This window comes from Corvus cornix, chromosome 4 (genome assembly GCF_000738735.6).
Source record: "Corvus cornix cornix isolate S_Up_H32 chromosome 4, ASM73873v5, whole genome shotgun sequence".
Taxonomy (NCBI): domain Eukaryota; kingdom Metazoa; phylum Chordata; class Aves; order Passeriformes; family Corvidae; genus Corvus; species Corvus cornix.
Genome location: NC_046334.1, coordinates 15,116,754 through 15,260,932, shown reverse-complemented (window position 1 = coordinate 15,260,932; position 144,179 = coordinate 15,116,754). Strand labels below are relative to the sequence as shown.

The window sequence follows — 144,179 nt, the reverse complement described above, 5'->3', positions numbered from 1 at the left end:
CTCACCTATTGACAGAGCAGTTACTACACAGACAGCCTCAAGAACCTGACATCCCTGCAAAACTCGCTTCTTCAGACTTCCTGTCCTAGAATTGCTTTAGTTTGGGGCTGTGGATAGAACACCAGTAGAGTCTGGAGTGTGCACTCCTGGAGTACAAATTTCTCTTGAAAGGAATCCAGTTTTTGTCCTCTGGGACTTCACTGTGATACAAACCAAAAATGCAGCAAGTGGAGACTGCTGTGAGGTTGTTTAAAAGCACAGTCATGATCCGTAATAAACATGTACCTGAGGTTTAAAAGCATGAAAAAGTGTTCCAGGGGAAACAAACCAGTACCTATTATGATCATCCTCAAGTCACTAATGTTTATCATCACATATCCACACAATGGATTTAACGCTTCTGTGCCTATCTTAATGCCAATACAATATTTGGAATGAATATGTGGCATTTCAAAATTTTTTTGCAAACTTTTCAAGTCCTTTCTTCCCAAATCCAACATTATACCTGCTCTACCAATCACTATTCTTTTGTAGTTTTCACATTAACGGTAATTTAGGGAGAGCTCTTTCACAGAATCACAGATTAGTTGGGGTTGGAAGGGACCTCTGGAGATCACCCAGTCCAATTCCCCTGCCAAGGCAGGGGCACCTGGAGCAGGTGACACAGGAACGCATCCAGGTGGGGTTGGAAGATCTCCAGAGAGGGAGACTCCACAACCTCTCTGGGCAGCTGTTCCAGTGCTCTGCCACCCTCAATGTAAAAAAGTTCTTCTTCAGGTTTAGGTGGAACTTGTTGTGTTTTAGTTTATGGCCATTGCTCCTCGTCCTGTCACTAGGCACCACTGAAAAGTGTCTGGCACCTCTTGGCACCTGCCTTTGTGATATTTATGTGCATTGATGAGATCCCCTTCAGTCTTCTCCAGACTAAACAGGCCCAGCTCCCACAGCCTCTCCTCATAAGAGAGATGCTCCAGACCCCTCATCATCTTCGTGGCCTCCACTGGACACTCTCCAATAGCTCTTTGACTTTCTTGTCCTGAGGAGCCCAGACCTGGACACAGCACTCCAGATGTGACTTCACTAGGGCCAAGAAGAGGGGCAGGATCACCTCCCTCAACCTGCTGGCCGTGCTCTTCCTGATGCACCCCAGGATACCTTTGTCCCTCCTGGCTGCAAAGACACATTGCCAGCTCGTGGTCAACTTATCATCCATCAGGACTCCAAGATCCTTTCCTGCAGAAATGCTCTCTTTTTCTTTTTTTTCTTCTTGTTAGCTTCTTCCAGTGAATTATTTATACTGAATTCAGCACCATGAACTTAGACATGCAAACTACATGTTTATACCAATAAAACTTCAGTATTGTTAATCGATCTGGAGTCAAATAAGAAAAGGGAGCCCTGGCATTGTAACTTACCCCTAGAAAACATTTCTTATATCCCTATACACCAAGAAGCTACTGTAACACAAAGGTTGAGAATTTTAAGGGACCAGGTAAAGATGTAGAACCTCTTCGTAACTGGAAAGTATCACAGATGAGGAATGGCAGTAAATCTAAATTCAGGATACTGACATTATTCAAACTGTGCTGGTTGTTTGTGACATCAGCCAGTCTATACTAAATAGAGTGCCTAAATCTGGCACAATAATATCCAAGATGAGTATAAATGCTATTATGATAGAAGCTTGTTGAGAAATCAAAATACAGCATAATAATGCAAACAGGTAGTGTAATTTGTGAGGAAAACCAATGGAATTCTCTAGTTGATTTATATTTCAGTTTTTGAGGGAGCTAAGTATACAGCTTCCTATGCCAAAAACACATCAAATATGAGCAGGTTGACAAAATACTTATTTTGGGGAACCGTCACCAGGACTGACACAAAAAACCTCTTTTTAGATGCCTTGGTTTTACTGATTCATACAACTGGAAGTAATGACCTCTTCTCAGCTTTAGCATAATGGTGATTAAGCATTTAATCCAAACCTCTGGCAAGCTATAAGCATAGCTAATCACAAATTGGAGGAACTGAGGAACAGGCTGACCCTGCAAGAAGGAACATCGTATACTACCTCTTCTGTCACTTATGAAAATCTGTAAACTCATAAATGCAAAGTCATAAACTATAATAGAAGATTACAGTTAGGGAACAAGAAAGATCCTTTCCATCCAACAAATTATTGAGATTCTGTGCAGGTCTTTTCATTGCCAATTTTATCTAGATACTTCAAAAACAAATGGAAATAATGTTGTTATACAGCTGCCAATTTGTACAGTGTACACACAGATTTGAAAAGCTTTCCCTGCAACAATCTTCAGCTTGTATTTTTCAATAATTCAGCATCATTCTCCACCAACAATACAATGTCATTGACATGTCTCCTTGTAAAATGCGTCTCCAATTCTGTATTATAGAGTCAGTGACAGCTATGACTATATGGCTTTGGCATTTAAAGGTGGTTTTGCTATCAAAAATGCACAGCAGAACAAAATGTTTCAAGAGTATCAGACAATATGGGAATTTTTCATCTTTAGGTCACGCTTGACCTCCAGTCAGGCCATCCCATAGAATAGATTGGTGTTTTAACAGTATCAGATAATCAACCATATCAATAGAATTATTGCTATAGTGGCCAGCATTTGTGAAAAAGTCAATCAAGAGTTCAAAAACTACATGGGCATTAAAAAACCCACCAGACATTGTATTTTTTCAAGTGACTTTTATAATTTATTTTAAATCTTCACTGCTGACGGCACGACAGCTTAAGGATAGGAACATTTAAACTTGTTTCAACAAGCTAACTCCAGGATGAGAAACAATTCTGTTGAGGTATCAGAAAGCATGGTATTTGGTTAATTACCCTGCCAAAAAGCAGAGTGATTAGCTTAGCTAAGTGCCAAATGCAGGGAACATTGTACAAACGCTGCTACATGTATTGAGCCTGTGCCGTACAATCACCAGATTACAGGGCTGTCAGTCTGCTACGTGCAGAGCTGAACTGGGTTTGTGTGGCAAGGCTTTGGTTACAGGGGGGCTACAGTGGGGGCTTCTGGGAGAAGCTGCTGTGTGATGGAGCCAGTGCCAGCCAGCTCCAGGACAGAGCAGCTGCCGGCCGAGGCAGCCATGGTGGTAACGCCTCTGGGAGAATGTGTTTAAGAAGGGGAAAGAGCTACTGCGCAGAAGCAAATGGCAGCCAGAGAAGAGAGGAGTGAGAATGTGTGAGAGGAGCAGTCCTGCAGACACCCAGGCCAGTGCAGAAGGAGGGCCAGGAGGTGCTCCAGGTGCTGGAGCAGAGATTCCCCTGCAGCCCTTGGTGCAGACCATGGTGAGGCAGCTGTGCCCCTGCAGCCCAGGGAGGACCATGGTAGAGCAGAGATCCACCTGCAGCCCCTGGAGAAGCCCACACTGGAGCAGGTGGGTGCCTGAAGGAGGATGTGATTCTGGGGGAAGCCTGCACTGGAGCAGGCTCCTGGCTGGACCTGTGGAGAGAGGAGGCCAGGCTGGAGCAGGTTTGCTGGCAGAACTTGTGACCTCATTGGGGACCCACACTGAAGCAGTTCTTGAAGAACTGCAGCTTGTGGGAAGGGTTCAAGTTGGAGAAGTACATGGAGAAGTGTCCTCCATGGGAGGGACCCCACACTGAAGCAGAGGAAGACTGTGAGGAGTCCTCCCCCTGAGCAGGAAGGAGTGGCAGAGACAACGTGTGATGAAAAGACTGCAATGCCCCTTCCCTGTCCCTCTGCACCGCTGGATGGAGAGGAAGCTGGGAATCAGGAATTAAGTTAAGCCCAAGAAAAAAGGAAGGTTGGGTGGAAGGTGTTTCTCAGATTTGATTTTACTTATCCTACTCTGATTTGCTTGACAATAAATTGAATGAATCAACCTGAGCCTTGTCTGTTTTGTCTGTGACAGTAGTTGGTGAGCAGATCGATCTCTCCCTGTCCTGATCACCACCCACCAACCTTTTGTTATATTTTCTGTCCCCTGTCCTCCCGAGGAAGGGAGCGATGGAGTAGCTTGGGTGGGCATCTGGCATCCAACCAGGATCAACCCACCACAAGAGCCTGAATTCATATGCCAAATGGTGGAAAAGCTGGTCTACACAGGATAGGTGCACAGAACAAAATAATGAATTTTGGCAGGACATAATTGTAATTTCTGAGTCAAACCTGTAGTCATACTTTTTAAAACCATCTAAGAGACATATTTCTGATACATAGCTTATAGATAAAATCATAATTAAGCTATTGTTCTCTCTGCATTACTGTCTTTTTTTTTTAAAACAGCTACAAAATTTATTTTCAAAGAGAAAAGCAGTGTGCCATTTTTATCCCTCACATTGGGGAAGTTATGAAAAATATTACAAACATATCAAATGGTTTCTTTGCATGTTCTTCATCTAAATGATATTTTCAATATACAAAAATTGCAAAAGTTAGAAGGCAGCAGGTTCACTTGAAGGCTTCTTCAAGTGCTTCATAGCTCCAGCTCCTTGGGTTCCATGCAGTACAAATTTTTATCTGTGATGAGATTATATTTCAATGATAAAGCTTGGCAACGTCACTAGAAAAGGCTATAAAGATAAGAATGTATGTCACAAGATTGTTGCCCTCAGAAGGAACAGGACTATTGTTCTACCACAAGTAGGCAACTACCAATCTGACTGCAAAATAAAGTATTTCTGTTATTTTGAACTAATCAAAAATGCCCCATTAAGGAAAATACAACTGATATTTTTAAAATTTATTTCCTTGTTAAGGTATTTTCTATAAAGAAAACATTATGCATAGAGAAAGCACATTTTTCATTCAGAAGACAGAAAGAGAGCATGTCATTCTCCACATTATTTTAAATTCTGTTTTCAGTGGGCAAAAAAAAGCTTACATACGGTGTACTTAATATTCTTTTAGATTAGGAAAATCCCTCCTTGGAATCATGTTTTCCTAGTTCAATGGCAACAGTCAAACTGAGCCTCCATGTGAGCAAACAGGCTCACCAAGTTATTCAGAAAGGCAGGAAAGACAAACTTGTTAAAAGGTTAACAAAGTTATAAGGAGGAGAACATATTCTGATTCATTCCCCTGGCTGCACCACAGCCAAAGGCACTGCTGTCCTCATGGGGAGAGTCAAAAGACACCAGGCTTATAAAAGCCCAGAGGGCTAAAAGTGGATAACAACCAAAAGTAATGGCTTGAAGCCATCAGTACATTTCCTTCATTTACAAAAAGAACTTCAATATGTGCTTGAAATGCTTTGTTTTAATTTGTTAGCTGTTCTGCAAAGATCTCTTGATAATACAGAATTTTTCCACAATAAATGTTGGCCAGAACAAGTTTACTCTAGAGTTTTACTCTATCATTGAGCATTTACAAAATAAAATAAATTTAAATAAGTCAGGTTGGCCAAATGCAAACCACAAATCAAAAAAACCACCAAGTAGGACCATCCTCCCTGCCAAAGCTTAATGTGACCTAATGGGAGAGCTGTAAGAGGTTAGAGTTGGTTTTTTATGTAGCTTCATGTAATATTTGGCAAACCAAACGGGCTGGGTCAGGACTCCTGATCCTTAAGCAAACATTTGATGTAATTTTTTTTCACTTTTTTACTACAATAATACTCTGCATTCTGCCCTCCTATGACCTCAGCCCCTTTTCCCCAGGGTGGGTCGGATTTAGAACCTCCTTCTTCACTTACGAGTGCCATTTGAATCGGCCCCTTCCAGATGTGTTTCACCTCCACCCACAACAGGCCCTGCAGGTCCAGCAAAGCGCAGAGAGGGAAAGGAGCACGGGGAGAAGGAGCCGTGCCCTGGCAGCACATCAGTTGGCTCACAGCTTCTGCCTGAGTTTATTATTCATAGCACTGGTGGGAGGGCAGGGGGCAGGGTGACTCACACAACATCTTGTCTAAATTGAAAACCAATACCAATCCACACCCCTGCAGCGGAGCTGTGGTGGGTCAGTGTGGTCAGCTTTGCTTCCAGGGGGTGTCTGGGCCCCAGGGATTTGCCGCTCCGGGTTGAGCAGGTCACTCACAATCACTGAAATGGAAGAGAACAGCAAGTTTCTCTCTCCCTCCAACACCTTCAGAGAAGTGACCTCCACTGCCTGTTCTCTCTGAGAGAAGTTACTTAATGCTTGTGACAAAAGTGAGAGTCAGTGTGAAGTTACCCGAAATAGATTTTAATTTGCATGAAATATACAGACAACAGTATAAACCCCCATCCAAGCACTCCAATTTAGTGCTACCCTAAAAATATATAAAAGTAAATTAAATTAACCACCCTAACCAGAATCCATCCAAGTAGAAAAAGCAATGTTATTTAGACTGAACTCCACAATATTTCAAATGCAAGTGAACAAGAAAATTATGGTCCTAACTACAGATTGAAAGAGTAATGTAGCATGGCAGAAGTAAAGTGCTATTTTCCTTCAGGTACTACTGTTGAGAAAACAATAGTTTAGATGTGTTGGATTCAATAGCAAAGCATTTGCCTAGCAAAGTAAGAGATAACATGTGTTCCATGTTTTAAACTAGAAATTCCGGTGTTCCTGCCACCATCAGAGAACTTTAGTACTTCAGATATGTATGTATCTTCAACAGTGATGATATGACTTTTTTCACAGTGGGACCACTGTCTGAGCTTTCACTGTTTAACAATTCTCTATAATCTCACCTTCTGCTTGCCCCCTTGTGCTATTTTTGACGACCAAATACCTAATCCTGTTGTCAACACACCCTACCCAGGTAAGGGCAAAGAACTACAAAACCGCAGCCTGGAACAGGTCCTCCCAATGAATAGGGAGCTGGAATGGGGATCCATCAGCACCAGCCCAGAGCTGCCAGGGAACCTGCTCAGATGAGGAGTGATAGGAAGCTCCTGGGATGCTCGAGGTTGTTTCAGACACCTGGAGCGAAGCAAGGGCAGTGAGGACAACAGGAAATGTCCTGCCTCTATGCCGCTGCAACCTCTACCTCCCAAGAGCTCCTTCCTGCCTGGGATCCAACAGGGAGGAGATGCCCCATGTTTCCTGCTCAAGAGTGCCACAGTGGCCCCAAGTGGTAAATAAGGAAAACTTCAAGCAGAAACCCGCAAGTCTTCTTGCAGTGGAGCCAAATCCAAAATTAAAGGAATGTGTGACAAAGCTGCCAAAAGTGTGACACCTGGCAGCTCTCCCAGCTGCCTTCTACTACTTCCCTTCTAGCCCCCAAAGTATCTGTGATGTGAGTAAGGGGCACTCTTAAGTAGCTGTTGGCCCTTTCCCACTGCAACTGCTTGGAAGGACTCTTGGCTTCTTCAGGCGTCACTGGGTTAAGGTAGAGAAATGTGGCTCCTGGGCCCCCTGCCCATTCCTATTCAGATGGTGGAAAGCAGCACAGGAGATGGCTGGATCCTTCTGAATTGAGGAAAGCTTCTAGCAAAATTAGGCTCCTTTCTTCACAAAGCTACACAGAAGAAAATAAAGCAACAGCCAAAAATCTCTGCCCTTGCTTTCTCTGAAACCTGATGTCAGCTGGAGTTAACTCCCACTATTCCAGCTAGGGATGGGAATTTCTCACTGTTCACATCTGCTTAACAAACCAGTGTCTCCTCTGAGGTACTAATGGTGCCTTCACAATCTTTTTTCAGTACCTTCAGTCCCAACACCCCTGAAGTGAGAAATGTCGGCTTTAGCTCTTTTCCTTGTAGGTGGAACACTCGCTCTTCACCCAAGTCACAAAAGCCACAGTTACAGAAAAATCTCTCCCACCTCACCCTTGCTTATAAACTCTTTTCATCTGGCTAAAATTAAATTTAAATTATTTCTTCTCAGTTTAGATTGATATTTCTAATATTTCATGTACAGAGGGGGTAAAACCCCAGCAAATTACCAGTGTGTTCCATATTAGGTTACACTCTCCATTGAATGTCTCACTGACTCCTATCCATGTAACAATAATTGTGTTTCATGTGTTAACATTAAAAAGTATAATTATATGTCATCTTTTACCCCAGAAGTTGAGCATTGCACAAATATGCAGGTATTCAACCAACAAAGCTAGCTACAAATCAAGGGAAAAGGACTATTTGCACAGACAAAAAACAACTCATAGAGGAGCAGAATAAAAACGGAAATATCAAGGATAATTTGATTATTCAAATTATAATTTCAGCTGGCACAGATATATATACATACAATACATATAAAATGTTTGAAATGTGTGAGCAATGCTTTCATATCTTACTGATAACTTGGAGGCCACAGGCATGCAGCAGCACTGCATTGTTTCAAGTGAACTCTTGCAGTTCTTTGCAACATTCCATCCTGCTACCCAAATGACATTACTGTGTTGAATCTGAGGTATCTGGCATACAAAGTAGACACCATAGCTGGCTATTTTGCCATTTTTTTACAGCCCTGAAGATACAGCTTCATGTAGGGATTTAGGTTCTTACCCCTCCCAAGTCACTGGCTAATTGTGTGAAATCAGCAAAGTCTATTAATCCCTGTAGTAACCCCTGCTGGTAAAAAACCTACCTTTTGTGACCTCTGAATGAAAGGTAAGATACTGCCATTGCTGAGGTGACCTGAGGAATTCACAAATAAGTTTAAAAATTGACCAAGCTATGTTAGGGAAACAACTTTTATATTCCAGACTATAGACAGACACTTATATAGAAGATACAGACGAGACATATTGAGGCCCAAATCCCTTTCTGAGTATCCTGTCATTACAAAGACCCCTCAGAAAGCTGCAGGCCAAAGACTACTTGCTTTACACGACTACTATCTTTGAAAATTGGACACTTCAAATTTAAATGAGCTTCAAGATGGAATTTTTAATTGCATCCTGTCAGTGTATTTTTAATAGAAATTTTCTTAATAGGGAACCACGAAGAATTTAGTTTAGTATGGAAGAGAGTAATTTCTTCTGGAAAGTCCATTGAAGAATAACTATGAAAAAACACACATCTTTCTTTTCTAGAATTCTGGGGTTCCATTTGGGCCTGAATGCCAGAAACCAGATGTTTCTTTTCCTACCTTTCCTACCTGTCATCCCCAAAGAAGCAATCATACCAAAAAAATTGTATTTTTATATATTTTATTTATAAAAATTGAATTTTTATATTCCTCTTATTTCTGTAAATGCAGCCACTTTCTAGCTTCCTAAATTGAGAGACTTCACACAAAATTAAGACTTCTCTTTTTCAACATCCTATCTCCATGTTCCTCTCCCCCTCAGCAGCACAAGTTCCTTAGGAGCATGACTCCACTCAAAGACTCAAGCTCTATTTGCTCATTTGCTTCTGCATCTCAGGAGCCATTCCCTTCTGAGAGGGATTTCAAAATTGGTTTTCTCAGTGAAGATTTGACCATTGGACCCTCCATACAATGTTCAGAGTCTGGCAGAAAGTTGTCTTGGTTGAACTAGGAACTCCAAACTGGAAAAAGGGAATCATTTTCCTTACACATGTATCTCTTCCCTTGGTTCTCTTTGAGTTACTTAACTTAAAATTGCCATCTGTTTACACACTAAGATTATTTTTAAGTGTAGGGTTGAGGTTTTTTCTTTCACAAATTTGATTTCATCCATTTTAAAAAGAATTAGAAATTTTTTTGAAGGAATGGGCTACTTGAGCACTGCCTTAGTGTAAAGGGCAGACTCCACTGGCCTGTACTCAGGTCTCTCATGAGTCAGTGTTTAATATTCAGTGGCCTCCAATATAAACTTTATTGTATGGGTGAAAAGTAGCATATCAGCATAGAATGGAGATGCTTCCCAAGAATTCAGTTTGTTTTAGAACCTTGAAAAAAACATCACAGTGATTTTCAAAAAGTTGCTGCTTACACCACAAATCAAGGAGGCATGGTAACCCCAAAAGAAAGCATGTAAGAAGCACTGGTCATCATTGCACAGCCTGCTGTTGTATCACAACACGTGGGAGATAGGGACAGAGAACAGTATTTTTTACAAGTGTACAGAACATACAAATCTGCTTAAACACAGGGATTTTGTAAAACAGGATTAGTGAACTAAACCTGCTGTTCTACACATCCCAAACAAAAGCAGTTCAGCGACACAGTGGTACCATAATTGCATCAGGGGACCTGTCAGAAAATTATTGAATAGCTGAAGCATTAGGTATTTTAAAATTTATTATAGTTTGTGACCAAACTGGCAACTGCAGAGGGGTTGGGACTATATTACAGTGTAATAAAAACCTCATAAAACATTTAAACAAACTCACACATCTGCAGAGAGATGGGAGGTATTATGTAATGCAAGTCATTGCTAAAGTCACCTCTCACCCTATGAGCTGCTGCAGGAGCAGTGCTCAGTGTAAAGTACCTCTGTGGTTTCTCACTCTCTGTCTCGCTTACCCCCCACCCCCCAAAACACACTCACACACTCCCATGCATGGATGTTACTTACAAAAAGGACACCCTGGGTTTGTGTGGTTTGGTGCTTTTTTCAAAAATACTTTAAAAAAAAAAAAAAGTTGAAAATGAAAAATGAAAAAATCTGGAATTATTTTAGTTTCAAACAAACAAGCGTAGAGGCAAAAGAGATCCAGATCTCATTTCATCTTAATCCCCATAGAAAGGAAGTCTTGGATACAGGTCTTTCCTTTAACTCATATCTAACAACCTCCAGCAGATTTCACTGGATTTAATAAAGAATATTCCATGGACAAATTCTTGACCTACATCCTAGGCTGGCATTCCTATTGTGTTTGTTCTTAGAAAATTTAACAAGAGCTCTACAGCATTCCTTTTGCAGATTGCCAGAGAGCTTATGTCTCAATTATATGCAAATGCAGATGATAATGTGTGAGGTAGGATCCACAATTTCACTCAGGGGACTACCTCAAAACCAGTCCAACAATCAACAATACTCTGTCCAAACCACAAAAGACAATGAGAGATGAGTGCTTGGAATGTTTTAAAAAATTATGGCCGCCAAATCGTTTGAAGGCAGTCAGGAATGTATAGTGAGGAGTCATTAGAGTTCCTCCCTGGCTACTCTCTTCACTGCAACATATTCAGATCAGCTCCCAGAAGACCCTTGATGAAATATTGAGTTACTGAGCTGGAAAAAACAAATATCTTCAAAGTTTCATTTCTTTCATTCTTGATTTTGGACTGACCTACTCTGAGACATGACACAACATGGAATAAGAACACTCTGCAATGCAAAACAGCATAACCACCACCTTTCCTACTATTGAAAATACCACTATTTTTGCCAGCTGGAAGCTGAGCAGAAGCTTTGTAAAATGCTGAAATCCTTTGTAGCCTGGTGGTTTATGTGAATAGATATTATCTTAGAATACTGAAAACTTCCATGCACTTTGTTGTTAATTCACTTCTTTTCAGTTTTTATTTTCTAACTTAAAAATCACATTTTCACGTATAAAGGTGCAGACCAACAGCATCCATAACCCAAACTATTAGCAGTAAAACCACTCTAAGTAGCATTATATGTTTCATCTTCCTCTGCTAGAAATATGTCATTAGTAAGAATATTCCAGCACAGGATAAAGAGAAAGAGACAGATGAGTGGGGAAAAAAAAAATCTACCCATAATGGTGATTTCTAGGCTGCTCAGTTGTTCCCAAAGAACAACTCAGACACAACAATGTCTTCCCAGCTTTGAAAACATTTTTCAGAGCTATCATGAGATGAAACGTATTTTTAAAAGCTGCTGAAGTCATCTAAACTCTTAAGTAACTTACCTACTTCTCTCCTGTATATTATTTAAATAATATATTAAAGGGTAAATTTACACTGTGTCTCTTATTTACCAATCTACCATAACGTCATGTTGTGATCATGGATTGGAGGAGTGCTGAACTTTTTAATATTTTGGAAGAGACCTTGAAAAGAGTTCCAGCTTTATCAGCTTATCTAATGAAACCAGCTTAGCTCTCCCATGAGACTCTTCCTCTTAAATCCCATAGAGTGTAATCCCATATAGTGTAATGGAGAGCTGCTCAGTGAAGCACAGAGCCCCCTTGGCTTTGGGAAGAGCAATCTATAGGGGATATTAGGGATATAATGCCTCCATGACACCATATAGTGGTGGGTGCAATAGTGTTTAAGCAGGACAGGCATTCACCAATCTACTTTCGGAGTTCTGACTGAAGACTTTTCGATGTCTGTGATTGGCAAAGCTCAAATTCTCCTCCAGTGGTTTTGAAAGATCAACATGCACTTCAAAATTACAGTATAAGACCTCATAAAATAAGCTCCTGGTCTTACAGTTTTGGGAGCTAGCCTAGCTGGACTCTGTAGGGAATGTGTTATCTCTGCATAATCCTTTAGGCAGATCACTGCCAGCATGGTTCCCACAAGAATTTAAAATAGTTCAGGACTAGTCATAGTTTATAAGGGCATTCAAGGAAGTACTGTGCTGGTTTGGGAGTACAAAAGCTCAGCACTACTGTTGCTATCTTACCTAATCATCTCTTGGTATGGCTGCTGAGAGAGTGCTTTATGTCAGTATTTTATGACTGTGTCTCAGCAGTATTGCAGTTCCAAATTAAGCTTCTGTCCAAGAGGAAGGCTACATGTACAAAACAAAAGCTTTAAATTACCTTTGTTGACATGAAAAGATCTGGAATGCCAGTGATGAATTAGATACATTCTAGGGTCCATGTAATTTTTTGTATTGAAAACTTTAAATACATATATAGATGCACATACTGTAGCTCAGTACCTGAAAGTAGTCACGATAAATGTTTACGGAAAAACAAATATAAGGAACAGGCAAGCATAAGCAATATTTCCTGGACACACTGTCCCACATCTAGCCATGTGTGACTTTTAAGAGAGTTTCTGGGCTATTCGTGTTATCCTTCATCCTCTGAATTCAGTGGAGATCATGAATTTAAGACAGTCCCAAAAAGGAAAGAGATTCAAATTAAATAAAGAAAAAAAAATAAAAGGAAGTATAGTTCAAAACTTTCAACTCACAACAACTTAATTTAGAATCTGCTGTCAGCTGAGAAGTGTGTTAGCTTCAGTGTGAGACAGACGAGGCCCTAAAGGTTTGGGTAGCTGATGCACAACACAATTATTACAGCTTAATTAATTCTACAGGAATGTATGTTCAAGTTATCTCAAAGAATTGCTAACATTCCTAATACACAACAATCACAGTGTGTTTTTTATCAGTGGATAAACTCGTATTTCACTAAAATTAAGTTAATTACTCATTGACTTCCACTTTCTGTTGGAAAGGCAACTTTTTAAAACTTTCAGTGCAAGCTCAGTAAGCTCTTCGTATCCCACATAAGTAAAATGGCATCTTTACTAAAGTGCCTCTGATGGAACTGTTTCTCTATTTCTCTGATGTAGAAACAAGCTCTAACTTAACATTCTCCCAAGAGTGCAAAAGTACAAGTAATTTGATATTTGAGTACATTCTAAAATATGATTAACAAATATTTATCGATAAAAATTGCATTCATTTTTCTAGGACAGAATATCAAGGAGTTGCATCTTAGAGCAATGCATAGTCCAAAGTTTCACAGTGGCACAGTATTGAAAAATGTATAAATAGCATTTGTTGATTGCAAAACATTGGTGGAGCTGCCAGAATGAAAAAAGAAACAACCCTGAGAAGTAAAGTGACATCACAGATAAAAGCACATACATACATATTCAAGGAAAATGCACTTCTCTTTGAAGAGCTTAATCTCCTTAAAGTGAGGGATTGTGCACCTCATTAAGACTGCAGAACTCCTAAATACAGAGCACAGACTGGCTGTAGATTTCTTTCAAACTAAGTAACACAAGCTCCATATAGGAAACTGGTCAGCCATGGTTTTTATTGTGCACTCAAGAACAGAGAGAATCCAGGCACAAATAACAGTGTCTTACTGTTAAAGTAAATGCCACTTACAAGACTGTGTTTTACTAAGTGCAGAAATCACACAATGTAGTTTAAAGTCTATTTTACAGGATTCTTGGAGGAAATAGATCACTGTTCTCAGCAACCAGTCTTGTTCCACTGATGTGCAGTAAGCAGCACAACAGTGCATGACTGCTGTACCTGCTCTCCTTGGCTGCTGCAAAGTATCGTAATTCTGGGGCAGTCAGTGAAGCTGTACTGGTCTGGCACGGCCTGGTTTTAGGTAGCAGGGGGGCCACAAAGCTGGCCCCTGTGAGGAAGCCACTGGAAGCTTCCCACCATGTCCGGCAGAGCCAGTGGCTGATGGCTCCAAAGATGGACATGCTGCTGGCCAAAACTGGGCCAAGGAGAGAGGCTGGTAATGCCTCTGTGGTGACAGATTTAAGAAGAAAATTGAAAGAAAGTCACAAGGTTTGGGATTCTAGTCAGAGAAGAGGCGGAGGTGAGAACGCGTGAGGGAAACAACATGGAGACACCAAGGTCAGGGAGAAGGAGGGCAGGAGGTGCTCCAAGCGCCGGAGCCGAGGTTCCTCTGCGGGCCGTGGTGCAGCCCATGGTGCAGCAGCTGTGCCCCTGCAGCCCATGGGGATCCACGGGGGATGCAGAGATCCACCCACAGCCCATGGGGATCCACGGGGGATGCAGAGATCCACCCGCAGCCCATGGGGATCCACGGGGGATGCAGAGATCCACCCCCAGCCCATGGGGATCCACGGGGGATGCAGAGATCCACCCACAGCCCATGGGGATCCACGGGGGATGCAGAGGTCCACCCACAGCCCATGGGGATCCACGGGGGATGCAGAGATCCACCCGCAGCCCATGGGGATCCACGGGGGATGCAGAGATCCACCCCCAGCCCATGGGGATCCACGGGGGATGCAGAGATCCACTCAGCACCGGGGAGGTGCCTGTGCCAGAGCGGGTGGATGCCTGGAGGAGGCTGTGATCCAGTGGGAGTTCTGGTGGAGAGAGAGGGCCCTGCTTCCAGGCTGGAGCAGCCTGTCCTTGGAGCACTGCACCCCGTGGAAGAGTGACCGATGCCACAGCAGTTTTGGGAGGGCTGTGTGCCCGTGGGAGGGGCTCAGGCTGCAGCAGGGGCGGTGTGGCTGCTGCTCCTGAGAGGGGACCCACGCCGGGGAAGTTCAGGAGAACTGTCTCCTGTGGGAGGGACCCACTCCAGGGAAGTTCAGGGAGAACTGTCTCCTGTGGGAGGGACCCACTCCAGGGAAGTTCAGGGAGAACTGTCTCCTGTGGGAGGGACCCACTCCAGGGAAGTTCAGGAGAACTGTCTCCCGTGGGAGGGACCCACTCCAGGGAAGTTCTGTCTCCTGTGGGAGGGACCCACGGCCTCACAGGGGAAGGACTCCTGTCCCGGAGCAGCGGGAGGAAATCTCGGGGATGGACTGACCAAACCCCCAGGCCCTGTCTGCCTGCACTGTCAGTGGGAAGGAGGGAGGGGCTGGGGGTGGAAGGTGTTCTAAGGGCTTCTTTACTTCTCAATAAGGTCCTTATCTCATTCATGAAGCCTTCGTTAATTTTTTTTTTCCTTTTCCCTCCTCTGCCCAGCTGTGGCAGGGGAGGGGGAGCGAGCGGCTCTCGTGGGTGCCTGGTGTTGGGCCAGTGTCAAACCACGACAGAAGCCTCTTCAATTGATATCACAGTGTAAATCTAGTATCAACTATGAGAAGTTTAGTCTAGCTTAATATTCCTTCGACTATGTATGAACTGATGTTAACCAAGTTAGTATATATAAAATCAATATACTTCTATAGGCATGTATAAGAAGGAGGACTGGAGTTGATGATCTAAAAAGTGTCTTCAATCCTGTATCTCTATCATTACCCCTCAAAAAAAAAGTTCCCACGACTGTGATTGTCAAATGAAATGTAAGGATGTTGGTTTGTTTGTGAGTCATCAGTATTTACAAAAAATAGGAACAAAATTCATTGTGAGTTCTAATTAATGGGCTGTCTCCTTGTTTGAGAACCAGACAACTGGAAGGATGCTACAAAAATATTTTTGAAATTATATGGAGAATGATATTCCTCTACAGAATATGGAAGGAAAGTAAGTATCCCATAGAATAATATACTAGTCTATTATATATTGCAGCTTAAAAAAACACTTTAAAATATTAGATATTTCTATTAAAGTCATTTGTTGGATTTTATTTTTAATCTCTTTCTGCCTTCTCATTTCTAAGCAGTAGAAGCATTAGAAATTCTGGACTTAATGACAGTATGTCAGAGAACATGCTGTCTTGGGAGAAAATGAGTTCTGGATGCATCACCAGCTAAGTCTTACACTTTCACCAACTTCTCATTACTCCAGTTAATCCAGATCTTGAATTCTGAACTGCTAGAGAACAGCACTCCACGCAGCTGAGGGAGAGATGAAAATTCAGTTTTAAATACAAGGTATTCAGCCTCACCCCATCTCCCAGCAGTAACTGGAGCTGTTTCAGCAGCTGGTGGCTGCTGTGCCATGTGCCCACACCATCTCAGTTTTCACAAATCTTACTGGAATTCAAGCAGAGGTGAGGCAGGGGCCACTCTGATACACACACGAGAGGAACTAACTTCTATCTGGCTTTTATGCCTGCATAAATATGACACAGTAGTGCCTGGCAGCTTATCAGCAGGCCTAATGCCTGCTGAGTGTGTAAGGAAAGTAACACCTGGAAATTCTCCAGCTATTGGTAATATTACTCCTCTGTCTGAGGAGGCCTGACTAGAGATTTGGATCAATTGTCTAGAAAGTGGACATGAGAAAAATCTACAACCACAGAAGCTTATGTAAATAACAACTATGTTTAAAAGTTCATTGATATTAGATACATTTGTGAATGAAGGAAATTTAAGTCCACATTCTGACTTCTTCATTCCTATCAATTAGACTAAGTAGTATTGACACACAAATTCTGTATGAGTGATGTGGCTAAATCCCCACTGGTTCCAGCCTATAATTTCAGTCAGCCTGGTCTTCTGCAGCAAGAAAGAGGGATTTTCCAATTACTGAGAGACTTGTTCTGTTTGTACATAAAAGATACAGGACAGATGATAAGTTGGTAAGTACAGGATTATTTAGCCCATTTGGTCCAAGAAAAACCCATCCGCACAAAAAGCTCTTCTAGCAAAGGACTTATAAACCTCTTAGCTGGTGATTAAATGGCTAACTGATGTATTCCCATTGCCCTTTAGAAGCATGAGAAATCAGGAAAAGAGGGTGGAGTAAACTGAAAAGAAGTTAGTTGCTCAAGAATAGTTTATGCCAATTCAAAAGAAAAATTAGAATTCTTTCCAAAAACAGGGAGTTTAAGTGAAAGTCACAATCTGTGTTTAGTCCATTTGTGTGGGATTTCACACTGAGGAATGTATTTGTTTACTTTTCAGGAGAAGCAGCCATACTTACCGTAATCCCAGAAATATAGGAACTCTATTAAAATGCATTTCAGCAGCACAGCCCAGGAATTACCACTCCACAGCACAACTGTGTATAGAGCCACATTACAATGGGCCTTTCCTTCTTCTCTTGAAACATACCTTTCTCTTACAAGTAGGGCTTTGGGGGCCATCCCCAAGATCCATCTTTAAGAAGGATTTTCTGTGCTTTGGCTTCTGCTCATTTACAGATGAGGTCTCACTTGTCACTGTAGTAACATCAGGGCTCTAAATGAAGAAAGGGTCCAAAAATTCAAATTGTTCTTCCTTTTTCAGAGCTTGCAAGACAACAACATTGAGCCTGAGTCTCAATAAAGATACTGTCACAGAGAATCAGAGCTATCTCACAGAAGGTATTCACTGAAACAGCTCCCAAAAGTTTGTTGTTTTGCCAGTCAGTGGAAACCAGAGTCCCAAGCTGGCAATCTCAGCTCTCTTGGCAGTGTTTGGTGAGAGACTTCAAGAAAGAGTCCTCAAAGGGAGCAAGCTGAGCTTGGAGCTGTGTAAGACTCACCTACAGCAAATGCCTTAGAGATGGATTTGCATTATTCCTGAAACTAGAATATGTTGACACAACATGAATAGAATTCCAGCCAGTACACCTACACCACCATGTGCTGTGATTTCCAGCAGGGATGCTTCAGGACTGGAGTGCAGACATAGCCAGCCCAGAGTCCGAGATGGTGGTGCAGATGTGCTCCTGAACACCTCCCTCTGGACAACGGAGGAGGACAGTGGATTTCCCTCTCCCTCACCCACCCACCACCCACGTGCAGGGCCAGAGTTCACCGACCTTTCCAATCCAGTGTGATTTCAACCCTCTTCTATCACTTGTGTGGCAGGTCAGGATGCAAGAATGAGGAAAGTAAGGAGAGGAAAACAGTTTATAGATTTTTCATGTTAAGCTGACCCACTTGAAGGAAACATTCATCAGGCCAGCAGAGAGAAGAGAACACAATTCTTCCCAATTCCTAGAGACGTGCCCAAACAACCAGACTAGAGTATTTTCCTCTGCTCTTTCATAAACACACACACCAGTGACTCATAACTGCTAATTAAAATCAGACCTAAGTGATTCCATAGATAGCCAGAGGAAATGAACCAGTGAAAATACAGGTCCTATGGTTTTCTGACATAGTCAGATAACAGAGTGGGCATTCTGCAGATTAAAAAACTGTGTTAAGAAGCGAAGGATGGCTCTTATTTAAGCCTTTAAATTGACTTCATGACCTAAGCCAGCGCTCACATAGATAAAGGAATACATGAAATTCCTGGGGCTTCTCAGGGCTCACATGAGCCCAGGGAAAGACCACTGCAGGTTTTCTGGTACAGGCATCTCTTGGAATTTTGGACAGCTAAACTCCATTCCAAAAGATGGAGTAATTTATCACTGCTGTTACACCTACTCTATGCAGCATTTCTGCCAAGTTCTAAATTATCACAAGGGAAGAGATAGCTTTAACTAAAGTACCTGAAGGACCAACAAAAATCTAGCAAAATAGAGTGTTTTTCTGGCATTCTTAGGTTCTCCTCCCATGCACAAGTACACTTAAAAAGGAATCTCTGATCAATTGAACAAAATTGATGTGACATTAATAGAAACTCAACTTTTTCCTATCTTGTGAAGGCAGAAGAGCATTGTCCCCTCCCTTCAAGACAAACTGTCATAAACTAGACTGGCAATAGCCTGGCCTTCAGAGTATCTTACATTAAATATGTCAATATTGCTTTTATAACTACTTATATTTTTGTATTGCAGAAATTTTATTTTTCTCCTGGCTTCTTATTTCCCATAAATAACTTTCTGTGAGTTATATATGGCTTCATATGCGCTGTGCACATTCAACTCACATAACAATGGGTGACTCACTCCTTTTCTGTCATTAGATAAAAACAGATTCTGCATTTCATGTCAGGAAAGGAGTTGATATGGTGCAATCTACGAGCACCAATCTCTTGTGTTATTTGCAGTTTGGCATCATAGTCCCTTCCTTGCCTTGTATCAGGATCTCAGAGATTGCAGGTATAAGAGAAGGCATAGTTTATTAGCTTTCTACCACACAGGGAATATTCTTCCCATGAAAAATCCTAAGTGTTCTTGTTACTGAAAGCCCCCTCAGCAGGATAGAAAATATAGTCTTTGATTTTGGTACAGATTTGTTTCTTCAAGTTTTGACTGTACATCAGTTTTGATTGTCCATAAATGTCAAAACTAAGCACCTGTAACATTCTGCACATTTTATACTCTCTGAACATTTTGACTTCAGAAGGCCTGACACCATTTTATGGCATGTAATAGTTATTTCCAGAGTAGTAAAAAGAGTTTTCTACTCAATAGCCACCTCTGACGCATGGAATAAGCCTTGAGCAAAATTAGGTCTCTGATATGTCAGTACAATATATTAAGTAGAGATTATTGAGCTTGGTCTAAGTCTTTAAGTTAAATAATTGATGCACTTGCAACAGTCCTTCAAGACAGCTCTGACAAATTTTGTGTGTATTATTTAATGTTCATTTTAGTTGCACTATGGCTTTTATGAGATTGATTCTGCTAAACATGTATGAGCAACAAAAAATGCAAACTGTCATTATCTAGATTAGTGTGCCAAGACTAAGCTGTTTTAAGCATAAGCTGAAGCATTTGGTATCACAATGCTTTCTCTATGGTCCTCCAAAGTTCTTTGGAAGAATTAGACACAAAATAATCACATGAATCCTGAAGTTGAAATTTGTAATTAGAAGCAAAGTGCTACAAAAAAGGGAGCCTGTTTGATTTTGCCTCCCTATAATAAGAGGAAATGGCAACTAAAAACCAGAAGTCTGCTGAGTGTCTTTACAAGTCACAAAGTATTTCAACAACTATTTTACTTTCTATTATTTTATGTTACATTTTAAATAACCTAAAAAACACACTATGTTTGGAGGTTTAATGAATAAACCACTGTAGAAAGTACAGGTCATCATCAAACATAATTTTCACTACACACATCTCTTGTATCTTCCTGTGTATCAGCCAGCACGTCCCTTTACTATTATTCACACAGAATTTTTTGAGAATGATAGAGCACAATGGTATCATGTTGTCTCATCCACTCACAGAGTTAATAAAAATGTTACTGTTATAGCAGTTTTTAAAAAACCAAATTTTGGTCCTAACCCTTTGGATGGAAGTGTCCTCAAGCACACTGTCATTGACAAAACCCCGATTTTGAAAGTTATTTTTTTTCTTGTTAGCAAAGTATAGCCTAACAGTGCCTTTACTGTAGTCTTGCATGAAAGTAATAATTTTTCTGTACTTTTCCTATGACAAATTTATTTTTCCTATATGCTTTTACTGGCTGGTGCAGTTGGCATGGCTTGACTGACAATGAGCCAGAAAGATGTTGAGTGTAGGGAAAACTCACAGCTCTCTCAGCTGCTGGCACAGGGGAGGGGAAGAGCACAGCAGAAGTGATGCATTCAAGCACAGCCCTGTGAGTTAGCATTCCCTGCCTGCCAGCTTGGGAACACTGCTGCCAGTGCATGCAAATGCAGATTATTCACACTGCTGTAAACTAAGAGAAGGTGTTGGAAACTAACTGCACACAAAAACATAGCAAAATGTTGTAAGTACTCATCAATTGTATGAGGAAGAGAGTGCTGCTATTTGAGCCCAGGATTTTAAGAGGTAAAGATGATTTGCAAAATAAAATGCACTATCATGCTTAAAACAATAACTGCTAAAGATGTTTACAGCACCTGTAATGTTTGATTGTGTTTTGTTACCAGAACAGAATTATAGCCCCATTAGGACACCAATCTGATGAATTTTTATCATTTATGGGAACACCACTGGATCACAATACTGTAGTTGAGTCTTAGGGAGAATACCTTAATAATTCTGTGTTGTGATAGACTCCATCAGGCGATACAATGACAAAGCTGGTGGTACTGAATAATAAATTTGTATGACAACAACTCATCTTAAATCTCCGAAGTCCCAGTTCACCTGGGCATTAGTGATTTGAAGGTATCACTACCTACAATTTGAATTTTAAGATGGCATTCAAAGAAATTTTGTGAATTTTTACGTGAACATATGAAGAAGAAATAGCAAGATATCTCTCTGGCAAACAGGTTCCTCTGCTTTTTAAACAAATCCTAGTTATGCACATGCCTAACTGGAAGTAAATTACAAAAACTTCAGGAAGTGAAAACACATGTTAAAGAATTACTATCATGCTTTGTGAAAAACAGGGGAAAATCCTGTTGTCAGATGAAACAAAAATAGTTCTGAATCAATGAAGTTGAATAAGAATGAACACATGGTTTTTATGATTTAAGAAAGCTCAGCAGACCTAATAGTGACACAGGACAACATTATAGGTGACAGCACAAACATACAAGCAAGATGAGCTAATTATCCAGTCCAACAAATGCCCATAAATTCTTTTTCTTCTTACTTCAGTGGAGCTCAGTAAGCTATGAAATCCAGGAGAAAAAGAAAAGGCATACTGTAAGCAGAAGCAGATACAATTCAAAAAGAATTTATCTCAATAAATGCTAAAGTAGACATGGACAGAAGAATACTTACATTAAGAGCTAAAGTACTTTCTTTTTGGAATCTGTGATGACAGAAACCAAGATGAATATGACACTATCTGACTGGCCTAGGTTTAGTTGTAAGCAGTGTTGGCCAAAAAGTGCATTTAATAGAGCATATCTAAGATCCAGTTCTGCATGTGTTTGAAAAGGAATGGCAGGGAGGAAAATAAAGAGATCTTCTGCAAACACAATCAAGTAGATACCAGAGCTAGAAGTGGAAAAGCTTTAGAAACTACATTACTTGTGATATTTTTGAGAAGCGGGAAATGACAAGTAAGTTCTGTGGCAAGGAGTTTATTTTAATGGAACAGCAGTAAAAGGAATGACACAGTGGAAGCATTTTGTGTGGTCCTGTTCATATTTTCACTGGATGGACAGAGTGCTGATTCCACCATAAGCTTTTATTAACAGCCAAATCCGACAAGATGTGATTTTAAGCTAAAATATATACATATATAAATTGTCTATTATTTAAATTTCAAAACAAGCATAGCATTCAGACTAAGAACTAAGCTCTTGCCAATTTTATAGAACATAACACTACGAAGGTTATGTATCAGTCTAAACATTTTCTCAGTGTACTGTGATGAGAAAACAGTTAGGGTCTTTTCCCCTGCTCCTTTCTTAAACATACTCCTCCTCAAAATTTTGCTTTTTGGTGTTACTGAAATGCAATATTTAATTATCAAATCATGATGTTTCTACTCTCAGTTGGCTTCACATTCTACACAAGTTTTGGCAACAGCAAAATGTTGAAGAACTTAATCACTGAAAAATGTACAAATGGCAGCAACAAGTAAATCCATGAGGTCCATTTAGTTCAACAACCTGTCCCTGACAGGAGCCCAGGGAAGTATCCACTGGGTCCTTCGATATTTTCAAGCACTTTCTAGTGCTTTGGAAGGTGCTCTGAACAGGAGAGAAAAATCTTCATCTTTGACCCTTTGAACCTAACACTCCTTCCTTTTGCCACATTTGTTGTCTGTCCCCTGTAGTCACTTTGTTTCTCCAAATTCTTGTTTCCCTTATCCCTTTCCAAGCACGAGTTGTTTGGTCTTGTTAGGGCTTGATGCCATCCTGCTCCTAAAAAGGCACTGGTATAGACCAATGCCAGCAAGCAATTCCCAAGGGAACGGTGTAAGAGCACAAGTATATAATGGTATTTCACCCGGTACTCTGGTAATCTCCAACAGTTTATGGCCTGTCTTTTGGATTTCATAATCTTCAGAGGATTTTTCTTCCATAAATTTGTTCAGTCCTGTTTAGAAACTATGCAAAAGCTTTAAATGTCTCCAGCCTGCTTCAGCCAGCTTTAAGCTACACACCTTAAATACAGCTTTAAGAACAATATACTTTTATTTATTTTGAACTTCTGCTGACATAACCTGATAACCTCTCATTTTTGTATAGAAAAGACATGGGGAGGGTGAAGAAAGAACAAAGAAAAGTTTAATAATGACAGAGCTTGAAAAACAAGAGTGTGAATAAGCCTGGTTCACACAAGCAGCTCAGGAGAACTGGGCAGGAGGCGTTACTCTGCTCCTTTTACTACCATACAGACTGCACGCTGGGGAAGCAGATTCCCAGCAGGGTGCTACAGACAATGCTAGGTTAAAACCCTCTCAGAGCTCATCCTGGGACACTGCTACTCTAGCACAAATCCCTGGTGGAAGCTATAAACAAGCATAAAAGAACAGAGATCTTTTTAGTACAAATACCCTTGGCAGACCGTACCTACATAGAAAGATACTTCAACTAGACTGGGGAAGCAAATAAATTATTTTAAAACACTCTGACTCTATAAACCCCAAATAAAAATAGCTATTCTAATGTACTGAAGCTTAGCTAGTTTCTGTAGAGAATTAATTTTAAACCAAATGGGAAGGTCCACGCAAAGTGACAAAGCACATTGCCCAGAAGATGCTATTTGGTGAAATGTGAACCATTACCCAGGGTTCATTCCCTCACAAATCTCTTCCGAGTTTCTCAAAACTTAGCCAAATTGCAACTCTGTTAGCTGAAGTTTCCCATACCAGCTGTCTGCCTCGGGCTGAATTTATTTTTGAAAAATCCAGCCAAAACTATTCAGCCATTTCAGAGAAATACTCTCACAATCTTTTATTTGGAAACTTTTAGCACTCGAATGCTTTACAGTGGAGTTTCTGAAATTAGATGGGAACAGAGAGAGAGTAGGAGATATACATAGAACCATTCATGAAAGTCTGCCCAATTTTGGCCAAGCCTAAAAATGCACACCCCACAGAACAATCCTGAACATGATCTTGGTGTGAAGCTATGGGGCAAAGTCCACCTTTTGCTGTAACAGCTACTTTCAGGTATTGTATCCTTGGGCTGGGTTGAGTATTGTAACCAAAAGCAGAAAAAAATCTCTCCCCAGTGCTCTCAATAATCTCATCATCTGCAACTTCAGCAGGATGGGAAGAGAGCTGACAAGCAGAATATGTATTATGCAATGTGGGGAGGAAGCATGTGGTATTAGTTGGGACTAGCTGGGAAAGAAAGGAAAATCTTCAGGATTAGTGGAGGGAAAATGGAAAATTACGGGATTCTGGGGGGATATTGAGAAAACGAGCAGTGGGTGAGAAAATGTTTGACTGAATAGGATACAGCATGCTGCTACAGTGACTCTGGGAAAGGGACAGAGACAGAGAACTCTGGGGAAGGAAAACGGGGCTGAGAGGAAAACCAAAGGCTAGGGTGGAAAAGCACTTAGACTTGGAAATGAGACTGGGCCTAGACTGAAGACTGGGGAGGAAGCAAGCACTGCAAATGAGTGAAGCAGGGTTCAGACATGATGACTTCTAGAGAAAAAAATTTAGGGCTGCCATGAGAAGCCAGAGAAATCAACTAATTGAATGCAAGCTTCTGGCCTCAATAAGTGAATTACATTGTTTTTATGAGAAGATTTTGTTGTTTTTCAGGTTCTCTCTTGAGCTGAACAGAATGAATGATGCAAGCAAGCCTCTGCCTTTAGGAACATCTGAGAAGGCCAGGTACTTTCACTAATACTTTAGAAAATCTGAACCAGAGCTTTCAGAGAAAGAAACAGACAATTAGTGATCACCTATGAAAATATTCAAGTGACTTTGCTAGAGTTGTTGTGTGGGAAAATAAAGATGGAGTCCAACTTTCCAAACAGCAATCTGTCTTAATCAAAGAATCATGTCCTCCCTTTCTGCAAGACTTCACCTCATTCACTCCATACTTTTCAAATTTCCAGTAGAATCAGAGGTCATAGACACTTTTCGCTATGCTATTTTGATTCATTCCTAAAATAAGGTGGGGGAAAAAGAACATATAATCATATACAAGAGGCAGCATAAATTACGGGAGCAGGAGGATTGTACAAACAATTTGAATAATCTTGACTTTTGACAACATAGGTAAGCCTGTCATTGCAAACTTTGCAAGATACATGTATCAATCTTTTTCCATTTAATATGCAAGACCTGAGTCTCTCCTAGCTTGCACTGTCCCACTGGTTTAATGAGGCTGCCTTTGCTTTATGTTAACATGAGAACACAGTTAATTCTTCTATCTGGAAGAAATGAAAACTGCAGCATCTGGAGGAGAGCAGTCTAAACAGCCATTTGATGTGAATGATATACTCAAAAAATATCTCTGAGAGATCCAGGGATGACACAAACACTTTGTTGGCTAATAGAGACAAATAATTTCCTGGTTTTTTCAGGTATACCCAGATGAACTTACCTCCTTTTAGAAGTACAACTACTTCATAAAAAGACTTCATAAAATATGAAAATGAAGGAAACAAACAAATTTAAAAAAAAAATCACAAACAAGGAAGAATTAAAACCAAATTGTTACCACGGGTAGAAACACAAGGTTAGGGAAGAATTAAAATAAAAAAACTAAAAGAAAAATTATTTTTTGATGACCTACATCACTGCTTTTTTGCAAGGCCTTAAAAACTACACTGAATAATCAGAGTATGAAAATACAGTAGGATTGGGAATGTGGGATACAGCAGCATATGAGCACGTGGTACATGTGCCCCCACTGAGAGTTACATATCGACCTACTAGAAGGTTTAGAATAACTTGAGACTTAGTTAAGAGACAACAGAATATAAAGACTCCTGGTTTTTCAATAAATTAACAGATAGAAAATCAAACATAATGAAGATACACATAATTTGTACTGAAAGATGAGCTATCTCTGCTAGAAGATTAACAATAGCCTGGAAGCTTTCAGTAAGATTTCAGTTTAAACCTTTGGCCCAGTAGTGTTCCCACTGGTTTTCCAATGGAAAAATGTACCTTTAGAAGTGCTGTAATTCTCTCCTGCCAACTACCAAATAATGGGAAATAGTACCAGACAGAACAGATAAAGCATAACATCTGAAATATTTAAGACTAGTCTCAACTAAAAGTAGAATAAGCTTTAAAACTGAATACAAGAGGTCACAAGATCCTGGCCTAGCAGTAGGTCTTACATTATAAATTACATTGCATTTAAAGATAAAAACATTCTAAGAAATCAAAAATCACATCAAACAAAACATGAGCATTAAATTAAATACAATTGAAAGATTAGGTTTTATGGTTTTATTTGTTCCTAATAGAAGTTCTTTTCAGAGATGTGTGCCCCACACTAAAGATTCTACTCTGAAGCACCAGAATGAATGAACACCTCTTTATTTTATATTGATTTTCAGTGGCAACAGGAGAGCAACCTGAAGCAGTTGTGTAGAAAAACAGGTAAAACCTTTGCAAAAGAGTAGTAAGAGTTTATAGTTCACCTTCTCCTTGAAATTTCTAATCAGTTTAAACAAAGTGAAAAACACATTTTTAAAGGAGATGTACAAATGCAGAGAACAAGACAATTCCTTTCCTGAGGTGTTTTCTAATTAAAATGCCTAGACATTACTTTCTCATAAATTAATTGTTTATCATGGTAGTGTTTTTCTAGGGTGAATGAGACTCATTTATAGATGCTTTCCTCTCTGCTGCTTCACATTACAGATTATGTGCCAGTACAAAAATATGGTAAATATTGAAATGAAACAGCCATGAGGAATTTTGTTTAGATCATTCTTGTAAGCTAGACATCGTCACCCACGCAATTTCAGTCATATACTCAAGAATAATATTAAACATCCAAAAAGTGAAATGTTGCAGAGCTCTGATGCTCTCATCTTATGCAAGGAATTTTTACCTTCTAAGTTTAAAAGAATTAAACAAATTGCATGTTCAGTACTACATTGCATGTGTATGGAATTTACTCCTAATTTTGCATATTGAAAGAAGCATTTGACAAAGAAACTTCCAAAACTGCTCTAGGTTTGCCTCTTTTTATCTATATAACTGGGAAGTCAATGATCCCATTTAATTTCCTTAAATTAGAGCATTAAATATTGGCTAAACTGTTCCCCTACAGTTATTTATAATTATTATTACAATTATATAGTTATTTATAATTAACAGCAGTAATTCACTTCAGTGGGATCAGAGTTTAGGTATTTAATGTTTCCAGTGATCCCAAACTTACTTTCTCACTTCATATATAATTATGTCTGGATTATATCCTCTAGCAGCATCAAGTATTAATATAATTTTCATTACCTGGGCCTTGGGGTTGGGTTGGTGTTTTTTTCATTCTGCCATTAAACTAAACCATGCTAATACTGTTGACTGCTGCAGGAGAGGTTTCTCCCTTGGTGCAAATGGAGAAACTGTCACAGGCAATTGTTAGGCTGACATAAAACAGCTCTTTGAAATGTCAACCTGGAGCTACAGCAAATATGTCACGTGAAGGATGACTTTAAATTTGCCTCCATGAACAATGTTTAATGATGCTTTATGCAGCTTTATAAAAGCACCTTAACACCTTTCTGATCTAAACCAGAACACTTAAGTATTCCAAACGAACAGCAGACCACCCAATACCTTTGCCTGGAAGCCTCAGCAATCCCATCTTTAGAGGGACATACTCTTTAATATTATGAACATTTTAATTGCATTTAGATTCTTATCTCATGCTCCAGCAAAAAACTATTGCATTTAATTAAAGAAGTAAAGTAATGTGGTACTTAAATAATATTTTTGTATACATGAAAAAGAATGCAAAGCATTCTTGTGATCAATGCATCAGTGTTAATTAACCGTTAACACAGAATGACAAAATTTAGGAATAAGAGCGCAAAGGTTACCAGGAATTAAACAAGTCAGGCCCTCAAAGCACTGCACTGCACTGCATGTTATAACCATGGGCTCTTCAGAGCCCCAAACCTCTACTTCCCCCATGCAGGCAAGCATGTGCTGAGGTCAGTCTGGGTCATCCAATAATCCCAAAGAATTCAGATGCATTCTCCTAAAGCTGCAGAGTTTAGTGGTAAATTCAAGAAAAATATCCACTAAAAATTATGTCCATAATTCATTTACACAGCAAAACACGGTAACATTATGATAACGACTTACTCTTTCATTTAGGCCTGGCAGAGCAATGAACTCTTCTTTTGTATTTCACCGAGCAGACCCATCCTGGAAATACAGGTTATAGAAAAACCCACTGACCATTTTGAAACAAAGACACATATTTATGGTTGACAAACTGTTAACGTCTTCAGGATTTCCTGAGAAGTTTACTAGTAGAGTAGCTTCTGGCTCTCATTCTTTCTTTACAAGGTGTAGTGCAATTCAGCCCTAATTACTAGGTTCAGTCTTATGACCCTGACTCACTCCAGGCAGCACAAATTGCCTGAGCACCTGTTTCACTTGCAGTTCTTCAGTCCAGGCAATTAAAATTATTGCTGGCTACTGCTGTATGAAAGGTGGGGATTTTTCAAGCAATGACCTACTGCCTAAAGCTGTGGCTTGCCCTATTACGTGAGGCAACAATTTGCCTTCCCAATATCTGGTAGCTCTCCATGGTCCTTCAGTCTCTTCCATCCCTTCGTTCATTATGCCCAAGTTCCTGAGTTTTTGCTAGTCAGTACTGGCAATCTCAATATCTGGCTCTCTCTAACGTATAAACAGATTTCAAGCCTGAATAATGTTTCAATTACTTCCCTTGAACTGTTTTAACACAGGTGAAGAAATCAAGTACCAACAGTAACACTTGCTTCAGGGAGGTAGAACAAGCACCAAGACGCAGCTGAAGAGTTTCAGTGGTGCATCTATAGTCAGGGTGCTGGCATCTCCCCTACAGACTAAACTAGAACAGCAGAACCCAAAATATAGTTTAAACTTTAAAATGGAATTACATACAGAAATTGCATTACTGAAAAATTTGTCTTTGAAACAGGATCATTATCTGAAAATCAGCTTCACAGTGAAGATAGACAGTGATGATATGGCTTGAACTTCCAACTCTGCCAGAGATTCCCTATGTGAACTTAAACAAAACATAAATGTTTTGCTCTTCTCCATTTTAGAAACCAGGAGCAGCAAATACCTCTTTTCTCCCTGTCCTGCCATCTGCCTTTTTTTATTTACACTGTGGTGCTAAGAAGACACACAGACATGACTTAGTCAAAACACAGGTACTCTCCTTCATTTCAACAGTTCCTCAAGATCCTGGTCACTCAGATACCTCCCTCTTCTACATGTCTGCAAAGGAAATAAGCTAAACTTTAATTAAAAGGAAGGGTTTTATACTTACACTGGGAATCAAATTTCTGTTCTGTGAGGCAGAAAGGCCTAGTGTGGTATCTTCCAAGAAAAAGTTTTAAACCCCCTAAATTACCACTATTTGAAGTGATGAGTCAGATCACTGCCAAATCATGATTTTTTTTTAGTACAAATACATCTTCCATTTTGTCTGTCATTTATTCCAATATTACTTGTACTACTTGATATTTATCAGGTGCTTCTTATACAAGAGAAAAAGAGAAAGTGATAAGATCCCAGACAACTGCATGTCTGAAAACAATGAGCAAGGAAAAGAAGCAGCAGCTAAACATAACATACATGTAAGTAACTTCCTGAATGACTTGGCAGCCCAGTTTGTTTATCTCAATTCAAGTACTAAGTACTATATTCGTACACAAAGGCAGCAACTTGCTTTATTTTCAGACACACTCATCTAGGATCTCATCACTTAAAAATCAGCAGCCTTACGTGACCAAGTGCCAAAAATGTTAAAAACCAAGCATACTTCCACAGATGTTAAATACCAATGCAATGCAAAGTATCTACAATTGTTACAAAACAACACAGAAAAGATTTCTTATGGATTTAGAATGGCCACTGCACTTGTTTTTAGGTAAGTACAGATTCCTTCCCCAAAAGCGAAGCTTAACATAACCCAGTTTACCATGGGTATCACGGGTTCTTAAAACCACTTGAACACAATCCATAATTTCAGAATAGGATACATACTCAAGCTACATTTCATCTTATTCAACTACACTGCCAGAAATAACAAATCCAAATTTTTGACACAAATGCTGCCCCCTATCCCATATGAGCGTTGATGTCCTGAAAAAAATCAATAAAAGCAAGAACAGTTCTCTAAAGATGCAAAAATGATGCCTACTGAAGGCAAGACAGAAATAAGAACAAGACCGTGCTGACAGGCTTGTTCCTAGTTTACTGGATAATGTTTGGCACAGAGCAGTATTACTCTAGACATTACTTGCAGAGTGACATGTATGAAAAGATAACTGTTACTGACCAAAGCGCAAAATTACCACAGAATTATCTGTGGTAGAATCCTTAAGTAGGAAACAGGGGCTTGATGATGCAAGGCTAGGATAGAAAACTGCCATCTTATCTTCTGGGAGAAAAACAGGAAAATCCCATGCCTAATAATCTCCTTTCTTAAAAACCATCCATAACTTATCAAAAATAACTAGATAAATCCAGGAGAGGATTTTTGTTGTTTTTTAACAGCAGACTATCATGTGGACATCAAAAGTACATAATTTGCTTCAATTAAGTGAATGGGAATGTACAATTCCCTGACACTATATAAGAAAATCCACTGAAGAGACAGACTTGGTGAAAGGCACAAGTTCAGCCAGCTTCTGCTAAGCAGGAATTCTGCAGTTGATCCACCTTTTACATGGAAAGGTAAAATAACATTAAGGTCCTCCCAAAATGATTGAATCTACATTTAAATAGAAACCCCAAATTAGTCATGCACTTCTCTATGAGGTTCATTATCACGAAATGCCCTGTTTAATGACCCTCCTAAAGACTGTGGAATTCAGTCACAGATAAAACTTTCCAGTAAGCAACAGCTTCATCAAGTATATAAAATGAATTTCAACAGTTAAATCTTCCTCCTTCTTTGACAACTTTCCTATTTTCCTCTATTTCACCTCCTTTCTCCTCTGCAGGATTATGTATCATTGTTTGATGAGCCTCCACTATTGTCAGCCTTTCCTTGCTCACAATTAAGAAGAGTGACAAAAGTTTTCCTTGGCTGAGATCAGTCTGGATTGACCATCAACTTTCATGGCGCTATGAGGGAGAATGGGTTTGATCAGTACTGAACATTTTAAAAGAAACCTTTGAACTTCAACAACCTCTCTAAAATCTACTCCATTTTTTAAAAGATTAAATAACTAATGACTAGATTATGAGACATTAGTAGAGGTGCTGAATATTCCTACTCACAGCAAGCAGACAAAGCACACATTTTCCTCGCAATGCTCTTTACTTTAAAACACACATTAAAAGAATTCTGTGCTCTGAACCTGAGATTACTTGTTATACACTTGAGTTCACAGTACTTTAGAAGGTGCATTGGACCACCACATTTATTCCTACATTGCTCCAGGATGCCACAGCATTCCTAACTCTCCTGTTTTCAACAGCTATCATGCTAGATGACCTACACACAGTGTATCTACATTAATGTATATATACGATATGGAATAATTTGGAAAGGTTTGGTTTTCTTCATGTCATTGTCATCTTCACTGCATTATCAGTCACTAGAACAGGCTCCCCAGGAGAATGGTTACAGCACCAAGCCTGTCACAGTTCAAGGAGCATCTGGACAACACTTAGTCATATGGATTAGTCTTAGGTAGTCATGCAAGAAGCTGCAAATTGGAGTTGATGATCCTTCCAGGCCTCTTCCAACTGGAGATGTTCTATAATTCTATGATTTACTTTGCAATTACAAAGAAGGCTAAATCCATGCAGATGGCCACTAAGCAGAAACAACCCTCTAGAGAAAAGGGTACAACACATTAGCATAAGTAATAGTGGGAAAATACCACTGATAATGTCTTTAAATCCTCTCTGTTCAAGAAGAAGAGCAACTTCTAAAAGAGCAGTTTTTGGTAGAAGAACAAACTATTTCCATGCATGATCATTAGGGGAAGAAATCACCAGCCCAAAATACCTGTATGACATCAAATTAATTATTGATTCCCACCCAGTCAAATACATTCTTTTAAGAGTGCCTGGATTGTTTTTTCCCCTCCCAGAGAGTACAAGAGCACTCAGACTCCTAGAAAAAGAAACAAAATTACAGACTACAACATACTGTAACACAAGATTATCTTTATTTCAAAATTGTACAAAGTATAAAGATATAATTACACTGAAGTAAGCCCTGCTCTTTAAGTATCTGAATACTTTAGCAATGATACGGTCATGAAAAAAATACCTTTACCATTTCTCTTTAGGAACTTTTATCTGATGGAGCGATACATCATGAAATCAATTGTTGTACATCTGGGAAATTTACCAATGGAGCTCTCCTCCACAGGGGTGTACACTTTGATTTGCCTCATGTGAGTGTCTCTTCCATTTTGGTGATTCGCTAGAACAGCAATCTGGATCATAAAGGTGCGAATGGGCTTCTTGTGAGTATCTGTCAGAGGAACATGGATCCAGCCACTCGGTTCCACTAATTCCAGTTGCTGCCAAAAACAAGACAGGAGAGCAAAACACTCAGAAACAGTTCACATACTTCATATAAATGATCACATATTATACCCATTTAATAAAGCAGTCTTGTTAATCAGATTTTAGTAACTTTTTCAAATTAATTTGAAATAACAGAGTTGAATACTCATAGCTAATTTACTGGTCACGTAATTGAATACAAATTAATTTGGTTGTCTGCAGTTGTGTTTGCTTTTGCCTTTCAGAATCTACTCCTCATTTTGTGCCCTAACCTTAAAATAAAAATCAATATAGAAGAACATAGAATCCACTGTAAACTCAAGAAAGAAAAAGCAGTAGTATTTGGACCTTCTCACTGAAGAGCAATGCTCAAAGATGACAGAAAGGATGCATTTTAAATTGCTTTATCTAGGCGCTCTGAACTACAATATACTAAAATTACTTATGTAGGAAATTAGGTGCACACAAAGTCTGGATTTTCAGAAATTCTTTAGATTATTGGGGGGGTTGGGGAGGAGGAAAAGGAAGGTGACAGAGGATAAAATATCTCATGTATCAAGACAGATGCCTGGCCAATTAATAATTGCTGCACAGCCATTTAATCACATTCTAATCACACTTTGACTTGCATTTTTTACAACATACCCAGTGTGATATGATTCTTTTTTTCTTTTTTAATTTTAATCCTACACAAACCAATGCCAAGGCAAGCAAAGAACAGCATTTTGTTAACTCTAAACCACATCACTGACACATCAGATTGCTGAAATCAAGCTGGATGCTATGCAGAGCATGGTAACAGCTTTTGTTTAAAGCTAGCTGCCCAACTTCAAAGCACAGCTCAAAACACACATGGAAGAGCACACAAGTAAACAGAAGTCTTGGGGGGGAAAGAAAGCAAAACACAAAACAATTGTCCACTAGCAAGCGGATTTCACACAGCTAAGCAAATAAGAGTGCTGTTCTTAGCAGCTGAGTTCCCCTAAGGAAGATGTCTGTGCTTTGAGCAGCTCAAAATTCCCATCGTTCTCCTGAAAATACTGCATGGCACATCCTGTTCAAATGCCTTGTTTATGCTGAAGCTTTCAAAAGACCCATCTGAGAGCTACTGGTTCAGAGGCAAACACCCTGAGAAAATTACTCAAGAAACAAGTAAAAAAGTTTGATGACTACTTCAGCTTAAAGTAGCAATCAAAAAAAATCTTTTTCACCTCCACCTTAAAAGGAAGAACAAGAAAAAAAAACCCAACAAAAAACCACAACCCAAAACTCTCCACTGCTGCAGACTCTCCAACGAATTATTTCCAAAGCATTAAATTCACTAAATCTTAGCAGCAAATCATTTTACTCTGGGAGCTAGACATTTCCACAAACACACAGTCACTTATTTGTTGTAGCGCTGTCCCTTTCAAAAACTTTTAAAATCTTTTTTTTTTTTTTTTTTTTGCATAGGAAACTTCAGGTAATGGCTGGCTTTACAAAGGGATAAAAAAAAAAGATGTCTTGTTGATGCAGCTTGACAAAGGGGAAATTTATCATGGTGAGGTGGCAGTAAACAGCTTGAGCAAGGATGCTTTCCATTTTCATAATAAACAGAGGAGGAGGATCCTCCTAAAATTTTATTCAACTACTACTGAGGTCAACTGACTGTGATTTTGAAGAGAATTAAAAGGCTATTGTTTTTTAATAATATTGTTTTTAATTACTGTTAATTAAACTTGCATTTTAATATTATTCTCAGCATCTACAAATTTTGACTGCTAATTCAAAGTGGAAAATTTGAGTTCAAGAGCTACGATACTGAGATTTTTATGCTTGGATCAATATGAAATTGATCAGTTAATAAAGTTTTTTTTTAAAGTACCAAAAATAAAAGTATAGCATATTTTTCAATGCTTTGTTTCCTCCTGATCAAGGGAGGTGGTTACACACTATTCACAGCATGTTGTTTTCCAGTCCTGCTACAAAGGCAACCAATTTCTTCCCAAGCCTTTCTACAGAGACGGGACAAGTCATTCCTTCACCTGTAAAATTGGCAACTGAGGCATTAGGTTAATTAGACTAAAAGGTTCCCCGGCTCCAGATGTCATATTTCACGTACTCTGAGCTGGTTTTTACTGTCTTAAGTGAAATACAGGATTTTACAGGAGGTTTAGCTCCCACTGAGTTCACTTGCAGTTCTGCATTTCTGCAAGTAGATCCAAGTTCTCAACACAGCCACTCGAACACAGAGTCTGAGCAGCCACCTAGGAGCAGTCACTTGAGTGCCTCTCGCAGAAATACCACGACTGAGCACAGACAGAGTGCAATTCATCAAGCACCACTGAACTGTCTTAGCCACAAAGTCTTTTTCTTAATTCCCCATGTCTCAGCTTCACTCACTCCACATTTTTAAACTTCCCTAACAGATGAATACACAACCTTTACTTGTACAAATTCTGGACTCATCAGAATAGGCCCCTTTCCCCATTCCAGTCAAACAGTTGCCTCTTGGACAAAGCACACAGCACTTGTGATGAAGTTGGAGGCTACAGTGTACTAAGTGCAAGAGGTCAGAGTTAGATGTTTGAAAAAAGTGAGCTCTTGATTTCTGCCCTCTAAATAACATTCCTGTACTGACATTTGAGTCTAACCTTTTTTTTAATTGATGCTCACATAGTTCATTAAAACCTTGATACCCACTCAACTATGGAGGTTTAAATGCAACAAAACCAAACAGAACATTCCGTAGAAAAGGAAGTATTGTTTTGCCAGTATGATACACACATTTTCTGTGACCAAAGGAATGGTATAAACCAGACACACACACTCTCCCAAATTCTTCTCCTCCACATCTGTCATGCTCTTTCAGATGAGTGAGACAGTTTCTTTTTCCAGAGGGCACAGGTCTGTCACCAGGGAGAAGGAACAGGACATGGGAATAGGCAGGGGTGATACAAGACACAATGCTGCCCACTCCTAGCTCAATGTCAGCACCCAGACCCAACCGTCACAACTCCTAGCAGAAGTGGGATGAAATATGCAGCTCTACTCTGCCTGGAGCATTCCCAGTGTGAACAGAATCTAAAGGAAGCTTACTGTGAAGTTTTCAGAAATTCCTATTAAGCCCATGCAAATGGCAATCTTTCAAAGCCTTGTAAACCGGTCTGGAAATTTGGGTGGATTTTTACAGGGAGGCAAAAGGCACATCCTCAACACAAAGGCTGAACTATTGCCAAATTTCAAATCCTTGCTTTAGAGCTTGGGGGCACTGGAGCATCAAAGAAGGACACCAGAATATTCTCACACAAGCAAAACAGCATACTTTTCACTAGCCTTATTCTTGGAACAGAACTGCTTTGGCTGAAACTTTCAAAAAATTCAACCCAAAGCAGATATCTGGCATGGAAAAATCTGTCTGAACTTTGCCAAAAGTTAAAGTAACTAAGAGTTAAGCCTTAAAATGGAAAGGGTCCCATAACCTTATGTACAGGTGGCACTGGCAGCTCCACCTACAGTAAATACTATACTTGAAATCCATTTCAGTCAACTTTCCTCAAAGTCAAGCCTGTTCTTTAAAAGCACAGACTACTGCATATACATACAGACATACACACACACGTATATTTCACCTCAATTCTGTAGCAGTCCACTATGAGCAAATACCAGATTAAGTTTCCTCCTGTATTTTTAATCTTATGTAGATCATTAAGACTCAGTCACAATTAAATGTCTTCCAAGAAATTTTTAAAAAATCAGCTTTATTACTAATCACCTGAGTGAAATTAAAAATTCAAAATTTCTTTCTGTGTTTTTCAGGAAAGTTTTTTTTAAAAAAAGGAAAACACAGGAATGAATCAGTGCAAGTTCAGTATTGGTAACTCAGAACAGTTCCTGCAGCTCTAGACTAATCTTACTGTACAATATACTAAAAGACCAGGGTTTGTAGCTTTTTAAAATTTGCTTTTAATACTATACATTTTATGACAATTGGAAAACAAGAAGACCATGAAAGTCAAAATAAAAGAACAAAGGGATAAAAATTGAAATGGAAAAATCACTCACTTGTCCTTGCTGCTGTTATACTCTAGCTCTTCTCCTGCTTTCTCTCCGTTGCTTTCTTATTTTTCCTGTCCTCTGCGTGCTACAGCTTTACCTACGGACATACACTCCCAACTCCAGGAATCCGCATTATTTGGAAAACCAAAGCAAAATTAATGTTCTCAATGGAAGTCTCCTCCCCAGCCTATTTAACGGCCCTGTTTCTTCATTTTATTGTACAGTCCAGAGGTTCTACACAATTCCATACATATTTGGCAAGGCTACTGTTGCAACTAATGGGTGTCCTATCATAGAAGATGCAAACCACACAACAAAACGAAAATTTAAAAAAGAAAAAAAGACCAAAGCAACTTGAGGCTACACTTCAGAGAGATGACTGAACACAAGATTTTTAGGAGGAAGCTTGTTCTACAATCACTAGCCTCCTTACAGGCTAGGAAGTTATTTACCCAAAGAATACTTTTCTATTGTATTAATCCTACTTAAATTGAATATTGATCTCTTTTCCATAATCAGTGATATTTTGTTTACATTCTGTAGTGTCTCCAAATGGCACTTAACTCTAATTGCTACTTCTACTAGGGTTACAAATGCAACCCAAGTTTTTGGCAACATTTACAGCAAGCTAACATCCTTGAAATAAGACATGATTTTTCTTGCCCTTTAAGGGTATCTTTTGTGAAGATACAGAAAGGAAAAAACTCCCTGTAAGTAGTTTCACACTCAGGGATGTATGTTAGACAGGGCTCCCAGCTCAGGGGAATAAATATATATATATAGGAAGAAAAAGAAGCCCATTTTTTTGCTCTGGGAAGAGTGTGCAGAAGAGGACCTATGTACTGACAGAAAGCTGAGAATTCTTGCTGCCATCACAGCTTCAGCATGACAACATGGTTCTGAGATGTTGGTACCTCATCAAATTTCCATTTCATCAACTTTACTACTAGATTCAAATGGCTGTGAAATCAAACAGCATTTGATTTTACTCCTTCTACTTTTCTCATAAAACTGTTAAAGCTGCTTTTTGTTTTAGTGACTCAGCCAACTATGAAATTAAAAGTAGTGGCTAGACTCTTCTTCACACATACAATTTTGTCTCTCTATGTGCTTAGCTAGTTCTTACAATACACTTCTTATAAAAACCTAAGCTTTCCAAACAGGTGTTCTCAATAAATAATGTATTCTTTCAAGCAGCAGATTATAAAACTAAGTTTCAGGGAAAAGAAATGCTATGTTCAGAAATTAAATATTTATCAATACACAAACTTTCTCATGTAGGGAAAGGCTTTTTCCTGTTTAGCCATTGTTTTTTACAGCTATGCAAATATGTTTTCACAACAACTGGCAAGGAGAAAGAAGGCTGGCTTGAATTCCAAACTTCTGTTTCCATAACTGCCGTGTCCTACCATGTAGTTACCAGGACTGAGAATCTGTGTGCCTCTGCATAATTCCAAGTATTGGAACTGTCAACACATGAAGTAGCAGAGCTTGGGCTTCAGCCATCACTTCACTTAGGAAGGAAGAGAACCAGTTAATAGCAGTGATGCACCAGTTCCAGCAGAAAAAATGAAGCATGTCCAAAAGAAACTCAGTGAGTTCCAAGTGAGCCAAAGGAGGGACACCACATTAGCAGCTTAACAGGGAACATAGGAACAGGCTCAAAGGACCCACTGTGAACAGCACACTCCTGTGCTCGGATGAAGCAACGACCACCTAAGGAGGTGCCTCTGTGGTCTTAATCAGCCACCTCCTTAAACGGTCAAGCAATCTCATTTCAGTCCATTAGGCAAGAGAAGTTTTCCATTCTTTTAAACAGCAGTTCCTGAAGAGTCTAGAGGAAACAGTCCATCCCTCAGGAAGAGTCCGCTGTGGATTTGGGTAGACAGGAGACTGATGCAGAATAAGCTATATTAGAGAGTGAAACCTGCAAACACCAGAAGTTCCTATCTTTTAGTATCCTATACACTAAAGTATCCTATAAGCTCTTTGTTCAAATAAAGTGAAAGAAATAACTTTTGGGAAGACTGGGAAGGTTGAAAAAGGTCCAAAAGATCCTTGCAAGAAGTTTTATAGAACCTCCTTCAGACTATTCTGCTCCAGATTAAAACAGTAAAAATTAATCAATGCCCAGGTGTTAGAAAGTTGCATCCAATTAAAATAAAGACAACTAAACACTCAAACCAAGCTAGGAAGAATATGTAGAAAAGGAAGAAAATCTAGAAAGGTAATTCTTCATGGATCAAGGATTAGTATTCACAATGCTTAAATACAGATTCTTACACTGCGTTTCCAAATTTCCTATTTGAATGACTTAAGCAGCACAACACACGTTGGACAACGTCAGTGGATTGTGTCACAGTGCCACTTTCTGAGGGGAGCAGATGATGCCAATTGAGCCATGTATGACGCAACCTAAACTTCATTTGGCAGAATGACTCACCAGCCAACCCATGAAATGGTCTCAGTGACTGGTCCTCTTTAATATTCTTCAGAATTGGGTGTCCTGATTGTAATTTCCCCATACAGCTAAAAAGGAACCCTTTTGATTCTGCTGAGAAACCAGTGCAATACCTTCCAAGATGTATAGTTGATTCAGACAGAATTTCAATATTACAACAGGAATAAAGTTAGGAAGTGTTGCTGCCTGTTCTGAGCTTCCCCTCCCCCCTCCCAAAGACATGTGCTCTGAACCCCTTTTTTCCAAGCGCGGGCAAAGCCAAATGTAACTCAGACTCTTTAGCAGTGTCTGATTGGCCGCTCACCCCGGGTCCGCCCCCAGTCCTCCCCTTTCCCCTCCTCTGAATAAAAAGATGGTCGAGGGGAGGCAAACGCCCTCTCTCAGCTCAGCTACTTTCCTGTAAACATCTCTGGTCGTCTGTCTCATTTGAAGGCTTCTAACTGCAGGGAATTGAGCGAGCAGGGAGCTATATTTCTCCCTCTTTGCTTCTGCTGATGGTATTTGCTCTGCAGCTGATTCAGGTACCGATTTTAGAGCTACTAAAGTGCTAGATCGCCCGTGCTACCTCTCAAGGCTGCTCGAGGCTTTCTAAGGCATTGAAATACAAGCGCTAGCCGGTAAAAAGCTGAAAAGATACCTTCCGCATTTTGAGGTGTTGGGGTCTCCTCCCCCGCCGTGTAGCCCTGGGAGAGGGGCCCTGAGGGCACAGACACGGGGCTTCCCTGCCCCTGCTCAGCCTCGTTCCCATTGGTTGGTTTGTGTTCCCTGCGCGGGCAGAAGGACCCTTGGTCCCGTGACTGGAGCAGTTCCTCGGCAGAGCTCCGGCCATGCGGCTGGAGAAATAAACATCTCTGAAACATCTAGCAAGAATCTGTCTGTCCATATATATTTCCTTTCCACGGGACTCCTGGTTTGATATATGCGTGTTGCAGGATCCCCACTGCAACAAATGGTGGAGAATGTGGGCAGAACGATCCCCGATCCCTAAGCGACTGATTTGTGTGAGTAAACCCTGAAAACTTTGGATTCCTCTTCTTGGTTTTGCTTTGCTATTCCATATCTAAACTATGGAGGAACGGTGGGAAGACTCTTGGCTCTCAGAGCCGCATATGGACATTTATCTTAAACTTAAAATGATTCTTGAACAACGATTTGTAAATTTTAGCTTGATTCAAGCTCAAAAAGAACTGAAACACTTCCTGGCATGGTTGTTTAAGAACTTTTTCTATGTTTCTTGAGATTTAATTCTTACCAAGGGCTTTTGGAAAACCGTTTGGACACAGTTAATACTGGAGTCAAAATATATGCCGATGGAAGAATATTTTCGTGAATATTATTTAGTTACCGAGACTGTTGAGCAATGTCAGCTGTGTCCTGGCGAAGGGAAGCCTGGCGCAGGGACCGTGCGGCCCAGGCCACGTGCACCGAGCGCTCTGCGAGCAGCAGCGAGGCAGTTCCTGCGCGCGGGCGGAGCCACGCGAGCCGCAGTGCCGGTGGCGGAGCGAGGCGTGGCGGGAGCGGCGGGACCCGGCGGTGCCCGCCCGGCCCAGCACAGCGCGTGGTGGAGCGAGCCCCGTGAACGCCCGACCGAGAGAGGCGGCGCGCGGGCGGCGGTGGGCGGCGGTGGCGGTAGAACGGAGCCGCGCCGAACCGAAACACGTGCTGGAGCAGGGCGCGGGGGAGTCATCGCTCGGGGGCCCGGCCGAGACGTGGGTGCAGCGCCTGGCAGCGGCAGCGAAGCTGCGACCGGAGGAGGCGACGCGCGGAGAACTGAGCGGTGCGGCCCAGCCCAGCCCGCGCAGCCCCGAACGCGACCCCGGGAAGAGCGCGCAGGCACCAGCAGCCCCGACAATTCCAACACGGGAGCGACCGAAGGAGAGAGCAAAGACGCAGCGAGACAGAAAACAGCAGCCACTCGGAAAAAGGAAAAGATCATAGTAACTAAGACCTTAGGGATAGTAAAATGGTATAATGTTAAGCAAAATTATGGTTTTATAACAAGGTGTGACAACCAGCAAGACATATTCGTGCATAGAACTGCTATTAAAAAGAATAACCCTGAAAAATGCATCCCAAGCTTGGGAGATGGAGAAGTCGTGGAATTCAAAATTGTTCTAGGGAGAAAAGGGTTACAAGCATCGCAGGTCACTGGGCCTGATGGTGTTCCTGTAAAAGGCAGTATATATGCAAAAAATCGTAGTCATGTTAGACAATATCTCCATTGTAAGCCCCCCCTACAGTTTCCCTTTCCTAATCCCACCTTTCCCTTTTACCCTATGTCCTATTACCCCCAGTGTATTCCCAATCCGTTTTTTCATCCATGGTTTCCCTCACAAAACCATGCTTTTGCCAATTGTTTCCCAAAAAATCCCTTTCCAATGCCGAGTGGGGGATGAAAAGGGGGAGGGAAGAAATTAAACCCTCTCCTGCCTCAGTTTCCCCACAAAGCATGCTCAGAGAATTCTGTCTCCCTTCTGTCAGCCCTAAGATGTTCCACAGAATCTGATTGGACATTTAAAGACTCAGGAGGGTGGCTTGTTTTGTCTTGAAACGGTTCTTGTTATGTTTGTCCAGTTGTTTTCATTCTCCCTTTATTAAAATAAAACGGGTGAGGTGTTGGGGTCCCTCCCCTGCCGTGTAGCCCTGGCAGAGGGGCCCTGAGGGCACAGACACGGGGCTTCCCTGTCCCTGCTCAGCCTCGTTCCCATTGGTTGGTTTGTGTTCCCTGCGCGGGCAGAAGGACCCTTGGTCCCGTGACTGGAACAGTTCCTCGGCAGAGCTCCGGCCATGCGGCTGGAGAAATAAACATCTCTCTGAAACAGCTATCAAGAATCTGTCTGTCCATATATATTTCCTTTCCACGGGACTCCTGGTTTGATATATGCGTGTTGCAGGATCCCCACTGCAACAAGGAAGAGTTGAAATTTAACCCATGGAATGGTAAACATGGAAAGTCAGTTTTTTCATTATGGATGCCCTCATAATCTGTCTTTGAAATCTTCTGAAGTCAGACAAAGAACACATAAGAAGACAACAATTAAGTCTTAGACACAATGGGCAGCCTCTGGTAAGTATGTACATGAGCCTACTGTCAAATGGAGGAAATGGGGTACAATGGCACACACTGTGGAATACCAAGAGTTTTAGAACATGGATTCACAGGAAAAGCAGCTCTTTCAAAAGCACCAAGTGATGAAGAATCCCACGTAATGATGCCTGCAAAAGGGTCATGGCTGTGCTGAACTGCCCACATACAAAACTCCTGACAGATGAAGTCATGGATGGTCTCGACACGTGTGGAGGGGCCCCTGTCCGTGGTACTTAAGCAACCTCCACCCTGCCCATCACACTCCCACCACTGCATCTGCTCACAGCACTTGCACAGTCAGGTACATCCAGCCTGAGAGGCAAATAAATAACCTGCCAAATGCTCAACTACTGTGAAATTGTCAGCCAGAACTGTCTGACTCAATTGCCTGCTTAACTCTGGGTGGCAGGAAAAAAAGCAAAAGGAAAGGAAAAAAGAAAAAAAGAATTGACAACAGTCTTTGAATACTTCATTCTCTAAAATGTGGCTGAAAACAACTCTTCATTCTAGAAAATTTACCTGCAGAAACAATCAGGAATTTGTCACAGACTGTTTGCTAGGAAAGTCTCTCTGGAAAGAAAGAAACACTGTTTTCCCATTTGCTGTGCCATATGCACTTTTTTTTCAGTATGTTCTGTGAGGAGCAATGCATAGGGAACTCAACATTTATTACAAAAATACATACCTCAAGAGGTACATAATGCTTCAGAGAAGGACAAAAATGTTGAACAGCCTTGGACAGTTTGCTTTTCAGTCCCACATTTTTGAAATCCTATTGTAAAGTGAGGTCATTTGAACTTTCACGTAACAGTTTATGCTGGACACATCCATAAATTAAATCTTGTTCGGGAAGGATTGCCAGGCCATGTATGCCTTAAGTGGCAACCATCCTATCCACTGGAACTTCAGAAAAAAAATACAAAGACCTTCTCCCTGTCCCTTTGAAAAGCAGAATGATCAAGCCAGCAAATACAGAATGACAATGCAGTCTAGAATGGAGTTTCATATGTGCAAGTACGGAAATAAGGCCTAAAACCCCAAAGCAAACCTACCCACAGCAGGAAGTCATCTAAGTTTAGTTTGGTATCAGCTAAAAGAGATTCCATCTTAAGAGGAATCTGTTGCTCCAGAAGGAATACTATCTCCAACTGAAATCAGCCGTAACAGCTGTGAAATTTTGAAACTCTGATTTAAAAAAAATGGGTTTCATAACTCATTTAAGAATCAGTCAAGAATGGAGGAAAGGAAGACAAATACATCCTAAGTGCAGCAGCATTCTCCTGCAGGGACCTAGTCTCACTCCACAGCTGTCACAGCCCACAGGAGTGCCATAGCAGTGCCTTTGCAAGGGCACTGCAACTCTGAGAAGATTCCTGTATTGGGAGAATCCTTCAGATCTACAGGGACTCAGCTCCAATGTGAACCTGTTACTGCCCCTGAGCTTCAGCACACTGAAGATGAAAAAGCTACAAAAAAATTCTTAAGCTTAGGCTCTGGCGTGGTGGCCTGGCTGAGAGTATCAAAAAATAGGTAATGCAGCCCAAAACTAGCCTTCGGCTGCAGTTTGCCTATTTCTGGTACCTAAGTTGTGTAAAGTTCTAGTTGCAGACATACTGGAACAGACTGCATCTGGACAGTCTGGCATGAAAAATGAATGGTAGAAAATCCATGGTTTGCTGCAAGTCTTTTCAAAATTCCAGCATTCTGAAAGAAGAATGAGGGATTTTTTTTTTTTTTTTTTATTAACCAGGGTACTTTGCAACTCAAATTATCGGTGACTCAGTATTATAGATGCAGATGTGAGAAAAGAAACAGTACATTCAAAAAACAAACAAAAAAAACAAAAAAACCCCCCAAAACTAAACAAACAAACCACAAAATATTACTGTAAAATATATAGCGAACACTGCACATAGCACATTTAGAAAGAAGTGCAAATCTCATTTAATGAAAACAAATGTTCTACACCTTTAGGGAAGCACTTCAAATCAAAGTTTATCTTATTAATGTTTCTTCATTTTATGGACAAGTAAGTAACTAAGGAGGAGGCCCCATATGCACAAGGTAACTGTGTAAGGATGCTGCTAAGCAGGAATCTGAAAATGATGACCAACTGATACAGTAACTTTTGCGGTGCTTTTGAAAACCCTCAGTAAATTTTACATGATCAGAAGATTGGAAAAAACAACTGTCAAACATAACAAAAGCCACTACAGCTTTCCATGTTCACTCAAACAAATAGTACCATCTGCATTCAAAGTTTTTTGTCATAACACAAAATAAAAAATAGTGACAAAAGTATCAGAAAACCCCCATCTGGTTAAGTATGTGGACTGAGGTTTTCATAACAAAGGAAATAGGGCACAGAGTTCTTAAAAATTACTTAATAAAACATATTACTAGCCCTTTTATTTAAGTTTGTATCTTAGTCATAAATTTGAGTTCTCCCTGCCCAAGCACCAAAAAGCCCTAAGATTTTCCTGTACTGAGATATCAAAATCTTAGTCCCTCTTCAGAGCAGCACCCACCCAATATAAAGACATCATCTCTTACAACTTCCAGGTGAGTCAGGCTGCTCTCAGGGAAGAGAGTAGCACTTCATCTACTGAAGAGAGGCAGGGGAAACCGGTAATGAAACAGCAGACAGCTACACAGAGAGAACAGAAACAGACTGAACAAGGGCTACTGCAAAGAAGCCTGAATATATATTTAAAGAACCATTCTGAAGTTCAGGTTGAATTTGCATTACAAATGGAACTGCAGAACGGGACAAGGCAGCTGCCTTTTATGAAAAGTAACAGAACAGGCTGGACTTGATGGTCTTAGAGGTCTTTTCCAACCTAAATGATTCTATGATTAACACCACAGAATCTTCAAGGAGAGTATAGACAGAATATTCTTTAAGCAAGAAACAAGTGCTGTGAACAATGGCCTTATACAAGAGGACCTTAAGGCAAATAGAATGAACACCCAGAAGATGGCAAAGCATAAAGGGAGAAGTCCTATGAATTCTTTTTGAGCTAGAACTGCTGGGTACAAGTAGGAACAATATAAATGTATTCTATGGGCGCACTGCACATACTGACTGTAAATGGACGTTAAGGCTGGAAAACATTTCTGGGAAGTAACTAACTTTACAAAGGGGCAGAAGTTTGCAAATTGGATGAAAACTGTACTGCAGATGTCTGCAGTTCCCATTTCTCCTAACATATATAATGGAATGATACTATGTTTGCAAGAAAGTGCAAAAAAACCCAGGTCATAATTTACCTTCAAAATTGTTTAGCCATATCCAGGAAATATGTCTAGACATAGCTACAGTTAAATTATACAAAGAAAGTATTTGAAAAAAAAAAATTATGCAAGGAATATTAAAGATTTAAGTGTCTGAAAACTGGCCACACTGAGTTAATTGTCTATCAAACCATTTCAAATAACTTAGTGGCAATAACCTAGTGACCACATTTCATACCATGCACTTTGCATCCCAGAGAATACAGAAAATTAATATGGGAAATGAACAAATGTAAAAAAATGGGAATATCATGATATTTAAAAATTAGTCCATAGTAGTAGTAGCAGCCAGCTGCTAGCTCTCAAGAATTTTTTATAGGTGAGGGGAAGAAAGTACATGTAAACCAAAAAAAAAGACCAACATTCCCCTCACTGAAAAGGGCTATTACCACACCTTGAAGAGAACTAGATTCCTGGTCTTCTACCAGAAGACAGGCCCACAAAACTGCATGGCTGTAACTTTTTATCTGTTACACAAGATTGCAGCTCCTGAGTGACTTTATTTCTCAGGAAAAGAGAGGAACAAATTATACCTGAGTGCTACCAAATTAAAAAAACCTTGCTCATTCTTTACCAGCGAGAGGAAAAGTTGCTGCTTTAAGACACAAAAAGCACTGGGGTTAAGGGAAAGCATTTTTCCTGGTTTCATAGGAGTGGCTTGTTTCTGAGAATTGCAGACGGTTGCCTCTCACAAAAATCGAGGAATCTGAAGACCCTAAACCTATGTAAGTAATCTCAAAATCCTGCGGAAGTACAGTATGCAAACAAGTAAAACATTTCTGTGTCTGAATAAGGACTCTGTGTATGCTCAGTAAAAGCGAGCGGGGCAAAACCTGATAAACTTCAAGATTACTCAAGTGTGTTGTAGCATGCCAGGTTTCAACAAGCAAATGTAGAGTAACATTTCACAGGATCCAGAGTGTAATGCTCAGCTCAAGGAATATTTACTCTTTGGAAACAAATGCAAAAGACTGTTGTGAAAACTATTTGTGCAAATTTAAAATGCAATGCAAAGTCTCATCTAAGAAAGATCCCAAATTCATAAACATGTCTCACTGGAGATATATTTTCATAGGAATGAACTTTAAAAGGGAAGAAATATGAGTATATCTGTCAGAGGTTCAGCTGGGTAGTTTTATGTGAGCCAGAATACACTTCCATAAATTTGCAAAGCTGGAATCAGGTCTGTTGCCCAATGGAAGCATTTAATTTTACATCTAAACAGAATTTCTTTAATGTGCTGTAACAAATGCAGTGGAGTTTTTACCTTTTGCTTGTGTTTTCTTACAAATCAGTAAGAAAGCATGTCCAAAAAAAAATGCAAGGCTTTTTTCCGTTGTTTTACGTGGAGGTCAGACTCTAGACTCTGCTTCTTTCAATCTAGATGAATTTTGTTTCTTGACTTCTTTCTGGGACTCAAAGGTTCCTCAAGTCATCATTTACTCAAAGAATGTACAGTTTAAAAAGGTATTCAGTGGTGCTGTACACTGTTGGGCTAACAACTCCCGCACTGCAACAACACTTCTGCTACAAACAGCATCTGGAATAGCCTTAGTGCTACATCCTACAGACCAAGAACATGAGCTTTTCAGCATGAACTGTGTAAGAATCAAAATAAAATGACATCCAAAGTATGCTCCTGAAAAATGAGGGGGCAGGGCAAAAAAAACAAAGCATGAGAATGAGATAATTAAAAACTTGTTTACTAGCAGGCCTGCTATGTCCTAAGTCTAGAGCTACTGTGGGGTGTCATCTTACTGCTTAACAAAGTGCAGTCAACAACAAGCAGATGGAATTGGATTGCAAATCTATGTGATTTACTGTATATCTACAAGTCCTGTGGCTACATATGCTCCTCTGCTTAATTTATTTCTGCTATGCAAGTAAATGTCTAACTCCTCATGACAGCATAAAGAAAAAGAAGAAAGTCCAATAATTCCACAATAGAAGTTCCTACTCCAGCAGTGCTGGATTTACCGAAAGCTGATTTATGAAATCCTCTTTTAAACATGGTGACCATCATAATCACAACAGAGACCTGTTCAAGCAGAGGGAAGTCTACTTCAAAATTTTACTACATCGTTTCTCCTGATATGGAATCGCAACTCTTTTTGAAACAAAAAAAAAAACCAAAACATGATTTGATTTTTACCTTACTAACTATGCTCAGCAACACCATCTTACTAAGAAGTAACAAATTAATCTCAGCTAAGAGAAACAAATTAGGATTTTCTGCATTTGCTAGTAGAAATAACCCAAAAAATTCCTTCATACCCACAGTTGAATTTGATCTCTGACAGATGGGGGGGGGGGGATAATAATTAAAAAATAAGTATTAGGGGCTAGGCCTCATGATTCACTCAAAAACTGTGACTGAGAACAGCATTCATAAAAAACTTCAATAAAAAACTGTATTTGTTAACATTTCTTTAACATGAGACATAAAACGCTACAGAATTCATTCTGAAATAAAATAGGACTGTTAGATAAACCTTCTTTAGGAACTGGATGAAGGCAGCTAGAGAGCACAGGCCCTCAAGCCAGACACATATGCTACATTATTATTCTCACTCCACCCTCTCCTGTGTGTTCACACTGAAAATGGAAAAATCCTGGGAAAGGTTTTTCCGACTCAAACACACGATCTCAGTTATCTTATGACAGATTAAGACAGAGAACAGCCCTCAGAAAGAAATAAATTTATACTTCATATCTATAGAAACATTTCCATGCACTACTTGAGATAAGGAACAGGGTAACACCACATTCAATCCCTTCCCACCCAATAAAACTTAGCAAAGAACTGAATTTATACCCTGTGTAGCAGTGTTCTCATCAAAGCTACACGCAGACACGTGATCTCTGACCAAAACAACATTTCAGTAATCACAGGAGCAAGACCTCACTCTGGAAAGAACAGCCATGATGGCAGCTCTGAAGCAACTGAGCCTCTTGCTCAAGAACCCTGGATTTGCTCTAGATCTCTACCACCTGCCAGGTAGCATTTTCTTCTGAACACTGAGGAGTGCTTTAATTTACTACATCAGAATTCCTTTCTGGAACTACTTTCCTAGTGACACCATGAATAATCTCAGCTTTCCACTAGAATGTTAGGCTTCAAGAATGACAAAAAAAAAAAAGGCAGATTGTAATTATAAAATCCCCCCCATGTGCCTACATAAAATACCCTTGTTCCTTTATTTTTACCTGAATTTATGGAAATTTTTGATTGGATTTTTTTGGTGCTGACTTGACAAAGCATGGCACATCCAGTGCATTTAATGGATTTGTTTCAGGGTTTTTTTTAATCCTAATTAATAGCAACACCTGATAACTTTGCCACAAGGCAGTATGTACTGCAAATAGCCAAGTGTGACTGCATTTGTACAGATGCAAATAAAAGTATTATAACATGGAAGCCACACAGAGAATAATAAGTGGTGGGCCAATTGGCTCCTAATTTCTTCTAAATTGGGGCCACTTCCTCCCTCCACCCCACTGCCAAACTGTTGGTTTGGCAAAGGGTGGTGAACACAGTCACAGGATGTTTCCAGCTGCTGGTGCCTACAAGTTGTTTAAGTGAAACATAAAATAAGGTGTGCTGTGCCAACTGACCAGCACCAGTTGAGATGACAGCTTAAAATTTTGTTAGGTATCCAAGAAAATTCCCATTCCTTTCATATCTTTTCTTATGCTTAAACCAAATTAAATGTTGACTGCTGGCTTTACTTTTGGAGGATTTTGATACTATGCTAGTAGCAGCACCCAGAGGGATCAGAATCAAATCTTGGACTTGACCTTGCTGCATGTATTTGGCACTTCTTAATGTCTGAAAATATCTAGTGCTCCCTCTAGTTACTCTCCACAATTAAGTCTGTGAAGGCAATCAGGTAAATCAAAGATGATTGTTTATAATTCACTGACTTTATCCTCCCAATCCATTTCACAGTGTAGAAAAAAGTAGCTTAAAGGCAAGAAGCTTCCCAAAGGTGAGCAACCTCTCTAGAAAGAGGAAAGCAGGAGTGAGTGAGCAGCATCTTACTGTCAGTTTTGACACAAGTCTTTAACATCCTTCAAGCAAAAGATGGTGGTGTGACTCCCATGATGTTTTCACATTTGGAATCCAAAACCAGAGGAGATAATTTTGGATTACTCAAGCCTTCAGAACTTACAGAATGGGAAAGAGCATGACTGTAGAATGTGGTAGGGTAGAAGAAGAAAAATGGGATAGAGAAATAACCCTTTATTTAACAATTTCCATGCACTATGCAGGGCCCTTTACTACAGAACAATAGAATTTCCCTTCCAAATACAGGTCTGCTGCACTTTTCCAAGATCTCCTTCCTAACATGCCGCCTTCTTGAGATCAAGGAAGTGTCCCTTGTTCCAGACAGTTTCTTCCATGGTACCTACCTCCTTGCTCTGCTAAATAACTGTGAAGTCAGGTGTCCAGAATCCACTTCCCCAAAAGCCAATAAATGATACAGCCAGCCAACGAAGACAAAGATATTCATTTTCCCTAGTTCAAACCTTGAAGCCTTATGTGACCAGGAACCCCTTCAAACACCCAAGTAAAAAAATGCATTAAACAGTTTGCCTACCAGGGTCTCCATCCTTCTGTCCAAGTGCAGAGAGATCAAACACAAGAGATAAAATAGATGTTGCTACATGCTCCAGTTTGCAAGTGAACAGGATCACATTTCATAAACCACAGTTCAAATGAACTCCGATCAGCTGAGGGGGTTCGCCTGACTGAGCACCATGAAGATGTTCTGGGTGAGCATCACACTGGCACCCACTATAAGCTGTAATGCTGGAGGCATTCGTATGTTTTAAAATGTCAGCTAGACACCACATTTGCATTAAAAAAGGAGAGGGAAGGAAGGGAAGGGGTTAAATATTGAAGTAGAGAAGCTAAGTATGTGAGTGTCTTCTGTCATGCTGTCACCTCCCCCTCCATCCACCCACCTTATTCCTCACTCCCATGTTCAGTCTTCAAGAGAATGCTTAAATGAAGAGAAAAGCAAGCACCAAGATCTTTCTTGTTACAGTTTTTATGTTGCCAAATCCCTGCTTGCTGCTCTTACTTCTGAAACATTAATGATTATCTGCAAGAAGCATCTAGTGAGCCTACACTGGTAAACTGTAATTAGAAATCCCTACAAACTTTGAAAAACCATTGACCAACAAGTATCCCAGTACACTCCCCAAACACAGAACCTTTATTCCAACAGGAACTTCCAGTAAAAAATTATGTGTGAACAGCAGACACTGATGTTCACACAAGCTTACTGCATACAACCCAGCAGGCGATTTTTCTGGTTTTTTTGGATTATGCCCTGGAGGTGCTGGCACAATGGAATTTCAATACCATAATTGCTTATTTCTCTGTGTGCCAGCTACTGAAATAACAGGTAAAAAGAAAAAAAAATACACATAAAACAAACATTCTCTTTTTTTAAATTACAGGAATCACAAAATGAAATGTTTTTAATTCTCTAGTTCGAACGATGTAATTTATAACCATGACACAAATAGAGAAGAAGCACAAAAGAAGGGAAAATACAGAAATAACATAACGTTCCCAAGGTTCAGTTTACAAGGACCTCACACAAAGTTTTTTTTTTTTGCAACTCTTACTAGAAACAGTATTATTTGCTAAAAATGCAGTAGCTGCCAAAAGCTATGATCCATCTAAAGCAAACATGTTTAAGATGGAAATAGAGTGTTAATGCTGAAGAAAGACAGAATTGAATATACAAGTTTTCTTTTTAAAGTGTGGAAGCAACTGCAGTACAGAGTTAAGTTTGCTTTTCATCTTTCTGAGCAAAAATTGATTGCATTTGCAGATAAACACCTAAATTAGAGAGAAGTGCATTAAGACAATAACAGAAGTAATCAAATTTCAAACTTTCTAATTAAACCTCTTTTTCCTGCAGAAGGTTATTGGGAATTCAACACTAGCCTTGGTTCACATGATAGAACAATGGGAAAATTTTCCGAATGGTTGAACGCTAACCCTGACAAGTGTGGAGAGCCAACTACAATACATTATATGGTAGCATAACCTGCCACCCACGTTGCTGAGAGAACAGCTTTCAAACACATGCACCGAGCTGTAAAACCACAAAATCCCTTATTACACATTGTCCTTTACTTAAGGTGAAATACACTATTCCCCCCTCCTCCTTTTACAGATCTTGGTGGGGTTTTTTTAAACCTTCATCTCTGAAGTTTATTTAGCAGCTAACTAGACCATTTTTCAGACTTTATTTTCCGAATGCCATTTTTCCTGTTTTGTTTTCTAACCAAAATAAAATCATGTTTTTATAGTACACAGTGAAGCCTGTTGTGCCTTTCACTGTTCCTTTTTTTTTAAATACTACTTCCACCTGTGTGACATTATCCAAACTTTTAAAAGGAAATGTCTGATATATGACTAATTCACTTGTGAAGACTTTATTTCTGGAGTGAAATATTTTCCTTTTTTTAATGGGAAGATACATGACTCATCACTGGGTAAAGTAAAAAAAATGGTTCCATCGTTCTTTTGATTGGAAGACCAGATATTCTGATATTTACTGTGGTTCTTTTCCACTGTTATGCAATCCGAATATATTCAAAAAGATAAACTGCCACAGCCTGTGTGGTTATAGACACTGGCATTCATGAAAGTCAACCATTGCTGCAGAATGACAAACACACTCCACCCTCATTACAACATGCTGTGGTTACCAGCCAAACACCTTCGCCTTTTCTGAAAAGGCTACATTATAATAAAAGCAGACCAGCAAAACAAATCATACAAGGGGACCCAAGGGATGGTAAAAGTAGTAACAACTGGTAGAAAACATAACTCTGAATATGTAAAGTGAACTACTTAATGATTTGAGGAATGCATACAGCCTCATGCTGCAAAAAGAGCCCACTGAAAACTGCTGGTACATACAACTTTCTTGGTTAATGATTCCCCCCTCCTGCCCCCTCCCACTGCACATGTCTGCTGCCTGAATCATTGCATTCCAAGATAGTTAGAGGATATACACAGTTTCTTCAGGGGTTTTCAGTTGCAGCTTTGCTGGCAAAGGGAATTTTATTTGCAAGTGTTTCTATTCTACTGACAAGGTCAATTAGTCCAGCGAACTATTGGTTGTTCTGTCTGATAGCTCTGTGTATTTATTCAAGCAAGCACTTTTATAACCCACAATTGAATGCAGACAGTTACCCTTGTAAACACGACTGTCCACAGGGATTTTCACTACATTTTGAGCATGTAAAAGAAAAACATGCTTTTCTTCCCTCAGCCTGATAGCACATAAGTTTGATTACAACTTGGAAATTTCAGGGAGCGAAGGGCATGGGGGCTACTGTTTTAGATAGATATGATCTACTGTACATCAATATACATATTTGGACCAATTCCTAGGAGCTAAAGAACACAGACATTTGATCTCTCTAAGAGCTCCAAAAATTTGGTAATGCTATCAAAGGAAGACAGATCAGCATCTCTGCTCTATCCAGGCATTAGAAAGAAAAAGCCATGGTTTAAAAGAAACAAAGCTGTATGTAGCTCTAAGGGCTGAAGGCTACATAAAATGCTTTCACAAAAGCCAAAAGCACAATATGTGTATGTGCGTGTGTGTGTCTGTGCAAATCAGGTGCAGGAGTTGGTAGAGTTAAAAATAAAATCAGGACAAAAACCCAAGACTATTCAACAGCTCTAGCTAGAATTTTTGTATATGAGCAGCATGGCCATGCCACTGGCAACATCTGCAGAGGAGAAAAGTGACAAACCCTACTCTCACAGAACTTTTATTAAGACATACATGTGCTCCCTTCACCATACATGTACTCCCTTCATAACAGTATCTTCTTGTGAAGAAGAGATTCTTCATTTTTACTAATTAGGAATGCTAAGGGGGTTAGTCTATTGGTACACTGATCTTCATTACTGAAGTCTTCCCTGAATAAACCTTTCAGAGATATAGAGAAGGTAAGAAACTATCAAGGAAAACCAGCAGTTTTTCACAGCTCCCTTCAACTGCTTTGGGTATTCTAGAGGTACTAGAAAGATTGAAAAGCCTACTGAAACAATCTGGGAAGTCTGTAGTACAGTAGACAATCACAGAGATAATCAATAATGAAAAATGTACTCCATAAAGCAATAAACTTGGTGAACAACACAGAAGTGTACACAGTATATTTAATCTCTAACATCTACCTAATCAATATTAAAGCACCACTAAAACCATACTTTTCTGAAAAGTGTCACCAAGAAAAGCTGACTCAGTATAACAAACTGATGAACAAATGGGAACAATAGGTTTTAAGGACTGTTCTTAATGGGAAGGAACTTTATACTTAAGTGTGTATGGTGCTTTTGCTGGGGAGCTTTTAAGTAAATGATACCAGTTCAAGCCAGGCAATCCTACACAGAACTAATTCACTTGAACAAAAAATGTCAAGCAGCTATAATCTGGTACCAAAATGAACAACACAATTGCAAGTTTCAGTCAGGTATAAACTTTGACTTGGGATACTGGTTCAATAGCAGAGATAACCTGCATAGACTACAAACAAACCACTTCACTCTCCTACAAGATGATTACTATTCTATAACAGTAGTATAAGATAACTATCACAACTATTATATGATTACTACTCTACAACAGTAGTATTATCCTACAAACTTCAAAAGAGTGCCAGAGATTATGCTCACCTAATATGCTCTATAGCATTCTATATCTGCTGTAAGGCCACAAGTCTATCCCTGCTTTTTAAAAAAAATACTAATATAAAAAGTTCAAACATCTGACTCTTTTGCCCTCACACACAGAGCGCTGTGTGCAACCTGCTCATGGCCCAGCAGAGAAAGGACTGGAATGTGTTTACAGTATTGTAATTAGAATACAGTAGGGAATGCTGCATTAAAGCCAATGAAAGATTCCCCCATCATGCTGGAGGACAGTTTAACTGCATTGATAACATATAGTTTTAAAAATTTGAATTTTTAAGCCACTGGTACCAGAAAGACTTTTACATAAGTAAAATATTTAACCAAGATTTTGGGGAAATCTCTTCAAACCCGCCTACTAGAACTTCATGCACAGAAAAGAGATGAAACAATGTAATAAAATACTGGCTACAGGAAGAGAAGGTGGCAGTGTGACCTAACTGTGGCCTTCCAGTACCTAAGGGAGCCTATAAGAAAGAGACATTTTACAAGGACACGTAGTGATAGGACAAGGAAGAACAGTTTTAAGCTGAAGTTTAGATTAGATCTTACTAAGAAGTTCTTTACTGTGAGGGTGGTGATTTTCCAATTTCTTTTCCACGGTGGAACTTAAAAGAACCATCATGAAGAAGGTTATAACTGCAGGAGAGGCTTTCACACATATGTAACACTCAGTGCTTCAATCAGTTCCTAGGCTCTCTGTACTTGAGTTCCCTCGAGGAAAGCTCTGTACTTCATCAACTTGCTGCCCTCCACAGAAGCTGTTGCCATATTGTTTCACATGGCTTTTCCTCTGCTTCAGAAAGTCAAGTCAAACTGACAGTATTAAAAATACAGGGCCTCTTTAAGGTACCCTTCCCTAATTGAGCCCTTCTGTGGCAAGAAAAGATTCCTTCATAGATTTGTTTCTGACTGCTCAGAAACAAAAGAAAAAATATTTTTTACATGTAACACATGCCACAGCACAAAAACCACATTTAGTTTTCCTCTACAAAAGAGATGCTTACTTCTCTTAATATACCATTTCATAGCAAGGTAAGATAAAAATGCTTAACAATTTTATAGTGTGTAGGCCAAAATAATCTTCCACTGTTCTACTAGCTCTAATGTGGACCTCCCTATTTGTATATACCTCATATGCGTAACAGGCTATTTCAATAACTGCATTTCTCATGACTGCACAGTAAGCTCTGCTCTAATGTATTACCATTCCAGAGTATAAAAGGGCAGGAAAATTGTAATCCTGTTCATAATTTCCACAGTTTGAAGCATTGAAATAACTAATACATTAGTTATTTCCATAAGCATATGAATGATGAAAAGGTCATATCACCTACAGTGATGATGATATTGGCAGGGAACGGTGATGTTACGTCATTTAATTTGCCTTCTTTTTGTAAAGATGAGTTCATGTAAACACCCCAGTTGGGGATTCACAAAATATCCGCTGCTGGAAGGTGGAAGTATGTATGGAGTACCAACTGCATCAAATGGAAATAACCCTGCTTCCAAAATTGGATTCCTACCTTTGACATCAATCACAAGGCTTGATAACTAACCAATACCAGTGGAGCATTCTACTCCCCTGCTTTGCAGATTTCCAATACCAGTGCATTTTAGATGTAAGGAACAGGTCCTGTGTGCATCCTGATGAAACAAATCCATACTCAGCCAGCATTAAGAGGAAGATAACAATCAAAACTAACAACTTGTGTGATGATTGTGTCTGTGGAGCATCTTAGAGACAGACAGGAAAGACTACAGATTGAAATTCTATAAAACTAAAGTTTACTCAGTCTTTTCTTAGTATCAAGAGTAGTTTGCAGAAACCAGACTATTTTTAATTGACATTCTAAACCCAAGGAATAATTAGTGGTCAGAAATGTCTCTTTTCTTGAATGGAAGAAAGAATACAGAGGAATGCTTTCTAACTGAAGTACCTGAAGCCTAGTCAGGAATCTAAAGGAATAACAACTCAGTACTCCACCTTCAGTGGCAAGCAGTTTAAAAATGCACCTTAGAGATTTGATTTCCTTGATTGAATACCTTGCAACAGCCTTATGACAAGCTAGCATGTCCTCACTCCTCAGTATCTAAGTTTACTCCACATACAGGAAATAGGTGAAGATTGCTCACTGCTGGATTCCAGAAAACATCTTCACTACAGTCACTGGACACTGCATTACAGTAGGGTCACTCTTCCTTAACTATCTCTTGGAAAAGCTCCCCAGCTTGGGCATTCCTCCAGTTGGTAATTCGTCCCTCTACTGCAGAATCTCTTCAGTGAAGAGGGAGCCCTGTCCGTGGTGCTCAGTCACAACCCCACACCATCAGGGAGGCTGCTGTGCTTGCACCTGGTTACAAAACACCAGGCAAGGCCAAGAGGGACAGAAAACAAACTGAAAACAAACCAGACAGCAATCCAAAGGAAAAGCAAACAAACAAAAAATCCCAACAAAAACCTAAAACAAAGACTTCTCACTGTTGCCATCAAAGGTGTATTAAGATTACAGGGCTTTCACCTGAGTCTACATGATAGGCTGACAGCAGAAACCCCTGCAACTACGAGGTGTGTGTATATATATTATATATGAATAGAGACTATACCCTGAAATACTATGTGCACTTAGCATCAAAACACTTAATATTCTCATAGCAAGATGAACTGCTGAAGATCTAAATGTCTCAGAGAAGTACAAATGTAATAAGCAGGTGAGCATCACTTGAAGAAAGCAGAGATCTCTCACAGACAGTACTTCACTCATACCCTTTGCAGTGGGTTATTTTCATATAATGAAAAAGTGTAATAACTTAAATCCTGAGGAGTCTGGATACTGTTCCAAAAATGCCTCTACAGACTATCTTGTCCATCCACTGTTTGTACCACCATGTGGGAAAACTCTATGACTGGAAATGAGAAAACATTTGCTCTCCAAGCCTGGCAGCTGTGATACAAAGGCACTTAAGTCATAGGAGAAGGCTGACTGCACACACCTTAACTGCAGCAAACAAGGGAACAGTCCTGCCAGATTGCGACGGCTGTTCCCATCACAATCCCTTACAATGGAGTACAAACGAGGGGGAAGAATTATTCAGAAAATAATTTCATCTTAGGTTCCAAAAAAGATACGCCTACACACTAAAATACAGACTAATACTAATCTTATATTTGTGACAAAATTTAGCCTAACAGCATATTGCATTGTGTTGAAAATTAGACCATTAGCAAAGAAAACACATTCGTTAGACACTATGAGTTGGGCAAGCATCCATGGAAAAATATAAAATGCTTTAGCCTGATTTTCCACCCAGTTAATCAGTACTGAAGCCAATGGAATCATTGTATAATTAAGCAGATTTCTGTAAAGAGCTCATAACAGTTCACACTGCTTTAATAACCTCCCCATGTGTCAGAGAAGCTGAAGAAAGGAGACAGTTTCAGGACTGAAGGAAAATGTAACAGTATCACGCAGTTTAGGAAATATGAAAATTGATAGCAACATGTAACATCATGGTGATGACAGTCACAAGCATTTTACAGCATCCAAGTATTGTATCTCACTAACAAGAAGTGTGACCGTATTTTCTCCTAAATTTGGAAGTAAAAAAGGCACATGAGCATGTGGTATGCATAAGAATTACTGTCATGCATCATATTATAGTCACACTCACATACCATAAAAAAAACCTAGTAACTTGTTTCATTTAGAAGTACCATTTTTAACTACATAAATTTATGCATAGAATCCCGTGTTTAACAAGAAAAGAGCTAAAGAAATACTGCCTGAGACACTGGAGAAAACTAATACACTTGTTATACATTTAATTGCTTTACAGATCTTTAATATGTTAATAACACACATACCCTCGAGAGTGGGAGTCTACCAGTGTATGAGAAACTTAGGCAGCTATATGTATAGTGCTGTACTAAGCATGATTACAAAAAGGATAATAATCACTCAGTTACTGAAAGGGCAAATAAAAGTGCAAAAATCAAACCGATCATTAAGGACAACAATGACATCTAGTGGACACTCGGGAAACTGACCCGCAGCCTAGCAGGGAAAAGATCCAGCTGCCATTCTTCATATACTGTGCAATTCCCAAATTGCTATGATACAATTGGGAAGATTGAAAGGCAGAATTTGCAGCTGATGAAAGTCAAAATAATGTGGTGACTAATTTCTTCCAAAAGAATATTTAATTAATTAAAGAAAAATAGAACACGTTAAGACCCTTCAATTTAAAATTTAGGATAAAAGTGTAAGTCAAAACATATATGCTGAGAGAACATCACAAATCATTAAAAGGATGTAGACAGAAACATAATGCTAACAGACATCTCTACTACACTTTTTTTACTCCCACACCATCTACAACCTTCTACTTGCAACTTACTATTGGGACTTTGAATTGTTGGGACTGAAAACCAAAGCGAAAAGAGTAAAAATCCCAGAAGTAAAAATTCAAGCCACCATTTAGCACCACCCTTTTCTCATCATCCCAATCCTTCTGTTATTGTAATACCTGCCATATAAGGCTGGTAAGTTAAACATTTCCAAAATACCAGCCAGTAACTGCTGAGCTCCAGAGAAGAGGAATTTGAAACATGAGGCTACCCTGACTCAGAATGAGCAAAATACCTGCTTATGAGTAACCTGATCAGTTTCCAAGATGGACTTCTACCAAGATCATCGATAATTTCAAATCTGCTTTTACCATTTACCAAAAGGTAAGCAAAACTAAGCAATTAAAGCAATTCAAATCTTATTAGAGTTCTGGCTAGAAGCACCACCATAAAAAAATACTGGATTTTATTATTTTATAAATAATAACACTAACAAAACACTCCAACTCTGTCTCATTCAAAGTCTTAAGCATATCTGCAGAAACAAAAATTGGATTTTGCTTCATATTGTTAAAAAACTGCATCCCATCCAAAATTTTTACATCTCAGTGACTGTCCAGTATTAAAAAGATTAAAAACTATACTCAAAAGTAAAACTTAATTTATGAACATATCCAATTAGAATGATATTTGGTAAAAGAGCCTGATTAAAAAAAAACAAACAGAAACCAGTCTACTAAATTTACAAGACAAAAACTAAAAGCAAACATCAAATAAACCCAGCCATCTTCCCCCTTCAAGCACAATGCCACATTTTACCTCCAAAAACCACTTGATTACATCAGATGTCCTAACAAAAGAGAACTGCCTTAAAACAGAAAGCAAAGCGTCATTAACCTACCCGGATTTCCTGGAGATTATGAAAATTATTTCCTACTCTGACAGAGATTTTGCTTGGAGTGTAACTTTCATCAGATTTGTAGTCTGCATAAATACATAAGGTCTTCACTGTTGTTTTTCTTCTGCCAAGAAGCAAAACAAGCTATGTAAGCAACATAAAGAAAAATATTCAGGATGAATTTGTTGCTAGCTTGCAATAACTAAGGATTTAAATGAAAATGAATATAAGTGTGCCTAGTGATTCATAAGAAACTTGCTGTTAAAGAACTAGGTGATTTTCCACATTACATTATGCACACAGTTGATTTTCACCATTCTCCTTTGCCTGCCTTCAGAAATGTCAGTATACCAAGAAACAGATGCCAAATAAGCACCTGTACGTACGTAACAAAGCTTAAGTTTACCTTTTCAAATATGGGCTCTCTTATTAGACCAAGGCCTTCTCAAGAAAGTAAGCAAAAAAAGGTGACAAACATCTCATCTCAAGTTTGGTTAAAGAAAAAGTACTGAAAGCATCCTACACAGGACAGAATAAAAAAAAGTTTTCTCGAACTCAGCTGTCAGGTTATACAGGACTACATTAACAGCAGTCATCTACTCTCCAAATGACACTCAAAGACACAAAATCAGGACATAAGTCACTTTACATGAGTAAATGTGATGCTGTCACAGCTGATATACCATTAAGCATTCCTTTTTGTTGCTTGTTTAGGCAGTTATAATGATCATAACATTTGAAAATCTCATTTTTATAAATGCTATCTGACTTGTTACCAGTTGGGTAACAGAACTAACCCAGGAGTTCTTGCACTTCCAGAATTCCTACCTTGGTGAACAGTAATCAATATAAAGTTACACAAAGCACCCTAACCCATAGGGAGTATATTTTAATACCTAAATTGGATGTTCACCAAATGAGGCTGTGATCCATCTGACTGCCAGTAAGTTTCTAGATTATCATCTCGTAACTGATCCACTCCAAACCCTAAGAAAAAGAAAATGTGATAATCTTGAGTATGCCATTTCTGTGATGCAAATGTAGCTTTTCTTCAACTGTTACAAATGAATGTCCCCCAAGTTAAAACATATTAGGAAATATTTCTAGATATCCAAGCTGCACCTATGCTTTTCTAACACAAAACTGAAATAGCGGAGTCTGCAAAAGCTCAATACTGTTGAGGTCTGTGGGGTGTGAAACTATGTCAACATGTCCTGGAATTTCAAGTGGTTAAGTAGTAATTCATATTGATTGCCAGAACAATTAACATTTAGACTTTTCCACCTATTCTGTAACTTAACTGCTGAACTAAAGAAAAATCATTAGCAGAGACCATTCATTTATTATAAAATCTTAGCCAAATGTGACATTTCCTTTTCAAGTAGTCTCCTGAATTTTTTTTTCAAGTTACTAGCTAGAACAAGCAGCAGGTGGCAAAAACAGTAGTCCTAAAAGTTAATGCCATCCCATTTAAAGAAACAACTCCAAATCTGTATTTGCCACTGCCCCATTATCCGTCCTTTTACTACGCACATCCTTTTATTGATTGTCCACACTAGTTACAGTTCTAATACAGCAGTTGAAGTTTAATCTGCAATAAAAAATTTCCTTCAGCCTGTTTAAGCAACAAAACCATATGGTATTTTTCTACAATGTCCCAGGATATCAGACCAAAGTCATTTAGCCTGGGCATGATATTGTGACAAAGGGATCATTGACCCTAGGCTGCAGCAAGATAGCAGATCAATTCCCAACAGATATTTCTGAAATAGCAACTCAACCACCCCAAAGGGAAAGAATACAGATTTTCAGATATTTTGAGCAGGTATCACTGACTACACCTCAGGACCATGGGTTCATTTTACTTGCAGGGTTTTAGGGCAACCCTGTAATGGCTAAGCCCACACAGTTTAGGCAGAACACGCAGGTCACCCAGCTGCGTGGTCATCCTTAGTTAAAAATGGAAGAGAGCCAGACAAAATGCCAAAGCATAGAAACAAATTACAGAGTGCCAGCTGTGATTCTGCTCACATGGTTTAGTTTGTTCACTGTGCAAGGAAAAAAGAAAAAAATTAATATAAAATAGGCAAGAGCTCTGTTTAGTTCACATGAGATAGCTCCTCATAGTAGGATTTCTGATACAGTTATAACTTTCACACTGTATCACATATAGAGAAGGCCAAAATTATTTGTAGTGACTACAGCCTACACTAGAGCAGTTTTACTGCTGTGGATGTCTTCCTCCCAAAACATAAATGCAACTTTTTACATCGTTGTTGTGATTTTACCTGGCTTACAGGATGAAAGAGACCAAACTGCTTGTGAGCCTATTTCTCTAACAGTACCAGTCCTCTCTAACTGCTTTGGATCAGCACCAGGTGGGGTCTTGTTTGGGGTAGTCATTTCTAGTGAGAGAAAAGAAGTGAGTTAGTTGACATATTTTTAGCTTGATGGGAAAATTAAAGGATTTTGTTTGTTCACACAGACAGTTTAATTCTTTGGCCTCACACTTATTATAATAGCCCACCGAATATGTGGTTTATACATATACACACATAAGCATACATTTTTGCATGCCTGTAGAACCTTTAATTTATATATATATATAAAGCAATAAGTATAAATATATAGAATATATATGTGTAATAGATCTAAGAGGTTCCACATACATGTAAATTTTGTGTCCTTAATAATTCAACTTACACTTGGAACATTCTAAAGACATATTTTATTTGTATCATTCTAATTTATGCACACAGAGTTAGGGTTTCAGAATTTGGTTTTTACAGTTCTGTTTGGTTTTTAAGAAATTAGAAATGTTGGTTTAAAGGCTAGCAATACAACTTCATTCTCTCCAGCAGTCACACTTAAAAGTTCTCTTAACCTGCAAATTCAGAAACTAGAGCAAGAGATACTTCTCCCTAAAGTAGGAAATGGGAGTTTAAACAAATTGTATAATTTGTAGCAATTGGTTATAGCCACATTTATTCATGGACCACATCCTTAACTTCACAACTTCATCTGGAATCATTAACTTGTGACTTGCATTGTTCAAGTAATCACAGTCAGTCTCAGCACCCAGATTATGACCACATATACGACAACTTCATTAAGTTGGGTTTTGTATAGTACAGAGCACATTACTATTTCCTAGGAAGTAGTTTAAAATACTAAAAAAAAAAAATTCCAAAGAAACATTAGTTCCATGAAAAGAGCTACATTAAAGCTTAAAATTAAACCTAGAGCACTAAAGAGTCAGGGAATTAGAGCTGACCTCTCATCCTTTGCTTACATGCATGACATCATGTCATGCTCTGCTAATCTTGGAGAAAGTCTTCCAGTGCCTCTCCCAGACAGCAAATAAGGGACTGAGTTAGGCTGGTACCCCCAGGATCCAGGTCTTACCCACTACAGAACTGACACAAGGCAGAGACAACATTTTCTATGTACCAAAGACTCTGCAGCTAAAAATTCTTTGTGGGACACAGGAAATCTGCATTCTGTAGTGCACCAAACACTTTCTACTGTCCCTTGGCTATTTTTTTTTTAATTTTGCAAACATAAGACTTGACACAGGTATTTTACCTGCTTTCTCATGTACAAGACTGCAGTCCTAACTACCATAAAGAAAACATGAAGAAATAATTGCACATGTAGAAAAATCTAAATACTGACAACAGTGAGCGCCACAAAACAAAAGGCTGCAGACAAAACACCGTCCTCTCAGAAGAGAAGTTGGACACTACACAGCAAATCCTACAGATATCACATATATATTGACAAATATATTAATCCTAATGCCATCTAAATAAATAAACCTTGGAAAAAAATTACAGAATATGTACTTCACAGCTACTTGAAAAGACAAACATTTTTCAGAGAATGGTTTGGACTGGTGGAAGGGACCTTCAAAAATCACCTAGTCCAACCCCCATGCTGCACCAAAATTCAAAGTATGTTTATTAAGCATTGGGGAGACTACTTTCCTGGACTTGTGAATTTTAAAGCTCAAATGGCTAGTCCAAACTCTGTGCAGTTTTTTTTACTTTTGTGACAATGAACTAAGAGAGGTTGAGTAGCATTCACTTTAATTCTCAGATTTATATAGACACCAGAAATGCTGTTCTTCCGACCTCTAAAAATATACATAGAAAATTCAACCTCACAAAGTAAAGCTAAATTGTTCACTTGTAATTCAAGCGATCACATCTCAAAATCATAAAAAACAACTCTTGAATATTATCACCAACAAGTCTTGACATTCTTTTGACTTCAAGAGAAAATGAATGAAAAACTCCAAATCTCACCCTTAAGATGCAAGGAGTATGCAATCAACCCCTCAAAACCCACCAAAGGTAAATCAGAGGAATTACATTTTTCACTCAGATTATATCACAAAGTTGATTACACATGCTTTCAGCAAAAATTACTGGAATTTCTAAGGTATGCAGAATCCCTTAAGACAATGATGTTGAGATTTCTTATAAGCTTCAGCACACACAGCAAAGCTCTAAATAACTTAATAATGCAAGACTTGCATTGCACTGGCTCTCAAAAGTTTGAGGCATTACATTTTGGGGGTCTGAAACATACAGCAAGAAACCCCATTTAAGTTTCCTACTGTTTTAAACTGAGCTTGTTTCTTTCTATCTAACAGGCAAAGCTACTCAAACCCCAAAATTTCAACTCCAAGCCACTGCTGGCAAATAAATCAGCCACATATTGTGTGCTAGTGACGAGAAAGACCGAAAATTTTCAATGGTTGAACTAACTGAATCAGACTTTTATGACAGAACTCTTGCTCAAGAACAACACATTCTGGGTAGCTTTGCTGAAGCTCTGAAATACTCTCAGAACTTTAAAACCTGAAAGCTGATAGAAGTATTAAGGAAAAACAGTGCAACAACAGGCCAGCTCACTCAAGTAACACTTCTGGACATTTTACTAGCAGAAGTAAAAGTACCTTATTTTAAATGAGGCACAAATACTTAGCTTGAAAGGAATTTCAGCCACCTAATAAAATTTTTCTTTCCTTTTTCAGGCTGTGTAAAAACAACTAATTTTTCTAGAAGCCCTTCTCCTTGACATGTGCTGAAAAATGGAAAGACACACTGTATCTTTAGAAGCATTGGCTGGAAACATCTCTTATTTTCCAATCCAGTTATTCCAAAAGATCATTAACAGCCTGCTGTTTCCATATCAACAGCATGACTATATGAATGTCTTAATGACATGATCAAAGCCACACTTTCATTTTGCCATTTTCCACTCTGTGGTTTGCACATCCTTTGATCAAGACAAAGCAGCGGCTTTTTCCCCCTCTCCTTGAACTTTTTATCCCTCATCTTCCTCAGAGAAGTTTGCTCTTTTCTGAAAAACATCCCATCCCTGTGAAGTAACAGCCAACTGAAGATGTTTTAGCAAGTACAGTTTGTGAACAGAGTGAAATGGATTTAAATGGTTGGACAGCCTGCCTTTCCCAACCAAACCAGCTAGGTTGTTCTCAGTGTACCAGCAGAAGACACCTTTAAAAGGTGCACACCTGCAAGCAAACCCTTCTGTAAGCACACAACACACCCAAGAGGAGACACTGAATGATACCTCATGGGCCTTTCCTACTAAAGCTCCATAAAAATCCAGGCTCAAAGAAAATTGCAGATTCCAAAGCAGTTTTCCCCTATTAAAGCTTCTAATTCCACCACCCTGTATGCATAGAACTGTTTAAACACACATCTGTCAAGGCCTTTGAGAGACCAGACTGTGTCCAAGAGATGTCTGTCCAGACATTTACTTCTCCAGCAAGAGATCTGTGGACAGCCAGCTTCAGGTTTCATCAGCCTAAAAGCTAAATGCTTTCCTTTAGCATCCAAATCAAGTATCACCTAAAAACAAGCATCTCTTGCTCTACAGAGAACTCAAAGACTTGTTAATCACTGGCCTTTACATAGCAACCCTTTTATTGATGCGAGGGCACTCATCAAATTTGCTCTTAGTTTCTTCCTTTCTAGAATGTCTATGCCTTTCAAGCTCCCCTCACAAGGTTTTATAAACCAAATATTCTTGCAGATTCTAGGTATCTAGTACTATTGTTTATAACCAGACCATTTCAGCTAAGGCCCTTTTTCAGCAGAGTAATCACTTCCCTTGTCTTTATTTTTACTCACACTAGTTAACGTGACAAAGCAACATCTGGTTAGGTGAAAGAAAATAATTCTCAATTAATAGCTGTTTTACTATGCACTACAGTGCTCAAATGCAGTACAAATATCCAGTATTTTTTGGGATACTGTTTGCTGTTCACTGACACTCTTTCCACTAATCAGGCCTTTGATTTTTTTATTCCTGTGTTCTCTTCCTCCCTCAGTTCTTGTTAACCGAGCCAAGTTACACTGATTTCCAACCTGCTACAAATCTTCCCAAGATGGTTTTTAATTTGAACCCTTAGTTGTACAGTGCTTGCAATCCTTCCAGTTTTGTGTTCAACATTACAGGAAGTAGTGAAAATACACTCAAAACTGAACTCTCCAGGAGCATGTTTCATGACACCCGTCTAAAAGTGAGTTATTTAAAAGTCAGCCTCAAAAGCTCTTAAAAAAAGATCTTTTAAAAGAATTATTTTTAGAGCACACTTCAGTAGCTTGAACAATGGCAGAAATCCCGTAAAACTCAAGAAAGACTCCTCATGTTCCTTCCTTATTAAGTGCATTGACTACTGTAAAAAAAAGCTTGATCTAGACTACTCTTAACAAACCACACTAGAGTATTTCCTGTGCACACACTGATTTTAATTGTTCTCTACTTACTGACAGATTCCCTTCCCAAACCACCTCCTCAGAATCCTTCAGGGGACCAGAGCTCATCTGGCTTTTCTCTTTTTTTTTTTTTTTTAAGAAGTATTACTCTAATTGCATTCCAATAATGTAATTTTATTCCATTTTAGCAAGTATCTGACCACAGCCTTTCCAGGAAAACTGAACAAAGGCTCCACTGACTACCTCAGCATTTTCACAACATCCATAAGACTGTTTTTCCCATTCTTAACAGAAGGGAATTTCATACCTCAGATTCCCTGATTTTCTTAACTGCACTACTCATTTTACCTTACAAGTTCTTGTCCCTGCTCTCATTTTCTTTGGCTGGACCCTTGCTGGTCTAAGGCCTTTAGAGATCTCAAGATATATCTGAAAACCAGACTCTCACTATGCTTCCTATTTTTTACTCAGATAGAAGATGAAACATTAAACATTCAAATTACTAATGTTTAACTAATATTTAATAATGATAGTAAGCATTCAGCAGCACCCTATTTCAATTAGCTCACCTGTACATTTGATCCCTCAGATTAATCTCTCAATACAACTTTAATAAACTTATTATTTTTACCCTGCCTCCAGTGCATTGCTTTAAGCCTATTAGCAAAAATTACTAATCTTTCGTTGTCACAAATATATTTTACTAAAAACAAAGATAATTAAGATAATCATATAAGCAATTTTCTACATGTATTCCTAATCAACCTAAACATATACTTCTTTCAAAATATATTTTTGTGAAAGCCCAGACTCCCAAAGGTACCTGGTAAGGCTACAAGCTGTTCCTTAAAGCAGGCGAGCACATCTTTACAAGGAGTGTAAAGGGTAAATGTTAGGTGGAAGCTGTCGTGAAAACCCAGAGCAAGCAGAGGATGAAGCCGCTTTGAAAAACCAACTGGTAGCCATCCCCCCACGACTTGTTTGTGGGGTTTTCAATTAATATTAATTATAACAATTATAAATAAATACAATTAAAATTAACCAGGTTTCCAACACTATATTGCGGCCGTGTCCCCCAGGCCTACAAACCGCTTCAGTATCGGAAATAAAGCAGCAGCAAGCACCTACTCACGGCACACACCGGCCTCGCCGGATCCCCAGCCAGGGCTCCGCTCTCCGGCCGCGGGGGCGATGCGAGACCCCGCAGGCTCCGCGGGAGGGACCAGGCTGGGCAGCCCCCGGACCCAGCGCGAACGTGCTGCCCCAGCCAGCCGAGCTCCTGCCCGAGCTGGACCTTCTTCTTCTTCTTTTTCTTCTTCCTCCTCCTCTTTCCCTCATGCCCCCGGTAGAGCCTCAGCACCCACCTTTCCCACCTGATCCCGCCAGGAGCCGCCGCCGCCGCAGCGCAGGGCGGAGGAGCCGCAGTGCGCGCGCGCCGCCCCGCCCGCTCCCCCTCAGGCGCCGGGGCCGCCCCTCACACGACGCGCTGGGCGGGGCGGGGCAGGGCGGGAGCGGAGGGAGCGCCGCGGCCCGGCTCCTCCGGCGTGGGACTGATCCTGGGATGTGTTCGGTGTTGGCTACGGAACCCGAGTTCCCGAGGTGGTCTCTTGGAAGTGCTTCCCCACGGGAAGGAAAGCGCGTAGTCCTAGAGTTTCAGATGCAGATGACACGCTGCTCAGGTCAGGTAAAGGCCAGCAAGACCTTGGTGTCGTGGCACCCCTTGTGAGGGAGCAAATCCTTAGACATAATTATTACTGGGAGTGGTACCCTTATTGAGGTGATGGGCTCCTGAAAGAGAATGACAGTTCTTCCCGATGGGAGTGAAAGCCCCAGTATTCCAAGTGCAGATGACAGCTGCCCAGGGCAGGTAAAGGCCAGCAAGACCATTCTATCTTGGTACCTTTCGCGTTGTATCAATCCTCGGGCGGATCCGATTTTGGAGCTCGGTTCCTAATGCCGAATCTGCGGTCGTGAAAGGGAATGGCAACACCTATCCTTGAGGAAAGAAGCAGCCGTTCTAACTGCTGCTGCTGCCCGTGATCATCTACCCAGTGGAGATAGAAGCCAGCAAGACCTTTCTGTCCTGAGAACGCGCCGTGCCGAACCGGGGGCTCCCCTCGGAGCGGGGCCGACCCTCGCAGGGCAGGCTTGGGGAACCGGGACGGCTGGTGCCTCCCGCGCAGCGTCCCGACAGGCTGCGCTCCCTCCGCACGGCCGCCCTCGAGGTCTCCATGGCGAGGGCCGCCCTTCCTTCCCTCCCCTCCCCTCCCCTCCCCTCCCCGGCGCGCGCCCAGACCCCGCCTCCCAGGCCCGACGGCCATCTTGGCCGGGTGGCGGCGGCGGCGGCGCGAGCACGTTGCGCGCGCGGGCCCGCGTGCGGGAGCACCGGACGCCGTTCCCCCGCCGCGGCCCGACGGCGCCGCGCGCGCTCCCAGCCCTCCTCCCCCGCCCCGCCTCTGCCCCCTCACAGCTCCCGGTAAGTAACGCCGGGGGGAATTCCGACCTTCCCGCACGGGAATGGAGGCGGTAGGGCAGGGGCCCCTCTCCTCCTACCGTGCTGCTGGCCTGGCCGCCGCCGCTGGGCTTGGCCTGGGTGGTGGCCTCGCCCGATCCACCGCGGGAGAAGGGTCGGCTCGACCGCGCCCCGCCCGGGCCTTAGGGCCGGACGCTCCCGGGAATCGGGGCTCGCTGCCGGCGTGGGCACGGCCCGGGCCGGCGCTGCCTGCACACGCGGTACGTCATCCCAGACGCCTCGGGTTTTGTGCCAGCCGGGGTCAGAGAGCGCCGTCCCTGCTGCTGCTCCCGGCCGCAGGAATGGCTTCCCTGTGGATACAGCGCGGGATCCTCGCCTGCTTGCGGTGGTGGCGGCCTGCCTCTGGGAAAGGGAACGCCGGCATTTTGCTCCTGTGGAAAGGGGGAACTTCCTCCACGGGTGGGGGGGAAAGCCGTATTTTGCCTTCTTTTGGGAGAAGCTGATATCCACGTGGGTGCTTGTGGGGCGGTGAGGAGATCAAGCCTTCTTGCAGGTGCGATAAGATAGTAGGGTAAGGCCATTTCCTACGAGGTATGTGTAAAAACAAAAGAAGAAGTCGGCAGGGCTTTTCTCAAGGACCATGGTGGTGTTTCCTCCCTGGAATGCACATGGATGTTTCACCTGCACGTTCCTGTGACAGTTTTCACGCCCTAATTTAAGTTTCCCTGTTGTGGTTCCTTCCCTAAACTGCAGTCCTAAACCAGTGGTCGTGAAATTCTTTCATTAGTTTCATTAGAGTGCTAATTTATGGTTTCATTCTCACACATTTCACTTCACGTTAAGGGGAAATGTTAAAGATTGAGTGATAATTAATACTGCTCAGCACAAGCTAAACACACCCACTCGTTGTGCAGCGTCAGTATATTTGACCATATGCTTTCATGTTAGCATCCTATTTTCTTATTCATGTTGTGTCTTATGAGTAACATAATGATTTAATACAGTAGGGAAATTTAGGCATGTCTAAACTTTTTTTACATTGCCTCAGTTTCTAAAACTAATGTCAAAACCTTAAGCATACACTAGTTCTTAATTCTTGGTAGATTTTGTTTGTTCTTGTATCATTTACTATTGTTTCTGCTTTGAATCTTATAGATGTAGTGATCTCCCATATGCAGTTTGAAAATCTGTTTTATTTTTCATTTAAATTTTCTTTGGGTATTCTAGTTCTTAACTTTCTTGTTCTTGTTATGATGGACTGTATGTAGTCAGTACATCAGCAATGGAATTAATAGGCAATTCTTGAGCTTGTTTTCAATGGCAGCTGGAAATGCTGCTCATCCTCTCTTCTTTCCACAGCATTTCTCTCTGAGGTCTGATGCAGTGTAATTTTATAAAATGTTCACTGTTTTTGTGCAAAGCAACTAAAGTATGACACAATTCTGAACCCAGACCTTGCCTTCACATCTTTCATTGAATAGTCTCTGGTTCTGTTTCAGGCTTCGTTTACTTTTAATGTTTTAATTTTTCTTTGTTTTAAGTCTGAATAATTCAGTGCAATTTCAAATCCTTCTCACTCATAATTGCCTTGACTTAGTGGATTCTAGTTTAGCTCTAATGCCTGTGAAAGAAATATTATTATGCAAGCACATTGCACTTGTTCTACAGATCGTACATGGCTGTTGCCTTCTGTGACAGATAGCAAGATCTGCACATGTGCTGCTTTTTTTTTTTTGTAATCTGGTGTGTCAGGGTGTGCAGCAGCTGTGTCAGACAGCCTAAGAATGCTGACTCAGAATGCTTGTGATAACATGTTTTGTGTCTTATTTTTAGACATGTTTGATTTTTTTGTATTAAATTACATAATTGAACATAATATACAGCTTTTGGCTTCAACAAGTGATACTGCCAAAGGTTTTTAGACCATCTTTTTTTCTCTAGCCTGAAGTTTTAGTCATTCTTTCATTGTTTCACCTGTGTTGTCAGTCCTTTCTGGGAAGATTTTCTGCTGCTACTCCATCATCATTCACTAATTCAAAGCAACTCTTTAGTCTAGTAGTTAGTAGTAAATTAATATTTTCATACTCTGTTGTTTATTCTGTTCTTCTTGAAATGGAAAGGAGGAGTGCAGTCATGAAGTCAAATGCTTCTGAGTACCAGTTTCTCCTGCCCCTAAACTGCTGACTGCACTGCACGGTTGCAGGTGTGCTATTCTGTAACATTGCTAATCTGTGTTCAGTGTCCTGAGAGTTCTACTTCTGCTCTTTGGAATCAGACCATCCTATAATTTAAATGCTACTCAGCTAACTGGACGTGAATATGTAACTTGAGTTCAGTCTGGTTTTGGACAGTTTGTTTATTTGTTTCTGAGTTCTAAGTAGAAATTATTACTTTCTGTCGTGGACAGTTGTCATTGTAGACATCAGCACAGTCCTGAAAATATTGCAGAAGTTACAGGAGTCACAAATATTTTTTTTTCTGAAAATGGTTAAGACCACCAGAGAGTTTTGGATAAACTGACGCTTCCGTTAGGTAGATGGGAGCAAAGTGGGAGGAGTGTGTGTCTCCATGCTGCTTCATTGCTTCTATTCCCCCCCACCAAGTACTCTAATAAATGCTTAGTGTACATACTTAAGTCTGTGACCCCTTCAAAACTATTCAGCACAGATGGGCATTTTCCCATGTAAGTTAGAATTAGAAAAAAATCCTAAACTTGGGCTGTTTGATTGCTTACCAACCACAGTCTGATTTCAGCAGTGAGTCTAAACTTCAGTCTGATTAACCTGCCAAGACTGTGCAAAGCTTGCTGAGAAAGTTGGCAAGAATTGCTTGTTTTAAGCCATACTTGCCTTGGTGTTTGAGAGCAGCCCCGTCCCACTCCTCTGCTTTGCAGCTTCAGGCTATACCCGAGCTGGAAGGGGGCGTGGCTGAGGGGAGATGTCTGGGCTGCTCTCGGCACTGCTCAGCAGGAACCTCGAGCAGGGTTTGGGGGGCTGGGGAGGGCAGCCTGCTGAGCCACAGCAGGTTTGTCTTCTGGAGCTCGCCTGTGGAACCCACGGAACTGGTTCACTGCTGCTTAGAACCAGTGGTCTGTCTGTCTGCTCAGGCCTTGGAGAAAGGGCTGGCCCAGGTTAGGCACTTCCCCTGGGAAAACAGAGAGGGAGTGATTCACCCCCAAATACTCTTTGCACTGTAAACTGCAGGATTTTAATGAAAAGCATTGGGATGTCTTCCCAGAGAATGTATCTTTATTTGAAATAATGACAATAACCAGTATCTGTCCCCAAGAAAATTACCCTGACTCAGACAGCTTTATAGTCCTTAAAAGTAAGGCTTTCAGTTTCTTGTTTTCTCATGTATTAAAGTGAGAACTGCAGACTCATTATTCCGTGCCTGTTGGCCTGGCCTGCGGATGTCATTTCAATGTTCAGCCCTACTTTGTCAGTCTGGTCTGACAATACAGAACTGTTAAATAAATTTTAATTTTTTTTTTTAATATTCAGTTGTTTGTTTGAAAACATCAGCTGTGTTAATAGGACTTTCTGCCTTAGGAAATTTAAAATAGTAAAGTAAGAAAATGAAATACAAGTAGAAACTAGCGCAGTAAGGTTGGCAGCGTGACTAGTAGTTACATTCATTTATAGCTGATAAAGAATATTTTTGACATTAGTTTTAAAATACTTTGGAAATTTAATAAAGGAATAAGACTACCACTTTTAAAAGGAACCACTTAAATTATTCATAACTATGGTAGTAATGGATTTAAGGATACAGTAACATCTGCTTTTCTGACCTTTGCTGAGTGTTAGATGTCTATCTTCTTTTCATTCATATTGCAGTAATATCTGGAGGATTCCTTCCAACTGAAGCTTATGGAAGAGTAGAGTTTAACATGATAAATGTGCCATACACCTATTTGGTTCTTGCTTCCTTCAGGAGTTTGCCAGTCACAACCTTTCTTCATCCAGTAGCCTTATGAAATAAATACAGTCTGTAAACCACTGCAGGATACTTTGGTTTGGTGAAGCAAAGGTGAACTGGACATCCAACAGAAAATACTTTCTTTAATTAGAAATGTTGGAGTCCTTTGGATGCAACTGCAGCTTTGGATTGTGTGGAAACCTGAAGTATTTCAAGACTTTTTCCCAATTATATCACTGAACTACTGATACTGCATTGAAATGGTTTTGAACATGCACCATCTGTAGGGCTGTCATCCCTTTATTTAGTGGTGGTGAGATGGAAATGCTTTGTACTTTATGGCATTTTTTGACCAAAAAAACCCTGTATGTCATCTGTAATATCTTATCTTCCAAGACCCTCATAATTCAGTTGTCTTTGTTGTTCTGGAGCTGAAGGGAGTTGTCCTTTGGCGTGCCTTGTTCGTAGGAACACAAAAGTTATTATTACTGTTATTTTCAGTACTGTGAGTGAATACAGTAATGGAAATATGAATGCACTTTAAAACACATTGCACCTTTTTTACCTGTCAAGACTTAAATGTAAAATTCTCTGCCCTTCCCTTCATTTGCTGCAGCTGTACAAAGTCCCAGTACTATCCCGTGCTTGTCAATGTACATTAAAAAAGCTAAGCAAGGAAAGAGAAGGTTGTAGGATACAAGTTGTAATTTCACATCTTTGCATGCATTTATTTGTTATTTCAGGAATATTTAATCATCTTGTACTCCACAGAATTATAGAATTTTTTAGGTTGGAAAAGATCTCCAAGGTAATTGAGTCCCACCATTAACACAGCACTGCCCCCTAACCTGTGTCCCCGAGTGCCACATCTACATGTCTTTTAAATGCCTCCAGGGATGGTGACACCACCACTTCCCTGAGCTGCCTGTTGTAGTGCTTGTCCACCTTTCAGCGAAGATATTTTTCCTAATATCCTATCTAAATCTCCCCTGGTTAAATCTGAGGCTGTTTCCTCTTGTCCTGTCTCTTGTTATTTTGGAGCAGAGTCCAATCCCCCACCTTGGTACACCCTCCTTTCAGGCAGTTGTAGCCAGTGATAAGGGCTCTCCTGAGCCTCCCTTTCTAAACACCCCCAGCTCCCTCAGCCGTTCCTCAGACCTGTGCTCCAGCCCCTTCCCCAGCTCCATTGCCCTTCTCTGGACTCCCTCCAGCACCTCAGTGTCTTTCTTGCACTGAGGGGCCCAGAACGGGACACAGCGCTCGAGGTGCAGCCTCACCAGTGCCCAGTACAGGGGCACAGTCACTGCCCTGGTCCTGCTGGCCACACTATTGCTGATGCAGGCCAGGTGCCATTGGCCTTCTTGGCCCCCTGGGCACAGCTGGCTCATGTGCAGTCACTGTTGACCAGCACCTCCAGGTCCTTTTCCACCAGGCTGCCCCAGCCTGTAGCACTGCCTGGGTTTGTTGTGACCCAAGGGCAGGACCCAGCGTTTGGCCTTACTGATCCTCTGCCTATGCATCCGGCTTGGCCACATCCTTCTGCAGACCCTTTCGATGTTCTTTATAAAGAATTTTACTTATTTTTATTGAAATGTATTATAGGCATTGATACCATATTAGGAGGTGCAGAATGTAACTGTAGTTATTTAAATACTACTGAAACTCGAGATTACAGAATCAAACATCATCGTGTATGTCTGCTCACGTTGCCTGCTTTATTTTTTATATGCAATTACAATTTTCACTTTGAAAACTAGTTTACATTTTACACTGTTTTAAACCTTTAATACAGAATATTGGCATACAGTTCGTAAATGTAAATTCTAATTATATTCTCGGAGTAATAGTTGTAGTCACAGTTTGACAGTGTGAACAAGGGTGCTTTACACAAGGCAGCTTGTGAAACTAGACTTTGCAGCTGTATAGATTCTTACTTATGTTCTTACTACAATATGCTTTTTTTGGAAACAAATCCATTTTCAGATATAATCACAATTTTATTTTTATACTGGAAAAATAGTAATGGGATGGAAAGTCGATGTTAAAAATTTGTGCAGTTGTCTATGCATCAGTATCCTTGTTATTTGTATCTCTGACTTTGCTCTGTTTGCCACGTTGCTTAAAGGAGGAAAAAATCAATTAATTTTGTGTTTTTCATCTCTGCACTCCACTAGTAATAACTTAGGACATGTCTGTTCTCTGTACTGTCAGTAACATGGGGGTTTTTTCCCTTTTTTTTTCCATAAGGTCTGGAAGACTCCCACTACTCCTTGTCATAATTGGTGTATGTGTTTAACCCTAAATTGTGCATTATGGCAGACAAATTAACAAGAATTGCTATAGTCAACCATGACAAGTGTAAGCCAAAGAAATGTCGTCAGGAATGCAAGAAGAGTTGTCCTGTGGTTCGAATGGGTAAGATACAATGTAACAAAGTATTTAAGCAATTGGAGACAATTCAATTTCTACTAGGAGGAATGAGCTTTTTATAATTGCTAGATTTTTGTGTATCATTCAAGGTTTTGTTTCATAAAGCCTTTAGAAATATCACTGAAAGCAGGAACAATTCTTAGTAATAATGATACTTTTCAACCCTTTAGATGATCTAAAGCTGCACTGAACATTCATCAGTTGCATGTTCCTCTGTGGAATTTAGTAGGCAGGAGTTCTGATTCACCAGAAACTTTATTGACCTTATCTTATTTTTTTTCACCAGGAAAACTTTGCATAGAAGTCACATCACAGAGCAAAATAGCATGGATTTCAGAAACACTTTGTATTGGTTGTGGTATTTGCATCAAGGTAAATGTTAAACTGCTTTTTTTTAAAGTGCTAAATGTTCCTTATTTTGCTATTATATTTAGTAATGCATACTGTTAACTTGAAAAAGCAGTTTTCTTTCCTGGACTGATCAGACCAAGTTAACTGCTACTGTTCACAGAAAGTTAAGAACTGTGTCACTTGACTGAACTGGTTGAGTTGCAGGGTGTGGGTTTTGTTGTGGCTTTGTTTTTGCTTAGCTTTGTTTGGGTTTCTTGTTTGTGTCTGTAGACAGCAGCAGAATGATGTTTTTTTGAAAGAGGTGGAGAATATGTGCAGTGTGCCTTACTTGTATTGTAGACCAACAGTCTAAATTGCTGACCATTAATTTGAAAAATGTGGTATAGAACTTCCTTGGCAGGTTGATCATGTAAAGGAAATTTGGCACAAGTCCATGTAAAAATGCAAATGCACAGCTGGGTGCAGTATAAAACATAGTCTTTTGATAATAAATTGTTGTGTACACTAAAAATCTCTATTTTATTTCAATTCCAGAAATGCCCTTTTGCAGCTTTGTCAATTGTTAACTTACCTAGCAACCTGGAGAAAGAAACAACGCATAGATACTGTGCCAATGCCTTCAAACTTCACAGGTATTTTATTTTTCAAATATCAATATAACAGAGACAAAAAATCCAACATAGTGCACATCCAAGCGTTCTTGTTTCTTATTTCCAGTAGCTTCCTTTTAGAAAGTTAATTACGTTTTTCTTAGTAAAAGGTATTATAATGAAATAAAGTGTAAGGGATTATTTTACAGAGCCCCTATTTAAAAACAGACTACCCTTAAATATTTCTTATGATCTTCTATTTGTAAGGAATTTGATATTATTTGAGTTAGATATTTGCAAGTTAACAAAGTGGGCTGTAATAATGAGAAATCTGAAAATGACTTGTAACATTTACTTGACCACTTAATGTTGGTGTCTGATGACATTAATATAACACAAAGTTATCAATGTTGTGTACAGGTTGCCTATCCCTCGTCCAGGTGAAGTGCTGGGATTGGTTGGAACCAATGGTATTGGAAAATCAACTGCCTTGAAAATTTTAGCAGGAAAACAGAAGCCAAATCTTGGAAAATATGATGTATGTATCAGCAATAGAGTTGACATTCTAGATAGCTGTGTTTATATATTTGGACTGAATTTTTGTATTTGTGTGGATCTTGGCGCTTTCCCTGTTAACAGCCAGTGACCTACTCCACACAGGAACAGTAGTAGAAGGTTATTGTTAACAAAGGCTTTCTTGCAAATTGCGTGTATCTCTCAAGAAAGATCAGGATACTAATTATAACTATAACTCGCAGAAGATAAATATCAGAGGTGGGTTTCTGTCTTGAAGTCACACTTAAGGGCTTGGAGTTTTTTTAATACCAGTCTTTTAAAAAATGTCAAGTTTTTCTCCCTGCACAATTTACCTGTTCCCAGGAGGGATTTCCATAGCTCAAGTTTTGGAGTTTCTTCTAAGTTAACTTTGTTTTTATCTGAATAGCTCTAGGGTCTATGAGCACTTGCCATGTACACTTGTAATTTCTTAGGCATTTTTATCTTTGATTCTTTTGAGGAGGATTTCTCATAAAGTATGTTGTTAGTACGTAAGCTGTGGTTGAAGATATTTTCCAGTGTACAGTTTAATACTGAGCTCTGAAAATCCTTAGTTTCTTCATGTTGCTAGTTACTTAGAGATAAGATTTTTTGAGAACCAGACTTAACAACAACTTGTAACTGCTGGTATTGATGGGAATTCATAATCCATTTTCCTATGTATGTACTCCAAGTCAAACTGCAGCCAGTGAGCAAAATACCAGGGCTTCTTTACCTAGCACTACTCCAAAGAGTAAATACTGTTAGAGAAAAGGCATAAATAACTACTATTAGTACTCGTCTTATAAGTATTTCAGATATCAGTTTCTTACCTTCAAATTGCACAGGGACAATTGAATTCTGATGGACACTTTTGTCCTTCAATAAGCACTTGTAAGAACAAGTGTGTTCAAACTTTCTTCAGCAGTTTCTTTACCTGAAAGAGTAATGTTTTGATAAACTATTCATTTCATGGCAGCCACCTAAAGCTGCAAAGAAATAATCATTTCCCAGATAAATTCTCTTTCAAGTTTGGTTTATATTATTTTGTGGACTTCTTGTTTCAGGTGGTACTATTGCAGAAATAGCAAAATTTTTGACTTTCTGAATGTGTATTTAATTGAATTACCATGCTTCCAAAATCAGACTTTGCTGTGAAGGAGCTATATCAGTATGACCACAGAAACATGTGGTATGAATTGAATCTTCCATGTTGCTTCTGCTCTAAAACTGATGGAGCATTTCCAAACCTGCTTGGTTTGGAAATATGACTGTGTCAGTCTGATTCCATACTGTTTATCATCAAAGTAATTAACTCAGCACCCCTCAGAGTAGTACACTGTGCAAGGGGGAACTTTTCATGGGTGAGTGCTTTGAATAGTCCCTTTCTTTTTCAGCTTGTCATTTTTCCTTGGTCTTCTCATTCTTTTTCCTTGGAAATGTTTGCTAGAAGCAGAGAAAACTACCAAATTTTATTGCATCTTCTGTGCAAGTTTGTGCTTTTATCGTTCCAGTCCTTTTCCTTTGGATTAGCTGTAGTGTAGTACTCTAATTCATGCTGTCATTTTCCCCATGAAGTTGTTTCAGTTCAGTAGATTCTTTACTGTGCAAATTTAATTTTTTTTTTTTTTTTAAGGCTAGTGATACCTGGAAAAAATCTCTGAACTTTGTTTTTAGAATGTTTTTGGAGGGTTTTTTTGTTTGTTAACTTACAAGCATATTCTATTTTCCCTTATTGGTTGGAATTTAAAATTAGGGTTTCTTATTATGCTTTTAATGGTATAAGTAAACCCAGGCTTTAATTTTGTCACAGGATCCACCTGACTGGCAAGAAATTTTGACTTACTTCCGAGGATCCGAATTACAAAATTATTTTACCAAGATCCTGGAAGATGACCTTAAAGCTATCATTAAACCTCAGTACGTGGACCAGATCCCTAAAGCTGCAAAGGTGAGACCTTTCACAAGTTAATAGAAAGCTGGGAGCTTCTTCTGTAGTACTTCTCTTGTGATTAAAGGTTTTATTTAGCAGCATAATTCAGAACTGTCTGAAATGTTTTATGTTGTTTGTTTTGTTCTTTATTATCTATCATGCAGGGAACAGTGGGATCAATTCTGGATAGGAAGGATGAAACTAAGACACAAACTGTTGTATGTCAGCAGCTTGGTAAGTAATTTTGTACAGTCAAATTTTAAAGCAGTTGAGAAGCTTGTATTTACTGAAACAATCAAGTTACCAGAATGTGATAGAACATGTAAATTATACCAAAAAAAATTATATACGTAAATTATACAAAAAAAACCCAGAGAAAAAGTAAAGGTGCTTTAGTGTAAAGCCTAGGGCTAAATAACACAAATAATACTTCCTGGTGGCAAAGGCAAACTAATTGATACATGCTAGTTAACAGAATGTAATGCAGTTTCTGTTTCATAGTAGAAAGTGCTTATTTTTAAATCTGCTGCTCTTGCTTGCTCACAAGTGTGGCAAAATCTTAGCATCCCCCTTGGGAGAACCACTGCATGTAGAAAGTATTATCCTAGTGTACCACACTCCCCCCAAAGCTTATATACATCTAATTATAGTAGGAGTAACACTGACTTCTGAGATTAATATAACTAATAAGAGCATCTGCATAGTTCAGCCCTGGTGATGTTTTGTATGTGTTTTATGTTTGGTTGTTACTGAATTTAGTTGTTGCTAAATTCACAATAGGATTCTCTTTGGTAGAACTGGGTGGTAAAAGTGGGGCTGCCATTGTGCCACCAAGAACATGGGCTTTGAGTCTCAATTTATTAGTGACACAATCTATTCTTGAAATGCAGTGTTCATTAAACTGCCTAGAAAATACTGGCTTCACCCTTCTGCTGTAAGGTTTGAGGGACTTGATTTTCTTGAAAACCAGAACTCTTCAGCCAAGTCTGACAACAAACACTTTCAAACCTGGTATAGTTTCTTTTTAGGGCCAGAAGTCTTTACCAAATATGTGGTGGAAAAAGAAATAGTATTGTAATCCTTCTGCATGATAAGAAGCAGCCATGCAGTTAATGCTGCAGAGAAGCCATAGCTTGCTGTGACATAGTATTAGCAGTATGATACTGATACTGTATAAACTGAATGCTTATTCTCCTTTGTTTTCTTTTCCTCTGTGTAGAATGCTTGCTATTTTTATACATGTTTCTGTAGGTAATAAAAATATGGATTGTTGTGTTGGTTATAACATACCTAAAATTAACCACTTATTTGCAGACTTAACACACCTGAAAGAAAGAAATGTTGAGGACCTTTCAGGAGGAGAACTTCAGAGATTTGCTTGTGCAGTTGTTTGCATTCAGAAGGCTGATATGTATGTTTAATTTACTTCTGTTACACATTGCTTCTAATAATCTGTCTCAGAATATGGTCCTCGAATTTACACTTAACAATAATACTTCTGTTTGAAACATTGAAAAGTATTTATTAATTATTAAATAAAGTTTTAAAAGGATTTTTTAAAAAACCAAAACTTTTGCCAACTCATCAGCTGAAAGCCATATTTAGTTCATGTATAGTCTCTGGATTTTGCATACTTTTATTTACCTGAGTGGAAATAGCTGATTTCAGAAGCTAGTGTTAAATTTCAGCATCACAACTTCATAACTTCTCCCTAATCCCACCTAAATATATCCTGTTGGACAGCACACCTGTCTCAGCCTCTCTGAATGAGAAAGGTACAGCTGCTTCCCCACCTCTTGGAACTTGTGTCCCTCCTCTCCTGTCTTGCAAGCAGGAAATCAGTGTCTAATCTATGCTGTTTCCTGACTCCTTGGGACCAGGAAAGCAAAATCAGAAGAGTTATGAGGTTTTGGGTTTTTTGCTTTGATGAGGTTTTAGTTGGTTGGTTTTGTTCTGCTTGGGCTGCTGTTTTTTGGTTGGTTGGTGTGAGTTTCCTTGTTCAGTTTTCTCTTTTTGGAAGATGTCCTTCTTCCATTCTTCTAAAGTATTTCTGCACTTTTCAGTTCATGTTAAATTAAGGTAACTCAGAATGAGTGCATGGGACTCCTAACTGCTGATTTCTTGTAACTTTTGGTAACTTTGTCAGAGCTCATGACAAAGTAATACTTAACTCACTTTTCAGATGACAGTCTACAGAGAATGAAGGCAGGTGTGCACAATTCTCATTTTTTGTCTCCCTTTCTCAGTATAAATAATGATATTTTTTTTATTTCCATGTATTTAATGGTTGAAATGTTAATATTATGTTTGAATAAGTAGAAAGCTTGCATTCACTAAGACTTCACTCCTCCTTTTGGGATTAGCTTCATGTTTGATGAACCTTCCAGCTACTTGGATGTCAAGCAGCGATTGAAGGCTGCCATTACTATTCGGTCCCTGATAAACCCTGACAGGTAAATACAAGCTTCAAATGTTTTGCTAGACTGTAATAATGCATGCCTGTTCACAGAGAGAAGAAACATCCAGTCCATCTCCTTAGAAGTGCTTACTCCTCAGTATGGTATACTAACATGTTTCAAATATTCCAAGCCAGTCATATTCTATTCTTTTGCATTTTGGAAACTTACTTCCTGTAGTTTCTTGTCTCGATTCAGAATTTTGTAATAAGGATGGGAAAACATTGGTGGTTACTTTCCACCTGAATATTGCTGTTTCATCCCTTTCTCACAAAGATTTTTATTTTCTTAAAATGTGCTAAGTATTTTTCACTCAAATCAATCAATATCCTTCCACTTACATAAAGAAGCTGCCAGTTTACACTGAAGATGGGCTTTCAATTTGTCATTTGCAAGTTTATTGGACAGTTTAAAAAATGCTTGTTAGAGATTTGAACTCTCTCCTTTTTTAGTATAAAGTGAAGAAACCATGTTAACTAAAAATCGTGTTGATAGCTCTTGTTTATGCAAGACTAGAGTAAGAAAAAAGGAAAAATGTTTTGCACTGAAGTAAAAAAGCATCTCTCTGGCTCTTTTTCAGGTACATTATTGTTGTAGAGCATGATCTAAGTGTGTTAGATTATCTCTCTGACTTTATCTGCTGCCTGTATGGTGTGCCAAGTGCTTATGGTGTTGTTACCATGCCTTTCAGCGTAAGAGAAGGTAATTCTTGCCATATTTCTCCTTTTAAGCATAACCAAAAAAGACAGCAAAATGCCCATTGTCTGTTGTATAAACTTGTCCTCTTCCTGTTACAGTTCAGCAATGAAAATCTACTGTTTGATTTTCTGCAGAATTTCTGTGTTACATGATTCTAAATTTGTAACTCAGCCCAAAAGCCTTAATTATGAAATGCCCTTTTTCTCTTGCTATGGACATCATTTTGATACTTGTAGGCATTTCGTAAACAGTGGAGTTACACAAAAGACCTTATTAGCAGAGAAAGGGCAGGAGGCAGTTTGCACAGTGCAGAGGTACATATTGTTCATCTGAATTGACCCCACTTGTAGTACTGAGCTCAGTAAAAACTCGTTTTGAGAGAATGGGCCCAACAGCAGTAGTTCCTTTAAGCCCCACACACATCACTAACTGTGGGTTTTCAGGAAGAGCTGCTACAGCCATTCTGTAATTTAGTAAGGGTTTTCTTTATTCAGTTTGTATAATGTGCACACTTTAAAAAGGGGAGGTCTTGTTGCTTCTTTTACCGTGCCATTTAAATTCCAGAATTCTCCTTACCTGAATGGAATTTATAGCCAGGAATTGAAATTCATCTTGTTTTACTTTGTTACAGACCTTTTTTAATGATCTTTTTTCCTCCCATCATAGGCATAAACATTTTCCTAGATGGCTATGTTCCAACAGAAAATCTAAGGTTTCGAGATGCATCTCTGGTATTTAAAGTAGCTGAGACAGCTAACGAAGAAGAGGTTAAAAAGATGTGTATGTACAAATATCCAGGAATGAAAAAAAAGATGGGAGAATTTGAACTATCCATAGTAGCTGGAGAATTCACCGATTCTGAAATTATGGTGATGTTAGGGGAAAATGGTGAGTGCAATTTATGTTGGAAACTGTTTCTCCAACCTTGAATATGCTCCTAAAGCCCTTCTTCACTTTGGGAGCCAGGCTTCAGAATTACTGAGTTTGAGTCAGGTTGAGCTGCTTGTTACCTGGGGAAGACATCACACCATGAGTCCCCTGACTAGAGAGGTGAAGTTACCGTGTGTTAACAATGTCATTGTTTGTCTGTTACCCCATTTTAACACCTTACCATTTTAAGATGTCTCTTCCATTTGAAAAAGCAAGTAGTAAGTGCTGGAAGTTAATATAGGAGTTCTCAAAGCAGTCTAATTTTAAAATGTATTCTTTATTAAATAGTCTTTGTTGTTGTTGTATCAGTGACTTAATTGTTAGAGGTCTAAATTACTAAAAAGTGATTAATCTGTAACTTGTATTTTAACTTAGGAACTGGCAAAACAACATTTATCCGAATGCTTGCAGGAAGACTTACACCTGATGAAGGAGGTAATGTGTAATACCTTAGCTGAAATCTATTTTAAAGATACTGGAAAGGCTCTTGTTTACAATATTAATTTTGGTTTTTTATAGGTGAGGTCCCAGTCCTAAATGTTAGCTACAAACCACAGAAAATCAGCCCTAAATCTACGGTATGTTTCAGCCTTATTTACTAAGTATTGTGTTTGCTACAAAACGCAGAGACAGAAATTTTTTTATTCTTATTTTATATCTATTATCTATTTTAGATAGAATTTTTTTATTCTATTTATGCTTGTTTTCTTGTGGTGCATAAAACTGAATAGCAACATTTTCCTTTTGCTAGGGAAGCGTCCGTCAGCTGCTGCACGAGAAGATCAGAGATGCCTATACACACCCCCAGTTTGTAACTGACGTGATGAAACCTCTTCAGATAGAAAACATCATTGACCAGGAGGTATTAATTGCTTGAATCAACATCCCACTTGTCTTAACTCTTAACCTGTACCTGAACTAAGCATGGCCTTGTTTCTTCCCACACCACCAGGTTCAGACACTGTCTGGTGGTGAGTTGCAGCGTGTGGCATTAGCTCTTTGTCTGGGTAAACCTGCAGATGTTTATCTGATTGATGAGCCCTCAGCATATTTGGACTCTGAACAGCGTCTGATGGCTGCCAGAGTCATTAAACGGTGAGTACACATGGTGGGGAAGGAACTGAAATTGGCAATAGTACTACAATGAGATCACATTACTCTCTCTTCTTTTCTTTTTCTCCCTCATTTCAGTTTCATTCTCCATGCTAAAAAAACAGCTTTTGTGGTAGAACATGATTTTATCATGGCTACATATCTTGCTGATCGTGTGATTGTTTTTGATGGCATTCCTTCAAAAACACACTGGCAAACAGGTAAGAGAGTTGTTGGGATTAGTAAGCAAGATTGTCATCCCTGCTTAGGGAAATTTAAGCTGCATCCAAGGCTGTCCTGAGGGTTCTGACTTTGGTTTTGAATCATGGAACAGAAAATGGGATTAATTCTCACTTACAGGCTGGCTAGACCAGAGCTGGGGTGGGGTTGGAGAACCTAACCAAACCCTCAAGAACTAGACCACCTCCTGGCTTAGACCAGCCTTAAGCCAACTGCACAATGGCTAAATTACGATCAGAAGAGATCAAGTAAGTAGCATCAATAGTAAGGAAACAAAAAAGTACCATCTGTTAAGTGTGCTCATTGAAAATAACTTTCAGATGTATTAAAAGAAAGCAGTGTATTAGTGGTACCTGTATGCAGATGTAGTGAAGGGCAAGTCTTGACAGCGACATGCAGCGTACATTGTTTTACTCTTTCAAAGCTGTCCCATTTGATATGTCTACTTTTGTAAATAATTTCATGTAGATTACAGAGACTTTTTGATGAGCAGCCTTATCAGAAACCAGGGTTTTAGAACAGTGAGTACTTGGCACAAGCCAGATGAAGTAAACACATTGGTCTGCCATGTGTCTGCAACCCCCTGCTCTCCTGGTTTTGATGGTGTTCCTTCCAAGAACACACGTATTGGAATTCAAAAATAGCAATTATACCCCGATGCTGAGAAAGCTATGATCTTTGTCAGATTTCGCTTATGGTGCAAGGGTTGGGGTTTTTTTCTTTGAATATAAGCAAGTGTGCCGGCACACACATGTAGATACAAAATAAAAATAATGCAAAGGTCATGGCTGGAAGCCACACTGAGGTACTACTCTCATCTTTCAGCAGCCTCTCGGACAAGGTTTGACTAAAAATGTAGCACAGCCCAGTAGATCAAATGCAGCTCACATTTGCATTTCCAGCTCTGAGTGAACTCAGGATGGAACTCAAAGTTGCCTGTAATTGTACAGTATAATACTTCTGAAAATGTAGCTAAAATATTCTTCTCTTTTAACAGTCCACAGACTCTTTTGGCTGGAATGAATAAGTTTTTATCTCAGCTTGAAATCACTTTTAGAAGAGACCCCAACAATTACAGACCAAGAATAAACAAACTCAATTCCATCAAGGTAAGAGAGGAGCACCTTTACAGTAAAGGAGCTGTGATTGTTTAATATGAAGCCAGGTTTTAAAGTAAGGACCAAAATGAAGATTGACATGGGAGTTCTGCTGTGCTGGAGAAACAGCATGTGAAACTAGTAAGAGTAATAATAAGGGAAGCAGAAAGGAGTTTAGATAAGTGTCTTTTATTTCAGTTATGTTCAAGTCTGCCAAAGACTACTTCAAGTAACTGTGACCTTTTTTCTCTTCCCAAGGATGTGGAACAAAAGAAGAGTGGAAACTACTTCTTCCTGGATGACTAAATATTGAATCCCAGCATCTTTTTAACTGGCATCTAGACATGCATATTGGAACCTAAACAGCTGTGATGAGATGGCTCAGATCAGGTTTTAGAAAAATTAATCTTTTGGAGCTTAAAATCTCTTGCTGCATTTAACATCCAAGACAGTAGCAGTAAACATCCTAGTCTGAGTAAAACTGCCACTTTCTATATTTTGGTGACACAGCCCTATTTTCAGTGTAAAAATTTCAAAATAGACCACCTTGAAATTGTGCAAATGGGTCTTCTGATTTTTCAAAATTTAAGGGAGGTTTTCAATTCAATATATCCTACTCATGTACCAAGTGCTGACTGAACTTCCTCATTTTAAAATAAATCTTTGAGGCTGTTTTCTGTCTAAGAGGGAAGTTTACTAAGAATGTCACGCTACAGGACCGACTCCTCTTTCTAAAAGGTTGAATCTCTCTGGATGAGGGTTTCAAAAATAAAATATCCACCTAACTTACAACTCTTCTGTGACACTGCAGAATTTCTTCAATAACTAATTCAGAAGTGTGTATATGATGTCACACACCCCTTTTCTCACACTGTAGTGCACACAGACGATGCAGCACAAAGAATGTAAAAGGTAGCGACATCTTTTTTTGATCATCTGCCCCTGTGCATCTTCTCAGACCTAGTGAGACGAAAATAATTTGTGAAACAATCTTAAGGAAATACTAACATCCTTTCCATCTTTCCAACTTCCTCTTCCATGAAGTTTTTATAAGGTTAAGATGCAGGAATTACTTTAAGAAAAAGTAGAAGCCTTGATCCTTACTACAGACAAAAATAAAGTAAGAAATATCTTGCTAAAACCTTACTTCCAGATACAGTAAGGTCCTTGAGGGAACCAGAAAGGAAATTTAAAGGTTCCTTGCTTACTTAAGCAGACATGTAAAAACAACTTTCAGCTATGTATCTTGAAAGGAAGGGTGTTTTCCATTCAACAGTTCTCTGCCTTCACTGGCATGTGAAAAACATTATGAGAAAACATGGCTTTGTTCTTTGTTTACATTTTTGCCTCAGAAGCTACAGAAAGGAGTGGTTTTGTTTTTTAAGGCATTCTGTGTGTTAGTAACGTGGTTATTTCATAACCTTGGCAGTACTGAGCATTATATACACATTACCTCCCTCTTGTCTTGTAACAGCAATCCACCTGTACTACACCAGCAGAGGGACTCCCTATGGAAGTGCAAGTATTGAATACATCTTTACACCATCACCCTGGTCAGACAAAAACTTCCAAAGGCTGACTAAAGCTTGTTCTCCTCTCACAGCTTAACTCCCCTTGGAGTGGAGTTGTGCATTTTCTCTTAATCACGTGTAATAAGGCTAGGTAAAGATGTGGTTCAGCAAATACCTGAAGCTGTGTATCACAGCTCATTATATGCTGAATATTACATATATTAACAGGAAGATCCTGCAGTCTAAAACATCATGCCCCAGGCCAGAGGTTGGGCCAATCAATCTACAGCTCTTTCAGCAAGAGAGGAAACCAGACTTACTTGATCAGCAATGGAGAAAATACATCTACACCTTCCACTCCTTCACTGTCCTAGAGTAGCAAGGCAGTGTAGGCCCAGCTGAAAGTTGGTTTTTAAAAGTAAATTCTAAAAGCACATCCCTCCTAGTTACTGCCATGCCTCTCTTCCCCAGTGTTCCCCAACAAACTTCTGTAGAAGTGTTACTGCCTTCATTCTTGCAACAAAGCTTGTGACGAAGAGCCTGGTCAAGGACAGAATGATTATTGGGGTACAACTGGAGTTACAAGTTTAAAATTCACCAGTAAACTCAACAAGCAGCCCTCTATGGTTTTGAAAGGAGTTGAGATAAACTGAGAACGACAATTGTAACAACAGTTAAATCCCTCAGTGCTTGCTTCATTCTTAACCTGAAAAGGTCAAGATTGCCTCTTTGAAATCCTGAATACATTTCTGAATGAAAACGTATTTAAGATTAAAAAAAGAAAAAGCAAAAAGCCTTCAGCATGGCCCCTACCCCTACAAACAAAAACTGCAAATTCAGTATATGGCCCCTTTTTGTTCACTGCTTGCCACATCCTGTTCATCATTCTGCTGCTGACTACAGCTGGCTCTCTAAGAACAACACTTCATTTAACATCATTGCAACAGGTTTAAATACATAAATATAGTTTAGAAAGCAAGTGAAAAGACAAAACATTTATTTTAATTAGGGTTTTATACATGGCATGCATCTGAAAACAAACTCTTTATCATGTAACTATCATCTGGTTTCCGCACCAAGGGTGTACAATCTCAGACACAATGAATGGGTACCATCACCTACACTACTGTTTACAGAGATATAAAAATATACACAACAGTTCAATTTTACAGAGCAACAGAGCTGAGTGAATACTGTGCACACTGCACTCTCCGAGTCTGGACAGCTGAACATCCAGGCTGCAAAGGCAACAGGAACACTGCAGAGATCGTAACTGGGCTCAGAAGAAACAGCATCAGAACTCTGACACAGTGTAAAAATATAAGGCAGAAGCCACTTTCTTCTGAATTGTAGGGAAGAGCAGAGCACACTGAGACTCTCCATTCTTGCTTTTAAAAGTAGTTCCAGCAAGGAGTTGTACATGCAAAACATCAACAGTGCAACAACAAAAGAATACTGAACAGTAGCTCAATCGTACAAACTTAAAAAAACGTAACACGTACTTTATGCATCTCCTCACAAAATATCTAGGATTTGTCAGTGCATTAGTGTTAAAGTGGCATTAAAAAAACTTCTGCTATTATAACAGATGCAGAATTATTTTGGAAATGCATAGCATCTACATTTTTATTGTCTTTGTAATTATTCAGTTGGCATAGGCACCATTCTAGTCACACCAGCATTAAGAAGAATTCATGGTGGAAACAGCCATTCTTATCAGTTCAAACACAGGTATTCTTGACTGCTTGTCTTGATTTTAATTTCAACAAATAAATGCTTTTTAAAATTCAAAAATATACCCTATGATTATGAAAAGAACTATATACAACATACCTAAGACACAGGGTTAGCTGGCTGCCATACGTGTAACACACAAGAGAAAACATTCAAGTTTGACAGATATTTTTTCTTTTTGAGATGAAAGGCCTTTGGGTTGGAAGCATATCAGAGACAACAGTGCAGTAGGCTGAGAATTCCTTTAGCTCAGTTCAGAACTAAGGCATTGTATGATAAAATATACATTTATATTTGGTGCAATGTTACTGTCAATTTTAGAATCTAGATCACATCAAATGCTGTCATTTGTCACTCTAGTAAACGCACATACCCATCTTCTATCACAAACGCAAACCTTTGTGGGGAAAAGAATTATCAAACACTAAACCTATTTTTTTTTTCTAATTTGACATCGAGGAAAAACTGCTACGCCAAACAAACTCTAGACTCTCCCCAAAAACCCTGTGGTAGGACTTGACATCCTCCTAGTCTTTACTTGCCAAAAATTAAACATACTGAACTTCACTAAAAAGAAATTAAGATTTTAAACTGCTATTTCAAATTAGTTTTTGCTTCTTAAATTTTCCAATTATCCACTAAACTCTATGCTTGCTGTCCCCTCTGATTATCTCCCAGTGTTGCCCTTCTCCTGTCATTCCTATATGGCTGCCCTCTGAAGTTTCTCTGATACTGGTAGCCATCATCTCTGCTTCTGCTGGGTGGTCCTTTCCAGGCCTCCTCGTTTCTTTGGAACTGGTACCCTCCCCTGCTGGAATACCCCCTGTCAGGTCTAGGCCTTCTGCCTCCTCCATAAGTCTGGTTATAGAACTGCTTGGATCTGCCACTCCTCAGCATGTCAGAAACCTCACTGTCATCTTCAGAGCTGTCTTCCCTCGTTCTCTGGGCCCTGCTTTCTGTCTGCACGTTCCCAGTGCCCTTGGACTCTTTTCCTTTAGCAGGCTTCTCCTTCCGGCTGGGAGTGCTGGGTTTCAGTTCGTTTTTGGGAGGTTCTGCCAGCAGTGGCTGCATGCTGGGCCCTGCCACCGGCCTCTCCAGGCCCTGTGTCTGTGGAGGGCGATGTTGCTGCCCAGCTGTTTTCTGCTTAGGAGCAGCTGAAGGACAGGTTTGCTCCAGCTGGGGGGCTCTTGCTGAAGCGTCCTTCGGGGTCCCTGCAGCAGCCACTGGGAACGGGACGGTGTTGGAGCTGCTGCTGCTGTTGGCCTTCTGGAGCTGCTCTGCACAGTTCACTCCAGGAACTGGAGGGCTGCATTCTTTGCTCACATACATGTTGGCAGAGGTGCCAGCTGCTGCCTCTTTGTCCTCAGGTGACAAGACAACATTAGGTCTTGCTACTGAATTCTCAATGAAACCCTGAACTGGGTACCCATACCAAAAGTGAGGAAAGAAAGGAGGTGCTATTGGAACAGCTCCTAGAAAGTGATTGTGTCCAAAGGGCGGCTGCGGGAACATATTTTTCCCTCTTAGGGACTCCTCGTAGTTCGCATGAAGAGCTTGCGCTGGATTCTCCGGTTCGACACAGACCTGCCCTTGACTTTCTGACACCTGAGCTGAAGGGATGATCAGAGGCAGTGATGGAGATCTGTCAACCTGTGGAATCTGACCGTTGGACCTGGTCTCAGTCTGAACAGCAAAGTGCCTGTTTGGTCGTGCAGTTTCATTTTCGTTCTGAGTCGGAGCAGCCTCCTGGAACCAGGGGTTGTGTGGATACACAGGAAGGGACACGTTTGGGTACATTCTACAAGCAGCTAAATAGGCCTGGTGCAGGGGGTACAGGTAAGAATGGGGTGCCCACATGGGACAACTGTATGCCTGCAAGACAGCAGGGAAAAGAAAATTTAAAAATCAGTTATTTGGTCTTTGGAATGTTCAGAGAGACATAAAAGCACACTAGTCGTTTACCATTTTGAAACAGTTAAATTATAGGAGATAAAAGTTAATTTTCTTTACAGTGACTGCCCTCAATTCTAAATCCTACGACTCTAGGATGGTGTTCTTGTTTTTTGTTTTCCTTCCAAATGCAGTTGAAATGGGCAACAGTTATGACCAAGCAAGAAAACATACTAGTAGTTTCTATACAGTTAAACATGCAATGCTATTAAGCTCTAGCTATGTGTTTGAAGAGAAACATTTCAAACTCATTTTCCAGAATCACACTTACTAACTAATCAGCCATTTGTTCTACTAGAGCTCACTTTGCAAAGACTACAACACTGAAGTTGTCCACCTCAGGTGGCAACCCCTTCCCTTTTCTCTACCTCCGTGTTAATGAACTGGACTCTGTAGGAACAGGCCCTGGAGCAAACCATCCTGAAAAGCCTAGCCAGACCTCCTCTCCAGGAGGCCCTTCCCTCTCAGTGTGCAGCTGGAAGGGTGTGGGCAGGGCAGAGGCTGGAGCAGAGCAGCAGACAGACAATGCCGAAGGTATTTTCCCGGGCCTGCTGTACCCTGTGACACCACCGAAGGAGCACAGCCACTAGAACATGGGCTGGGACCAGCAGATGGTGCTGAAGCGCCAGAACGACAGGCTAGATCCTAACTAATCCAAAATACCAGTAAGGAGAGTCCCAAACATGTCAGCTTATGAACCTCACGCTGTTTAAATACATTGTGGTGACACTTGCTAATGAATGACTTACGGATTTTCTATTAAGCAAAGAGACTTATATTAGGTAGAGGTATCTAATTTACATTGGAAACTGCTGAATATTCCCTCTTTGCATGCCCAGACACAAAAGAATATCGTTGCTATAGCCAAAGTCCCATGAAATAAACCCAAGAGCTCTCAGCACCTTGCCCAAAGTCGTTTGCCTGACAGAAGAGGTAAGAAGGTAAAAAAGGAACGTGCAGAAGGGAGAAAGAAAGCAAACAACTAGTCCTTCCCAAGCAATGGAAAACGCTGGGATTTGGCTAAGCCTCTTCCCCAACCAAACACACAGATTTGCACCACATTTACACATACACACACCTATAATAACTGAAAAAGTAGAAAACTGTTGTCATTAACCTGAGCAGAAAGAACAGACACCCAGGTTACTTTTAAGGGAGTGTCCCCAGGGAAAGATTTTGGGATCTGTACTGCAGTGGCTTTGCCAATACACAGCCAGGGTTGAAGTCTGAGGACATTTTCTCATTCCCTATGCACTGCATTCAAAAGAAGCATCTTCACACTCACAATTTATCTGTGACTTGGTAAAGCACAATTTGCTGACTGTGCAGCCACAGTTGGAAGCCAATAGTTCTCACTATGGTGTTGACATTAATTTGATTTCTGCTGACTTGAACTGCACTGTGGACAACTGCTGGAATCCCAGTTAACAGCACACAAATAAGAAAGTATTTCAAACTGAAAGATGGACTTGAAATGCACAGCTGCAGCAACAAAACTTCCACACTCCAAGTTCCAACAACTATTTACAAGCGATTTTTGTAATAAACATGAAAACGTAAGTTTGAAGAGTTACCTTCACACCAAGATTGAAGAAAAATCTAAGAATATTCTTGTCTAGAAAAAAAAAGAACAAAAATATTTATGAAAGACCAAAAATATTTCATTTGATACAAAAACTGCATAAAGTTCTATTTCAGTAGAGAACACTGGTATTAAGTTACTGCTTGCATGTCTTCAATTGTTAAGTTGGGGTTTTTTTGCCACACTAAGATATCTAGAACACGACAGCAGTTTAATTTTTTTTTAAAGAAACAGTTCACTAAACAAACACCACTGTGCAGTCAGACATGAAATGTTCTTTATGGGCATACCTTGCATTCATAGTATGCCAAAACCTGTATTTTCTCAGGCCAGTAAGGAAACGCTCAACAGCTTCCAAGCTTTTAAATGACACAAGCAAACCTATTATTCTCACAGGAAGCAGTTCTCCAAGAATAATTCTTTACATGCACAAAACCTCAAGTTATGGTAGGGCAAGCTAAGAACCACAAAATGATCCTACCAGATTTCCAGGTGTGACCACTTGAAACAGTCACAATATTGGCAGTGCAAACTACAGAGTTACAACTCTATTCAATATTCCACATCTTAAATCACAGAATGACAACTACTGGATCTTTTGACAGAGAATGACAACAGGACCAAAAGTTGTGTTTATCTGCATTTTAAGAAAAGAAGACCTATCAGGGAAAATGGTGTAAAATCCAGACTTCTCACCTTTAGGTAAATCTTCCCCAGTACTGCACAGGGAGTAAGGAGGTGCAACGGCTCTTTCTCCCTTTTCATTAAAAGGGAATCCAGGGTATAGCGGATCCTGGTAGGGATTCAGAGTCTGAGGCAAAGGCATTAAAGGCTGGTTAACTGCTTGTAGCCACACAGGAACTCCAGCAACTGAAGCAGATGTTACCTGAGCCTGTGATACAATAGAGTCAGGTCCTGTTGCTGGTCCTGGCATCAGTGAAGAAGCAGGTATTTGGGTTGGAATACCTAGAGGGAAAAAACCCCAACATACATACATACATAAAAATATAACAGGTATCAATGCATATATATTTATGTATATACAGATATATAATCACAAACCAAAAGACATCAGAAAAGCAGGATTCAAAATGCAAAGAATAGTTTTCAGAAAGAATTAAGCAGGTAAGCTAAGCTTTCCAGAAACAGCTAAACTGACCCCGTATTTCTTTTTAAAATTATGAATACCAGAAGGAAATAGGAAGGAGAAAAAGTGGAGGAACTGAAACTTTTATGTGAATCCTTGAAGTTCTCATTCTGACAAGTCATTTACAGTCAACTCTGAATCTGAGCTCAGATCAACTGGGCTACACATCTTCTGTCACAGACAGAGTCAAGCGTGACAAGACTGTGACTGTCTCATGTGAACAAAGCAGACTGATCTGAAAGCTGGTTCTTGTAGAGAAACAGCAGTGTGAGAGAAAATGCAGCACCTGATCTAATGAGCAATATTGATTCCAAGCCAACTCCACAGACCAGAAGATATGCACAGCACTCAAAAACCCACTACACTGGCTTTGCAGCTAAGGTCCAAATGGATCTCATTAGTTCCAGACATACAAGCCCCAAGTTAAGTCCTCAGTCAGCCAAGGAACTTATTATTACATGGGACACAGAGCACAAATACGTATCAGGTTTCAACATGCTGACAATGTGTTCTACCTTAAGCAGATCCTCAGAACTCAATGCTATCCCAGTCAAGAGGAAAAATGGCAAATTGAGTACACAACCCTCTTATACCTTCAGGTTGCTCTACACCTTAAAGCAATCTGTACATACAGGCAATCAAAGATCTGCCAGAACTCTCACTAGCTTTCAGCAGTGAGACGCTACATTCCTATGAATGCCTGCCTTTGGAATGTGAAATATACGAGACAGTGTATCCTGGGCGAATCTTCAACTTAGTAAGAGAGTTAAAGTATTTTCCAGGGTTAGTAATTTCTGATTAACATTAGTATTTCTGCAAACCTGCTGGTCCATAGGTTGCTGGCTCACTTGGCCAAGCTGGCACAATGGCTGGTACAGAAGGCACTGCTGGAGGTAAATGCACCTCGGAGAAGACTGGAGAGGGTGTCGGAGTTACACTCGGCACGCATTCCGTCAGGTTCTGTAAAAACAAACAAACCTAAACCACACCATGCTTGGTGACCCTGTTGACTCCATCTTACTCAGACTACCACCATCCCCACAGGGAAGTACTAACTAGGAACATATCCAAAGAAACCTGAGCTACGTCACTGTGTGGAGAGCTCTGCTCTGAGCTCTATCCAGCCATGCCTGTATCACAGAGCCATCAGTGCTGGAACCACCCCCACAAGCTTTATATTTAAGTATCTCCAACCCAAAAGAACAGCCACCCTCACAAGCAGTTACCCATAACCTTGGAGAAACCTGAAAAGGCAAAGCTAAAGAATTTAAAGGAAAAAGCACCAGTTACCTTGGTAGCAAGATATGAAATAACCCCTCTCTCAGAAAAGAGTAGATATACTTCTACTTTTCTACCAAGGGTTGTCCTTTTACACTCTTTATGCTGGACATATCATAAAGATTCCTAACTGTAAATATGCAATTTTAGCATTATCACCATAGAAATGCCTGTGTAATTAAAAGCCAGTATTGTAATACATACGTGGCTGTGATGAAGCTCCCCTTTGTCTGAAGTCTCCTGACTGGAAAACTTTGAAATCAAACAAACATTTCTTACTTGCTCAGCAAGAATCGGAGAATCTGTTTTTACTTGTTCCAAAGGAGATGAAGCTTTTGGGTAACTCTCATCTTGACTATTCTTCTAAAGCAAAGTTAGAAACAACAGACACAGCTAGTCTAATAGTAAGATTAACTTTACAAAGAGTTACTCAAAAACAGTAAACCACACTCCATACAAGGTGGGCTAAGTACCCATCACTATTACACTAGTGTAACATTTTGCTCATTGAAAGGACAGCAAAGGTTAAAAGCCAACAAGAGGCCACAAATCTTCACTGAACTTCAGAGCTCAGGGTCTGTTAGCACAGTAGCTATTAGCAAACATCAAATCTTCTGTGGTCCCATTAAACTGAAAGTACAGACTGTACTAAGCAATTACAAATCCAGATTCGTAAGTGCTCTCAATAGCCCAGGTTTGAAGACTCCCATTGCAGAGAAAGACTAAAAGTATGGGTTACAGGGCTGAGGAAAGCTGACAGAAATACAAGCCTCCAGCCTTAGGAGTATTTCACTAAAAGCTGTAAAGCAGCAGCAGCAATCACAGCTCTAAAGGCAGCTATTGCTCTGCTAATCATGTATCAGAGAAGCAATAACATTAAAAAAAAATTTGGTCTTTTCTTTAAGATTACCTCAGATGAATTTGGCTCAAGCTTCTGACTTAAGTGGATCTGCCTGGAATTTGACTCTGCAACACCAAGACATAACCTAGTAAATGAACCATTACACCACTTATGGCTATCAAAACTTAAGCCAGTTAATTTGTCTTTCCAAAATTAAACTTTCAAAACGAAACCTATACCTCAGTATATATTACTTCAGAAAACTTAAATTTCTATTTTTACCAAAGATCAAAGCATCCTAAAACAAACAGTTGTTCAGGCAGTAACAGAGCAGCTACTTCAACCTGGGTTCTCCAAGCTCTACAAGAGTTCTTTAGTGATGTTTGGTAACCATTTCAGTGATGCTTGGGGAAAGCAGGAATGAAATGCAGCCGTCCCTTTACACATATTCATTCTAAATTGCTCCTAATGAAACAGAAGTTTGTACTTTGCTTAAAGTGAAAGTATTCTGATCTGCATTTTCATTTTCAAGTGTTAAGATAACAGAAGCTCAAAGTCTTGTCTACTTTTGACTGCATAAAAAACCAGTTTAGAATGTTTCAGTGGATAAAAAGATCTAAAAAAATTTTCAGACTGCTGCACAAAGTTTCATTTCTCAAGCACCAGCAAATACTTTGGTAGGGAAGTGTTAAAAAACAGTCATGATATAAAAAGATCTGAACAAGTTCTTCACGTTCTGGCTTATATTCAGACCCGGCTACCACTGCTTGTCAATCAAACTCATGCCCAGAAGATTATCAATAGCAGATACCAACTGTTTAAAAGCTTGTTATATACTCTGTCACAACTAGACAACAGTATAAATGGAAACAGTATTGATTTTGAGAATTACTGCCAATTCCCCGAGCAGCAATAGGAATCCCTAAACACTCAGAAGGAAGTACACGTGATTCCCATGGGATTGTTAACCTAGTTTCACAAGAGGCAACACAATCCAGAGCATCACAAAAAGCAGAGAAAGCTGGACATGCCATGCCCCTCAGCCAAATCCATCATGACACTGGAGTCTTTACTTTCTCTCCAGATTTCTCTACATGAATGTTCCTTTGGCATTGCTTATGGAACAGGTTTGCAAAGGAAACAACTTTTTAGACATTTGGAGAATTAAAAATAGCTAAGGTGGGCCCTTGTGAGACCACTCAAGAAAGGATTCCATCTTGTAAGAGGGACTAAGGAGCACACATACCATAAACAGACAACAGCAATGTCTCTGCTGTTGCCAGAGATAAGGGAACAAAGCAAAAAAAAAAAAAACTTTTTAAAAAATTGAGGGAAGGAGCAGCTTCTATGAGGAGACTAAAGCATCTGAGTTTTATTTAGTCAGGGGAAAAAAAAAGTGGAAGAAGCCAAGAAAAAATCTGGGTTTTAGTTACGGCAAAGCTGACAGGACAAAAAGTTTTAAAAATACTAATTAAAAAATCCTACCAACCACTGCCAATTGCAATTAGCAAAGATTTACTAACTACCTCCTGACACGTACAGCTTCCATCTATTACTGCCATGTTCCACTTCGTCACAGAAGAGGAAAAGCTTTGAGTCCCTCAAGAGAAGCTAAAGAATGCTGTAACTGACTGGGGGGAGGGGGAAAACCCAAACAGAATTTTGACCATGTGACAGATCTTTCTACTGTAAACAGGTTTGTTTTTCCAGCTCTTCTGTACGCCATCCTCTCCCCTTCCTGTACCATCATATGCTAATTCTTAACCATGCCACACTGAATACTTTTACCTGTTTTTCTCATAAATTACTCTTAATGCTCCTCCCACTGGCACTTTCTGCCACACACTCTAGAATTTCAAAAAGGATCTAATTTAGAGTAGCTCTGGTAAGTACTTTAATTTCTCCTCTTCCCATTTACTACAAAAATCCCAGCCAAGAGTCTGCTCTCTCAGCCACATTCACAAAGCAGGAAAATGTACCTTCTTGACAAACCACACCCTTGCTACCTCCAGCCCAGCTTAGTTTGGTACTGCTACTCAGGATAACTTTCCCCTCATTGCCTAAACAGATACCCCATTTTGAATAAATTCTGGGGCTGGTAACAAAACCAAGCAAACAAAAAAACAGCCATGATCTAAACCCATTTAGTTTTACCTTTCTCCTTCTGCTCTTCCACTTCTGCTGTCCACTTGCTGTTTCTTCTTTCATTATTTGAGAACTTTTTCTGGTTTACATTATCCACAGTCTGTGTAGCAGCCTGACTGACTGACTGATTCTAAAGACGTTGACAAAAGCAGAAATACCACTTTATGTAATCACTCCAGTGACACTCTGCCATCATCTGCTATGAGACTATTATGCCTTCATGACAAGTAATGTTTATGTTTGTGATAGGCAGAAATGGGGGGGGTGGGAGTGGGGGTGAGGTCTGGTTCAGTATCACCCACTGGCAGATTCATCCACTCTTTCTCATTCCTTGCTACATCTTGCCAAGTGCCCTTTAAGAGCATTCATGTCACTAGCTGACATGACAAAATCTGCTTCACTCAGACAATAAATCACATCTCCTCCTGCAGGTGAGCAAATAACAGCAAACTGTTACTGCTCAGAGGGAGAGAGCAACCTCTGTCCTTTAGGCTTCAGTCTTGCACCTACTCATTCTTTCCAGCCTTATTTTTGTTTCTGTTTGCCCTAGGATTTAAACCCAAAAAGCCCCACACATGTTTAAAACGAACCTATGTGGAGACTAGCTCTTTACCCACAGGATCTGCTCACTTCCCTGGATGTACTGAGATTCCCACTCACTTCCATTAAAACTGCACCAATAGAATGATCTCCAAAATCCTACAGCTGCTCATGTGTCTCCCATATTTATATGCCATGTGTGGTGGATGTTCAATTATTCCCAGGATAAACTACTATGTGTATTTTCTTATCTTTAACCTGTAAAGTGTTGAAGATACTTTGTAATTAGAAATACAGGTGAGTGCAAAATTAACATCCCTAATTTTTGAATTGCAGCATGATTCAAGGACTGCAAACAAATCGCTAATGAAAGGTTCGCAGACAAGCATGGAAAGTGCACTATTAATTACAATGAATACAGCATACATTGCAAAGAGCAGGAAAAGCTTGTTCATCCCGCTGCTGGATCTCATAAAGGGAGCGAGACTCCTCTATGGCCTGCTTCTCCCTGCGCTCCTCCGGAGACAGCCCAAAGTAACTGCAGTCCCTGCTGCCATGGCTCAGCTCCTCACTTCGCTCACGCTCCGCTTTTCTGCACAGGAAAAAAGGAAGCAGGATTACCTGGACTACAAAATTCAGGATCAAACACAATACAAACTCATGGGTTAAAGAGGAAGAAAGCAGATGCAATGATGGAAATTAATTCCAGAGGAATCAAAAAATCACTACCAACAAATGCAGGCAAAACGCTGTTCTCATACTCCTTTCAAGTGGTTAAGTCAGAACATGAAGCAGTCCCCTATGACAGGTTTAGCAAAAGCTGAGGGAAGATGTTAGCCGTGCCCAAGAAGCACTTGCAACATTATTTCAGCCCCAACCAAAAAGAAAAACAACAACTGCAACAAAAACCCACACCAACATCCACTTTCCAAGAAAAAAATGAGGCTCTGTACACAGTTGCTGCCATGCAAAAAAAGAAATAATTATTTTTCCTGTACTTGTGTGTATTCTTAAGGACTTGGGACACTTCTTAAGAATTCAATGGCAGCATATTTCAAAAGAGTATGCTGGAAGCATCTGAAGTAGGCACCTGGGCTTCCAGGAGCTCAGTCAGAGTTCAAGCCAAGGAAGATGCTGTTTGCAGTTTTACCTTACAGACTGGGAAGGATTCCTGCCTGGAGCTTTTTGCTCAGTTGAGGTCTGATGAGGTTGGGGCCCAGAACACAAGAACTGGTGCTGCCTGGTTCCCACAGTATGCTGAAGTCGAGGAGGTAGTGCTGACTGGGGTTTGATTGACTTGCTCTGATTCTTTGGCCCTTTGCACTCTGCATCTGTGGTAACAACGTGGAAACAGGTAAGACTTTTGTTTTAATCATTTTTTAAGCTCTTTGGGACAAGACATCTGACAAAGATTCTGCCATACAAAGACAGGTACAGTCCTACCAGGCTGAGCATTCTGCCCCCATGTTGGGTAAAACTTTTTTATCTTCTTCCCTGGCACAGTGTTCCAGCCCTCCATAGGAGAGGTCTGTGGAAGAGGTTTAAGGCTCTTCAGTGAGACAGCATGCCTACAAAACAAGGAATTACAGAGGGAATAATATCTTAAAAGACCAGACTGTGGCTTGCAGAAATTAATACCACATGTTCACTAATACTGACAGATCATTCCATTTTTGAGAACACTGCACTCAAACTCCTTTGCCTTTATGATTACACTCAAGCAATGTGTAGAACAGCAAACCCTTTTTTTTTCCTTTTTACATAAAACTGGTAAGTTGACACAAACTTATCCGGTAAAGAATGATCAGCCATTTGTGAAGTGCCTATTGTAATGTCTCCAAGGCAAACAGAAAAAAAAAATGATCACAAAAAGCAATATACTTAGATAAAAGCAATACACTTAGATAAATTTATTACCAACACTGGAATAGGTGCCAAGATAGAAAGACGTTACATTGATGGTGTATATCCCAGAACAATTACTGCCTTTTTAAATGAGGATGCTGTAAGGATGGTCCAAGCAATTGTTTATATCATTTGAAAGGCAGACATTCAAACAGGTTAAATTCCAATTTAAAAAGGGTTCAAACTGCAAGATAATCTTTGGATCTCACAATATTTTCTTTTTCTAATGGAGATCAAATGAGATTAATGGACATCTTTCTCATTTACCTTGATTGAAAGTGTTTCCTCTTCCCAAACTACAATCAATGTGGGTTTTTTTGACCCAGAAGTCACAGGATTTACAGCAGAGCTCGGGATATCTCAAACTGCTCTCTCCCTGCCCCCTCCCCACCAAAAAACCCCAACAAACAAAAAGCCCCACCCCACACAACCAAAACCATCAAATCTGCAACCCACAACAACAACTTTAAACAATTTTTTGTCTCAGGTAGGGCAAAGATGATGCTGATCTAAACAGCAACTTGGCACTCTCTGCATGAAATCAGGCAGAGCTACTCAACCAACAGAGGAGCTCAGTGCTTTAATGGACCTTTCAATATGAAAAGCTTGTCACAAATCTAGCATCTAATTATTAAGTACAATAATAAGTTTGTAAGTTTGACACCTTATTAGCCTGGTGTCAAACTGTTTAGGTTTGAATCTTGTGCAAAAAGAATAAAATTAAAATACTACTAATGTAGTTACTGTTCTACTCTCCAAGTAATACCCGGACTACTTAGCACTACAGAAAAAAGTATGAAGTGATAATCAATTTTTCCTTTTTTTATTAGTATGTTGTTTTCTTAGCAAATTTGTGGTACTACTGCTTCAAGTAAAGAAAAAGATACATTTCAAGGGCTGAAGTTAACTCTGAACCAAAGTAATGCTTTGTTCAGTTTGGTGCTTCCTTCCAAAAGAGATTAAGCACTTACTTTGCTCCAAGCTCTTCTACAAATACAACAACTGGCCCATTCTCTGAAAAAACTTCTTGAATATGGGCATTATAAAATTTCCCATTATGGTCTAAGCGCACCTGTAAGGAAAAAGAAAAAGAAAGTGCATTAGTTCCAAAGATGACAGTGAGAGGAGGTAACTCTTCAAAATATCAACATTGTTAGAAACAGAACTTTTCCTCTGGGCAGCAGAAGACCTGAGAATACACATCACAATTCAGTAAATGAATCAAAAGGCAATCTTCAATCCCTATTGCTTCTTCAAAAAGAAATAAAAATACTATTAAAACACACACACACACAACACTAAACAAGCAGCTTACTCAGGAACACTACTTAACGAACTATGCTTTTCAAAACCACATGAGAAAGTTAAAAGCAATCAGTGCAGCCAGGCTTTTCAGCTTTTCTGAAAACACTCTCTCACAATAAAACTCAAAGCTTTTCCATATTAAAATCCACTTCACTTCAGTGAAATTTAGTCCCATCAGGAACATAATGAACACCAATTACTTTGGGAGTTATTCTTCAGAAGGTCTTTTTAATTTATAAAACAACTAAAAATGTTCTTCAGACATGATCATGTTACTGGTCTGACTGACATTCTATGTTCTTAAAATTCTTCTGTTGAATAAAAAAAAAATTCTTAATGTTCCACTACAGTATTTGGCTTTACAGTTGTATTAATTTGATCAACTCTAATTTTCACTATTTACTTCATGTTTTCTTCCCATGTTTTTATCCCACAGGTTTACTGTCTTGCCACATACATATGAAATCTGAGAGAGAGAATATGTTAATTACCAGAGTGTTTTCTCCTAATAATATCTGTACCCTTCAATAAACACTACACAATACAGCCTTAGGGTCTAAAATGCAAATTTTAAGCCTGTACTATTGAACAATAAATAGTCAACTCAGCATCAAGTTCCTTTGGCTTGGTTTGGGGGGGAAGGGGTTTGAGGGCTTTGTGGGGTACTTTGTGGTTGGGGTTTTTTAGGTTTAGAGATGTGTTTTCCCTGGAGTTTAGTCACTATGGTTGATTCCAGTCCACAAACAAAAAAGTACAAATTGAAAAAGCCCCTGTGCTGCATGATTACCCAAACTGAATATTTTCTCATTAATACTGATCATTTTAATAGATGATCAAATGTCCTAGAAAGAAACATGTTTAGCCAAGTACCATCAGTTTAATTAACACGCTTAAGGGGACTAATCTACAATTTGAGAATTTAATGGCAAACCTTGCTTCTTCTTAAGCAGCAACACTTAATACAAATCTTAATCGAATTTAAAGACCACCTCTGTAACACACTTGCAACACCCTAAGCGGAAGAATCGCCCAAAACTTCAGGATCTGCAGTAACTAAAGCAAGCTCTACTTCACTACTTGGAAGTATTGAGATTTCATCAAAGCCAATTTACAAACAGTAATCGCTATCTCCAGTGTCAAACACAAATCCATGGATCTACAATTCCATGCTTAACGTTGAGGCTACCAGACATCTTATACACGTACTCTTGCAGTTAACCTTGTGGCTTTTTAATGTAGCAAATTTGCACTGATGAGTAGTACGTATGCTGTAAGTCACAAACACTGCCAACAATTAAAGAACAACTATATCCTCAGCTGAAGACATAACCCAAGTGTATTTAGAAAGCAGCAATATCAAAATAGTTAATAAAAAGGGAAAATTAACATCTTGGGCAAAATGTTAATGAGGCTATAAACTACAATTCAACACTACTTACTTTACATTTATCTCCAATGGAGTATTGCATGCCAGCAGCAATAGAGAAATCTTGTTTTTGCTGATCTGTAAAAACAGAAGCAGTAATACACTGTTAGTCTAAATACAACAAAAGAGTTACTTTCTTGATGCAGTAAAAATGCAAACCAGGTGTTCAGGCCCTAAATCTGCCCAGTGATCCACGTGAGGAAAACCAAACTAAACTCAAACTGCCACTTGCATCTGTTCTTCAGGAGGGCTTCACTTCACACAGCTTGCAAAAGCTGCAACTTTGAAGTATTCTGTTACTCACCCCATTTGGATCGGAGCCAAACATCGTATTCAACGTTTCTGTAAACCAAGGGATCAAGCGATTTCAGAACCTTTTTAGGCAACGCCAACAAGTTGGGATTCCCATTGCTCTCAAGGTGCTGCACAGAACAGAACAAAGTGCTAAATGGTCAACTACATAGACCTGTCAAGTTTTGCATTTTTCAATCAAGTGCTCAAGCCTTGTACTGAAATATAGAGAAGCTGAAGATACCTAGAACATAAAGAGCTTTGAAAAAAAATAATTAAATGGTGTTCTTTTAACCACACCAGAACGTAATTAAGAACTAAGCAGCACTAGAAAGGACACTGTCCACCTCTGAGCACATCAAAAATATACATTACTTTTCAAAAAAGAGGGTAGTTTTTAGGATATTACATGTTAGGAAAGCTATTAACTCAAGAGTCTCTCAGGAACATTAAATACTAAAAAATACAGAAGAATACAAGTTATTAGAAAGAAAATAAATCTCAACAGAAAAATACCTTGTTGCCAGAAAGAGACTTCATTCCATTCATATCACTAACTGTTGTAGCTTTACTTCTGTAATAGGACAGAGACAAGTTATGTTTTTATAATGAACTGCAGTATTACTAAGGTGTGAAAATCAGGTAAGACACATCTAGAAGGGGACAAAAATACTGAAGCTACCATTCTCTACATGTTTTCCTGACAATAAGCATCCCACAGAACATCTTCACCTCTTGAAGTGAAAAAGCTGTCTAAAATAAAAACTACGTTTTTAACTTTCTATGATACAGAAATAAGATCTTGGGTTTAAGTACAAGTTTTAGGAAGTCTATTTTATGTGCGCTTTGTTGTCACTTTGAAAAAAAAAAGCAAGGGGTGAAGGCAAGGGAAACAAAAATCCTCTCAGAATTTTTGCAACCACAATGCATAAGCAGACATAAAAAAACCTCAAAACCTACTCTGTTAGTTAACTTGCATCAGGCACTCTAATTTACTCTTATTTTCTATACCTGACATCACTGGAAAAATAGTTTCCACGGAGAAAGTCCCACGTATTTTTCCCTACAACAGTTGTAGGCAACTCTCAGTGTGAAATTCTCCCAAAACTATTACACTTAATAACAACATAACTGAAAAGTTTGTATTTATAAAATGAAAAGAATCTTCTGGAAAACTAGCTGATGAAACAAGCTGAAGTCAACTTTAAGACAAGCAAAAGATTTAGGACCTCATAAACACAGTAAAGGGTTTGTAATTTGTATTAACTGGGTCAAGAGTCACATACACACACCAGCCCTTGCGTTATAGGACATATGGTTTAAATCAAAAACATTCAGTTCCACAGTCTCCAGTGAGAATATGACCTTATTTCCAAAGGTGCTGAGGAGGTTAGCAGGATATTTTCTTAGGAATCCCAAAGATACAGGGTAAGGCTACTGCTTTTGAATCCCAGAAAAGCTCCAAGAACAGAAAGGAATAAAGATTTCCACTCACTGACATTTAGCTACAGTAATTGTTTCCTGAAGCAGAAATACTTTGTATTTTAATTGGCAAAATTCCCTAGTATTTTTTTTTCCAAACACAAAAATAAGCTAATCCCTTTCCCAGAACTTCTTTTTTTTTTCTGTGATGTTTTCCATCATCTTCCTTTCTCTTGTTTTCAACCTGTGGGAGAAACCAGCTCCCAACAGCTCAAAGAATTTCTTCTGCCACATGCCACACAGCAGAGCCCTAAGGAAGGACTGTAACAATCATTGGGAAGAGGGGACATGATCCACTAATGCAGCATCACCTCCACAGTTTCAATGGAATTTCATACAAGCCAGAGTTAAGAATCCTACTAAGCAGAAGAAAACCCACCAACACATAAGTGCAAAAATGGCACTGTGAAAGACTGACTATGCAAAAGGAGTCAGGTCAAAATCTCAAAGCTTGTTAGAGCATCCAGCAAAAAGAATATAAACCCACCTCATAAAGATCAAGATAAAAATGGTGCAAGCTACATCTCTATGTCTCCATTAGCTTCACCTCAAGCAGGCATTCCAGCCCCCAAATGTGGAAGCCACACAAGATGGATTACATTCCTGTAACTCTACTCAGCTGCAGAGTAAGCCAAGTCATTCTCACAGAGTTTACCATGGCAGACTGGCACACTGACAGGTCTCCCAGGGAATTCTGTTATTCTGAACAGGAAGAGGTACATGTTGCAATGGCAATAATCCATTATGTAAAGAGACTCAAGGCTAGACCGCATAAAAAACAGAGGAGCCAGAAGCCTGTCCTTAGGTAAGTGAAGATTACACATTGCATTCTTTCACACTTCTAACCCTACCTCTTTGTGCTTCTTCTCTTAGTCATTTGTAAGTGTTTTCAACCCTAACTTTGGATTCTACTACCTATCAGAAATTCAGAAAACTCATTTAACTTGTGTTCACAGGCATCTTGTGTTACCTTTTCAATCTCATTTACCTGTAGTTGTCATCTTCTGAATCTGAAGCAGACACTTCACTGCTCCCATTACTTTCCTCTGTCACACCAACAGCACTAAGTTCTGCCATGATTTTCTTTACATCCATATCAAACACTTTCTCATAGAGCAACTCATACAGCAGAGCTGGGGAAGAGGAGGAGAAAGTAGAAGAGCAAAATCAATTACCAGCTGAATCAGTTTTTGTTCCAGCATTACAGATGGTAATCACACAGTCACTGACAACTCAAACCGAAAACCAACCTACTAAAAACAACTGCGACAAACTTTCACACAGAGCCTTTTCCTGAAACCTAACACTGACAGCTTTAAGATTTTTGGTAAAAATATGCTTTTAACTAATGGCTTAATACTTACACTGGCACAGAGCAGCCTTTTCTGCATACTCTATAGGATACACAATATCATAGTGGTTTCCATTTGAGAAGCACAGCAATACCTATTAAAAAAACCACACAGATATTTTAGGCTTTGCATCTCACTTGATTTTTCATAAGCACTACCTTTTAAATTCAATTTAAGGCACCCATGTGCTTTGTTGTGTCTCAGCATCTCAATGTATCAATAAACAGTCAAAATGTTTGGGGATGTCCTTTAAACCAAACAGAATTTGAACAAAAGTCAAAAAGAATTTAAGACAAGTTAGTGCCTGAAAATTTATTTTTACAGAATTTTATATTAGTAGGAAGACATGCCACACCCTAAATACATCCCATCTATTTAAAAAGAAGTGTTACATGTATTAACAGCATAGCTGCCTTAAATACGTACAAAACAGCTAAAATTGAAATCTCAGAACATTTCATTGTGTTGAATAATAAAACTCACATGCAACTACTTGCTGTTTATAAAGTAGTTTTACTTCAGCCTGTCACAACAGCCATAACTTTATTTTTTTTACCTTATCAGAAAAGCCATTTTCAGTTACACGTGAAGGAGAAGCATTTGGCTCCTGGTATATTATGAAATCTTTCCTGGAAAAAAAAAAAAGGTAGTTAAGAATTTATTTTAAAAGTAGTATCAATAAAAATTTGAGTATTGAAGTCAAATTCAAGGAACATACATAACCACAGAAAACACCTAGGGGTTTCTCTGCTATCATCAATCTCTACCATGGTTTGAAACTTAAATATTTTCTCTCTCCCTTTCATCCATAATGTTCTCTTTCAGTTCTTTGCTTAACAACCTGTCACTTCCTCCAACTTCTTTCTCACACAGGCAAAAGTGTTATCAGTCTTGCAAAATAATTGAGTATATTCACAGTTTCTGGATTTTAAAAAAAAAAAAAAGAAACTTTTTACAGCTAGTCAGAAAAAGCAATTCTGAGAGGAAAAGAAGACCCACGTACTTCAGGGAGCGAAGAAAAATTTACTAGATAACCAAATTATATTCGTGAGAGGTCTGAAGAGTGAAAGTGAAATCACACCTATTCATACTGAATTTCTATCCTATGCCTGGAAAGTCTGAAACTTGCTTACTTATTCACTTGGAACAGAAAAGGAGATTTGTACTTCTGCTTCCATTAAGTCTGCCAGCATGCAGGAAAGAAAGCAACTGTTTCCCTTTACCTCCACCACCATTCCTACCTTCCCTGAGACTCTAAATTGCCTTTTCAATAGAAGCCTGTCTTCCCAAAATAAGCACGGCAGTAACTACTCTTGTGTGTTCACCTCTGCAATGAAATACTACAAAAGAGTTGCATCTGTGCCACAAAACCCTCCTGATGCTTTCAGTGGAAATTAAAAAACCCACTATTATCAACCAGGATTTGTCTCTATTCATTTATCAGCCCTGGATACCAATGTGGCATGACTGCAAAATAAACTACTCCTATTTATGAGAATACATTTCTCATGGCCAGAAATACAACAGATCATGACCATCCAGTTTCTGATGTGATTAAGCATCCAATTCTGCTGACTTTGAGTTATATCGCTCTACAACCTGGCTCAGTGTAACCATCAGACCTTCTCACCAAGCCTCTTGAGCCAGACCTTGCTCTGACTTTCAGCTCAGTCCTCCCCCATCCCTGCAGCCACGCAACTCCGAGCTGGTCCCACTGACCTCACAAAATGCAAAGAGAGAATTCCATGCAATTTCCCACATGTAGCACTCGAAGTGCCTAAAGGCAATATTCAACTAGTTTGATTCTTTCCTCTCATCAGCTGTCTCACTAATAGAGAAAGCCATTAATTTACAGTAAACATTTTGAAGTACTGAATTTTTAATGGTTTTACAAACAGCAGACAGTGAAGATGCTGCGGATTACTCACTCTCTTGTGCAATAACTAGAAAGCAGTTATAAATATTCAGCACATTGTTTCTCACTACTTTGTGAAGAAAGATTTAGTATATAGGAAGTCAGTACAGCCCACAACCCTTAGCAAGAGGATTAGTACTAAAGCCTTAGTGAGAAACAGGAAGAAAAGCAATTTTAACAGAAAAACTAGGATATTAAAATTAATGAAATACAAACTGTACGAGATTACCCACAACTGGCTGGGCAGGTGAGATACATGGCATTACTGCAAACCTCTACTCACATCCCGGATTAAATGTCATTTTCTAAACTCATTTTTTCTATTTTTATTTAATCCCTTGACAGCTGCAATTTTCAAAGCATATTTATAATTTGACAGAGTACTATGGTATGGCATAACATAATTCCATCTTTTCTATTCCAACTGATTTACTAAAAAAACAACAGAAATTATCTCAGTAAGACATACTGAAAGATTTTCTTACTTGTACATAAGAGAAAGGGCACTTATTTCTACTTGTCCAACCCATTCCTGTATTGAAAACAAAAGAAAACTTAATTCAAACAAACATACAATTATACCTCCTCATTAGATGATCAAGAGATGCAAGAAATCATTGTTGAAACTAAATATATGAACACTGAATCTGGAGTTCAGCAAGACATAAAAATACAATTCCTCAAATCATTTTACAGTAGAGAGTACATACATAAAACTATATATTCACATAATTCAAAGACCTTCTAAGCTCAATCAAAATTACTTTTGAGGAAAAAAAAATCCAATTAGCCATCAACTTCAAGGAAAGTACTGTTTTCTATTATAAATCAAGTTTAACATACCTGTGGATTTTCCAAACTTTTTAAATAATCTTCAAATGGCCCCTCTATGAACTGGATTAAAAAAAAAACCAAAACAGCAGTAATTAGTCATTTTTAATAGTGCAGCATATGGAATCCCCAGTCTGTGACCCACTGTACCAATGGGAATGTACCACTGGAAATTGAAGGCTCCCCTGCCCTCAAAAAGCTTACAACCTAAGTATAAAGTGATGTCGAGATGAAGGAATGAACAGTCAAACACATTGGTTTGCCTTGCAGAAAATAACCACATCAACAGCTTTCAAAGTCATCAGACAAGCCAAAATAAACCAAAGAAAAAGCCCCAAAAAGAAATTCAGCAGCCAAATGGGGAATCTGGAAGAAAGCAAAGATGATGTAATGTAGACGTTTATAGGCAATTCATCACAGGCATACAGAGCATCACTGAAGAGAGGACATGTGGACTTGAATTCAAGTATCTTGTTAAATAAACAGCAATGGACAGTCAGGAACAGGCATCACACTTCTGCAGTAGGGAAGCAGTGGTAAGGATCTAGTACGGCCAACTCATAAAGCACTTTTTCCTCTGTTCTGTATCACTTCAAACTGCTTTTACTTTCAGCAAAGGATGCAAACAATCAGACTACACTTCAAGTGCCAGCCCAAGAAAGTGATCCTTCAGCTGGACTCACTAACACAAATGAAGAGGCCAAACTCAGATTTGCCAAGAGCAGACAAAGATGCTGCAGTAATTGAGATATCTTAACTTCAAAGTATTTCAGCCACACTGGCCACAGAGAGGCTAAATTTAAAAATTACTCTTTAGTCACAATCTGCTTGATTTATTTGAAATAAAGATCCACAGATGTCCAAACCAAGACGGAAATCCCTTTATGAACTTAAGCTGCAAGCTGGATGGCCTCTTTACCAACAGAGATTAAGAAACAAGATAATAAGGAGAACTGAGTGGAGTAGTGAGATTAAAAGTTCTGCTTTAGCCATTTTGAAGTGAGAAGAACCAACAAGCCTGGCCCAAATTTCTAATTTAGATAGAAGCAGTCAGGTGTGAAGTTAAAAAATGTGCATCAGTACGACATGATCACAGACAGCAGTTGCTTTTTGTGTCAAAATTGAATGACCTGAAGATATTGCACAGAGGAAGAAAGGAAGGGCACCAGGAAGTTCTCACAGGAAGCTGAAGAGTTAGAGAATGAATGTAACACAGCAGCAATTCAAGATAACACTTCAAGAAAGGCTGAGGATGGAAATGAAGATGGTGGTTACACTCCAGAAATTTTGGTTATAACAGTATCAGTGGAAACAAAGACACAAATTCAAGCTGAAGTGATTACAATAGACAGAGAAGAGGAAGTTCAGTAAGTGCTGCCAGTACATGTCAATAGAGCATAACTACTGAGGAGGCAGCAAGTGAACAGCTGAACCAGGAGATATGGGAAAGAGGCATTTGTTGTTTATGCTGGTTGTGTGTTTGGGTTTTTCAAAGAGAGATAACAATGCTGTATTCCTGACAGAAAACACAAAGCATAGTGAGAGACAGAGGCAGCAAAGGAGAACAGCAGAGCTGAAGCGAGGTACCCGAGGGAGGAAGAACACTGGGAAATGACAAAACATCAAACACCTCCTCTCACAAGAAACTTTTAAAAAGGAGACTTTTCAGAAAGACAGCAAAGATGAACAGGCAAGAAGTCATACCTTGGGATAATGTCTGAAGGAAAAAAAGAACACTGGGATCAGGAGTTTGGAGGAGAGACACCAAAACAATACTAAAACCATACTAAAACCAGCTCGGGCTAACAAAGTAGGGATGGGAAACCACAATATGGGAAATAACATACAATTAAGAGTCAAAAAGGGCATGGAATTTCAAAACACTACACAATGGAACAAGAGAACAGAAGCAGAGAAGCAGATATTGGAATGAGTGGGGTAATTCTGGAAAGAAAGGTATTAAAAAGTCAGCAGTGAAAAAATCAAGTAAGAGAGACATCCAGGAGTTGGTAAGTCCTGGATGGACTGGAAACAATTGGAAGGAGTCAAGTCAGAGCAGCATTGTCCCAGAGAGATCTGCTGTATTTTGTATCTTTAATTCCTGATAACTTCCACATTCATGTGATCACTCACACTTGAGCCCAGGGTACTATGTCAGAAATTACAGCACAGAGACACACCCTTATTCCTGCTTTCCTTCTCTTCCCTACACCAGTGCATATCTATAATAGTCTCTATTTTGGATCTGGGTAAATTCAGAACAGAAAAAGAGAGCTGAGTAACAATCTTCTAGTAGCAAATCCTTACACATACTCACTTCCCCTTTTGTCTATCGTGGAAATCAGGTAACAGTATATACACTAGAACCCATACAAATACAAACAGAAGCACCATTATTGATTAATGCTCTTTTAAAAGGAAGTGAAAAAAAGGATTTTATGATGTTAACACTGATGGTATTGACCAAGTATAGATCAATATCAAGCTTAGTTACAGATGTTTAGGGAAAAAATCCTACAGTGCCAATGCAGAATAAACTGCAGACCCTGAAACAAATTTCACTAATCTCATCAGTCAAATCCCTTATATATTGGAAAAGCAATTAATTAGCAGAACAAGAACATTTTATGACTTTTATTAAAGTAGGCATAATACTAAACTAAATCCCAGATTTTAGTAGCTTCACTATAGACTATTAAAGTTTAAGTAAGTTTGCTTTTCTTTCTTCATGAGCATTAAAAACTTCTCACACCCCACATCACTCCAGTCCAAGGAGTACACAGGTTTCTCCAGGCTCATGAAAATGAGTTACCACCACATATGAGCTAATTAATTTAAAGAGCATCAACTGGTATTTAGCTATGATGAATATTGCCACAAACATAGGGAGGCACAGAATACACTGAAGTTGAAGGAATAAAGTCACTTTTTTTAAATGCTGACAAAGAAAACAAAAATACTTACTGCTTCAAATTTCTCCCTATTTTTCCGAAGATAGTCTACACAAGCCATCCTAACATCAATGTGCCGAGACTGAGAGTGCAACACCTACAAAGGGAGAAAGAGAACAAGGTGACATTGGATCTCAGGAGTTTTGATGACAGGCCACAAATAATTAATGACTGCTGTCTAAATACAGGTTTGGAAATACTCTAGTTTTATTTTTAAGAATATTTAATGTGCATACTCATTCATTAGCAACCTCCTCAGGCAAGTCAAACCTCAATTACTTAATAAAAAATTAAGTAACTGCAGAATTCACAGGTTTGCTAAATTCAAACCTTCAATTTCAAGAGGACTTACTAAGCAAATGAATAGCATTTATTGTTAATCTTTAACTGCCTGCTTCGTAAAGGACTTCAGTTAACTGAAGTAAGTTATAGCAGGAGTGGATGAGGATGTCAACTACCAACATGCATTCATTCAAATGAAATCCAACCAAGTCTCACAGTGCATGTTTACCTTCTCTTCATTTTGAGAGACCTGTTGCCCAAACACTCTCTTGGAAGCCACAAATTCAGTTCCCAACATTGACACCTGCATCTACCTCCTGTTCAAATCTCTACTGGAAAACTGACTTTCATCACAGGTTCCAAGCTACCTCACTACAACATAGGAAGTTCCAGACAATTTAAGTCACAGTGTCTCTTGCAGTCCTTACACACAACCCTCAACATAAATCACTTCCAATTTCAGTTCAGTATTTCTGAATGAAGAGTACACAAATTATACCACATTTGCACATAAACACTTAATAACTCTGAATTAAAGACTTTACTTTCTTAGAGGTCATTTCCAATCTACATGATTCTATAATAAGACTGGGATATTAAAAATGTAATAGCTGACAAAAAGTTCTATCAACACTGGAGTGTGAGAGAAACCTTCTATGTATTAATTAAAAAGTCAGAATAGCAATATATATTACACATATATATTCCCTTGAGATTAAAAACCCCACCCACTTCCAATCAATAGTGTTTACTTGCCTGAACTTATCAACTCAGCAGAGAAAGGAATTTTTTTTAAAAAAGTGATCTGTGTATAATTAGCACAGGAATCTGGTTTCCCACAATCAGAAGCACCAGAGCTCCCACTGCTGTTTGCTTGTACTTAAGACAAGATGACGCTGTCGCTTTTTTCCTTTAACACTAACACTGAAATGGGGGAGGGGAATTCAACAGGAAGAACAAAATAAATTACTCATTTTCTCTAATTTTATAGTAAACTAATTAACAAAACTAAGAACATGGCTTTTCAGCTCTTTCCACTAAATTCTGTTTCCCAGTCTCATACCAAGCAGCTGTATTCCAATGTTGAGATCTTACACCGACAAAAAGCTCTGAGGAGGCGGTAGAAGGTCAAAACAGATAAGGATTTCTTGGTGGCAGGAGGCAGCTGTACACACAGAACTTCTCTCACCTTGCAAGGTGGAAATTATTGTAATAAAGTCATGTTTTTCACTGGTACGTGACTGCATAACCTTAGCCTATACCTGTCCGCGTTTTAACACTAATTACCACCCACTAATGAGATCTACTTCCCATGCCTTCGTGAGAAGGAGCTTTGTTTATGTAACCAGTTACCTGCTCGGCCACAGCCCTGAAAAGGCAGGACCCATCCTTGGCCACTTTCTTCCTGTACAAGCCCTGAGATCGCAGGTAGCGGTCCATGGACGTGTCCCCGGGGGCGTCCCCGCCGCTGCCGGGATAGCTCTGCTCCCCTCCGCCGGCCCTGCCCGCCGCATCCATGTTCACCGAGGAGAACGCCGCACCCCTCCTAGTCCCACATGGCGAGGAGAAGCCGCGGCGCAGCTCCGGGGCCGGGCGCAGGTGCAGCAGCCGGAGCGGGGGGCAGCGCTGGCCCGCCGGCAGCCGCAGGAGCAGCAGGAGCAGGAACAGGAGCGGCAGGAAGAGCAGCAGCCGGCTTCACGTTGTCCACTCGCATGTGGGGAGCGCGGAGAGAAGCGGCAAAGTTTCCCTGCGCAGCCCGGACTCGCAGCTCCGTCACTGCCGCGGCTTCCCGGCTGCCGCGGAGGGCCGGGGGCAGCTCCGGCGGGTCCCGGTGCCGGGTGGAACGGGCGCGTCCCGGGCGCGTAGCCGGCCTGCGGGCGGAAAACAAAAGGGAAAGGAAGGACACGTGCAGCCCGCCGAGAGGGAAGGAGGGGAGGGCGCAAACAGGAGCGTAACCTGGCGCTTATTTTCACTTTCAGCCCGGGCGCTGCTGGGAGCCGTAGTCCCGGAGGAGGAGGAAGCGGCGGGAGGCGGACACAGAGCCGGGAGGAGGACACAGCGCCCGGGGCCGTGCTGTCAGCCTTGCTCCCGGTTAGGATCATTCCATAGCTTCTAAGTTTTAGAACCAGCACGGGGGGGAATGGTTGGTGAAAAACTCTACGTAACTCGGTAGTGTGCGCTCGCAGCCCACAAAGCCAGATGTATCCTGGGCTGCATCCAAAGCAGTGTGGGCTGCATCCAAAGCAGCACAAGGCAGCAGGGCGAGGATTCTCTCCCCCTCTACTGCGCTTCGCTGAGACCCCACCTGGAATACTGTGTCCAGCTCTGGTGCTCCCAGCACAAGGAGGACATGGAACTGTTGGAGCAAGCCCAGAGGAGGCCACAAGGTTGATAAGGGGACTGGGGCACCTCCCCTATAAAGACAGGCTGAGAAAGTTTGGGCTGTTCAGCCTGGAGAAGAGAAGACTGTGTGGAAATCGTACAACAAACTTCCAGTATCTGAAGGAGGCCTAAAAGGAAGCAGAAGAGGGACTAGGAACTGTAGTGACAGGACAAGAAATAACTGGTTCAAGCTCAGAGTGGAAATTTAGGTTAGATATTTGGAAGAAACTCTCCACTGTGAGGGTGGCGAGGCACTGGCACAGCTTGCTCAGGGAGGTTGTGGATGTCCCATCCCTGGCAGTGTTCAAGGCCAGGTTGGATAAGGCCTTGAGCAACCTGGTCTAGTGGGAGGTGTCCCCACACAGGGCAGTGGGGCTGGGACTAGATGATCTTTAAGGTCCATTCCAACCCCTTCACATTCTATGACTTTGTCTGAAACCTAATCCACAGTATGTGGAATGTGTGCATTTAGTTAGGCTTTGTTTGGTCTGGGCTTTCCCACCCTGACAGATGAGATTGTGAGATTACTTTTTAACTCCATCCACTTGCAGGAAATAAGATGGAAATAAAACAGAGATAGTAAAAATGGGCTTACTTTATAAAGGGATTTTAAAAAGCCACAGCAATTCAATACTTTTAATGTATTACTTTTTTTGTATGCCACTCTTAGTTGTAAGAAGCCCAAACATTTGTATTGTAATTGCATGATTAAATTTTGCTTGGCATTGTAAACAGGATTTTTGATGCACAAAATGTGACAAGAAAGGACGCTCTTCAAACTTGTAAGGCGTTTATTTTTTTACTGTGGTTGTGCAACCTACCTGGGAGGAAGAGCTACAAAGCTCTCAAGTAGCACTAGCAACAAATAAGATGCTATCAGTTACTTCTTAGCCTAAATGAACAAAATCAGATGCAGGAAAGAGAAGTGAAGACAGAAATAATGGAAACCATGATTTTCACTTTCAGCTGACAGTAGTAAGACCAGGGAGGGGGGTGATTTGAGTTGAGATCCCCTAAGTAATAATAACAAATAATTTATTTTATAAGCACAAGTTACAAGCCAGGCCAAGTCTAGTGCTCTACCAGCTCCTTACAAGCAGCATCAAACCATCTTTCCTAAGAGAAGCTCAGGTTTGCCGGAAAGGAATAGGAAACAAATGCCAGTTCCTGGGATCTACATAGACAAGGAGAACAGAAAGTGAAAGAAGTAAAAGCAAAGCTCTATCTGCAGCCGAACCTCCAAGACACAGCCAGCTAGTGAGACAGCAAGGAGATGGATGTTTGAGACAAGGAAGGGGGTAAAAATACCAGCGAGGGGCTGAGGGAAAGTTCCAACTTCTCCCCAGAAGATGGGAAAGGTCATCTATAGACTAAACTATAAACAGTTGCTGCCACTGACTCAGCTACCACATTCACTCAAGGAACTCAGGCTAGCAGAGTCCTGCATGTGAGAGCTGCTTCCTCCCTAGATAAAAGTGATTTGGAAAGATGCTTTTGAGACCTTTCAAACTAGTGTCCAGTTACAGAGTTTCTTAGGAATATCCTATTTTTTCTCACCCTATTTGTCATGTTTAGAGGCAGAGCTATGCTCTAATATTTAACAAATCTGTCTTCTCATATATTTCAGCCTTTTGTCATTGTGATTCTAAAGGCTGGTGAGGGGAAGGGCAAATGCCTTTCATCACATCTGTTAGACTCAAGAATGCCTATACACACCAGGCCACTCAGTATGTGACAGGATGTAAATGTGGTTCTCATAAGTGAATACACAGAAAATTAGAGCATTAAAGTCGTCTAGTTGCATAAAACAGTCTTCTAAAATCCTCTCTTCCTGCAATCAACCCCTGAAGCTGATCAAGTGATGGTGACCCACAGAGTTTTTTTCCAAGTGCTGCTATACAAGAATCAATCCATTTCTAAAGAGGTTTAGTTCTCAATGAAGAAATCTACTCCATACGCATATTTGCTAAGGCTCAAGGAGAAATGGACCCACCCAAAGGCACCTGAAACACCTCAGCATTAAAATAAATGCTCAACCAAGATAAGAATGACCAAGTTATAACTCACGAGGTATTACAGATGTTCTGATTAGAGTTCCTACAGATGCTCTAATTAGAGTTAATACAGATGTTCTAATTAGCAAGTAGCTTTATTAACACTTTCAACCAGCACTTGTACCACGTGCAGCAGCTCCAGCCACGAGTTTAGTTTCTCCTCTCACTGCCCATACCCTGAATCAGCCCAGGAAGCTGACTCAAGCTGAAAACATTTTTTTCAAAAAAAAAAAAAAAAAAAAAAATCTAACTTTATCTTTAAACCAAGATTGGCTTTGTGATCCAGCTCACGGCCTGCCTGTCCCAACACCTGGGCCAGCAACCTTGAGGAGAGCAGCCCGGTGTTCCCCCGCCTCGCGCGAGCCCTTTCCCGGTTCGCCACGCGCCTCCTCCCACCCGCAGGTCGGGCACGGGCGGCTCGGCGGGGCAGGCCGGGGACGGGCACCCGGGCGGGGGCGGCCCCCCGGCCTCCCGGAGCCGCGCCCGCAGCCCCGCGATGCCCTGCCCGCCCGGCCACCCCCCCGGCACCGCCGCCGCCGGGGCCGCGCTCCCGCTGCCGCCGGCCCATGGCACTTACCGGCCCCCTCCTCCTGCTGTCCCCCCCACGGGCGACGCTAGCAGCGGCGGCACCGCCCCACGCTCCTCGCCCCGCCGCGGCCCCGGCACTTCAATCTCCCGCGGCGGCCGCTCCGCCCGCGTCGCTCCCGGTGATGCGCCCGCTGCCAGCCCCGTCCCGTCCCGCCCTCCCGCCGCGCCGATCCCCCCCCGCCCGCTGTTGGTTTGTCCCGCCGGCCACACCTGCGGCTCGCACCATTCGCCGCGCGGGGGGGCGCCAAGGGGGGGAAGAGTCTGGCGGGGAGGGCGCCCGGGCGCCGGGGCAGCGAGCGGGATGTAGCGCTGGGATGCTGCGCTGGGATCCGGCCCCGATCGGCTCGGAGGAGCAGGATGGTGCCGAGGCGAGCGGCAGTCGCCTCATGTCGTCCTCACCCGCAAGGCTCGCAGTGGTACAGCCGAGGAACCTCTCCTTCCCCTCACCCAGCAGGTCCCAGCGAGGGGCGGGCGCTGCCATGTGTTAGCGCCTACATCAGCTGTTCGGCCCGGCGGGAGCATCCCGCTCCAGCTGTGGAGTGCAACGGGAAACGTTTCTAAGCGTTTTTCTGACGGGTCATTTTTCTCTTAGTGAGGTAACAGCTGGGGAAAACAGGTGTGGAATAGAACAGGGGACACCCCGCGTCACGCTTGCCACAGGGATCACGCCACAGCCACACAGGTTCGAGGGATTATCCCACAGCCATACAGGTTGGAGGGATCATCCCGCAGCCACACAGGTCGGAGGGGACACCCCACAGCCGGTTGCGCTGCCAGAAGGAGAAGTTGTTGAAACGTGCCCTCGGTACGTGCGTGCTGCCATAGTAATTGTGTGTATTTCCGAAATATAACCATAAAATCAGAGTGTATTCTCATATCCCATTGCTCTTCCTCAGAAATGCTCTAGCAGACATGAAGAAACCTATGAAATGTTTGTAAAGCAGTAGTGGGAAGATTGTGAGAAGAGTAAGCAAGTGCGTAGCAAATTCAAATTCGATTTTTTTCCCCTGGCTAAAAAGCTTATTCAGGCTGGGAACTCAAAAGCAGCATGGCCAGCAGGGCAAGGGTGGGGATTCTGCCCTTCTGCTCCACTCTGGTGAGACCCCACCTGCAGTACTGCATCCAGCTCTGGGGTCCCCAGCTTTAAAAGGATGTGGAAATGTTGGAGCGAGTCCAGAGGAGGGTCATGGACATGCTCAGAGGGTTGGAGCACCTCTCCTATGAAGACAGACTGAGGGAGCTGGGGTTGTTCAGCTTGGAGAAGGTTGTGAGGAAACCTTACTGCAACCATTCAGTACCTAAAAGGGGCTACAAGAGAGCTGCAGAGCGATTTTTTTATTGCCTGTAGCAATAGGAGAAGGGGGCATGGCTTTAAACTGAGAGTAGGTTTATATTAGATACTAGGAAGAAATTTTTTACTCTGGGGGTGGTGAGGCACTGACACAGGTTCTCCAGAGAAGTTGTAGATGCCCCATCCCTGGAATTGTTCAAGGCCACATTTGATGGGGCTCTGAGCAACCTGACCTAGTCAAGGTGTCCCTTGCCAGTGGCAGAGGTGTTGGAACTAGAACCTCTTCCAACCCAAACCGTTCTATGATTCTGTGAGTCAGCTATCCTGGCCATGCTCCCTCCCAGCTTTTTGTGCACTTCCTCACTGGCAGAGCATGAGATACTGAAAAGTCCTTGACTAAGGGTAAGCACTACTTAGCAACAACCAAAACATCAGAGTATTTTTCTCATACTGTATCCAAAACAGAGCACTGTACCAATTACTAAAAAAAAAAAACTCTATCCCAGCCAAAACCAGGACATCATGGCAGAGGGGTTGGAACTAGATGATCTTCAAGGTCACTTTCAGCCCAAACCATTCCATGATTCTGTGTTTCCCTGATCATCACGCAAACACATGATCAAGCCAAAGAGTTTAGGGAGCATTAATAAATAAATATTTCAAGCTAGCTAGCATGAATATTAATAGTGGTGATAAAGCCTGATGCTTAAGGGAACACAATTAAAAAAAAAAAAAAAAGAGGGTGATCTGGCTAGAAAAAAATATTTTAAGTTGCCTATTTGCTTAGTAGTCCATGATGAGATTTGTGTCCTGTCAAACTCCAGCCTGAGAGACTGAGGATGTTAGAGTTTGACTTGTCCCAACCCCTTCTGAACCAAATCTGAACAGCCTGTTAAAAGTTTTAGTTTAATTCCTCCATGATACCATATTTTTTTAATGGATGTGTGTGTGTGGACAAGCTTGGATTTAATTCTGCTGATGAAGAATAGACCTGGATTTCATGTCCCTCATGCAGAATAGTGGTGTAGTTATAGCAGAATATAGTAATGGTTGCATTATTCCTGCATGCTATTTATAGCTGACTGCATCTTTGTGCTTTATGCATGAGCCAAAGGTGGTACACTCCAAGGACCTGCATTCCTTCATTACATCTCAGGGAACTACAAGAATGCAGTCTGCTTGAGTTTGAAATAATTATTCCTCAAAAATGTAGTGATCATGTAACATTTTGCCTTCTGGAGAGCTTTGGTCAAGGCTAGAATTTTAACTACTTTAATGGCTTTCCTTCCATTTAATGCCACATCAGGTGCTCAACATTCAGGTGGGCAGCACCCAAAATATGATGGACTGATGGCACAGGCAGCAGGTTAGTATATCAGCACAACAGAGCAAGCAAAGGAAGGCTGATTTGAGTTTGTGGAATGAATTCTAATTAACTAATTAACTAATTAACGCTGTCCCACATAGAATGAAAAAGACAGGATAAAAGGGCTGCGTGTGACACGATGGTCACAGTTCTTAGTTATACCAGAAGTATTTTTTATGCAGCTGTGGAAGGTGTATCCTCAAATTCTGGCCAGAATATCCCATTGCAGTCCCTAATTTTGGGGAAGAATATTTTTCTTGGTTGGTTTTTTTTTTTTTTTTTAGACAAATGGTTACCATTCAGTAGAACACAAATGACAAAAAGCATGTTGTGCTAAAAGCTGTTCCTTCCACCCTGAGGAACATTTCATAAACTGTCTTGAAGATGTTGGTCTGAAGATTTGTATAGTCAAGAAATGCTGAGAGTTGAGGCAAGAAGGTATTTGAGGTAAATCGAGTCTTTTTAAAGCTTTCAGAACTCATGAATGGTTGTATTCTAAGCGCAGAAGGAAGATGGCAGAGCTGTATCCATTTAAAATAGAGTTTCTGGTGGTATAAAGATAGAACGCGAGTAATTGGCTGTGAATTGGGGGCTATCACTTTAGGTAAGGTGAACAGGTAGTTACATTGTACTAAAAATGTGCTCCTTTCACAGTTTCTTTAGGCTACCAGAGCTTTGTGTAGGGTTTGTGTGCCAAGGTCTTGGCAGAGGAGGGCCGCAGGGGTGGCTTATATGAGAGGCTGCCAGAAGCTTCCCACACGTCCAAGGGAACCAATGCCATAATCCTGTTTACAGAAGTAACTGTGTGACTGCAGCTAGAAAAATCCAGGAGTCTGGCAGCAGTATTTGCAGAAAAAAATATTTCCTGTAGCTTGGAATGAGTAAACACTAACACTTTGGAGGATTGGTTTGAATCAGTCGTCATGAAAATTTATCTTAGGTCAGTGAAAGAAAACTTTGATTTAAATGATTGTTTATATTAAATTACAGTTATATTGTGTCTTAAAGGCTGATTTTTCACTGTTTGGTAACAATTAAAATGTGCTGATTATGGTCTTCATGCATAATTTACCATTTCTTTTTGCTAGCAAAGAGGGTGTGGTGTAGTTAGTGAGACATTTCAGACTTTGAGATAACATCTCAATTTTTACATACATTTCACTATTTTGGAAGATGAGGACTGTTAATTTTTTTTTTTTTCTAGGTAATTATTACACTTTTACTTGTGGTTCATACCAAACTCCTAGTGGATAAATATGGGAATTGAAAGAAAATAATGAGGAAAAAATCCCTTTTTATAGCTGCTTTTAGTTGAATAAGATTACTATAAATTTATTTGATCCTTCTTCTTAAGGAGATTGTCTAAGTATCTTTTGCATTGAAAAAGGTTTTCTTTAAAAAATGGAAGTACACTTGCAGGAAGAGAACATGATTGGTTTGATCGCTCAGTCTTTCAAGTGTTAGAACTAGTAGAGATCATCTGGTCATCTCCACCTCTTTTTTATTTATGGATGGAAATAATGAAAAAAAAATCAGCAGAGGTAATCCATTTAAGTGAGCCGGTTGAATGATCAGAAATGAAGGAAATACTGCCCCCTTGCTTGCAGAAAAAGATGCTTGTCAAAAACTGTTTCAACAGTTCAGCAAACCAAGATTAATCCTTCAGCAGCTTGAACAGAAAGTCCACACTGTTTAATAATGCTACTTTTGTAGTATTAGTATTATTATTTTGTTTTTCAAAGCAAACATATTTAAAATTAAATTTTAAATCAACCAACCTGATTGATTTTATTTTTATCGTTTTATTTTAGAGACCCAGAGAAGTTACCAGGCAAGAACAATTTTTTTTGCCTTATATTTAAATCAAGCACAAAATCAGAATCTTCCAGAAACGAGGTACTTTTCTTCATGTGTAAAGAGGCGGTATGTGATTGGAGGAATCTGTCTTTTAACAAGGCAGGAAAAAAATACCATTTAAATACATAAATCTCAAATATTGCTGCAGAATATTTGTTCTTTAATGTGTTTTGGAAGGAGCATAAGTTCGTAGCACTATCAACTTTGTTTAAACTAAGTGCAAGTGCATGAAATTATATTCATTAATAAAATCAGGATAAATCATGTTACTAATAGAGCTCTAGTGGTAAATAGAAAAAAATACAGAGGTGGACTTTATAGGAGCCAGTCTTGCTGAGTAATAATTTTTATTTTTTTGGCATTCCAGCTCTAGCCTTCTGTTGCCTGTGCTGTTTTGAGCCCCAGAACAAGTGAAAATCTGTGGCGTTTAGGGGCAGTGGTTTTCCTCTCGCTGATAAGGCCGGGGGCCGGGGGTTGTAGTTCAGCTTTTGGTCGTTAGATGACGGTAGCTCCCCGGGCATTTTGGGCTCTGGGTTTTCTGACGTGTTCAATTATGAGGTGAGAGAGCGCAGCAGGGATTTCGGACTGGTGTTTGGGTAAGGGAACACAGGCAGTACACTCGATGCATGCTGTCCCACTCCAAAAAACCCCAAGCACCCCCCGCCACACACCAAAAAAAAAAAAAAAAAAAAAAAAAAAAAAAACCAACACCCCAAAACCACACAACAGAAAAAGAGATTTTTGACTGAAAATGAAGGATGCAGCCCAGCTCCAGAACACAGGGCTGAATAATGTCCAGTTCTCTGAGCTCAGTCTGTCCCCAGCCACTGTAGTACAACAACTCTGAGGTGTAAATTAAGCAGCAGGGGGTTGTCAGGTTGTTCTCCCACCTATTCTGCCTCTGCCAGCTGTGTACAGGCACAGAAATGTGGTGTTTTGTTGGCTTGATGCCACGAGAGGCTCTTTGTACGCATTAGTGGCTCCCTGTGCTGTGGCAAGGTCAAGTCCTACTGTTGATGTGTGCAGGGACAGAACTGCAGTTATCTACTTGTGATTAAGATTATGCAAAGGAGTGCCACTGATAGCACACTGCTTTGCTGAAAATACCACTGTGTTCCTAGGTTTTGTCAGTCACTGCAAGTAATGCTTTTTGAAATGATAGATTTCCCACATGCTGTGTTGCTTTTCAGTAGGATACAGGCCTTCTGCATGTTTTCAAGTGCAACGTTCATGTGCATTTTGTGTAAGAGAATTAATTCAGCTGATGATGACACATTGGGGCATTTAAACTGTGTATGCCTCTACTGCAGAATGTTTTCAGTGATAAGCCAAATTACCTGAATAATGCATTAACGGCAAAGGAAAACAACTGAGTAAGGCTGCCACAGTTAACAGTGTGCAGTTCCTCCTTAACTGCAGACCTTTTAAGCCTTTTTTCATCTCAGTCTCAAAGCACAGAACTTCTTGAACAAGAGCTTTACTATCCATTTTGTAGATGAGGAAACTGGAACAGCAAAATTTGATAATATGTATGTGATCATCCAGGAAGTGCCTGATACATCTGGAAATGGAGCCTGGGTGGGTTCTTGATCTCTGTTCTCGTGCCTTCACTGCCACATTAATTTTTCCATTTGCTGTACAGCTTTATTTGGTAATAGTGGGGTTGCTGTTTTTCACAAGACAGTCTGAGCTGGTGTCCAGATTAGAACAATAGCCATGACAACTGTTTTCTCTTTGATAAAGTACCATAAAAATGCACAGTGCTTTCAAGTAAGCACATGTGTGAGCAAAGAATGCAATGCCTGTTCCTTGATTTAAAAGTATCTTTTGTGAGCATGGAGTTCAGACTTCACAGGATGCTAGTCCATGGATTTCCACTGTTTTTTCTGAAGTCAGTGAGGCTGCAGCTATATAAGTGAAGTTTGAGTTTTGTCTTCTACTTTCAAAGTAAGCATTTAATAATCAAGTAGACATCAGAGTGTATTTTGTGCTGGCTTTTAACTCAATGATATGCAGCACTGCAGTTGAGAAGGCTTTCATTGCAGCTATGTCTCAGCTTGACTTGTAAGGTTGCTAAAGGAATGTCTTGTTCTCGTGCCATATTTGTCTTGCTCAATATTTTTTTTTTCTTTGTAATTTATTTGCTTTAGAGAACAGAACCAGACTTAAGCATCTGTTTCTCAATGAGGGTGGGTATTTTCTGGGGAGATGTGGGGGTGTTTTCACCCAGTGTTACAGATGGTTTTACTAAAGAACATAACAGTTAACTGAGTAGCCCAAGGTGATTCAGTGAACTGATCAGCCTCCCTGAAAATGTTGAATTCTTCTGGCTCCTTGTCTTTTAAATTTGTCTAGCCACTAAATCATATTGGCTCCCAAATGAAATGAAACTTTGGGAACTGGAAGTCACTTTTCATACCGTCTAATTGCCATTCTTGTGTGGGAAAATTACTATAAAATCCTGCCTGGGAATGCTACTGAAATTGTTTTAATAATGTTAAACAAAGCTTTTTGCATCAAATAATTTATTATCTGTTGACACTAATTCACGCAGAGTATACGTATGAAAAGTCGAGCATGTTTTACTGGACCAAAGCAGGAGTGTGTGAGGTGATGTTGTATTGATGTACCCAGCAGAAAACAGAGGCTGTTCAAGAAAAGGACAACAGTTTCTGCCAGTATAAAAAGAAAGGGAAAGAATTCTCTCAGAAAGGCATCTTTTCTTGTGTAATGATTTTTAAAGGACAAGCATTTCCAGTTACTAAAAATTTTTCTTTCCAACTATTATTCAAAGGTTTTCTTGTCTCTATGCTTCTCCCTTTCCCATTCTTTCTGTTGCACTTTGGAAAATGTGATGACCATGACAATTTGAAGCAGTAAATGAGGAAATGTTTGTGAGGAGAATCTGTTATTAGACTGATAGAGTGGTAAAAAATGACCATACTTTAAGGCACAGGTGTGATCTGAGGAAAGGTTTGTTTGTTCAGTACCTTATCTGTGTTTGTTACTGTGTCATCTGGTGTAATAATAGAAAAAAAACCCCAAACCTTGACTTTTATTTTCCATTTGTCTGTCCAATTTCTCTGTCAATTCTCTGTTTTCAACTCTGAAAACAAATGGTGAAAACAAATGGGGACAAAATATGGAGAAAGTTGAATAGAAAGAGAATGCTAAAACTTTTTCTTTACTTATTGACAGAGGATTTTGTTTGCTTTTGGGAGAGGGAGATGACTTCTAATAGCAAAACATTACTTAAAAACAAATGAGGAAATGCTACAGCATAGATAAATTGTGCATTTAAATTTGTGTAAGACAAAACCTGTTAACTGAAAACACACACCTTAGTTTAAAGTTGAACTCACATCTTTTTGTCTTTTTAAAAATACCATTTTATTTTGCATACCAACTTTTTAAATAAAATATATGTCTTCCAGTTATGTGGCTTACAATGTAGTATTAGCTACTGATGTAAAGGTATTTTACCCACATTTCTTCATATTTCTTTTAACTTTCTTAAAATAGAAACTGTTTTATGTAAATACTTCTCTAAATAAAAATCTTTCCTGATTTGCTAATAAGGGGAAGCTAAAGATATGTACTCCAAGCTAGTGGATTGACATAGCTGTTGCATAATCAACTATTCCAGGATAATGATTCTTGCTTGGATAGGCTCTTCCAGAACAAAAAGTGGGTTTACTCCAAAATAATAAATATTTTTCCAAAGTAGAACTACTCTTTGCTGATTGGGTTATTGTGTGCTGAAATAAAATACTCACCTGAGAACAGGTGGTTCAAGTAAATAACAAGTATTTTCCTTTCTAACAAATATTTTCATTAGTTTCTCTGGGGCAGCTTAGGTAAGATGTTGGCATCCCAAGGTTTTCAAACAAGGGGAAATTAAGTAAATTTTGACTGAAACAAGTACCTACCTAGCTCATTGTGTCACTCCTAACTCATCATGACATGCAGTATGGAAATTCAGAAGAACAATAATAGGGAGATACTTCTCTACAACAAAATTTATGTTTCAGGTGGAGATTGCTTGACTTCTTGCTAGGTAACATGGTAACATTCACATTCCATTCTCTTCAACATTATCTTATTTACTCTAGCAACAAACTCAGCTGATGTGTTCGGCTGGCACTGTTCACTTTTGCTCTGAGTCTTGGCCACTGGAATTTTTACCGTTTCCAAAGGGGTTTCCAGGGGTTACAGACTCAGAGCCCTTCCTGCTGACCAGCAGACCATCATCTCATCCAGATATTAGTCCAATGCTCAGGCAGCAGAGTGGTGACTGAGGGAGACAGAGTGTGTCTTCTCCTGCTAGATTAATCACATAATTGTCTGTCAAATTACTCAACTTTCCAGCACTGGCACTGGAACTGAGACTGTCTCTATTGCTGCCAAAGAGTATTCCCCTATCTTTGGCTGTATTTTAGGCTTTTCCAACTTGTGCAGGCTATCTCTGCCTATTATTTTTCTGACATCATACATTTTGCTGTCAGTAATCCTGCAACACACAAATAATTTGTTTTTTATGTCTGTAATTTATGCTCCAGAGTTGAGTAAATTGCTGCACTTCAGACCCAATCCAAAGTCTAATTAAGTCATTGGAAACATTCCAGTTGACTTCACTAGGCTTTACATCAGGCCCATAAGTAGTACTCAGCCTGCCACTGCGTCAGAACTTATAAAAGACAAAAAAAGCAGAACACTTTTTACCATTCTTAGTCAGAAAATGCCAAGGAAAGGAAAAACAGCAAAAAAGAATCAGACTGTAGTTTAAATTGCAACTCTTTCAGCTGCTAGTCCTAAATAGTGCTTCATTCAATAAGAAACCAATAAAAAAACTACTTAAGCATTGCTACATTAAAGGATTTATGAAGACGTTTCTTTTATTTATTTCTGGGCTTTTTTCCTGTATTTTAATTGCCTATTTAGAGGATTCTACATCATGCTAATATGAGTAAAGCTCTTGTGATTGCTAAATGTTACTTTTATTTTCAAAGTCTTGTTTTATATGTTATGGGCACCAAAGTGCTGCAGCTAACACCAAATGTGTGACTCGCGTGACAAACAAGAAAAATTAAAAAGATAAGATAAAAAAAATGTATTTATTATTTCTTCTACAGAATCCAGGTAGCACTGTGAGAAACAGGGACTCTTGCTTCTCTTAGTAATGCTAACAATTGTGGAAACTGTTAAACCTCTCTTGAAAAAGCTGAACTTGAAATGTTTAAAAGAAAAAACCCACCACACTGATTTCCCCCCAGGGCTGCAGCAGATTCTGTAAGGTAAACAAGCTGTAGCACTGTGCTGTGGGTGCAGGTGGCTAATTAGTGCTCATCCCTATCTTTAATCCCAGGGGAAAGGAGAAAACCTTTTAAATCTCTCTATCAAAAATGGATGTAGTCAAGCTTGAAAGGAGGCCATGACAAGCTGACTGTAGAAGCTGTGTGAACAGTTAATTCAATTAGATCTTTAATGCAAATATCTCTGGAATACAGTTGCATTTGCATATCCCTCAGCAAGGACTTAAATCAACATTTTTAGTGCATTTTTCAGCATCCACTGATATTAAATTAGTGAAATATTTGTGAAATGTAACTTCAGGATCTAGAAAACAACAGATTAAAATACCATTTATGGAGTAAATGACAAAGAAGATTAACTGAGTTTTAGGGTGCCAGGGAAGAATCTGAAGAACCTGCCAGAATCCAAAGAGCTGGATTCTCACAATTCTAAACAGGTCATATAAGGTCAGATTCACAGATTTAATTAGGTATCTAATTTCCTTTGGGCTTCTTAGTGATGTTATAAGGATCTGGTTCCTAGCTTTTCAGGTCTTGGTTCTGTGGATGTTTCTCTCAACAGCATGTCCTCAAAACCAGAAAAAAACGGGGAGGGGAGGAGGAGTGCCTTTAAAGTTGGATCAGCTCTCTGCTCTGGTTTATTATTCAGCTCCACAGACAATCGCAGAAGAACAAACAGGGCGCGGGCACAGGCGTGGAAGTGATCAGGGATGAGGAAAGGGGGCTGGAAGCACTTAGCTCTGCCAGCGTGAGAAGCTGCTTTGGAGCCAGCAAGCCTCATTTCCTCAGGCCTCATCTACACTACAGAGTTTTCCAAGCAAAGCTGCCTTGTGCACCCACATGAGTTTGTAAGCTGGCAAAACATAACCCTTACTCTGGGTGAAATTTCCCATACCACAGCAGCCCTCAGCCACCAACCACTCTGCTCATGACATAGCAGCAGTGGCATCCAGGAGCTCCTGTCCCTGCTCATGGCAAGCATTTTTTCAAAGTCATTTTTTATCTAGGGGAGCATATCTAACAGGTTTTCTGAGAGGTGATGGTAAAGCATCCTGATTATATAGATAATACCTATTGCTATTTTGTTCCATTTTACTATGGAAGTGAGCCCTTTGCAGTCAGACTGTTACTGGTTGTACACTGTAATAATCTTTAAATGCTTTGTCTCAGGGAAATCTTCCATTTAAAGACAACTTGTAAATCATAGTTATCAAGTGTGAAATACCCAAGTTTAAAAAAAGAGAAAACATTTTCCATTCTGTTCACATCTGGGAATGAGAGGAATGAGAGAAATAGAGAATTTTCTCTCTGTGAGCAGGTTTCCAGAATTTAATTTAATTGCATTTGGGAGACTCGTCTATTGGTGTTGTAGCACTTACACTGCACAGTGACTGCATTGCTTGGTAACTGTTTGGACAGGAAAAACAATATAGTACAGAAGCAGAAACACATGCAGTAAACCAGCTTGGTGCACACAACAGCAGGAAATCCTTCTGAATGCAACAAGTGCACGAGGTAGATACCATAGCAAAGAAGCCAAAACCAGGGTAAATATTTTGTGCTGATTTCCTTACGCAAGATACTTGGATCAGTTGCACTCTCCTGTGTTTAAGCCAACAACATGTTTCTTCTCTATGAACACTGACAGTGGCAAGTGGTTATGCAAAAAGGTCCTCACCAGGGAAAGCAGCGGAACTGAATGAAAAGTCTGTTCCTGTTTCTCACCTCAATATTCAATCAAATACACTAAATGGAGAGAATGGGTTTCCTTTTAAAACTTTATTAGTTGTCTGAAGAATGTCTGCTGCACAAATAGGACAAGTGTTTGCATTTTGAAACTGGTATTTTTTTGCTACATCAGTTCAGTTCTAGAAACGCTCGGTAAGATTTGCACGGGAGCATTCTAAGTCCTCACAATGTCCTTATTTAGTGGAAACTTGAAAAACTAGGCCATGACATACAAATGCACATCTCTGTACTAATATAGGCTAGGCTAAGGCTTTTACAAACTATTGATAGTAATTCTCATTCTGATGGCAGCTGCCGAGAACTTTGTGGAACAGCAGCATGATTTGGAAAAATAAGACCAAAATATGCATAATTTCAAAATTAGGAAGGCTTCTGCTCTTGATTTACCTTGTTACCCTTCTTAATACAGTAGTATCAGTAAACACACTATCATGATAAATTCCATCTCAATCATAGTGAATGTGGTTTTCTCCTCATCCTTGACTATATCTATATGAACCATTATTATCAAAAGCACACAAAAAGCTAGGAAATCTCTTCATATTTCTTCGCTAACTCTACCCTCATCAAAATATGTTATTGCTGTAATCTGAACATAATTCTCCCTGAGTCTGTAACTTCTAGCAATTTTGAGTTTAATATCAAGACCTCTTTTACACACTAATCAGATTGATCCTTTATTTCAACTGAAAGCCCTCATTCTGTGATTCTGTGATTATATAGATTTTAAAACCTTTTTCTTAAAAATTTTCTTTAAAATCTTTTACAAATTAAAATAGCTAGTGCTGATAGATATGGGATGTAACACTATGGAATAACTATTTTGTATGAAGAAAAGAGATAGAAATCATGAACAAGCAATTCATCCCTGCAGCACTAGCTCTTCTTTGCTATCAAATAAATCTTTACATATACTTTCAAACACCACTTTTATCTAGACTCTGCAAAATTTGAAAATAATGTAACTTTAGACTGAGAAATGTTGTCCCTGTCAGCTGTAGTGAGAATAATGTACAGGAAAAGGTGATGTAATGATCGTATCACTTACATTATTCTCTCCCTAATGAATAATCTTCCACAATAACGATGAGCTCACTTACTATTATTGGAGCCACATCTGTAGGCCACAGCACACTGCTGAATGTAGCAGAGTTTGGATGCTGTATCATCTGCCTGTAGCTAACACTTTTCATTGGAATTGCAAAACCATTATATGTACTGCATATGGAGTAAATTTTTCTCATGAGGAATCCGGCAGAATCAAAGAAAAAAAGCTTTTATTCACAGCAGTTGTACTTGGGATTCACACACTTCCTAAGCACAGCTACGTCTTTCTTTGAAAACCGGTCCCAGACTATTATTAGTTTGAAACAGCTAAAACATGTGATGAATGTTTTCTGTTCTTATTTCAGCCAGAGCTCACATGATTAGTATAGTAGTCTAAGTTTGATTTCAAACTAAGGATAGAAAATCTTCTCTATTTCCATTCCTGTTCCTATTTGTACCTTCAATGCAGACAGTCTGTGTGCCCAGTTGTGCAACTGTGTAGCTGACTTATGTAATGTGCTTTCTGTAAATGATGAATCATATTCTTATTTATACCTGGTAATATAAGTACGGCTGGGAGTCAATTTGGAACTCAAGAAATAACATAATTAGAGCCACTGAGTAATGTAATTCACTATTACAAATGTCTTGAATGCACAAGTTTTTATTAATATTAATGAAGCGGGAATGGACAAGGAAGAATATAGTGTGTATAGAAAGTCTAAAATAAATACTCTCCCATAGAATAGGCACATTCCCTTACGCTGTTCTCTCCATGCATCTAATCCAATAACTGTACTGGGCTGGAAGGCGTACTGGGAACATTTTAGGCTGTGATTCAGGAAAGGGTTAAGCATGTGTTTAAAATGACACGTGTTTTTATGTGTTTTGCTGAGTGCAGTACTAGGAGCTGAACATAGCAGACCAGATTCCCTTTTTGTGGTGGCACTGTGTGTCTGTGGGAACAGTGTTTCTATGGATAACTGTAAATTTCTCATTTAAGTAGGAATAAAGTTTTCTCATTTCAGTGTTTTGTCTCTGTACTCATAAAACCAGTTAGAGAAGTCAATTTTCATAAGAATTTTTGAACTAAAAATACGTCAAGGATTGCAAAAGAAACTTCAAAGCCATTCCTCTTCCAAATATGGTCCTAACACTGGGATCTTCCCTCTTAGTTAAACAACCTGTCATCACAAATCCCAAACTAGACTTATATATGTGTGCCCCCACGTACACAGGCAAACCCTTGTGTAAGCAGTAGTTACACCGTTTCAGATTTGAGAAGTTTGCCTCCAGGGGTAGTGATGGCCCCCTCAGGCTCTCCCACGCTGACACTGGTGTCCCCATTCTCACAGTCACTGACCCAGCTCCCAGCCCACCTTGACTTCTCCATAGCACTCTGGCTCCCAGTGTCCCCTCACGGAATGAGCCAGTGCTGTCTCTGTGTGTGCAGATAAAGTGGGTGAGTTGCTGGCCTGATGGGTGGCCCAGATATGCAGCTCTGGGGAGAGTTCTTCCCAGGTGCCTCCTGCTGGAAACTGGAGCAGCTTGTCACATTTGTGCTGAGGTCTGCACCAGCCTCGGGACTTGCCCGGCTGGAATGTGCTAACAGAAAAGTTCCCAGTTTGGATTCAGCCTAGGAGGTACCACAGCTCCTTGAGGACTGTCATCTATCCTTGGGGTTATCTGTGGGAATGAAGCACCAGCAACTGGCATTAGTGGAAGCTGGGCCACTCACTGTGAGAAAGACATCAAGGGGCTGGAGTGAGTCCACAGAAGGGCAAGAGAGCTGATGAAGGGTCTGGAGAACAGGTCTGATGAAGAACAACTGAGGGAGCTGGAGGTGTTTAGCCTGGAGAAAAGGAGGCTCGGGGATGACCTTAGGAGGACTCTCTGCAACTGCCTGAGAGGAGTTTGGAGCTAGGTGGGGGTTGGCCTCTTCTCCCAAGGAACAAACAACAGGACAAGAGGAAAGAGCCTCAGGTTGTGTCAGAGGAGGCTGAGGTTGGACATTAGGAAAAAATTCTTCCCCAAAAGGGTGGTGGCAGTGGTTCCAGGCAGTGGAACAGGCTGCCCAGGAAAGTAGTGGAAGTGTCCCTAGAAGTATTCAAAAAATATACAGATGTGCCACTTATGGACATTTTTTAGTGATGGACTTGGCAGTGCTGGGTTAACAGTGGGACTTGATGACCTTAGAGGTCTTTTCCAACATTATCAATTCTGTGATTCTGTGATCCTACATGTAGAGATTCTCTTTTGCTTACTAAAATTTGAACTGGACTCATTGCAATGCAGTGACATGATGTCTTCCTCTCTTATGCTTAACTGGACATCTTTCTTCTATCACTTCCATCACAAAACATTTTAAACTTTAATTTTTGGGATATGAATGTTTCTTCTCGATTTACTAATTGGACCCTACAATGCTTGCCTTGACACATTTCATAAACATTTTTTATGTTCTGTTTCTATTAGCTCTCTTTCTCCTAGCTGTCTCCTCTCCATTTCCTTTGAGAGGCATCAAGATTGTTCCTCTGCCCTGTTTCAAGACCTGAATAATTCTACAAAATTAATGCATGATGTCAAGTATGGGTAGAAATAAGCCATTATGTCCCTCATCACTATATTAGTCATTGATTTATTCAGCTCACTCTCAACCTTCATACAAATATATCACATCTTATAAAATTTCTCTCTGTTGCTATTTTTAGTGGATAAACATCAGCCAACAAAATAAACATTTCCATTCCATAGTATGAGACAGAATAGAGGAAAATATATTTGGTTCCTCCTACTAATTTCAGTTGTCCAAGTGTTTTTTTTTCTCAGTGTTTGTGTCTCGTCTTTACTTGTGTAGGCATATTTCTATAAATTCTAGAACAGGTCAGTTTTATTCTGTGCAGTGCAACACCAAGTGAAAGTATCCCCTACATGGACAGGCCAGTGAGTAATTTTCCTCTCTCTCAGCCTGAAAAATGTCCAGAAGTATGTACGTATATATGTGTATTTTTTTAACTACAACATATTTCTTCAGGGAATGTGAAATTTCTGTAATTGCAGCAATGGGCACAGTAAAACGAGTACAGATGATTACAGTTTGCACAAAGTGAATGGAAGTTTGTTTTCCCATAGCGCAGCAGGTAAGAAAAACACATAAAATTTCTTTGTTGAAAAGGGATGATGTTTCCACATCTTTTACAAAAAGCACTTGTTTCCTAGATTTTCTTAGTTTCACTAAAAAATCAGACCCAAGAAGAGTGGATTGCATGCAAAATAGAAAGAAAAGTATTTACTTTAATGTAAAGTAAACAGTAAAAGGGTAGAAGTAGAGTGTTCAGAGACACTGGTCAGGCTGCTTTTGTACCTTTCACTCATGCTTCAGCATCTACTACCATGCCTCATTTCCTCTCTCAGAGCTGAATTTTCTGCAGCAATCCTTGAAAGGGATTTTTTTTCCTTCTGGATTTGAAATTTTTGAGTCAATGCTTAATAAACTGGTGAATGACTTGCAAGAACCATGTGATGAGAACATGCTTCCTTAGGAGCATCTGACACTGAAGTATCTGACATGCAATCTGGAGTAATTTGTCTGTTTAGAAGATTGCTTACAGCCTCTTATGGCATATAGTAAAAGACAGTCCAAATAAGAAGGTAAGTCACTGGAATTCTGATGTTGCTATAAAAAGAGGACAAGTTCTTTCAAGCATAAAAATTATGAGTTCAGCTTTTTTTTTTTTCAGTCAGGATCCATCTTAAATTAGTTTCTGAAGTAAATCTAAATGGTTTTGTTTGAAAATCAGATTGAAAACTTCAACATCTTGCATGACTTAAGTGCTTTCTTGTTTCATTTGGGTTCGACATACCACAAGAGTCAGACACTTTTGTGTTCATGTTTCAGTGCTCGCAGTACTCAGGATAAGTCCGTACTTACACATGAAGTGTCTTCACAGTTAATGTTAAAAGGCAGCTACTTCTGGGCTTAATCATGGTTACTGGTTATCAGTGCAGAGCAAAACCATGGGAGAGCTACGAGAGAAGCGAAGTTCAGCTCAATGGAATGCAGTTATCCAGGCCAGATTTTCCCTCTGCATCTTCCATTTCAATCACAGAGTGCTACAGGCTGTCTCTTTTCCTGGTGTGGAACCAGTTGTATCATGCTTACATGCATGGAATCCACTGGGCTAGGACACAAGGGATACAGTGTCCAGCTCAGTCATGCAATGGTATTCACCATAAGGAAATTAAAATTCATCAGAGAAAGAAACAATTTTCTCAACCATCTCTCTAGGACACCTAAGAATCATTGCAAATCATCCCACCATGTTTTCTCTGTACTATATGGACTTCTTGACCCCATGTCACTAGTATGAATATACAAGAAGATACATTCTAAGAAGCAAAATAGCAAACACCTAATGAGATATTTCACAACAACAAAACAACTCACTAAATACTGTTCTACAAGCTAAAAATTATCACATTTCTAATTTCAATATATTTTTTAAATTGTGCAATAATAGAGAAGTAGAATTAATTTCCAAATGAAGTAGCTTATAAGAACAGCTGGTTTCACACACAAAAGCTGTGAGTGAATATTAGCTTTGAGTTATCATTGAGATTCATGACTAATGTATGAATTGTAGAGAGGAAGTTTTATAGATTTTATTTAGCGTGATGTATAAATTTGTATTTGATTCTTAAGTTCATTGCAAACATCCATTTGCCATCTGTGAGAACAAATATTTCAAGTATCAGAAAATTAGCTGAATTTTTAGCTGTGTGATACATGGCTAAACCCAATACAACAAAAATACAAATATTGTAACTACTGTTAAAATTCCTTGTATTACAGATAAATAATCTGGCGTGCTTTCCTATCTATATGACATATTCTGATAATTGGAAACTTAAATATATACATTTCAGTTATTTTTTTTCATTTCATGTTCCCTTCATTGTAACTCTTAACTTCTGGCTGAGAAAGGATTTTTGAAGCCAACAGCACTAAAATCCATGCAGCTACTGAAAATATTCTCCTCTCTCTGGCTTCAAAGCTTGCTGCCTAATGCCAGAGTAACACTGTCCCTGGGTCACAGCAACACCAGAGAATTAATAAATCATGTAAAACAGACAGTTGAGGAACAACTTGACAGCTTAGGAAGCACTGTCAGCCCCTCTGCCCATGGGTTCCCTATTGATGTCTACTCCAGTGGCCCACCTCAGGGCTCTCACCAGATGTGATCAGCCAGATTTCCCACTCGGGGCAGTGGGGGCACAGAGAGCCCATTCATCCCTCTGCACCGTGCATGGGCAACTCCGACCCCCGTAGGCAGATCCCCAGGCAGCTCAGAGCCTCATCTGGTAGCCATTCGGATCTTGTGAACCCAAATATTATTTGAAACGACTTCTTTCTTCGTTCACTAGGCCCCACTGTTGTGATGAGACATCACAGCTGATGTGAAGCCCAGATTATTTCATGTTACAGCGTTAGCAGCAAACAGTTTTGTGAGCTTCTTCCAGTCTTCTCAGAAGCTTGAAGGATGCTTGAATGTGGAAGCTGTCAAATTTCATCAAAAGTTTAGATAAATGGATAGATATAAGTATCCGCAAGATAATTTATTTCGAAAACATATAGGAAAGGAACTGGATAATTATTAACTACTTTGGCTACCATCATCAAACACAGCTGGCAGTGAAAGGCATCTAAATTGTAGTTCTAGCCTGGTGTTTGATGGGTTATACCAGAATATGAACAGAAGAATTATTTCCATCCTTGGGCAGCAGTATCTTCCACCTCTCATTTTACAAGTTGATACTGTATTATAGATTACGATAAATGGGAGGAACTAAGCAGATTTTCTAGATACTTCTCTTCCTGTCACTGCCTGTAAATTATGGTACATTATGTAGTATTTAAACTTACTTACGTAATGCCAAGTCCCCCCAAATTTTAATCAATTTGTCAATGAGATTGCTGTAGAAATAGATCTGGAAACAGGAAAAAGTATGATATAATCAGAAGAGAAATGAGGCATATTTGCTGCCCTGAGGTCTAGGCTGACCTATTGACACTGTACACTCAAAGATCTTAATTAGCTGGTCAATTGTAAAATGCATCTCTTGGTACATGTGGAGTCTTTCAGCTGTGCACACAAAAGGATTAGATCAGCCTAATTTAGTTATGAAATCAAAGGGCAGGATTTTTAAGTAAGAATTGTAACTAAGGTTAACTAGAATGACTTGGATTTTAAAAACAAGACTTTGTAGATACAGAGAAAATTATAGTAGTCCTATGTGAAGTCTGAGAAATAAATGCCTTCTTTAAAAATAAGGTGAAGTGAGGACCAGAGTTTAGGGTTTACCAATTCAGAATTTACCTACCTTAGATCTTGCATCTAAACACATGATTTTCAGCTCTCCAAGTCCACTGTAGGACCCATAGGTAATAGTAGTCTCCTTACAGACAAGGAAAGCCCTAGTCTACCTGCATAAATGCCTAGAAAAAGTCCTGAAATGTGTAACTTGAAATCAGAGCTGTCACCACCAAGTTTCTTCATGAAAACACCTGGCTTCAATTCATTCCCTGAATACAAGCTCAACAAGTCTGCTTTTCACTGTGGGGCAGATCTTGAGCTAAAATTATCCTGTTATCAGATGCAGCTCAATGCAATAGAAAGCCAGTAAAAGATGCACAGGGTTTACATCAAAACTAATGCAAAAGCTTTTAGGATGATATTCCAATATAGCCAACTCCCCATCTCAATTTTGATGTCAAATTTCATTAATTCAACCCTATGCCAATCCTAAACTCTGTATGCTTTCCTATGGTGCCTCAGTAAAGTGTACATCATATATGACACAGTCTTGCATATTTAAAGACTTAAAAGTCAGGATTAAGAATTGGTTGGCTCTTAGACCTTTAAATATACAAGAGTGTTTCAGAGCACTCTACTAAACTTCTGTGAAACTTCAAGCACAACTAAACCCTGTTACACTTCACTACTGCTGGTGCACTTAATAATAGGCCACCAGAATCCTCAAGTGTGGTGCTGAGATCACTTGCACTAACCTAAACTCAGGGGTGGTGCCAAAAGGAAAGATCCTATTCTGCCCCAAGGTGTGCATTTCCACATCCTCCCTCAGGCTTGACATAGGCATTTGAGCAGCCAGGAAACAGGCCAGATGACAAAATTGATGTGGCTTAAAACCATGTCATAAGAAGAAAAGAATCCATCACAGAAAAGTGAGGTGGAGTAGAACCCTTTCTTGGATCATGAAATGATCATTTGGGCTTTTTAAGCAACAGGCTGGGAAATTTCCCAGCAGAAAAGGACCTGTGGGTACTCAACAGCCCCTGACCATGATCCACTGCATGCCCAGGTGGCCAAGAAAGGCATCAGCAATAATGTGGCCAGCGGGACCAGGGCAGTGATTGTCCTTCTGTACTGGGCACTGGTGAGGCCACACCTCGAGTGCCACGTTGAGTTCTGGTCTCTCACTAAAGAAAGACATTGAGGTGCTGGAGTGTGTCCAGAGAAGGGCAGTGGAGCTGGGGAAGGGTCTGGAGCAGAGGTCTGATGAGGAGGGTAGTCACAGAAGTCTCCTAACTGTGTGGAACAATGAGCAATAGCATGTGAATAGATTCTTATTTTGAGAATGTTGTTGCAACATAAATTTGTTTTGAAAGGCACTGTAAATAAAAGAAAATTATGCAGGAGCCTATAAAAGCATAATTCACAGGACAAATATTTCATTTGAGTTAATGTAGAAAGTAACCTGCAATATTAGGCCATAAATGAAAATGAACATAAAGAAACTTTTGTCTCCAACTATTCCCAGCATCAGAATATGAGACACTTTGGCAGAGGCCTATGCAAAGAATAATCTCTCCTCAAAAAAGCTCAAGATAGTGATAGTGGGAATCCTACAAGCCAACAGTGGGAATAGACTCATCAGTATTTGTGTGGGCATGCACAAAGTCTGTCTGTGCTAAGCTTGGCTGAAGCCACTGCTATGAGTCACTCACAAATTTAAACAAAAAGTGTTGTGGAAGATTAAACAGAGGCTGAATAAGGAGTTTGCAGTTGTCACCATGTGTATTTAAGATTCTGTTCATTTTACTACAGATTGACAACATGAACAAAACAAGGGAGCATTTAATAAGTGTTGAAGACAAATGCCTTCAGTGTTCCAGGTTTTGTCTCATTCTCCCTTCTGCTCCCTGCAGCAAACCGAAGGCATCTAAAACAATTTGTTTAAAATAAGTGTTTTCTCATCAAAAACGCTCTTCATATTTCAATGCAGCTAGCTATGTTGGTGTAGTAGAGAACAAAATTTAAGATATGTTGTTCAGAATGTTTATTGACAAATACTTTGAAAATTTAAGTCTCTTGTCTTCTCTCTTTCTTCCTTACTGAGGAAAGCAGAATTTTGAGAAGGGATATCTTCAGGTTTGTAAGTGGAAAGACAGTAAGATGGGGCATTTCTGTCAGCTTTATATAGGCCAAAGAGGTAGAAATCAATAGCAAATGATACAATAGCTGTATTATTCTTTTACCAGTACATATTGGTAGTTTGTGAAGCATGCAGGAAAAAAGGGATTGATTCTTCACCATTCCTATTCTGGTTTTATAGATCTCTGATTTTCAAAGCCTGATACTAATTTTTCAGAAATGGAGGCTTTCTAGGTATCTAGAATAGATATTATTAAAAAATAAGTACAGTTTAATATACTAGAAAAAGGATCCTATCTTCTTTGCCTTTAAGGTGTCTGTCTAGTTAAGTTTGTCTAGTTAAGTTTGTGCTTACACTGTGAGTGTTTGTCAGCTACTCCTCTGAAAGTAACAAATGCAGGAGATCGTTCCATTATCTTGTAAATTAAATTACATTCTAGTTAGCTGAGATGTGACACCACCAGGGTACTGCAGCACATAATTCAATCTGATTTCATTTTTCTCATCTTTGTGTGCCACTTGTAAAATCCAGATGTATTGCCAAGTTCTTCAAACACATTTCCAGCAGCAACATGAGCTGAACAAGAGCCTCTCATTCCTTGACAGCCTCCTCAGGCAGCTGCGTGGGTGGCTTTGGAGTTTCTTTGTGGTCTTTCATGTGGTTGAGTTGCTGATGGGCTGTTTTGTCTGCTTTGCCCTCCTGGGTATCAGTTCTCTTTGATTTTGAGGAATTTACACATCTTTATCCATCTGAGAATACAGTTCTGTGTAAAACTCTTCTGAATTATGCAGAATCTACTTCTTTGTAAGGAAAGTGTATCTTCTAAATCCATGACCTGGATTACAGTTGGATTGCATAAAACCTTGAAATCTGACATTGAACATTTGATTTAAATTATTTATTTATCTGTTTATAACAACAGGCACCCTTAAAAAGCACAACCTAATTATAGTTTATGAAATATCAACAGAGAAACAGGAAATAGAAGTTAAATGTTTTCCTGCAAAGTTTCTCGAGCTAAATTTTGTGACTGCTGTATCCAAACAAATCATGTTTAAGAGATTTAAGAGGTGTTGCATAGAAACTGAATGGCACTGAATTGTGATTTTAAACAAACTCCCAAATACTTTAAAAAGTGTCAAAATTTTAAGAGTACTCTTGGTTTTTTGTTTTTTTTTTTCGGACTGGCTGCACCTCCTGTCTGTGATCCCAAGAGTTTAGGGGCATTGTTCCTCTCTACCTGGCTGCAAAATAGTACCGTATGTAATCACATTCCTTCTTACATTTGCTCTTTCCCTACACGTAATAGATAACAGAGTTAAACCACGTGGCTAATATGCTAATGAAGATTTTTAAAAATAGTTAAGATTAGTCCTGGGCTCCTGAAAATCTTTGCTTTGAACTGCTGAAGTGTGACAAACTGTTAGATGTAAAATCTTGGAGTGTTTGTCACCACCTGATAGCCTGTTACTACTTGTTACCTAGCTGGGCACTGGTTTTTTCCCGGAGGGTGGCTGTTTGTTAGGGAAGTTTTATCACAGCAGGGTTCCTGACATGACAATGTTTACCGTGTAGCAGGAACAAATAAGTGCTCCTGGCATCTGCAGATAAATATGGAGAATGTGAACAGTGATGACAGAAGGAGAATGTATTTATGATAGCTCAGCTAATTAGTATGATTAAATTAGAAACAGATGGGATAAACTGCAGCATACAGTCTAGTGTTTTTTCTTGACTCTGAGTTATTTTAGTTCACATGATATTCTGAGTGAAATGGAAGAAGCATCTAGACTGAACAAAGCACGCTGTTGTAGTAAGTAGGATGACATAGTAAATCTTTTTACCACTAACTCCTAGGCTATATTGTTCTAAGTCTTTATGATCTAGGGATACAGGAAGCTCCCTGACAATACAAATGGTAGCAATGAGCATGAGAATATATTTATTTCTCCCTGACAGACTTGATCTTTTCCATCAGCAAAACTTTATTTTGGAGGTCTGTTAAAATTACGATCACATAAAGTGGTTTATATTCCAAGTATAAATTTTCAATATACTGTTTTTAAAAGAAAAACTCATGGCAAAAGAAAAAGTCCTACAGAACTGGAATTGTAAATGACCACATAACACATCTCTGCCATAATAATGACAGAGCTGGTTCTGTCCCTCCATTAACTGCATAAACTGGAATTTATTGAAAGCGTTGCAGCAAAAGAGGTAGGTTGCAAGTCTGCTTTGATATGCCAGTGAAGTCAAGGCTTATCCCTCTCCAATTCCCACCATGGAAAAGTTTGTCTGGTTAAGGTGAGTACAGGTGAGAGCTACCTACAGATAAGTCTGGGGCGATGCTGGCCCACGGGAAGCAGGCAAAGCTAAGGTGAGAATTGTGTCTGTGTCTGTTACAGGTGATACAGAGCTGCCACTTTTGTTCTCCATGGGAATAGTTTGACCTTTTGACCAAATCTATCCACCAAATCCATGATAAAACACTGTTGAGCTGAGCATGGTCATTTTAATTTGCTGCTTGGTAGGTATGGTCTCTTTTCCTTTCATGGAGCAGTGAAGAGAGCAGGGAGGAAAAATGGGATCCAGAACTCATTTCTCTGTGTGAAAGTGCCTCTCAGTGCTTCGTCTGATAAATAAATCAGTTTGTACTCTGCCCACCCACCTTGTAGAAGGGAAGTGCCTTGAGCCACTCTCTGGGCCTAAAAGAGGTGAGGCATGGATGAGAATAACAGACTCATCAGCTACTACATCAAAAAATGAAAAGGAATTAGTAGAATTTTTATATTACAGTGGTTCTGTCTGTATTGATGATAATTTCACCATCTACCAGACAGACTGGTAGGAGAACATTTCTTTTCAGTAGTGGTGCAAGGTAATTGGATTTGGATCTGTCAAATCATGGCTACATGAGATGTTCAAACACACCATCTGAGTCTATATTTTTCAATCTGTTGTGGTGTTTTTTCAGGCAGATGTTGTAAATTAGCTATAAAAATATTAAAGGCAGGCAAAAAATCCCTTCTGGTAGTTTTGAGTGTGATGTGGAATCCACACAGACTTGCTCACTCAGACACTGAAACTGATATGACTCAGCAAAGGTCCTGAAGTAACTTGAAATTATTTTCTGCTGCCATTTGCCCACTTCTTGGCTTAGAGCCTCAGCCACACATCTTACTAGCTTCCCAGAAATCTGTGAAGTATAGAGCTCTGATGCTTTTCTTCAGCCACAAAGAGACGTGAGTGCTTTAACCATTAGTCTCCTTTAGCACACCAAATAAATACAGTCTAGTGGATTTGAATTAGGAGACTTGTCAATATAGAGTTGCAGCACCTTGGCAGTTACAGTTTAGAAGTAAAATTCCTATGATGCTCATAAAGAAACTTCAAGGAAGCCAAAATTTTTCTCTGTCTTTTAAATAAACTTGGCTAATTCACTGAGTTATCAAGCATTGCTTATCGAATGCATAAAATAGTGTCTCCAGTAATGGTAAAACATGCACACTATTTTAATCAATATTGAAAGTAGTTATCAAGAGGATTTTGACTGTATCTGCTGACAGATAAATGTGCATGAATAATGTACACAGATATGCTTTTACTGCTCTGCCAACTTTCTCTTTTGTAAGCATAGATGCTGCTAATACCAAGTAACTGTACAGAAAGCAGGTTTTTGATCCTATTCTCCTGAATTACTTCAATATAAAAGTCTAATAAGCACAGTCTAAATCATGGTCTTCTATTCAGCAGCTACATCAGTGTGGCCATATTGTTAAGGAATTGAGTTTGAGGTCTGTGATAAAGTAACACAAATCTGTTTCCAGCCTGATACCTGCTGGCACATAAAGTGTGTGATAGCTGGTGATAATCTACTATGAAACATCAAATTCCTGTCCCCTCTGTCCTCGCAGTAAATTGCTGACAGACTTTCTTGATGCTCTCCTTAAAGTAGAAGAGCTGCAAGTATTTTAAAAAATTATTATTCTTGAGGGAAAATAGATTCTGGAAAACAGGGAGTCCGTGAGCATAAAGCTGCTATTTGAAAGCACTTTGCCTCACCGTCTGAGTGTGTCCCAGCAGTGTGAGGAGAGGCGGGCTGCTGTGTGTCAGCAGTTTACCTCATCAGGAACCCAATGCTAGGGGCTATTTATTGGCCTTACTTTCAGAGCAGTGATCAGGACACAACTCTCAGCACTTTTTATAGTTGAGGGTGGAACGACAGAGCTGGTGCTGTGAGGGAAGCCCAGTAAGTATCTCTGAAACAATCTCTTATCTCTATAAAGTTCTCTATAAAGTCTCTTTAAGCTTAAGTTTTAAGAAAGTTGAGCCTTTTACACATGAACACAAGGTACATTTTTTTTCTAGCATCAGAGGACAATCTTTGTTAGAAGAGAGATGTAACTAGAGTCTGGGAGAGTGCTAAGTGCTTTCATCTTTATAATTGAGGCCTACTGGTTAGGAGAAAGGAGAGAGTGGTAGTGCTGCTTACTAAATGTGCCTCCCTTAAGGATATCAGTCTAATGCTTTTCTTCAAAATTTGCTTTTTGATTTTTTGTTTATGACAGATCTTCCAGGTGTCCTTAACAAAACAGACTATTTCCTTGATTTCCCTTCTTGTGTGATAATTACCGAGATTTGAACATGGCTAGAGATTAAGTTTATCATGTGCTTGGAGCAGATAATCCTTTGAGAGAATGACAATATTTGAGCTAACTGGCAAGTATGTTATTGTTGCTTGTAACACACCTGGCAAACTTGAGACATAGTCTCAAGCTGCACCAGGGGAGATTCAGGTTGGACATTAGGAAGAATTTCTTCACAGAAAGGGTGATGAAGCATTCGAATGAACTGCCCAGGGAGGTGGTGCAATCACCACCCCTGGAGCTGTTTAAGGAAAGTGCCATGGTCTGGTTAGCATGGTGGTGTTCAAAGGTTGGACTCGATGATCTCAGAGGTCTTTTCCAAACAATTGATTCTGGCATTCTCTGATTCCTTATTGTATTTTGCTACTCTGAAAAAAGACTGTAAAAATACATCTTCAAGGAATTCTGTGATATAAGGAACTATCTTGCAAATCAGTCTTGGCTAACAGGAAGAGCTTACTTTAGTGAATGAGACAAATAACTGGAATTCATAACAGACGGAGCACTTCTGCTAAGCCAGAATTTGCTGTATATACGAGTCACTTAGAAAAGATGCATCCGTACACATCCTTTCTTTTAACTGATATCAAACAGTCTCTTGTATACTAAAGGATGTCTACTTAGCCGTGAAGGCCTAGCTCAGCCTTTACAACACCTAGAAAGCAGGTGGTCATCCCATCAGGATACCCGTGTTAGGTACCCAGACCCTGGTTGGTGTCACTGGAGAGCCAGAGCTCTGATCGGGTCACTTTGGTGAGTGTGAGTGTAACCTGTACATGATGGGGAACACTTGCTCAGCCCCCTACTTAACACCACTGTTGCTGTGTCAAGTCTTAGAAAGACCACAAGCCCCACACATTTTGGCTAGCAGTACCACCTTTTCCATACAACTACACTTTTTCTCTCTCTTTTTTTCTTTTTTTGTGCTTAGTCTATGTCACTTAGAAACTGAATTTTCCATGGAGCTTCTCTATCTTGCAAACATAATGTTTGTTGCACCTGCAACAAATGTTCAGGTGTATCATAGATCTGGGTGTATGTTATCTGCGGTTGTAAAACTTACCTTGTCTAGGTACTACAATGTTTTGGGGTTTTTTCCCTTCTGAATAGAGTAGTATATCATTCTTCAGCTTATCTGCTCTATACATGCCATGTACATAATCTCAGTTGTCTTCCATGGGACTGCCTTTTCCAGTGGTCTGCATGTCAAGAGATACAGGGATAAGTGGAGGTTGATGAGTTACACAAGATGTAATAACATTTCTTTCTTGCACCTCTTTTAGTGGCTTCCAGCTCTATCCAGATAATCAATGGATAACAAATCTTGTAAAAATACAAACACTGGTAATGTAATTTTTGAGACTTAGAGCCAATACTCAGCCTAGGGTGGCTTTAGGCAGTAGTACACAGTTCCTTGGGTACGCTTCTCAGTTATCAGTATCCTTTATTAATGTTAATTTTTACATAATTGCTTAAGAATAACAATATACTTGCCATAGAATAAAGATCTAAAGTGTTTATTACAAAAAGAACTACGCTGAGGAGAGAGCTGCATTGACAAGTCTGGAAACAACCAAAATACAGACTTCTGTTTCATATTGTGGTTATTTCCTTTAAACCAGAATAGCTAAGAATTTTCTTAAAACAGTATCTAAGTCCTGTAGAGACTGAAATACCACAAAGTGGCTGCAAGAGAGATTTTAGTATAATAGATTATTAGCAATTGTTATTCCTGTGCCTGCATTAAACTAGAAACAAAGTCTAGTGGCTTTTTAAATTGTTTGGAATCAGAAGGGCCAAGGTCTCCTCTTGCCCTGCAAACAAGCAGTT

At 39.8% G+C, this 144,179-nt stretch overlaps 4 protein-coding genes across 10 annotated transcripts; 1 reads left to right on the top strand and 3 right to left on the bottom strand.

Moving 5' to 3' along the window:
* Positions 1 to 32,408: 32,408 nt before the first annotated feature.
* Positions 32,409 to 69,096, bottom strand: ANAPC10 (anaphase promoting complex subunit 10). Of its 7 annotated transcripts, none has more exons than XM_039551391.1 (5): positions 68,943 to 69,096; positions 61,926 to 62,042; positions 60,534 to 60,624; positions 59,641 to 59,761; positions 32,409 to 32,790 (listed from the first exon to the last, which is right to left on the bottom strand). In XM_039551391.1, exons 2-5 carry the CDS (start codon positions 62,038 to 62,040, stop codon positions 32,560 to 32,562), a joined length of 558 nt encoding a protein of 185 aa, XP_039407325.1. In that variant the 5' UTR covers positions 62,041 to 62,042; positions 68,943 to 69,096; the 3' UTR covers positions 32,409 to 32,559. The 7 variants fall into 7 exon arrangements, with proteins under 7 accessions (XP_039407325.1, XP_039407324.1, XP_039407323.1 ...); XM_039551390.1 differs by lacking the exon at positions 68,943 to 69,096 and adding an exon at positions 68,290 to 68,608; XM_039551389.1 differs by lacking the exon at positions 68,943 to 69,096 and adding an exon at positions 67,754 to 67,816.
* On the top strand, positions 68,775 to 85,927 carry ABCE1 (ATP binding cassette subfamily E member 1). Its single transcript, XM_039551387.1, is given in 19 exon segments — positions 68,775 to 68,865; positions 75,031 to 75,198; positions 75,500 to 75,585; positions 76,099 to 76,196; positions 76,575 to 76,692; positions 78,502 to 78,639; positions 78,786 to 78,855; positions 79,936 to 80,032; positions 80,985 to 81,074; positions 81,658 to 81,779; positions 82,443 to 82,664; positions 83,082 to 83,141; positions 83,226 to 83,284; positions 83,458 to 83,568; positions 83,659 to 83,801; positions 83,898 to 83,995; positions 83,998 to 84,019; positions 85,036 to 85,147; positions 85,394 to 85,927. Coding segments are annotated over 18 exon segments (1,797 nt in total). The 5' UTR covers positions 68,775 to 68,865; positions 75,031 to 75,095; the 3' UTR covers positions 85,442 to 85,927.
* Positions 85,928 to 87,621: 1,694 nt separating this feature from the next.
* LOC104697232 (OTU domain-containing protein 4) lies at positions 87,622 to 98,378 on the bottom strand. The gene is made up of 7 exons (XM_039551386.1): positions 98,290 to 98,378; positions 97,333 to 97,453; positions 94,542 to 94,700; positions 93,881 to 94,019; positions 92,609 to 92,878; positions 91,905 to 91,945; positions 87,622 to 90,252 (listed from the first exon to the last, which is right to left on the bottom strand). Exons 2-7 carry the CDS (start codon positions 97,384 to 97,386, stop codon positions 89,026 to 89,028), a joined length of 1,890 nt encoding a protein of 629 aa, XP_039407320.1. The 5' UTR covers positions 97,387 to 97,453; positions 98,290 to 98,378; the 3' UTR covers positions 87,622 to 89,025.
* A 6,878-nt stretch (positions 98,379 to 105,256) lies between these two features.
* Positions 105,257 to 113,711, bottom strand: LOC120409626 (OTU domain-containing protein 4-like). Its single transcript, XM_039551388.1, has 7 exons — positions 112,957 to 113,711; positions 111,335 to 111,418; positions 108,383 to 108,433; positions 108,025 to 108,071; positions 106,181 to 106,253; positions 105,637 to 105,718; positions 105,257 to 105,405 (listed from the first exon to the last, which is right to left on the bottom strand). The coding sequence occupies exons 1-7, from the start codon at positions 113,119 to 113,121 to the stop codon at positions 105,257 to 105,259; spliced, it is 651 nt and encodes a 216-aa protein (XP_039407322.1). The 5' UTR covers positions 113,122 to 113,711.
* Positions 113,712 to 144,179: the final 30,468 nt, after the last annotated feature.

Excerpts from the sequence above, each read along its gene's own strand:
- ANAPC10 (XM_039551391.1), bottom strand. The coding sequence starts at position 62,040 with ATGACTACCCCAAACAAGACCCCACCTGGTGCTGATCCAAAGCAGTTA. Across the intron at positions 59,762-60,533 it reads TTGGTGAACATCCAATTTAG|AAGAAAAACAACAGTGAAGA; the intron begins GTATTAAAATAT and ends GCTTCTTGGCAG. Across the intron at positions 32,791-59,640 it reads ATAATCTCCAGGAAATCCGG|CAACTGGAATTAGTGGAACC; the intron begins GTAGGTTAATGA and ends TGTTTTTGGCAG.
- LOC104697232 (XM_039551386.1), bottom strand. The coding sequence starts at position 97,386 with ATGAAAGAAGAAACAGCAAGTGGACAGCAGAAGTGGAAGAGCAGAAGG. Across the intron at positions 92,879-93,880 it reads AGCAACCTATGGACCAGCAG|GTATTCCAACCCAAATACCT; the intron begins GTTTGCAGAAAT and ends TTTTCCCTCTAG. Across the intron at positions 91,946-92,608 it reads TGGGGAAGATTTACCTAAAG|ACAAGAATATTCTTAGATTT; the intron begins GTGAGAAGTCTG and ends TTTTTTTTCTAG.
- LOC120409626 (XM_039551388.1), bottom strand. The coding sequence starts at position 113,121 with ATGGATGCGGCGGGCAGGGCCGGCGGAGGGGAGCAGAGCTATCCCGGC. Across the intron at positions 108,434-111,334 it reads ATAGGGAGAAATTTGAAGCA|TTCATAGAGGGGCCATTTGA; the intron begins GTAAGTATTTTT and ends TTTTTAATCCAG. Across the intron at positions 105,406-105,636 it reads AAAGGCTGCTCTGTGCCAGT|CTCTGCTGTATGAGTTGCTC; the intron begins GTAAGTATTAAG and ends CCTCTTCCCCAG.